The following is a 144,179-nucleotide window of genomic DNA, read 5'->3' as shown; positions in this document are numbered from 1 at the left end:
AGAGAAGACCCCTCCAGAACTAGACCTTATGGACGAGCTCAGTATGATGGGACGTGTCATCAAGGTGGAGAAACAGGTACAGAGCTCCAGTACAGTAGGTTGATCATCATGTTAACGCACGGCCACGGCCACCACTTTGAGACAGGAAAAACCCTGATCATCAATGCGTGGCTCCCCTGATTAGGCTAATATTCCATGTACACTGAGCAAAAATACAAACGCAACATTTAAAGTGCTGGTCCCATGTTTCATGAGCTGAAATAAAAAATTCCAGAAATGTTCCATACGCACAAAAAGTTATTTCACTCAAATTCTTTTGCCACACATTTGTTTACATCCCTGTTCATGAGCATTCCAAATCAAATCAAAGTTTAATTGTCACGTGCGCTGAATACAACAGGTGTAGGTAGACCTTACAGTGAAATGCTTACTTACAGGTTCTAACCAATAGTGCAAAAAAATTAGGTGAACAATAGGTAGTTAAAGAAATAAAACAACAGTAAAAAGACAGGTGGGGAGGGGCGACACAATGCAAATAGTCCTACCTGTTCAGGAGTCTTATGGCTTGGGGGTAAAAACTGTTGAGAAGCCTTTTTGTCCTAGACTTGGCACTCCGGTACCGCTTGCCATGCGGTAGTAGAGAGAACAGTCTATGACTGGGGTGGATGGGTCTTTGACACTTTTTAGGGCCTTCCTCTGACACCGCCTGGTGTAGAGGTCCTGGATGGCAGGCAGCTTAGCCCCAGTGATGTACTGGGCCGTACGTACTACCCTCTGAAGTGCCTTGCGGTCAGAGGCCGAGTAATTGCCATACCAGGCAGTGATGCAACCATGCTCTCCATGTTGCAGCTGTAGAACCTTTTGAGGATCTCAGGACCCATGCCAAATCTTTTTAGTTTCCTGAGGGGGAATAGGCTTTATCGTGCCCTCTTCAAAACTGTCTTGGTGTGTTTGGACCATTCTAGTTTGTTGTTGATGTGGACACCAAGGAACTTGAAACTCTCAATCTGCTCCACTACAGCCCTGTCGATGAGAATGGGGGCATGCTCGGTCCTCCTTTTCCTGTAGTCCACAATAATCTCTTTAGTCTTGGTTACGTTGAGGAATAGGTTGTTATTCTGGCACCACCCGGCCAGGGCAGGTTGGAGTGCAATAGAGATTGCATCTTCTGTGGATCTGTTTGGGCGGTATGCAAATTGGAGTGGGTCTAGGGTTTCTGGGATAAGGGTGTTGATGTGAGCCATTACCAACCTTTCAAAGCACTTCATGGCTACGGACGTGAGTGCTACGGGTCTATAGTCATTTAGGCAGGTTACCTTTGTGTTATTGGGCACAGGGTCTATGGTGGTCTGCTTGAAACATGTTGGTATTACAGACGCAATCAGGGACATGTTAAAAATGACAGTGAAGACACCTGCCAGTTGGTCAGCACATGCCCGGAGCACACATCCTGGTAATCCGTCTGGCCCTGCAGCCTTGTATGTTGACCTGTTTAAAGGTCTTACTCACGTTGGCTACGGAGAGCGTGATCACACAGTCGTCCGGAACAGCTGATGCTCTCATGCATGCCTCAGTGTTGCTTGCCTCAAAGCGAGCATAGAAGTGATTTAGCTTGTCTGGTAGGCTCGTGTCACTGGGCAGCTCGCGGCTGTGCTTCCCTTTGTAGTCTGTAATAGTTTGCCAGCCCTGCCACATAAGACATGCATCGGAGCCGGTGTAGTATGATTCAATCTTAGCCCTGTAGTGACACTTTGCCTGTTTGATGGTTCGTCGCAGGGCATAGCAGGATTTCTTGTAAGCTTCCGGGTTAGAGTCCCGCACCTTGAAAGAGGCAGCTCTACCCTTTAGCTCAGTGTGAATGTTGCCTGTAGAACTGATTTACATGGCTTCTGGTTGGGGTATGTCACTGTGGGGATGACGTCCTCCATGCACTTATTGATAAAGCCAGTAACTGATGTGGTGTACTCCTCAATGCCATCGGAAGAATCCCGGAACATGTTCCAGTCTGTGATAGCAAAACAGTCCTGTAGTTTAGCATCTGCTTCATCTGACCACTTTTTTTATAGACCGAGTCACTGGTGCTTCCTGTTTTTATTTTTGCTTGTAAGCAGGAATCAGGAGGATAGAGCTGTGGTCGGATTTACCAAATGGAGGGCGAGGGAAAGCATTGTATGTGTCTCTGTGTGTGGAGTCAAGGTGATCTAGAATTGTTTTCCCTCTGGCTGCACATTTAACATGTTGATGTTAATTTGGTAGAACTGATTTATGTTTCCCTGATTAAAGTGTCCGGCCACTACGAGAGCCGCCTCTTGGTGAATGGTTTCCTGTTTGCTTATTTCCTGACTGAGTGCTGTCTTAGTGCCAGCATATGTCTGTGGTGGTAAATAAACAGCCACGAAAAGTATAGCTGAAAGCTCTCTAGGCAAGTAGTGTGGCCTGCAATTTATCACTATACTCTACTTCAGGCGAGCAAAATCTAGAGATTTCCTTAGATTTCGTGCACCAGCTGTTTACAAATATGCACAGACCCCCCCCCCCCCCCCCCCCCTTTGTCTTACCGGAGTGTGCTGTTCTATCTTGCCAGTGCAGCGTGTATCCCGCTAGCTGAATATCCATCTCATCATTCAGCCACGATTCCGTGAAACATAGGATATTACAGTTTTTGATGTCCCGTTGGTAGGATATTCGTGATTGTACCTCGTCTAGTTCATTGTCCAATGATTGCACGTTGGCGAGTAGTATTGACGGTAACGGCAGCTTGCTCATTCGCTTTTTTCGGGTCCTGACCAGGCATCCAGCTCTTTGTACCTGCGTCGGTTCCTCTCGCAAATAACGGGGGTGTCGGCCCTGCCGGATGTTTATAGAAGGTCTTGTGCGTATTGTATGTTGAAGAAAAAATCTTTGTCTAATCCGAGATGAGTGATCACTGTCCTGATATCCAGAAGTTGCAGAATCATTTTGTACAAAATAAGTGTTATTTGATCCTTTGTCAAGATATTCAATCCACCTGAAAGGTGTGGCATAGCAAGAAGCTGATTAAACAGCATGATCATTACACAGGTGTACTGGGGACAATAAAAGGCCACTCTAAAATGTCCAGTTTTGTCACACAACACAATGCCACAGATGTCTCAAGTTTTGAGAGCATGCAATTAGCATGTTGACTGCAGGAATGTCCACCAGAGCTGTTGCTAGAGATATGTATGTTCATTTCTCGACCATAAGCCGCCTCCAACGTCGTTTTAAAGAATTTATGAGGACGTCCAACCGGCCTCACAACTGCAGATCACGCAGCCCAGGACCTACACATCCGGCTTTTCCACTTATAGGATCATCAGGGGAGGGGGGGTGCTGAGGAGTATTTCTGTTTGTAATAAAGCCCTTTTGTGGGGAAAAACGCATTCTGATTGGCTTGGCCTGGCTTTTAAGTGGGTGCCGTCCCAGGCCCACCCATGGCTACGCCCCTGTCCAGTCATGTGAAATCCATAGATCAGGATCTAATTTATTTATTTAATTGACCGATTTCCTTATATGAACTGTAACTCAGTAAAATCTTTGAAATTGTTGCATGTTGCGTTTATATTTTTGTTCAGTATAATATAGGGGTGAGTGCATGATTTCTCAATTTATGCTTGTATTTGTCTAATGATAATTATTGGGTTAGTAGTACTACTAACTGCCATTTAGCTTTGTAATTTATAATGAAATACCGAGTAAAAAAATACTATAATAATCATTGCTCATTAATAATGTCATAAATAGATTTTAGTGCACAAAATAATTAGTGTGTGTTAATCTCTGTACAGGTGCAGTCGATAGAGAACAAGCTGGACCTCCTTCTTAACTTCTACACACAGTGTCTGAAGAAAGGCTCCTCCAACTTCACCTTGTCCTCCCTGTTAGAACCAGACCTGACGTCGGACTACCACAGCCCCACAGACCATCGTGACCTTTTCCCTTCCGCCAACACACTCAACATCTCCCACTCAGAGTCCAGCAACATAAAGTGACTGGTATTGTACTCACTGACTGAGGCTGGGGCTGAGTCTGGGAATGAACTGGGTCCACCGCTAGACCCTCACCACAATGGCCCTGAGATGTCATGTCACAATACTGGACTGTAGCAGCACCCCTGGAACAACCCACTATGCCCATAGCTCTTCCCACTAATCACCAAACTAATTTGATTCCTAACTTTGGAGGTCTGACTCCTTTAGGAATTCACAGTCCACACCTTAGGACCCACACTTTTTACCATTGACTGATCCTCATCTTTAATAATTTCTCCCTCCACATACACTACATGGCCAAAAGTATGTGGTCAACCCTTCAAATTAGTGGATTCGGCTATTTCAGCCACACCCATTGCTGACAGGTGTATAAAATCGAGCACAAAGCCATGCAATCTCCATATACAAACATTGGCAGTAGAATGACCTGTACTGAAGAGCTCAGTGACATTCAACGTGGCACCATCATAGGATGCCACCAAGTCAGTTCGTCATATTTCTGCCATGCTAGAGCTGCCCTGGTCAACTGTAAGTGCTGTTATTGTGAAGTGGAAACGTCTAGGAGCAACAACAGCTCAGCCCCAAGGTGGTAGGCCACACAAGCTCACAGAACAGGACTGCCAAGTGCTAAAGCGTGTAGCATGTAAAAATCGTCTGTCCTCGGTTGCAACACTCACTACCAAGTTCCAAACTGCCTCTGGAAGCATTACCAGCACAAGGACTGTTCGTCGGGAGCTTAATGAAATGGGTTTCCGTGGCCGAGAAGCTGCATACAAGCCTAAGATCACAATGCGAGATGCCAAGCGTCGGCTGGAGTAGTGTAAAGCTCGCCACCATTGAAGCAGTGGAAATGCGTTCTCTGGAGTGATGAATCACACTGTGCATTCTGGCGATGACAGGAGATCGCTACCTGCCCGAATGCATAATGACCTGGGGCTGTTTTTCATGGTTCAGGTTAGGCCCCTTAGTTCCAGTGAAGGGGCATCTTAACGCTACAGCATACAATAACATTCTAGAGGATTCTGTGCTTTCAACTTTGTGGCAACAATTTGCCAAAAAAAGGCCCTTTCCTGTTTCAGCATGACAATGCCCCCGTGCACAAAGCGAGGTCCATACAGAAATGGTTTGTCGAGATCGGTGTGGAAGAACTTGACTGGCCTGCACAGAGCCCTGACTTCAACCCCATCAAACACCTTTTGGGATGAATTGGAACGCCGACTGCGAGCCAAGCCTAATCGCCCAACATCAGTGCCCGACCTCACTAATGCTCTTGTGGCTGAATGAACGCAAGTCCCTGCAGCAATGTTCCATCATATAGTGGAAATCCTTCCCAGAAGGGTAGATAGAGGCTGTAATAGCAGCAAAGGGGGGACCAACCCCATATTAATGCCCATGATTTTGGAATGAGATGTTTGACGAGAGGGTGAACACATACCTTTGGCTATGTGGTGTATTTTAAATCATCTGCTCCGTTTTAGAGCCCCCACTAGTGGAGTCTTCATCATACTATCCTTTCTCTGTTTACAAACCAACACCCATCAACCCTAACTACTCCTCACATGAAGCCCTTCACTCACACCCTCCCTCCACACCTTCCTCCCTTAATCCTCTCCCTTCATCTGGCCATAGCCCTATCCAACCCTAACCCAGCCTCAAGTGAACCAGTGGAGTCCCTACTGAATATGCATACACTGGCCACCAGAGGGTACCATCTGAGCAGAGTCCTGGCCCAAAGAAGAGAGAGAACAACACTACTACTTGACCACCTAACACTACCAACTGACCAGTTTCACTCACCAACCACATCATATATACTGTATCTATCTATGCCTTTTCCTAAATATCAACCCAAGTTTGGGTTTTGTACATTTTTTACACGGTTTGGTGTTCTGTTATCTGCTCAGTTTTTTTCCTCTACTGGTTTCCTAATTTGTGATCAATAGATTTCCAGATGAACCAATGAACTGCTGCAGCTCTCCAACAGTCAGAATAGCTTTGATTTGTTTGATTAGTTCTCTAATCTGTTGCTATAGGAGACGGACTGTCTCTAAGCTTCTGATGAATGTACTGTGTGCGCCCTGTTCTGTCCCCTCCTCTCATCCTCACCACACCTTCCACAGCTCAACTCAACTCTCTTTCTGAGGCACTGCAAAGACGTCATGTCCCCATCTACTCCACTGTGGGGATACCCAGACTGGAAAAAAGGCCCAAAAATGGACGACTCGTCATGAATAGAAAGATGAAAACCACAGCCATTTCACCAAAACATCAGCTCTCTGTCCTTGCCCTCCAGTCCAGGTTGTTTCATGATACTCGTTCTACAGTTCTACAGTATGCTGTCCTGAAAAGAGAGGGACTAGGTTACAACAAGAGAAGAACTTAGGCCTCGTGTGTGACACTTGTTCCATCCCTCTTTGAAGTACATCCATGCCACTCCGATAGTCTCCCGACTCATGATTCTCTATACAAAAAGCAGTCTTTGCAAAAAAAGAAAAGAAAGAGAAAGTGACTCCTTGAAACAGCCAATATGGTATTGCATAATAGTGAGAGAAAGACTGGAAGGAGGCAGGCTCTGTTTTCCAAATCAGTTTTGGAATGGGGACTCTCTCTCTCTAGCATTGTTTCATGGCATTCGGAAGATATTTTACACGTCTTCACAAAGGGTCAGGTTAAAGGGGTTATTGTATGTTTTCTACCTGTTGATCTCTTTAAAAACCTCTGTCTTGCCGCCCACCCCTCAGACATGCGTGTTCCTCAGACCAGACCAAAGGGTAAGAAAACACTGACCCCAAGTCAGACTATAGAGGGTGATGTCCCTTCTCTCTGTATCAGTACTCCTTCATTCTCACCCGTCTTTGTCACGTAGTATCTCACTCCTGTGTTTTATGTCAGCTGGTTTAGGCCAGCCAATCAGCTCATGTCTATGATGAGATGTTTTCCAAACCAACCAACTATCACACATTCTTTGGCTGCTTTCCAACATCAACACTAGCATACTACTTAAAGTGCATGCACCAACCATAATAGCTTCAAAGCAGTGTGCTAGTGTGGATGTTGGACCAGAGCCTTACTTTCTCTCATTGTCGATAGAGAAATCTTGTCTCGTTGATTCGCCCAACACACGCACCTTCTCATGATGCACGTCGAGTGAACAGACTGAGTACTGTTGGTGTGATGCAGCCAGTCGTGTGAATGGTACAGTCAGGTGGTGGCTGATGAGATAATGCCTGGGAGGCATTCATCCATGTCAGAAGCATGATCTCTGGTACTGTAGCCTCTCCTATCTATGCATGTCTCTTAGCCAATAGCTTTATAAATACTTCTTTACTGCATCTAACCGTGGCAGGATTCAATACAGACGTCCTCCTTGCTTTATCGAAAAGAGAGAGTCCACTTTAGCCGTATGGTGTATGGTTGTTTATGGTTCGCTGACAGACCCTAAACAATGGTTTGCTCATAGAGGTAATGTTATGTAAAGATTTTCTAATGGACAGAACTGGAGAACACTCACCCCAAAGTTATATTCTTGTACCCACTGTAGTGGACACTGGCACCTGAAGAGACTCCTGTAATTACTGTAATCAGAGTACTTGTAAGTCGTCCTTTCTGTTTGTTCATACACTCCACCGCGTCTCCTCTGACAGCTAAAATTACATGGACCATTTCTATGATTGTATTTTTGTGGGGGTTTTTATTGTTTAAAGTGAATGTTAGTTTTGAGTCCGTTATGAATGTGTCCCATTTTGTTTTTTTGATATTGTTTCCTATAAAGTTGAATAAATGTAGCATTTTTGTCTCGTCAAATTGACGATGCATGACTGTTCTCAGACACTCCCATACTTCACACACACAGTCCCAGAGCTCAACGATTGATTTAACTGTTAGTCATAATTGCATCCGGCCTAACAATGGAGGACACTTTCTTTTTCTCAGAATCACAGTTCTGTTTTCAGCCAGTACAAGCAAGTCTCTGGCACCACGAGAGGCTTTTTCTCAGAATCACAGTTCTGTTTTCAGCCAGTACAAGCAAGTCTCTGGCACCACGAGAGGCTTTTTCTCAGAATCACAGTTCTCTGTTTTCAGCCAGTACAAGCAAGTCTCTGGCACCACGAGAGGCTTTTTCTCAGAATCACAGTTCTGTTTTCAGCCAGTACAAGCAAGTCTCTGGCACCACGAGAGGCTTTTTCTCAGAATCACAGTTCTCTGTTTTCAGCCAGTACAAGCAAGTCTCTGGCACCACGAGAGGCTTTTTCTCAGAATCACAGTTCTCTGTTTTCAGCCAGTACAAGCAAGTCTCTGGCACCACGAGAGGCTTTTCTCAGAATCACAGTTCTGTTTTCAGCCAGTACAAGCAAGTCTCTGGCACCACGAGAGGCTTTTTCTCAGAATCACAGTTCTGTTTTCAGCCAGTACAAGCAAGTCTCTGGCAGCATGAGAGGCTTGGACAAATGAATTAGGTTCAATCAAGCCAACAGTTAGTTGATTCAGGTGCTTAATGTACCATTCAAAGCGTCTGGAGATTCTGAAGCATTTTACGCTTGGGACATCTGCTGTTTTTGTTGCTGCTTTTGTCAAATCGACGACAAGTGACTGTTCTGAGTTAGACAATGGCAAGACCACATTCAGTAGGGCCTAGAGATTCAGTTTGGCATCATTTCATTACGTATGTATTGTTGGATGGTAAATAGCTTTTTGTTATTGTCCTTAAATAGAAGCCATGCCAAATTATGTCAAATCAGTTAATTGTTCATTCAGTGGTAGACAGTACACACTTATCCATATTAGACTGATGTGTCGCTTTACATGCTATAGTCTTTTTAGAGTTAAATATCTTGATCTGGGCCTCCCGAGTGGCGCAGCGGTCTAAGAGACTGCATCACAGTACTAGAGGCGTTACTACAGACCCGGGTTCATTCCCGTGCTGTGACACGTCCCGTAGGACGGCGCACAATTGGCCCAGTGTCGTCCGGGTGAGGGGAGAGTTTGGCTGGTGGGGCTTTACTTGGCTCATCGCGCTCTAGAGACTCCTTGTGGTGGGCCGGGTGCCTGCGGGCTGACCCCAGTCGCCAGTTGAACAGTTTCCTCTAACACATTCGTGTGGCTGGTTTCAGAGTTAAGATGGTGGGTGTTAAGGAGCGCGGTTAGGCGGATCATGTTTCGGAGGACACATGATTCCACCTTCGCCTCTCCCGAGCCCGTTGGGGAGTTGCAGTGATGAGACACGATCTACTTTCAGTGGTGTTGAGTGGCTACAGCACAGTACAGAACGATATGCCTTACATAACACAATATAACTTTGATAAGGAAATCACAGAAAATGTATATTTTCATTGTAATCTCAGTCCCTTACTATGCAACGACATACACTGAGTCAACAGCTTGAACAAGCCCTTAAATGTTTTTCCACAAGACTGATTACAGAAACAACTGATTGGAATGAACGTACCAATTGCAAGTGTATAGTTTTAAAACTGAATCATTGCTCCTCTATTCAAATTCTGTCACATTTTAAGCTGGGACTGGAGGCATGACCTTTAGCATCCCACAGTGACAGTACTGACCCAGCACGTCACCCTGCCTTCCCTTGATACACATTAGCTTCTATAGGAACTGAGATAAGCACAGCTCTGATTTTCTAATCAACACGAAGGCTGAGCATGATCTAATCTTCTGCATGTTGTCTTACTGTCCCTTTCAAGATTCCATCCTCTGTCTGCGTCCCAAAATGGCACCATATTCCCTATCTAGCGCACTGCTGTTGACGAGAGCCTGAAGGGCCCTTGGTCTAAAGTACTACACTATATAGGGAATAGGGTGTCTTTTGAGATGGGCCCTCTGACTTGCTGCCCTTCCAACATTCCATCCATCCATCCTCCCTCACTTCTTTTAATCCCTATAATGTATTGGATCTATTGTTACAATGAGAATTAGTACAAAGTCAAAGCAATAAACTAGTATTAACAAAATGTCTTCCATGCAATTTCAATGATTTGATGAAGTTACCCGTTGGAATAATAACGATATTCAGTGTTTTTATTTTCTAATGCACACCTGGTTTTTTAAAAGTGAAACCATAAAATGCTCACTACTTGTTGAGAAGAACTCATTTGACTAATTTATTACCTTTTTTCAATAATGATTTAATTGAATGTTAAGCTGTCTCTCATTTGAGTAAGGCAGAGTCTTCTTTCTCCTGCCTGCTTTAGCCTATTGATGATGATGATGATCAACGATCCTCGTACCATTTTTGGATCAAATCAAACTTTGTTGACTCAGTCCACTCTGGAAAGATTACAAACTATGTTATTACCAACCACTTAACATTAACGTCGTAGCTTTAATAAATACCCAATGTACAGTAGGGACCAATTCAAAGACTCCAGAGGTCTATAGATACTTCCTTTCCCTGGATTTATCACATGAATGGCAGGATGTTCATGTATCATTTGGCCAGTGCAGCGTTTCCCCAACTTCGGTCCTCCAGTACACATGTATGTTGTAGCACAGGGACAAACTCACCTGATTCAACTAATCAAGGTTTTGATGATTAGTTGACAAGTTGAATCAGGTGTGCTTGTCTGGGGCCACAACAAAAACATGTACCGTTGAAGGTACTGGAGGACCGGAGTTGGGAAACACTGTTATAGTGGACGTGTGTGTTTAACTTCAGCGTGCAGCCTGTAATGTAGATAAGTCCATCATTCGCTCCACAGGAACTCTATCCAGATACAGAATGTCTGACTACCAAATGGCACCCTATTCCCTATATCAAGGGTAGTCGACTTTTACCCGCGAGGGCCGGAGCCTGTTGGGTTTCTGTTCTACCTGATAATTAATTGCACACACCTGTTGTCCCAGGTCTAAATCAGTCCCACGTCTGTATATAGTACAGGTAATTATATGAAAAATACTACACTTGCCTGCCAAATTATACCAGCACGCTAAATTACAGGGTGATGATAAATTATTTTTTAATTAACAAAAGGTTTATAGTGGTATTGACATGGTTAATCCAGTCAAACGATAAAGCAGCATATCTTCTAAGTCCAGCCCAGCTCTCACTTCATTCAGTTTTGTTTAAGGTCTCTTCATCACTTTGTCCGTCCTATTAACCATACCCCCACATTCTTGGAAGACATATAATAACCTAAAGGTAATGACACAAATGGATGTTTTTGCACTTTGAGCCCAGACCAGATTGTCTCTAGTTACAGTGGAGCGCTACAATACATAGTAGTTTAGCTACAGGTGTTATTCTCATATTGTTTTCATTGTCTGGTTGATTTGAGGTCATTTCCTGATTCCTGCTTGTTACCTATTGGGGATAGGGTGGCAGGAAAGGGTGCATGTGCGATGATGTAATTGCTGCGGAATGCAGGGAGTTGGAATGCTAAAGGCATTGTGACTTCAGCTGTGGCAAACCACAACGTGGCAAACCACAATGTAAGGCTTGTCGATGGAACGCTCTCTCGCTCTCCATTTCTCTCTGTCTCCCTCACTCTGTTTCCCAATGCTTTTCTCTCTCTGTCTCTCTGTTTCTCTCGAGCTCTCTCACTGACCACGTTTACATGCGCACAGTATTCTGGATAGATAATGTTAACTCCTGCAGAATTAGGCATTTTTTCTCGGAACAGGGGCGGAGAAATGGTATTTCTTTCTTTCAGCATCTCTTATGAAAATGCATGTGTTATCTTTGACATGCAAGCAGACAGTATTTCAACCACATAAAATATGCACCCAAGATTTTGGGCTCCAGAGTGGCGCAGCAGTCTAAGGCACAGCCTCTCAGTGCTAGAGGTGTCACTACAGACCTGGTTCAATTCCAGGCTGTATCACAACCGTCCATAATTGGGAGTCCCATAGGGCAGAGTACAATTGGCCCAGCGTCATCCGGGTTAGTGCTTGGCCGTGGTAGGCCGTCATTGTAAATAAGAATTGGTTCTTAACTGACTTACCTAGTTAAATAAAGGTTAAATAAACTGGGAGGCTTTATCAGAATCATTTTCTCAGCTATTAATTTCCTCAAAACCAGCCAAACTGATGACATTTGGACATTTTGCACAGGACCTGTCTTTACACTGTTTTGAAGTTATTGCGTTTTTCTCCCAGGTCCCTGAACTAAACAGACAACTTTACAAGTGTTAACCAGATTACTAATGCATTAATTCTATCAACGTAAGACATTATTCTGGTGAGTTCTACTTTATTTAGTTATAAAGGAGAGAAGCTGCATAACAGAGTGGCTTACCAAATGTCAGAAATTATCATATGGCCAACCAAATGTCAGAAATTATAATATGGACTATCAAATGTCAGAAATTATAAGCAAAACGTTGTCTAAATTAGGGGTGAAAGTAACCAGTAGCCTATATGGTCCAGTATGGAGTAACAGCAACATAAATTATGGTGGATGGAACTGCACAGGTAGCTTACTTTTTGAAGTGATTTGTTTGACAATCAGATGAAAACATCATCACACAACACCCATGATATGCTAAACTGAACCTGCGCAGACTGGTAAAACAACAGTAGCCTGAATGGGATAAGATGTTTACATGCCACAGTAACCCGTCTAAGATCAGCATATCTCATAACCGGGATACAAGCCTTTTCAGGTAATTGTGAATGGGATATGATGTTTATGCGTCAACTCAAAATCAGAATACTTGAGTATCCCAAATAATAATGGCATATTGGTGTGCATGTAAAGGTGGTCACTGACTGCACAATATGATATTGTATGAACATTGAGTGTCCACTAGAGAGCAGTCTTTCCCAACCCTGTGAGACACTGAATGACATTGCATTGGCAGATTGAGGCAATGAGAGACTCAGTCAGTGGCCCTGTTCACGATACCAAATTCTAAATGTTTTCAAAACGTTTGGCAATGTACACCACAACCATTGTGCAACGTTTTTGTGCACATTTTTGAATACATTTAACAAATATTCACCTGGGATGCAGAGTAATCCCCCCAAAATGAGTGAGTATATCTGTCATATTTGCAACGGGGTGGGGGGGAACTAGCCGAGGGGTAATAACACCCTCACAGGTGTCAAAGCTAGGAATTCCTTCCGCAGGCTTTTCCTGGTGTCAGCAAGTTGTCCAAAGCAAGTGTCTGGGGCTTAAACATCTTTCTCTGAGCCCTCAGCACTATCCCGGAGTGTTCTGATATGAGGGTAAGAGGCATGATTGGTGACATGGTATTTTATTTACCAGATGGTCAACCACACTACTTTGTGGTGGCCCCAGGGTATGCATGTCAGGGTAGTTAAGCAGGTATGGACATAGATGAGGTAACATGTTTAGTTAATAATGGACCCACTGGGCACAGACCTCAAACAATGTTGATTCAACCAATGTGTGCCCAGTGGGGTGCTGTGTTCTACTTTGATGCCTAGGTTGAGCTAGACTGACGAGTCCATGGATATTTTGTGGAAGAGAGCCTTGAGGTAAACGAATGACCACAGCTACAATTCCCCCAATCTGGAAGTCAAGCTTTATGAATGGGATTAGGTGTGTAGGTGTGCCTGGTTCTGTTTAGACAGATGAGTGCTATTGTCTGCAAGGTACCGGCCAAGAGGGAAGCTTAAGAAGGCAGCTATTGATTGCGTCTCTCATCCTAAATGACATTACTTGCTACGGTGCAGTGTTGATACTCGCAGTGTTCCCATTTCCCAAATGTCAATCACCTCATTGGATTATGCCTCACTTGGCTCCAGTTTTTAACAACAGTTAACAACACTGCTCCTGCAGGTCTTTTAGGCACTCTCTAAGTGGCACAGACAGTTCTAGAGAAGTGTTCCTCAATCCTGGTCTTGGGGACACATGATGTGCACTAATACACCAGATTCAACTAATGATTTTATCATCAAGCCTTGGGTAAGTTGAACTAGGGCTGGAACCAAAGCCTGCACACCCAGATGGTCTCCACAACCAGAATAAATTACATTGTTGTAGATGGTGAAAAACCTGGGGTTGGGCTATGTCATTGGCTCATCATTAGGGACCTTTTTACTTGAAGAAACCTTTCCTTATGATGTCATCATTACTCTGTATTGATATTACATTCTGAAACCTTTCCTTATGATGTCATCATTACTCTGTATTGATATTACATTCTGAAACCTTTCCTTATGATGTCATCATTACTCTGTATTGATATTACATTCTGAAACCTTTCCTTATGATGTCATCAATACTCTGTATTGATATTACATTCTGAAACCTTTCCTTATGATGTCATAACCTTTTTAGCACCTTTTGTGTTGATCCAGAAAAATTAAAACCAGATGTGTTTTATGTTGTAAGTGTGCTATGCAATTGTGTGCATGTGGTGTTTGTGCTCACAATTCCTCAGTGCAGTTTTTTTTTTTACTTTGGCGTGTGATGATTAAAACCCACCAATGCCACCACTATTAGGGAACATCAGGAGGGACGTTATGTCTTTCTCTTGGCTCGCTCCCCTCTTTTGGTTTTCTCTCCTTGAGATAAGAGTGTCTGAAGAATCCCGGGAATTCTAGACAGAGGGACCATGCAGGAACACGCCTGAGTAGGAATCAAGAATAGCATTGGGGAGAGGTGGGACGGGTGGAGCTGCACAGGTAAGACTGAACATTTGGACTCCCTTTATTGTGTGTTAACAGTGGGACGGAACAAAAGTCTGCACACCTTCCACTGGTCTACTGAGTCTGAGACATGAGGTATCCTCATTGCTGTACTGACCAGACCTCAATGCCACTTCTTAGTTTTCTACCCATTGATAAGTTCAAACGTATCAATGGGAAGAATAGCAGGTGCTGTTGCTGAGTATTGATGGCCTCTGCAGCGATCAATGGTATTGACAGGGAGGACCTTTTAAAGGGAGTTTCAGGGGTGAGATGACTGGTGGGCCGTGGAGATTAATGAGTAGAGATGACTGGTGGGCCGTGGAGATTCATGAGTAGAGATGACTGGTGGGCCGTGGAGATTCATGAGTAGAGATGACTGGTGGGCCGTGGAGATTCATGAGTAGAGATGACTGGTGGGCCGTGGAGATTCATGAGTAGAGATGACTGGTGGGCCAGGGGGTTTCAGGAGTAGACATGACTGGTGGGCCGTGGAGATTCATGAGTAGAGATGACTGGTGGGCCGTGGAGATTCAGGAGTAGAGATGACTGGTGGGCCGTGGAGATTCAGGAGTAGAGATGACTGGTGGGCCGTGGAGATTCATGAGTAGAGATGACTGGTGGGCCGTGGAGATTCATGAGTAGAGATGACTGGTGGGCCGTGGAGATTCATGAGTAGACATGACTGGTGGGCCGTGGAGATTCATGAGTAGAGATGACTGGTGGGCCGTGGAGATTCATGAGTAGAGATGACTGGTGGGCCAGGGAGATTCATGAGTAGAGATGACTGGTGGGCCGTGGAGATTCATGAGTAGAGATGACTGGTGGGCCGTGGAGATTCATGAGTAGAGATGACTGGTGGGCCGTGGAGATTCATGAGTAGAGATGACTGGTGGGCCAGGGAGATTCATGAGTAGAGATGACTGGTGGGCCAGGGGGTTTCAGGAGTAGAGATGACTGGTGGGCCGTGGAGATTCATGAGTAGAGATGACTGGTGGGCCAGGGGGTTTCAGGAGTAGCGATGACTGGTGGGCCGTGGAGATTCATGAGTAGAGATGACTGGTGGGCCAGGGGGTTTCAGGAGTAGAGATGACTGGTGGGCCAGGGAGTTTCAGGAGTAGAGATGACTGGTGGGCCAGGGAGTTTCAGGAGTAGAGATGACTGGTGGGCCAGGGAGTTTCAGGAGTAGAGATGACTGGTGGGCTGTGGAGTTTCAGGAGTAGAGATGACTGTTGGGCCAGGGGGTTTCAGGAGTAGAGATGACTGGTGGGCCGTGGAGATTCATGAGTAGACATGACTGGTGGGCCGTGGAGATTCATGAGTAGACATGACTGGTGGGCCAGGGGGTTTCAGGAGTAGAGATGACTGGTGGGCCGTGGAGATTCATGAGTAGAGATGACTGGTGGGCCAGGGGGTTTCAGGAGTAGAGATGACTGGTGGGCCGTGGAGATTCATGAGTAGACATGACTGGTGGGCCGTGGAGATTCATGAGTAGAGATGACTGGTGGGCCAGGGGGTTTCAGGAGTAGAGATGACTGGTGGGCCAGGGAGTTTCAGGAGTAGAGATGACTGGTGGGCCAGGGAGTTTCAGGAGGAGAGATGAGCCACCACATTCCACTGTTGTTGCCTTAATGCAAATGTAGTTAGACATATCCTCTCTACATTGGGAATTTGAAGATGAGGGAGGCCTACAATATTTGGGGGGATTAGGGGGATGATTATGGTTTAGCCGGGGTGCCGACATGAAGCTAGGGTAATGGGTTGGGCTATGGCTGACCCGTATGTTCAACCCTAACCCTAACCTTGTCCTTAATCCTAATCCCTAAACCTCAACCCTTTCCATAGCCTTATAATCAACCCTAACCCTAATCCTGGTTTATCATACTACTATCATACTTTTCTCTTTGGAAGTATAAGGTCCTGTAGCTCGGCTCCTCCTGCATCTTCATTTGACCCAAGGTGTAGGATCCCGCCTACAGGTAGCTCCGATTTAACCATTGCCAAGTGGAAAGCCACTTTGCGCTAGCGGAGTGATTGGTTAGATGTGTATATGTACAGTGCCTTGCGAAAGTATTCGGCCCCCTTGAACTTTGCGACCTTTTGCCACATTTCAGGCTTCAAACATAAAGATATAAAACTGTATTTTTTTTGTGAAGAATCAACAACAAGTGGGACACAATCATGAAGTGGAATGACATTTATTGGATATTTCAAACTTTTTTAACAAATCAAAAACTGAAAAATTGGGCGTGCAAAATTATTCAGCCCCCTTAAGTTAATACTTTGTAGCGCCACCTTTTGCTGCGATTACAGCTGTAAGTCGCTTGGGGTATGTCTCTATCAGTTTTGCACATCGAGAGACTGAAATTTTTTCCCATTCCTCCTTGCAAAACAGATCGAGCTCAGTGAGGTTGGATGGAGAGCATTTGTGAACAGCAGTTTTCAGTTCTTTCCACAGATTCTCGATTGGATTACGGTCTGGACTTTGACTTGGCCATTCTAACACCTGGATATGCTTATTTTTGAACCATTCCATTGTAGATTTTGCTTTATGTTTTGGATCATTGTTTTGTTGGAAGACAAATCTCCGTCCCAGTCTCAGGTCTTTTGCAGACTCCATCAGGTTTTCTTCCAGAATGGTCCTGTATTTGGCTCCATCCATCTTCCCATCAATTTTAACCATCTTCCCTGTCCCTGCTGAAGAAAAGCAGGCCCAAACCATGATGCTGCCACCACCATGTTTGACAGTGGGGATGGTGTGTTCAGCTGTGTTGCTTTTACGCCAAACATAACGTTTTACATTGTTGCCAAAAAGTCAATTTTGGTTTCATCTGACCAGAGCACTTTCTTCCACATGTTTGGTGTGTCTCCCAGGTGGCTTGTGGCAAACTTTAAACAACACTTTTTATGGATATCTTTAAGAAATGGCTTTCTTCTTGCCACTCTTCCATAAAGTCCAGATTTGTGCAATATACGACTGATTGTTGTCCTATGGACAGAGTCTCGCACCTCAGCTGTAGATCTCTGCAGTTCATCCAGAGTGATCATGGGCCTCTTGGCTGCATCTCTGATCAGAGTTCTCCTTTTATGAGCTGAAAGTTTAGAGGGACGGCCAGGTCTTGGTAGATTTGCAGTGGTCTGATACTCCTTCCATTTCAATATTATCGCTTGCACAGTGCTCCTTGGGATGTTTAAAGCTTGGGAAATCTTTTTGTATCCAAATCTGGCTTTAAACTTCTTCACAACAGTATCTCGGACCTGCCTGGTGAGTTCCTTGTTCTTCATGATGCTCTCTGCACTTTTGACGGACCTCTGAGACTATCACAGTGCAGGTGCATTTATACGGATACTTGATTACACAGGTGGATTGTATTTATCATCATTAGTCATTTAGGTCAACATTGGATCATTCAGAGATCCTCACTGAACTTCTGGAGAGAGTTTGCAGCACTGAAAGTAAAGGGGCTGAATAATTTTGCACGCCCAATTTTTCAGTTTTTGATTTGTTAAAAAAGATTGAAATATCCAATAAATGTTGTTCCACTTCATGATTGTGTCCCACTTGTTGTTGATTCTTCACAAAAAAATACAGTTTTATATCTTTATGTTTGAAGCCTGAAATGTGGCAAAAGGTCGCAAAGTTCAAGGGGGCCGAATACTTTCGCAAGGCACTGTACTTTTTGGGCTATGTATCTAAATATGTGGTCATTGTGTATGAGTGAATGTATGGCACAGCGTGCCCATGTCACTTGTTTTTCCCTGCAGCTACTTGCCTACTAATAGAGGACCACAATGGAAACAAGTCAGACGTCTTGTGTGTATAATCCTCAGCAATTTTGGTACATGTATTGGTTGCCTGGTGTGGCTTCTTTATGTATTTCAAATCAAACTCTAGTCCACACCACAGTTTAATCTCTGTCAAATGTGTGGAGGAGGAGGAAGGACATCCTCTTGCAAGGCCCAGTAGGCTGTGGTTCTCATCTAAACAGGTAGGAGAATGGGACCTTGACAGAAGAGTCATGAATTTTATTCTAAACCATGAATCTGCTTTTTTTAAGACTGTTATTCAAGATTCAGCCATTTGTTAGCAAAATGTTTTGAGGATTTAATATGTAATATATTTTAAATGTATTTCAAAGAGTGATTATAGACTGAATTTTAAAACATCTCATTTTCAACTTGTGTTAATGCCTCTAGTTCCTATTGAACTTCATTATGCGAAGACTACTGAACACAGGCTTACAGGCCTTTTAGCCTCTCAGTGACTTATTAAACCCCTGTTATACAGCCCCATCTCTTCTCAGTCACTCATTAAACCCCTTTTATCAAGAACACCTCACACTACTTTTCAGGAACATTCTGTTTGGAGCTAGTCCCCATGGCAACCTGACATGGAACATGGCAGTGGATGTTCCACAATCAAACATATTCAGCCCCAGCCTGCCAGAGTTCCTGACTGTGACACTGCTGGCCTGAAAACAAGGAATGTAGTCTACAGAGCACAACTCCAGCTGCCACCTCTTGAACCCAAATTGGAGGGGGGGAGGGGAGCGGAACACAACTCATGGACTGAACCAAGGGATCTAAGATGGGGGAAACACCTCTTGTGGATTGAACCAAGGGGTCTAAGATGGGGGTAATAAAACATCCTCAAATGACCCACTGCTTAGGAACACAAACACTAAAGAATAGTAAAGTGGTGGGTCATCAAATTCTTGGAGGAGAGAGTGTTTGTTGTCTTCTTTATTTTAACAATAAAACATATTTTGCATCTTCAAAGTAGTAGGCATGTTGTGTAAATTAAATGATACAACACCCCCCCAAAAATCTATTTTAATTCCAGGTTGTAAGGCAACGTATAGGAAAAATGCAGAGGAGGTGAATACTTTTCCAAGCCACTGTGTTGGTAAAAGGTGCCTTAGCACAAATACTGTAGCAATGTTTACGCAGTGTATTTTACTTACAATATTCATCCCGTGCCCACACACTTTTAATTCTGAAAAGTGAAAGTATACTTGTGAGGATGGTCGCCCTAGTAGTAGTTGTAGGTTTTTATACAGTACCCAAGACCAATCCATGAGTTCATTTGACCAATGGAAAAGAGCTACTGCGTAATTACTGCAATGTGGGTTTGATTGAATTAAGCCCTAAGTTATTATCCAATCTTTCCTGAGATGAAATGTAAAGTCCTCAGTCAGCAGCATCAGGCATCATAAGTTCTCAGTCAGCAGCCTCAGCCATCATAAAGTTGTCTGTCAGCAGTGTCAGGCATCATCAAGTCCTCAGTCAGCAGCCTCAAACATCATCAAGTCCTCAGTCAGCAGCCTCAAACATCATCAAGTCCTCAGTCAGCAGCCTCAAACATCATAAAGTCCTCAGTCAGCAGTGTCAGGCATCATCAAGTCCTCAGTCAGCAGCCTCAAACATCATCAAGTCCTCAGTCAGCAGCCTCAAACATCATCAAGTTCTCAGTCAGCAGCCTCAGACATATTAGAAACACTAAGATGATGATGAAAGTGCAAAGCTGGCCTCCTGAGTGGCCCAGCGGTCTAAGGAGCTGCATTGCAGTAGTCGTCTGGGTTAGGGGAGGGTTTGGCCGGGGGGCTTTCCTCCTTCGACATATTGATGCGGCTAGCTGTCAGAGGTGTTAAGAAGCAGCGAGGCTTGGTGGGTCATGTTTTGGAGGACGCATGACTCGACCTTCGCCTCTCCAGAGCCCGTTGGGGAGTTGCAGCGATGAGACACGATCGCAACTACCAATTTGGATATCACGAAATTGGGGAGGAAAAAGGGGGTAAAATCAAAAAAAAGAAAGTGAAAAGCTTGACTTTCTGATTTTTACTCATAATATTTAACTTACTTAGCCTGAGAATTTGAGACATTTTACATCACACAGTGGTGCAAGGTAAGTAACAGCCTGTGAGTTATTCAGCCTTCATGACAACATATCTGAGAAAGATTTACAAGATTGAGACATGAGGATGCTCTCAGGAGTCTAGTGGAGTGGCGCTGGATGTTTTGGGCTCCAGTGAGGGGAGGGAGGATGAGTAGATGACAGGTATTGAGCGATGGTGTGACAGACCATCAAGGCTGGGTCAGTCCCTATGGGGGTGGAGGAGTGGATGGAGGGAGGAGAGGTCTGGTGTGAGCCACCTGAGACCCACTCAACACTCATCCAAAGATGAAAGGATGACATCCTTAGGGGACAGGGTGGGTGAAGGAGGAGGAAGGAGGGGAAGGAGACTGTCTTCTTCCTTCCCTGTAGACACACTGAATCACCAGAACATACATGTATCTGGCCACTCCTCTTCTGTCATCATAAGAGTTCATTTTTGTCCCTTTCCCTCTTAAAGTTAAAACATCCCTTCTCTCCCCAAAAGGGACCAACCATCTGTCTTGGAGACTCAATGTTGTGAATTGAATTAAATTTGATTCATGTAGCTCTTTTCCCACATTCAAAGCACTGTACATTACATTAGTGTCCGCAGAAAACGTAGACCGTGTAGTTTGTATTCACTTTGGTTATTGTGGCTGAGTATTATGTTGTTGTGTAATTGCAATATTGCCAACCCCCAAGGCAGTAAGTGCTCTCCCGCTCACAGCGTCAACAAACCATTACCACACACACACATACAGCATCAACCAGTGGTGTAAAGTACTTAAGTAAAAATACTTTAGTAGATTTGTTTTCCTTTACTTTACTATTAATATTTATGACTACTTTTACTCCACTACATTCCTAAAGAAAATAATGTACTTTCTACTCAATACCCAAAAGTACTCGTTACATTTTGAATGCTTAGCAGGACAGGAAAATGGTCTAATTCCCACTCTTAAAGAGAAATTCCTGTTCATCCCTACTGCATCTTATCTGGCGGACTCACTAAACACAAATGCTTATTTGTAAATGATGTCTGAGCGTTGGAGTGTGTCCCTGGCTCTCCGTAAATTAAAAAAAACAAAAAAATCGTGCCGTTTGCTTATAAGGAATTTGAAATTATTTTTACTTTCACTTTTGATACTTATATTTTAACAATTCCATTTACTTTTGATACTTAAGTATATTTACATGTCAAACCAAATAATGTTTTACTTATACTCAAGTAGGATTTTACTGGGTGACTTGGGTAGTTTTTCCACCACTGGCATCAACAAAGCGTATTACAACAAAATGAAGGAGCTGCCTGCCATAGAGACTAAGTGTAATCAGAGACTTGACGACTGAGTGCTGTGATCAAAGATGAAGGGAATATCAAATGAGCAGCAGGTCTCTACACGCCAGACAATATATTTTCTGGTACTATAAGTCTGTATTGTACTGCTCTCACAAAACATAGGACAGGAAAATACTTTTAAACACACACAGAATGAACGAGTTCATCTCTAGCACCTATCCATTAACAGTGCTATAAGGGAAATTCAGAGTGAAAAGATGGAAAGCCTTTATATTTAGTTTGGTCACATTCTACCTTCAACAACTGATGGTTGACTGGTCTTCCAGTCACACTGGTTGAAACGTTTGGACATGTCAAAATGTAGGGATGCTGCTGTTATTGAAGTCTTGTTTGGTACGTTAGAACTATGTTCAGTGTTGCATGAGTTACTCTATACAGACAAAGAAATCTGCTTGAATGGGTCTGATTGGTATGGGAGGGAGAGGTTGGTGTAGCAGGGCAGGTGGTGTGTGTGTGTGTGTGTGTGTGTGTGTGTGTGTGTGTGTGGACTCCTCCCATTCCCCGTTCAGAGATGGGTGAAAGGAGAGTATGAGTCTGCTTGCACTTATATGGCCAATAGAGTCAGACAGACCCAAACATACCTTGAGGGAGTGAGTGTACAGGGCCTGTCTGCCATTGCAGTGTTGGGACAATAAACTGTCATCTTTGTTGTTATACAGTAATTACTATCTAATTCACAAGTCATATTTTTAAAGTCCCTTTAAACATATGCCAAGATAGTGTCACATTGAATCCTATAGACAGATACAGCTTAACAAGGGACATTTTCTCTTTGGCAAAGCAGAGGCAGATTCACACTCACCACTTTGCTACCTCCTCTGTCAGCAAGAAACCAATCTGTGGTTCCTCAATCAATGGAAATAATATGTCAGACATATGAGACATGTGAGAGAGGCAACGGTGACAGAGGATTGTTCTGAGAGTTTGCTGAATGTTCTGTGATCTTGTCAGGGTTAGTAGGCTTGAATGAAAGAAATCAGTAAAAGTACTGGTTTTAAACTATTAAGTTGTTCCTCCGTCTTCTGACATGTAAGAGGAAAGAGAGGAGAGCCGTGAAGTAAATATCTAACACATGTCCTATACAGCACACCTGACACCTTCACTATCTCCGACACCCTCACTATCTGCCCTTCACATGGAGACAGAGTGATAGAGGTGTTTTGTCTATGGCTCTACATCAGCCTGCTATCAAAGCAAGGTGTGATTTAATGGATAAGAAGGAGGGAGACTGAGAGATAAAAAGAGAGCGAGTTCATGTTCCTGGCATTATAAATTATGCACCAGAGGAATGGAGTGCACTATATAGAGAATATGGTGCCATTTGGGACATATAGTCTGTGCTCAAGGACTCCGACTAACCGCACAAACCGGGCTCCAGAGTGGCACAGCGGCTAAGGCACTACATCTCAGTGCTAGAGGCGTCACTACAGACCCTGGTTCGATTCCAGGCTACATCACAACCGGCCGTAATTGGGAGTCCCATAGGGTGGTGCACAATTGGCCCTGCGTCATCTGGGTTAGGGTTTGGCCGGAGTAGGCCATCATTGTAAATAAGAATTTGTTATTAACTGACTTGCCTAGTTAAATGAAGGTAAATAAAAATAAATGAATAAAACTGTACGATTAGTGATGTAAATTGAGTATATAGTATGCTTATTGGTCATAGTATGGATATGCCAAAATGTCCCAGATGTCGTACTACATTTGCCAAAATAGGAAGTATACAAGCAGTGGACACTATTTCCGTGCTTTTAGGGCCCATAATGCAATTCTTCCGAAAACGGGCGTGGCTTCACATTGTTTTCAGATTTAAAGAAAATTGAGGAAAATATGCAGAGCGGATACAAATTCATTGCTTTAACTAATTATGACAAATGTTACGAAAATGCTGAGCAATGTAATAAAGTAATGACTTTTCAAACAAGTTACCTTACACATTATGTTGGCTGACAATCCTTACGAACCACATCATTACAGCAGTATGTACCGGTATGCTAGCTAGGTATTTTAGCTAAAATGTTAGATTAAATGGCACTGAAGGATAGGGCTGCCGTGCTTCTAGCTCTTAGGAAACTTTGCAATACTTTGTTTTTTTAATGTGTTATTTCTTACATTATTAGCCCAGCAAATGTTTTGTGTTATTACATTCAGCCGGGAAAAACTTTTGGATATCAGAGCGGCGGTAACTCACCAGCATTACCAGCATTATGACCAGGAATGTGACTTTCCAGAATCGGCTCCTTTGTTCGTACCCCCCAGGGCAATTGAACTGATTCCAGAGGCTGTTCCAAAACACTGCCGGCGGAAAAGAGGTACTCCGAGTGGACTTTTAGTCCGACTCAGGATGCGTGCACACCACTTCCAAGTATATTACTCGCTAATGTTCAGTCTCTGGATAATAAAGTTGCCTAGCTCAGGGAGAGGGTTTCTTTCCAGAGAGACATCATGGATTGTAACATACTCTGTTGCTTGGAAACATGGCTCTCTAGGGATATACTGTCTGTGGCCATGCAGCCAGTTGAGTTCTCAGTTCATTGCGCAGACAGGAATAAATGTCTCTTCAGGAAGAAGGGCGGGGGTGTATGTTTCATGATTAACTACTCATGGTGTGATTGTGATAACATACAGGAAGTCAAGTTATTTTGTTCACCTGACCTAGAATACCTCACAATCAAATGCCGACCGTATTACCTCCCAAGAGAATTCTCTTTGGTTATTGCCACAGCTGTGTATATTCCTCCTCAAGCCGATGCCACGGGGGCCCTCAAAGAACTTCACTGGACTTTATACAACCTGGAAACCACATATTCCGAGGCAGCATTTATTGTAACTGGGGATTTTAACAAAGCAAATTTGAGAAAAACGTTACTGAAGTTCCATCAACACATTGACTGTAGTACACGCGCTGCTAAAACACTTGACCACTGCTACTCCAACTTCTGGGATGCCCACAAAAACCTTTCCCGCCAACCCTTCGGCAAATCTAATCACTACTCCATTATGCTCCTCCCTTTCTATAGGCAGAAACTCAAACAGGAAGTACCCGCACTAAAGACTATTCAACGCTGGTCTGACAAATCAGAATCCATGCTTCAAGATTGTTTCAATCACACAGACTGGGATATGCTCTGGGTAGCTTCCGAGAACAACATAAACTCAGTCACCATATCAGTGTATTTGTCTATCAGGAAGTGCATAGGAGATGTTGTACCCTCTGTGACTATTAAAACCTACCCTAACCAGAAACCATGGATAGATGGCGGCATCACATTTAACCATGGCAAGGTGACTGGGAATATGGTTGAATTCAAATAGTGTAGTTATTCCCTCCATAAGGCAACAAACAGGCAAAACGTCAGTATAATTTCAAAGTGGAGTTGCAATTCAACGGCTCAGACATGAGACGTATGTCACAGGGTCTACAGACAATCACGGACTACAAAGGGAAACCAGCCATGTCCGGACAAGCTAAACACCTTCTTCGCCTGCTTTGAGGAGAACACAGTGCTACCGATGCAGCCCGCTACCAAGGACTGTGGGCTCTCCTTCGCCGTGGCTGACGTGAGTAAGACATTTAAGCGTGTTAACCATTGCAAGGCTGCCAGCCCAGACGGCATCCCTAGCCGTGTCCTCAGAGCATGCGCAAACCATCTTGCTGGAGTGTTTATGGACATATTCAATCTCTCCCTATCCCAGGCTGTTGTCCCCACATGATCAAGATGTCCACCATTGTTCCTGTACCCAATATACAGTGCCTTGCGAAAGTATTCGGCCCCCTTGAACTTTGCGACCTTTTGCCACATTTCAGGCTTCAAACATAAAGATATAAAACTGTATTTTTTTTGTGAAGAATCAACAACAAGTGGGGCACAATCATGAAGTGGAACGACATTTATTGGATATTTCAAACTTTTTTAACAAATTAAAAACTGAAAAATTGGGCGTGCAAAATTATTCAGCCCCCTTAAGTTAATACTTTGTAGCGCCACCTTTTGCTGCGATTACAGCTGTAAGTCGCTTGGGGTATGTCTCTATCAGTTTTGCACATCGAGAGACTGACATTTTTTCCCATTCCTCCTTGCAAAACAGCTCGAGCTCAGTGAGGTTGGATGGAGAGCATTTGTGAACAGCAGTTTTCAGTTCTTTCCACAGATTCTCGATTGGATTCAGGTCTGGACTTTGACTTGGCCATTCTAACACCTGGATATGCTTATTTTTGAACCATTCCATTGTAGATTTTGCTTTATGTTTTGGATCATTGTCTTGTTGGAAGACAAATCTCCGTCCCAGTCTCAGGTCTTTTGCAGACTCCATCAGGTTTTCTTCCAGAATGGTCCTGTATTTGGCTCCATCCATCTTCCCATCAATGTTAACCATCTTCCCTGTCCCTGCTGAAGAAAAACAGGCCCAAACCATGATGCTGCCACCACCATGTTTGACAGTGGTGATGGTGTGTTCAGCTGTGTTGCTTTTACGCCAAACATAACGTTTTGCATTGTTGCCAAAAAGTTCAGTTTTGTTTTCATCTGACCAGAGCACCTTCTTCCACATGTTTGGTGTGTCTCCCAGGTGGCTTGTGGCAAACTTTAAACAACACTTTTTATGGATATCTTTAAGAAATGGCTTTCTTCTTGCCACTCTTCCATAAAGGCCAGATTTGTGCAATATACGACTGATTGTTGTCCTATGGACAGAGTCTCCCACCTCAGCTGTAGATCTCTGCAGTTCATCCAGAGTGATCATGGGCCTCTTGGCTGCATCTCTGATCAGTCTTCTCCTTGTATGAGCTGAAAGTTTAGAGGGACGGCCAGGTCTTGGTAGATTTGCAGTGGTCTGATACTCCTTCCATTTCAATATTATCGCTTGCACAGTGCTCCTTGGGATGTTTAAAGCTTGGGAAATCTTTTTGTATCCAAATCCGGCTTTAAACTTCTTCACAACAGTATCTCGGACCTGCCTGGTGTGTTCCTTGTTCTTCATGATGCTCTCTGCGCTTTTATCGGACCTCTGAGACTATCACAGTTCAGGTGCATTTATACGGAGACTTGATTACACACAGGTGGATTGTATTTATCCTCATTAGTCATTTAGGTTAACATTGGATCATTCAGAGATCCTCACTGAACTTCTGGAGAGAGTTTGCTGCACTGAAAGTAAAGGGGCTGAATAATTTTGCACGCACAATTTTTCAGTTTTTGATTTGTTAAAAAAGTTTGAAATATCCAATAAATGTCGTTCCACTTCATGATTGTGTCCCACTTGTTGTTGATTCTTCACAAAAAAATACAGTTTTATATCTTTATGTTTGAAGCCTGAAATGTGGCAAAAGGTCGCAAAGTTCAAGGGGGCCGAATACTTTCGCAAGGCACTGTATATACATACACCTGTTCTGAAAGGCCCCAGAGTCTGCAAAACCACTAAGCAAGGGGCACCACCAAGCAAGCGACACCATGAAGACCAAGGAGCTCTCCAAACAGGTCAGGGACAAAGTTGTGGAGAAGTACAGATCAGGGTTGGGTTATAAAAAAAATCAGAAACTTTGAACATCCCACGGAGCACCATTAAATCCATTATTAAAAAATGGAAAGAATATGGCACTACAACAAACCTGCCAAGAGAGGGCCACCCACCAAAACTCACAGACCAGGCAAGGAGGGCATTAATCAGAGGCAACAAGGAGACCAAATATAACCCCGAAGGAGCTGCAAAGCTCCACAGCGGAGATGAGAGTATCTGTCCATCGGACCACTATAAGTCGTACACTACGCAGAGCTGTGGCCAAAAAAAGCCATTGCTTAGAGAAAAAAATAAGCAAACATGTTTAGTGTTCGCCAAAAGGCATGTAGGAGACTCCCCAAACGTGGAAGATGGAACTCTGGTCAGATGAGACTAAAATTGAGCTTTTTGGCCATCAAGGAAAACGCAATGCCTGGTGCAAGTCATCTATGTCAAGTGTCACATTTTCAACCTGTTCAATGTGTCAGTCATCAGGGGACTAGTAAATTATCCATATATCATGAGTTTTGTTTCCAGTGAACACACAGCAGAGTCTCCATCTGGGATTTCTGATCTTGGTGCGTCGAGGCCTGGGAGGTTTACTGCTGTTGGGAGCCGCTCCCATCCCGGGGGAGAAATTACAAGGATTGTTTTTGTTCAGTCGCAGTGTTGTTGGGTTGTGTTCAGACTCAGAGTGACTACGGCCCACGCCGGCTCCCGTCAACTCGGACCTTCCAGTCAGATCCATATGCTGCCAGTAGATAAACAATGGAGTGTGTGTGTGTGTGTGTGTGTGTGTGTGTGTGTGTGTGTGTGTGTGTGTGTGTGTGTGTGTGTGTGTGTGTGTGTGTGTGTGTGTGTGTGTGTGTGTGTACAGTATGTATAGACCCTCTATTGTTGCCATGGCTCTAGTGGCCATGGTTCCACTTTACTTCTGCTCCTGAGGAGAACGGACAGTCTAATGTTGAGCATCTGGAGGGCCTGGCTCAGACCTGAGTCATTATAGAACAGGCCCAGCCTCTCAACACACACACACACACACACAAACGAAAGTCTTGTGAAACATATAGCTCCCTCTTTCACAACTCGTCTTGTTTGTACATTCAGTGATTCCTCCTCGGTTCCTCTGCTGACGCATATTTTGTGAATCCCACCAGTCGTGTGACTTCCTCCTCTGATTCAGGGGCCTAATTGGGGGGAGGTTATCGGAGGCCCCTTGGGACACACCCGGGCCCTCACATGTGGCTACAATCACTCTCCTTTACTGAAAGAATGTCACTACTGTATTGTACTACATGGATGACTCACTGTGACCCCATATTATAGAGAAATGTGAAGTGTGACTGGGTATGAATCAGTGTTCACTGGAAACAAAACTCATGATATCTGGATCATTTACTAGTCCCCTGATGACTGACACATTGAACAGGTTGAAAATGTGACACTTGACATAGATGACTTTGCGTTTTCCTTGATGGCCAAAAAGCTCAATTTTAGTCTCATCTGACCAGAGTTCCATCTTCCACGTTTGGGGAGTCTCCTACATGCCTTTTGGAGAACACCAAACGTGTTTGCTTATTTTTTTCTCTAAGCAATGGCTTTTTTTTGGCCACTCTTCCATAAAGCCCAGCTCTGTGGAATGTACGACTTATAGTGGTCCTATGGACAGATACTCCAATCTCCGCTGTAGAGCTTTGCAGCTCCTTCAGGGTTATATTTGGTCTCCTTGTTGCCTCTCTAATTAATGCCCTCCTTGCCTGGTCTGTGAGTTTTGGTGGGTGTCCCTCTCTTGGCAGGTTTATTGTAGTGCCATATTCTTTCCATTTTTTTATAATGGATTTAATGGTGTTCCGGGGGATGTTCAAAGTTTCGGCTATTTTTTTATAACCCAACCCTGATCTGTACTTCTCCACAACTTCATCCATGACCTGTTTGGAGAGCTCCTTGGTCTTCATGGTGTTGCTTACTTGGTGGTGCCCCTTGCTTAGTGGTTTTGCAGACTCTGGGGCCTTTCAGAACAGGTGTATATATACTGAGATCATGTGACACTTAGATTGCACACAGGTGGACGTTAATTAACTAATTTTGTGACTTCTGGAGGTAATTGGTTGCACCAGATCTTATTTAGGGGCTTCATAGCAAAGGGGGTGAATACATATGCAAGCACTACTTTCTTTTATTTTACATTTTGAAACAATTTTTTTCATTTCACTTCACCAATTTAAACAAAATAGTCTATGTCCATTACATGAAATCCAAATAAAAATAAATTTAAATTACAGGTTGTAATGCAACAAAATAGGAAAAACGCCAAGGGGAATGAATACTTTTGCAAGGCACTGTATCAGGCAGTGTACTGTTTATTTAGGAAAGTGGGCTGGGACATTCCTTGTGTTGAAATTGCAGTTTCAACATAAATGTTTTTTATTTTATCGGTTCACCTTTCTTTGAATTCAGTTTGTGGCACTGCCTCTAATGTGTGTTAGCAGTCTATCGGGGATAGCCCTCTCCCCCTGCTGTGTGTGGTATTGAGTGTGTCTTTAACAATACTTATTGGTTACACTAGGCGGCAACTACGGAAACATCTGTGTCTGGAGATCTCTTGCTCTCTGATCCTTTGTCACTTCCAATATATACTGTCTTCACTGACAGACCTCTGCTCCACCTATCTCAAGCTGGGGACAGATTTTGGATCAGTGATGTTTTGGGGTGACGAAGCTACCTAGGAACTACTATAGAGAAGAGATGAAAAGTAAACCATTTAGTGTCAGGACCCGGTTACGAACCCGGGTCGCCGGTGAGAGAAACAGTCACTTAGCAAACTGAGCCACGAATAGTCGGCAGAACCCAGAAGATGAGGCAGACACAGCAGTACTTGAGACAGTGTTTTAATAAAGTAAAAGGAAAGTTCTTCAGGCAAAATATAAATCCACAACGTCAAAAGTCATTCCAAGAGAACAAAGGTAATCCTCCAAGTCAAAAAGGTAAATCCACAAAGTGGTAGGTACAGCAGAAAAAAGCCTCAAAAGATAAAAAATAAATAAGAACAAAATCAGAGTACCACAAGAGAGTCCAACTGGAGCATCCGGTTTGAGATTCTTCGACCCGGGCCGATAGGTGAGGATAAACTGGAATCGATTGAAGAAAAGAGACCATCGAGCTTGTCTGGAGTTCAACCGCGTCGCCTGCTGGATATACTCCAGATTTTTGTGGTCCGTAAGCATTTGAAACGGGTGAGAAGCCCCCTCGAGCCAGTGTCTCCATTCCTTCAATGCCATCTTAACCGCTAGGAGTTCACGATCCCCCACATCGTAGTTCCTCTCGGCCGGGGTAAGCCAGTGTCAGAAGAAAGCGCAAGGGTGGAGCTTCTTGTCTTCACCCCTCTGAGACAGGACAGCTCCAACACCAACCTCTGATGCGTCTACCTCCACCACAAAAGGTTCATCCGCAGTCGGTAGTGTCAGGATGGGAGCAGAGAGGATGCGCTGCTTGAGTCCTTGGAAGGCCGTCTCAGCTTCTTTTCCCCACAAAAACCTTGCGTTGCCACCCTTGGTTAAAGCTGAGAGAGGGGCTGCCACCAAGCTGAAGTTATTGATGAACTTGCTGTAAAAGTTTGTGAAGCCCAGGAAACGCTGAACTTCCTTAACGGACTTGGGGGTGGGCCAATCCGCTTCCGCCCCTACCTTCCTGGAGTCCATTTGGACTCGACCGGGTTCCACTACAAATCCCAGGAATTGTACTCTGGATGAATGGAATTCACATTTTTCCGGCTTACGTACAAATGGCTGTCTAGGAGGCGTTTGAGTACTTGTCTGATATGCTTTGTGTGTTCTTGAAGGGAGCTCGAAAAGATGAGGATATCATCCAAGTAAACAAACACGAATATGTTAAGCATATCCCTAAGCACATCGTTTATGAGCGCTTGGAACACAGCCGGGGCGTTGGTCAGGCCGAAGGGCAGCATTCGTAGTGACCAGTAGGCGTGTTGAAAGCGGTCTTCCTCTCATCACTGGGTCTGATCCGCACAAGATGGTATGCGTTCCGCAGGTCAAGCTTAGTGAAGGCAACTGCTTCCTGGAGCAGCTCAAAGGCTGTGGCCATAAGGGGTAGCGGGTAGCGGTTACGGACGGTTATGGCATTGAGTCCCCGGTAGTCGATGCAAGGACGTAATCCACCGTCTTTTTTGGCCACAAAGAAAAACCCTGCTCCCGCCGGACAGGTGGATGGACGCATGAGGCCTGCTGCCAGAGCGTCCTTGATGTAGGTATCCATAGCAGCTCGTTCGGGAGGAGATAGGGAAAAGATCCGACCCCTGGGGGGGCAGGCCTCAAAAGATAATAAAAAAGAAATAAACAAGACCAAAAACAGAGTACCACAAGAGCGTCCAACTGGGGCAACAAATGTTCACAGCATCACTGGGGCTGGGTGCCAACATTCAAACACAGAGCAAAGAACTGAGGAAAACTAAGGGTTTAAATACAATCAAGAGAAACGAGGCACAGGTGCAAATAATAACTGGGAACAAGGGAAAACAAAAGGGTCAAAAAGCACAATGGGGGCATCTAGTGACCAAAACTGGAACAACCCTGGCCAAATCCTGACAGATAGTGGACATATTGTAAAGGTGTGTTCATGTTGCCTGGCTACCCAGACTCCTTGGCTGACCAAACGCTACACCATGCCTTTGGACATTAGTTTAGCGAACGACAGAGCAGCGGAATAATTTTGTAACAGTAATGCTACTGCTTTTACTGCAGCTGTGCTAACCATGGTACAGGTGAGTCTTTTCAAACCACCCTTTGTCAAGTTTTTCTAGTGGCCACTAGGGGGTAGCGAGGTGGTCACTGTGCCAAAGGGAAACAAGTGGATGACCCTGTGGTGATGTCACAAATTAAAAAAGCTTAATCACAGGGACAAAATAGAAAGAAAGAGCTAAATGGCAGTTGCTTTTGAAAATAACTGTTCTAGGTTTATTCAAGAGAGAGAGAAAATAAGGATTAGGCTAGGAGTCAGAAGGATAGGGCAGAGAGAGAGTGTGAAGGAGGGGGAGGGAGGAGTGGTTTGTTCATACTTAGTGGCTGTACAGTATATATAACTCAGTTGTTTAGCCTGACAGTGCAGTGAATGAGAAGAGAGTGAGGGAGAAAGGGAGACAGACTTTCTCTCTGTGTATGAATTACAGAGAAAGCAGCAGAAAATCATATAATCTTTTACAGGACTGGGTTTTTCTATTGGATTACAAACAAGAAGAGAGATTTTCACAGAATACACATACAAGGTAAAATGGATTACCTCTTTCCCTCTCTCTGAGCCAGATCAGACAGGTGCAGGATTCACATAATTATCTAAAAAATGTAACAAACATTTTGGAAGTAGGTTTGATGGTAAACAACTAAATAAATAAAGCTAGTTAGATTTCCTTGGCTATGCTAGTTTTGATATAATGTGATTGTAATTAGCATTTACTGTGACTAGTTTCAGTTATGTTCAGTCTTCCTAATCAGATTCTTAGGAAAGTTTGTTTTCAGAATTTGACCAGTTGTCTAGTTAAATAAAGGGTTAATAAAAAAAGATTAAAAAAACTAGGATTTAACCCACATATAATACTACAAAATTAGACTTGATATGTGGAAAATGTCTGAAAGTGTAGTGTACATCTTATGTATTCTAGATACTAAGATTATTGTTCATTTTGTCTTTGGACTGTGTCTCCTGTTTTAAACCAAGGGAGGTTTGTGTGACACCTGTAAAATAAATGGTTGCTTTGTTTAGTGTATCCTTGAGTTGAGAATAAAAGTAAACAGAACTCAAGGACTCCATGACACACTCTTAGAACTCTCTAGAAATACCTCACTCCATTGAAATGCTTTTAGACTGATACCGACTGTGAGTGATTGAGTTATCTAGTGGGTTGTGAAACAATGTTTCAAAGTTCAGCTGATCCTATTTGTCTATATGTGAAGAGAGGTGAGAGAGAAAAGAGAGTTGGTGTGTGTGTCTATGCGTGTGCGTGTGTGTGTGTGGGTGTGTTTGCTTGCGTGCATGTGTTTGTTTGTCTGGCTGTCTCAGCACAGGTGAATGATACTGCCCAGGTGAGATGAAACCAGGGTGTGTTGTGCTTGTTCAGTGTTCTACCCTCATGACTCCATACAATATGAGGCAGACAGGCAGCCGGCAATGGACTCTGGAAGTTGTTGAGCAGCTGGTTCTAGGGCACTGCATCCCTCTGATTTGCAGTCATTATGGGTTATAATAACTGTGGAATGTCTATAAGTTGGTTGTGCGATGAGGCTTTTCTGTTTTACTGTGCTGGAGGGATCAACAGCAAGGCTACAGCTGATAACAGTACTGTGCCATTCTGTATGTCTGAGGCGCTACCGTGGAACCAAAGCAAGGCTGACTACAGTACTGTGTCATTCTGTATGTCTGAGGCGCTACAATGGAACCAAAGCAAGGCTGACTACAGTACTGTGTTATTCTGTATGACTGAGGCGCTACCATGGAACCAAAGCAAGGCTGACTACAGTACTGTGTTATTCTGTATGTCTGAGGCGCTACCATGGAACCAAAGCAAGGCTGACTACAGTACTGTGTTATTCTGTATGTCTGAGGCGCTACCATGGAACCAAAGCAAGGCTGACTACAGTACTGTGTTATTCTGTATGTCTGAGGCGCTACCATGGAACCAAAGCAAGGCTGACTACAGTACTGTGTTATTCTGTATGTCTGAGGCGCTACCATGGAACCAAAGCAAGGCTGACTACAGTACTGTGTTATTCTGTATGTCTGAGGCGCTACCATGGAACCAAAGCAAGGCTGACTACAGTACTGTGTTATTCTGTATGTCTGAGGCGCTACCATGGAACCAAAGCAAGGCTGACTACAGTACTATGTTATTCTGTATGTCTGAGGCGCTACCATGGAACCAAAGCAAGGCTGACTACAGTACTGTGTTATTCTGTATGTCTGAGGCGCTACCATGGAACCAAAGCAAGGCTGACTACAGTACTGTGTTATTCTGTATGTCTGAGGCGCTACCATGGAACCAAAGCAAGGCTGACTACAGTACTGTGTTATTCTGTATGTCTGAGGCGCTACCATGGAACCAAAGCAAGGCTGACTACAGTACTGTGTTATTCTGTATGTCTGAGGCGCTACCATGGAACCAAAGCAAGGCTGACTACAGTACTGTGTTATTCTGTATGTCTGAGGCGCTACCATGGAACCAAAGCAAGGCTGACTACAGTACTGTGTTATTCTGTATGTCTGAGGCGCTACCATGGAACCAAAGCAAGGCTGACTACAGTACTCCTGTATGTGACATGACACCATTTGCCCTTAATAAGGTAATTCTGGTCACATGTCCATTTACAGTACATAGACTTGACCTGTGATTTGGTGATGGTGTGGATGGTGTTTAGTCATGGTGTTGATGGTGGGGTTAATGGTAGTTGGTGATGGTGTTTGGTCATGGTGTTGATGGTGGGGTTAATGGTAGTTGGTGATGGTATTGATGGTGGGGTTAATGGTAGTTGGTCATGGTATTGATGGTGGGGTTAATGGTAGTTGGTCATGATGTTGATGGTGGGGTAAATGGTAGTTGGTGATGGTGTTAATGGTAGTTGGTCATGGTGTTAATGGTAGTTGGTCATGGTATTGCTGGTGGTGTTAATGGTAGTTGGTCATGGTATTGATGGTGGTGTTACTGGTAGTTGGTGATGGTGTTGATGCTGGTGTTAATGGTAGTTGGTGATGGTGTTTGGTCATGGTGTTGATGGTAGTGTTGATGATACAATCACACACAATAAGATGTGGCTAGGGGCCATTGTTTGTCCGTCCCATGGCTGTGCAGAGAGTGTGAGTTCACACACCAGCCAAAAAGGTGTGGTCAAGATTCTCTCCATGTCGGAGTGGCATTGACTAAAATACAATAATATAGAATACAGTATAAACATATGAAATGAGTAAAACAGTATATTCATAAACATTATTAAAGTGACCAGGGATTCTTTGTCTATGTACAGTGCCTTTGGAAAGTATTCCGACTCCTTGACTTTTTCCACATTTTGCACATAGAGCATTATTCTAAAATTGATCAATTAAATAAAAATCCTCATCAATCTACACACAATACTCCATAATGACAAAGCAAAAACATTTTTTTTAAACATTTTTGCAAATGTATTAAAAATACAAAACAGAAATACCTTATTTTAAAAGTAAATGGAATTGATAAAATGTACTTAAGTATCACAAGTAAAAGTATAAACCATTTCAAATTGCTTATATTAAACAAACCAGAAGGCCTGATTATTATATATAGTTTTATTGATGGATAGCCAGGGACACACTGCAACACTCAGACATAAATGACAAATGAAGCATTTGTGTTTAGTGAGTTCGCCAGATGAGAGGCAGTAGGGATGACCAGTGATGTTCTCTTGATAAGTGTGTGAATTGGACCATTTTCCTGTCAAAATGTAATGAGTCCTTTTGGGTGTTAGGGAAGTAAAAGTTGGCTAAAATATAAATAGTAAAGTACAGATACCACCAAAAACTACTTAAGTAGTATTTTTTACTTAAGTACTTTACACCACTGCTCATTAGTTACACCAGTGAAGGCAGATGTGCCTGGATTTGAAATGTATCATCTGTTGTTGTCTGCTTGATGTACAGCAGTGTCTCATTAGATTTAACAGAGAAATCATTAAGGTAATGAGATCCCAGAAATGTTCCATACGCACAAAAAACACTAATTTATTTACATCTCTGTCGGTGAGCATTTCTCCTTTGCCAAGATAATCCATCCACCTGAGAGGTGTGGCATATCAAGAAGCTGATTAAACAACATGATCATTACACAGGTGCACCTTGTGCTGCGGACAACAAAAGGCCACACTAAAATGTGCAGTTATGTCACAAAACACAATGCTACAAATATCTGAAGTTTTAAGGGAGTGTGCAATTGGCATGCTGACTGCAGGAATGTCCACCAGAGCTGTTGTCATAGAACTGAATGTTCATAGTACGCAAGTATGAACACCATGGGACCATGCAGCCGTCACATTGCTCAGGAAGGAGACGCGTTCTGTCTCCTAGAGATGAACGTATTTTGGTGAGAAAAGTGCTAGTCAATCCCAGAACAACAGGAAAAAGATCTTGTGAAGATGCTTGAGGAAATGGGTACAAAAGTATCTGTATCCACAGTAAATGAGTCCTATATTGACATAACCTGAAAGGCCACTCAGTAAGAAAGAAGCCACTGCTCCAAAACTGCCATAAAAAAATCCAGACTACGGTTTGCAACTGCACATGGGGACAAAGATTGTACTTTTTGGAGAAATGTCCTCTGGTCTGTTAAAACAAAAATAGAACTGTTTGGCCATAATGACCATCGTTATGTTTGGAGTAAAAAGGGGGCGGCTTGCAAGCCGAAGAACATCATCCCAACCGTAAATCACGGGGGTGGCAGCATCATGTTGTGGGGGTGCTTTGCTGCAGGAGGGACTGGTGCACTTCACAAAATAGATGGCTACATGATGAAGGAAAATTATGTGAATATATTGAAGCAACATCTCAAGACATTAGTCAGGAAGTTAAAGCTTGGTCGCAAATGGGTCTTCCAAATGGACAATGACCCTAAGTATACTTCCAAAGTTGTGGCAAAATGTCTTAAGGACAACAAAGTCAAAGTATTGGAGTGGCCATCACAAAGCCCCGACCTCAATCCTATAGAAAATCTGTGGGCAGAACTGAAAAAGTTTGTGCGAGCAAGGAGGCCTACAGACCTGACTCAGTTACACCAGCTCTGTCAGGAGGAATGGGCCAAAATTCACCCAACTTATTGTGGGAAGCTTGTGGAAGGCTACGTTTGACCCAAGTTAAACAATTTAAAGGCAATGCTACCAAATACTAATTGAGTGTATGGGAACGTTTGACCCCATGGAAATGTGATGAAATAAATAAAAGCTGAAATAAATCATTCTCTACTATTATTCTGACATTTCACATTCTTAAAATAAAGTGGTCATCCTAACTGACCTAAGACAGGGAATTTTTACTCTGATTAAATGTCAGGAATTGTGAAAAACTGAGTTTAAATGTATTTGGCTAAGGTGTATGTAAACTTCCGACTTCAACTGTATATAGTACATGTGTAGAACAGGAAAGAGAGAGGCGTGGTCTGTAGGACAGGATAGAGAGGTGTGGTTTGTAGGACATGATAGAGAGAGGCTTGTTTGTAGGACAGGATAGAAAGAGGCCTGGTCTGTAGGACAGGATAGAGAGGGAGGCCTGGTTTGTAGGACAGGATAGAGAGAGGTGTGGTCTGTAGGACAGGGTAGAGAGAAAGGCGTGGTTTGTAGGACAAGATAGAGAGAGAGGCCTGGTTTGTAGGACAGGATAGAGAGATGTGTGGTTTGTAGGACAGGATAGAGAGAGAGGCCTGGTTTGTAGGACAGGATAGAGAGAGAGGCCTGGTCTGTAGGACAGGATAGAGAGGCGTGGTTTTTAGGACAGGCTAGAGAGAGAAAGAGGCATGCCCTTTGGGACATTTCCTGAAGATTGACAAATTAGCTCTGACAGACAGCAGGAAGTTTGTTTCCATGATGACGTGATGGCTTTATATTCTCATGTTGATGATAATTATGTCACAACCCCCCTTTTGGACTGAGCGGTGGTGGAATGTCCCTTTTTTAATAAACAGTGAAGTATTGCATTGAGTGCTATTTTAGTGTGGCCGCATCGAACAACGTATTATGCAAAGAGACCCCAGAGAGCCATATTTATAGCAGGCTTACAGGCTTTGTCCCAAATGTAACCCTATTCTCTACATAGTGCACTACTTTTGACCAGGGCTGCACCCTATTCCCTATAAAGTGTACTACTTCCTATGGTCCCTGGTCAAAAGTAGTGCACTTTATAGGGAAAAGGGTGTCATTTGGGACAATGACACAGTCTAGTAATGTCTCAGACCTGAAACCATTGAAATACAGTAACAGTATTGGGCAGTTCAATCTTTGCAGCTTTACCTTTCTCTTCATCATAGTGAAGTATAGATTTGCACGGTTCAAATTCAAATACAGTAGAACATTCTGTGAATGCTATAGAGTTCTTTGAAGAGTAGCGTGAGGATTTGTGGAGAGGTCCCTTAAAATCTTGACCTAACCTGTTAGATGTAAACGCCCCATCTGTTTTGGAGTATGTGTAACAGTATATTTTTAGACCGTCCCCTCGCCCATACCCGGGCGCGAACCAGGGACCTTCTGCACACATCAACAGTCACCCTCGAAGCATCGCTCCACAAAAGCCGCGGCCCTTGTAGAGCAAGGGGAACTACTACTTCAAGGTCTCAGAGCAAGTGACGTCACTGATTGAAACGCTATTTAGCGCCCACGCTAACTAAGCTAGCCGTTTCACATCCGTTACACTCACCCCCCTTTTGACCTTCCTCCTTTTTCCGCAGCAACCAGTAATCCTTGTATGAGCTGAAAGTTTAGAGGGACGGCCAGGTCTTGGTAGATTTGCAGTGGTCTGATACTCCTTCCATTTCAATATTATCGCTTGCACAGTGCTCCTTGGGATGTTTAAAGCTTGGGAAATCTTTTTGTATCCAAATCCGGCTTTAAACTTCTTCACAACAGTATATCGGACCTGCCTGGTGTGTTCCTTGTTCTTCATGATGCTCTCTGCGCTTTTAACGGACCTCTGAGACTATCACAGTACGGAGACTTGATTACACACAGGTGGATTGTATTTATCATCATTAGTAATTTAGGTCAACATTGGATCATTCAGAGATCCTCACTGAACTTCTGGAGAGAGTTTGCTGCACTGAAAGTAAAGGGGCTGAATAATTTTGCACGCCCAATTTTTCAGTTTTTGATTTGTTAAAAAAGTTTGAAATATCCAATAAATGTTGTTCCACTTCATGATTGTGTCCCACTTGTTGTTGATTCTTCACAAAAAAATACAGTTTTATATCTTTATGTTTGAAGCCTGAAATGTGGCAAAAGGTCGCAAAGTTCAAGGGGGCCGAATACTTTCGCAAGGCACTGTATCTCACTTGTTGATCTCTAAGCAGGACTAGGCCTGTCATCTTATTCAAATCAAATTTATTTATATAGCCCTTCGTACATCAGCTGATATCTCAAAGTGCTGTACAGAAACCCAGCCTAAAACCCCAAACAGCAAGCAATGCAGATGTAGAAGCACGGTGGCTAGGAAAAACTCCCTAGAAAGGCCAGAACCTAGGAAGAAACCTAGAGAGGAACCAGGCTATGAGGGGTGGCCAGTCCTCTTCTGGCTGTGCCGGTTGGAGATTATAACAGAACATGGCCAAGATGTTCAAATGTTCATAAATTACCAGCATGGTCAAATAATAATAATCACAGGCAGAACAGTTGAAACTGGAGCAGCAGCACGGCCAGGTGGACTGGGGACAGCAAGGAGTCATCATGCCAGGTAGTCCTGAGGCATGGTCCTAGGGCTCAGGTCCCCCGAGATAGAGAAAGAAAGAGAGAATTAGAGAGAGCATACATAAATTCACACAGGACACCGGATAAGACAGGAGAAGTACTCCAGATATAACAAACTGACCCTATCCCCCCGACACATAAACTACTGCAGCATAAATACTGGAGGCTGAGACAGGAGGGGTCAGGAGACACTCTGGCCCCATCCGATGACACCCCCGGACAGGGCCAAACAGGAAGGATATAACCCCACCCACTTTGCCAAAGCACAGCCCCCACACCACTAGAGGGATATCTTCAACCACCAGCTTACCATCCTGAGACAAGGCCGAGTATAGCCCACAAAGATCTCCGCCACGGCACAACCCAAGGGGGGGGGGGCGCCAACCCAGACAGGAAGATCACATCAGTGACTCAACCCACTCAAGTGACGCACCCCTCCTAGGAATGGCATGAAAGAGCACCAGTAAGCCAGTGACTCAGCCCCTGTAATAGAATGAATCTATTAGGATTTTGACAAATGTCTGACCTGACACTCTATCAGTGTCTACATAATTTATGACCTGCTCATAGCATCCTAACAGATGTTCTTCTTTGTCCCTTCTGTCAGGGTAGAAATGAAGCTTCTAGCGGCCATAGCAGTGGTGCTCCTCCTGGTGGTGGCGGAGAGTATGGCGGCCAGAGGCACATCCAGGAGGACCAAGAGGGAGCTGATGAGCCCGCTGCACATGGGGGGAATCAGGGACCCGTTTGGGTCGTACTGCGAGCGGAGAGGGGGCTGCTGCCCGGGCCGGGATGACCAGTGTACGGTGCCCTACCTGGACACCATCTGTTACTGTGACCTGTTCTGTAACCGAACCATCTCAGACTGCTGCCCTGACTTCTGGGGCCACTGTCTGGGCATCTCACCCCCTTTCATTGGTAAGTGAGAGGGTGTGTGTGGGGAGGAGGGTGTGTGGCGGCGGGGGGGGGGGTCGTATGGTGTGTGCGTGTGTGCCTGCCACTTAAGATTCAAACAGAAAGGCCCAGTACAGTGGAGACCTGTAGAGTAGCCAAAGTATACAGGTCCCACACTGAGTGTATGGGACTACTGAATGAATGGCAACTACCAACTGCTAATCCTACGCACAGGCAAAGTTATGTTTCAACTGTCACAGTACATTAGGTAGGAGGTCCCATTGGCCTGTGAAACCTTAGCACACTGTGGTAAAATATAATATTATTTGTCACATGCTTCACAAACAACAGGTGTAGTCTAACAGGGAAGTGCTTACGGACGCTTCCCAAAAATGCAGAAAGAAAAAAAGAGAAATCTTATTTTTCTATTAACTCAAAGAATAAATACACAATGAGTAACGACTTGGCTATATACATAGAGGACCAGTTACCTAGTCGATGTGCAGGGGTACGAGGTAATTTAGGTAGATGTGTACATATAGGTAGGGATAAAGTGACTAGTTAACAGGATAGAAAATAGACAGTAGCAGCAGTGTATGTGATGAGTCAAAAGAGATTAGTGGGATCACTTTCTCTGCTTTCACAGTATAAACATGCTTCACCTACACTATAACTCTGCTAGTCGTTGTGGAGGTGTAAAATGTTCTGCTGGCAGCAGGGCCCAACCTGAGAAGAGACCAGGAACAGTAGTCTTCTTATTAGTCTGAGACAGATGGAGGGGGAGGTCGGAGGTCAGGAGAAAGAATGCACACTATGCAGAGAGAGGGAGAGATAGGCGACGGGAACGGGACAGGAAGTAGGGACAGGTCGAGGTAGGTATGTGCTCGCTAGATGACAGGGAGGTTGCGTTTCCCAAAGAGAGACATAAACACACCTTAGCCTGTGGGAGACGGGGGAAAGAGAAAGGAGTGACACCTTCATTTCTCACTCTCTCTACCTCACTTGCTCTTTCCCATCTCTCAGCTCACCTTATCAGACAAACTGTAGGATAAATTCCAAAACCATTTCATTCAAATCATACACTCACCCCACTTTTGACCTCCTCCTTTTCCACAACAACCAGTGATCCGGGTCAACAGCATCAATGTAACAGTATAGCTTCCGCCCCTCTCCTCGCCCCAACCTGGGCTCGAATCAGGGACCTTCTGCACACATCAACAACAGCCTCCCACGAAGCATCGTTACCCATCGCGCCACAAAAGCTGCGGCTCTTGCAGAGCAAGGTTAACAACTACTTCAAGGTCTCAGAGCGAGTAACGTCACCGATTGAAACGCTATTAGCGTGCACCCCGCTAACTAGCTAGCCATTTCACATCGGTTACACTAGTTCCCACTCCACAGAACCATTAGCTCAAGTTAAGGGTTAGGTTTAGGGTTAGGTTCACCTCTCCTAGTTCCCACTACACAGAACCATTAGCTCAAGTTAAGGGTTAGGGTTAGGTCATCTCTCATAGATCGCACTCCACAGAACCATTAGCTCAAGTTAAGGGTTAGGGTTAGGTCATCTCTCATAGATCGCACTCCACAGAACCATTAGCTCAAGTTAAAGGGTTAGGGTTAGGTCATCTCTCATAGATCGCACTCCACAGAACCATTAGCTCAAGTTAAAGGGTTAGGGTTAGGTCATCTCTCATAGATCGCACTCCACAGAACCATTAGCTCAAGTTAAGGGTTAGGGTTAGGTTTAGGGTTAGGTTCACCTCTCCTAGTTCCCACTCCACAGAACCATTAGCTCAAGTTAAGGGTTAGGGTTAGGTTTAGGGTTAGGTTCACCTCTCCTAGTTCCCACTCCACAGAACCATTATGGAGTAGTGATGGAGTTAAGAAGAGTTTCTCGATACACTCGTGAGTTAATATACTGTAAGAAACATAATAAAGAAATCCCCATCAAAATCCATTCAGTTTAAGCTGGAGATAGCTGCGTCTCAATCGACCACATCTGCCGATGTCGGCCCACCGTATCTGCAGCTACGACTGTGTTTGTCAGACTATGAGACATCCCGAAAATGGTTATTCTCACGAAAACGTCTGTAGTGTCATGGGACTCGTCTGAAGTCGGTAACGCTGATGTGCCAAGTGTCTGTACTGTGGCGTCTGAAACCGTGTAGGCTACAAACCAATATGTTGCTCTACGTGCCCCGGGACTCGTCTGAAGGTAACCCATACAAACCAATGTGTTGCTCTACGTGCCCCGGGACTCGTCTGAAGGTAACCCATACAAACCAATATGTTGCTCTACGTGCCCCGGGACTCGTCTGAAGGTAACCCATACAAACCAATATGTTGCTCTACGTGCCCCGGGACTCGTCTGAAGGTAACCCATACAAACCAATATGTTGCTCTACGTGCCCCGGGACTCGTCTGAAGGTAACCCATACAAACCAATATGTTGCTCTACATGCCCCCGGGACTCGTCTGAAGGTAACCCATTCAAACCAATATGTTGCTCTACGTGCCCCGGGACTCGTCTGAAGGTAACCCATACAAACCAATATGTTGCTCTACGTGCCCCGGGACTCGTCTGAAGTTAACCCATACAAACCAATATGTTGCTCTACGTGCCCCGGGACTCGTCTGAAGGTAACCCATACAAACCAATGTGTTGCTCTACGTGCCCCGGGACTCGTCTGAAGGTAACCCATACAAACCAATATGTTGCTCTACGTGCCCCGGGACTCGTCTGAAGGTAACCCATACAAACCAATATGTTGCTCTACGTGCCCCGGGACTCGTCTGAAGGTAACCCATACAAACCAATATGTTGCTCTACGTGCCCCGGGACTCGTCTGAAGGTAACCCATACAAACCAATATGTTGCTCTACGTGCCCCGGGACTCGTCTGAAGGTAACCCATACAAACCAATATGTTGCTCTACGTGCCCCGGGACTCGTCTGAAGGTAACCCATACAATCCAATATGTTGCTCTACGTGCCCCGGGACTCGTCTGAAGGTAACCCATACAAACCAATATGTTGCTCTACGTGCCCCGGGACTCGTCTGAAGGTAACCCATACAAACCAATATGTTGCTCTACGTGCCCCGGGACTCGTCTGAAGGTAACCCATACAAACCAATATGTTGCTCTACGTGCCCCGGGACTCGTCTGAAGGTAACCCATACAAACCAATATGTTGCTCTACGTGCCCCGGGACTCGTCTGAAGGTAACCCATACAAACCAATATGTTGCTCTACGTGCCCCGGGACTCGTCTGAAGGTAACCCATACAAACCAATATGTTGCTCTACGTGCCCCGGGACTCGTCTGAAGGTAACCCATACAAACCAATATGTTGCTCTACGTGCCCCCGGGACTCGTCTGAAGGTAACCCATACAAACTAATATGTTGCTCTACGTGCCCCGGGACTCGTCTGAAGGTAACCCATACAAACCAATATGTTGCTCTACGTGCCCCGGGACTTGTCTGAAGGTAACCCATACAAACCAATATGTTGCTCTACGTGCCCCGGGACTCGTCTGAAGGTAACCCATACAAACCAATATGTTGCTCTACGTGCCCCGGGACTCGTCTGAAGGTAACCCATACAAACCAATATGTTGCTCTACGTGCCCCGGGACTCGTCTGAAGGTAACCCATACAAACCAATATGTTGCTCTACGTGCCCCGGGACTCGTCTGAAGGTAACCCATACAAACCAATATGTTGCTCTACGTGCCCCGGGACTCGTCTGAAGGTAACCCATACAAACCAATATGTTGCTCTACGTGCCCCGGGACTCGTCTGAAGGTAACCCATACAAACCAATATGTTGCTCTACGTGCCCCGGGACTCGTCTGAAGGTAACCCATACAAACCAATATGTTGCTCTACGTGCCCCGGGACTCGTCTGAAGGTAACCCATACAAACCAATATGTTGCTCTACGTGCCCCGGGACTCGTCTGAAGGTAACCCATACAAACCAATGTGTTGCTCTACGTGCCCCGGGACTCGTCTGAAGGTAACCCATACAAACCAATATGTTGCTCTATGTGCCCCGGGACTCGTCTGAAGGTAACCCATACAAACCAATATGTTGCTCTACGAGCCCCGGAACTTGTCAGAAGGTAACCCATACAAACCAATATGTTGCTCTACGTGCCCCGGGACTCGTCTGAAGGTAACCCATACAAATCAATGTGTTGCTCTACGTGCCCCGGGACTCATCTGAAGTTAACCCATACAAACCAATGTGTTGCTCTACGTGCCCCGGGACTCGTCTGAAGGTAACCCATACAAACCAATATGTTGCTCTACGTGCCCCGGGACTCGTCTGAAGGTAACCCATACAAATCAATGTGTTGCTCTACGTGCCCCGGGACTTGTCTGAAGGTAACCCATACAAACCAATATGTTGCTCTACGTGCCCCGGGACTCGTCTGAAGGTAACCCATACAAACCAATATGTTGCTCTACGTGCCCCGGGACTCGTCTGAAGGTAACCCATACAAATCAATGTGTTGCTCTACGTGCCCCGGGACTTGTCTGAAGGTAACCCATACAAACCAATATGTTGCTCTACGTGCCCCGGGACTCGTCTGAAGGTAACCCATACAAACCAATATGTTGCTCTACGTGCCCCGGGACTTGTCTGAAGGTAACCCATACAAACCAATATGTTGCTCTACGTGCCCCGGGACTCGTCTGAAGGTAACCCATACAAACCAATATGTTGCTCTACGTGCCCCGGGACTTGTCTGAAGGTAACCCATACAAATCAATGGAAGTATGGAGATCGTTTTGTGCCAACAAAAATAACGGGTTAAATATGTGTCCCAAAAAAATACAATATTTTCAGAGCTTTCTTATGTCTCCTAGATATAGGACAAACACTTCAAAACCTTTTGTTAACTCTCTCACTACACGTCACAGCCAGGGTCTTACTGTTAACTCTCTCACTACACGTCACAGTCAGGGTGTTACTGTTAACTCTCTCACTACACACCTCACAGCCAGGGTGTTACTGTTAACTCTCTCACTACACACCTCACAGCCAGGGTGTTACTGTTAACTCTCTCACTACACACCTCACAGCCAGGGTCTTACTGTTAACTCTCTCACTACACACCTCACAGCCAGGGTGTTACTGTTAACTCTCTCACTACACGTCACAGTCAGGGTGTTACTGTTAACTCTCTCACTACACACCTCACAGCCAGGATGTTACTGTTAACTCTCTCACTACACACCTCACAGCCAGGGTGTTACTGTTAACTCTCTCACTACACACCTCACAGCCAGGGTCTTACTGTTAACTCTCTCACTACACCCCTCACAGCCAGGGTGTTACTGTTAACTCTCTCACTACACACTCTGTGTGTGGTGTGTGTTTGTGGACACGTGGGTGCCTGCATGGCTGGTAGCTTGGGTGCTTTCCCTCTCCTGCTGGCGTTTGAGCACGCCCGTGTGTGCCCCTCATGCCTGCGTGCCTTTGTAGTCTGTGTGTCTGTGTGTGGAGTGTGTAGTGTCGTGTTAATGATCCATGGTATCACCATCTTAAAACAATTCCATATGTTAGCTCCCTGCCACCCCAACGGCTTAGACTTTTAGAGTTAATCAGACAGACAGACAGACAGACAGAAAGACAGACAGACAGACAGACAGACAGACAGACAGACAGCTGAAGGAGGAGTAGCTTCTGGAGTGTTACAGTGTTACTACCATAAATCACACAGCAGTCTCCTGCAGGGCCCAACACAGCGTTGGCTTCTGACCCTCCTCCTACACAAGGGGAGTGTTAGAGGGAAGAGGTCAGCAGAGATGGTGTAGATATCTGTCCCAGCCAGTCTAGGACTTCAACTGAACATTGGAATGACCCTGTAAACCTTTGAAAATGACAAAAGACATTGGAAAGGAAATAGTGCTGAGAAAACGTGGAAAAAAGGACCATGAGGATAATACATGGATTATACGTTTTGGATTCAAACTCCACGGAATGTCTAATCCTATACTGATGAGGTCTAGATGGAATTTAAATTGACCCCATCCTCGGAGGCCACACGGGTGTGTGTGGTTTTGTCTTTGCCCAGTGAGGGGTGGGATGTGTGAGGTAGAGTGGCGCCCCTGTCCCCTGGAACCCCCTGGAGGTGGCAGGGTTTTCATTAAGTGTGTGTATAATTAAGCTTGTTAAGGCATGATGAGGACCTGTTAGCCCTGGGACACAGAGGACAGAAGCCAACAGGACATTCCAACAGAAGATTAGTGCAGCTCAGGGTTCCCCAAACCCCACACACACTACTACACACCTCACAGCCAGGGTGTTACTGTTAACTCTCTCACTACACACCTCACAGCCAGGGTGTTACTGTTAACTCTCTCACTACACACCTCACAGCCAGGGTGTTACTGTTAACTCCCTCACTACACCTCACAGCCAGGGTGTTACTGTTAACTCTCTCACTACACCTCACAGCCAGGGTGTTACTGTCAACTCTCTCACTACACACCTCACAGCCAGGGTGTTACTGTTAACTCTCTCACTACACACCTCACAGCCAGGGTGTTACTGTTAACTCTCCCACTACACCTCACAGCCAGGGTGTTACTGTTAACTCTCTCAATACACACCTGCGTGCCTTTGTGTGTCTGTAGTGTGGAGTGTGTGTCTGTGTCTGGAGTGTAGAGTGTGTGTCTGTGTCTAGAGTGTCTGTGTCTGGAGTGTGTGTCTGTGTCTGGAGTGTAGAGTGTGTGTCTGTGTCTGGGGTGTAGAGTGTGTGTCTGTATCTGGAGTGTCTGGAGTGTAGAGTGTGTCTGGAGTGTCTGTGTCTGTAGTGCGGAGTGTGTGTCTGTGTCTGTGAGTGTGGAGTGTGTATGTGTGTGTCTGTGAAAATGTATCCACTCATTACTAAAATTAAATTTTAAAAAGTGTGTGTAGTGTAGAGTGTGTGGAGTGTGTGTTTGTAGTGCGGAGTGTGTGTGTCTGTAGTGTAGAGAGTGTGTGGAGTGTGTGTTTGTAGTGCGGAGTGTGTGTGTCTGTAGTGTAGAGAGTGTGTGAAGTGTGTGTTTGCAGTGCGGAGTGTGTGTGTGTGTAGTGTAGAGTGTGTGGATGTGTGTTGTAGAGTGTGTTTGTGTGTGTAGTGTGGAATGTGTATTGTAGAGTGTGTGTAGTGTAGAGTGTGTGGATGTGTAGTGTAGAGTGTGTGGATGTGTAGTGTAGAGTGTGTGGATGCGTATTGTAGAGTGTGTGGATGCGTATTGTAGAGTGTGTGGATGTGTACTGTAGAGTGTGTGTGTGTACTGTAGAGTGTGTGTGTGTACTGTAGAGTGTGTGTGTGGAGTGTGGATTGTAGAGTGTGTGTAGTGTAGAGTGTGTGTGTAGTGTAGAGCATGTGTGTAGAGTGTGTGGAGTGTGTAGTGTAGAGTGTGTGTAGTGTAGAGTGTGTAGTGTAGAGTGTGTATTGTAGTGTGTGTGTAGAGTGTGTGGAGTGTGTAGTGTAGAGTGTGTGTAGTGTGTAGTGTAGAGTGTGTGTAGTGTAGAGTGTGGAGTGTGTATTGTAGTGTAGAGTGTGTGTAGTGTAGAGTGTGTGTGTAGTGTAGAGCGTGTGTGTAGAGCGTGTGTGTAGAGCGTGTGTGTGTGTAGTGTGTGTGTGTGTAGTGTGGAGTGTGTATTGTAGAGTGTGTGTATTGTAGAGTGTGTGTAGTGTAGAGTGTGTGTGTAGTGTAGAGTGTGTGTGTAGTGTAGAGCGTGTGTGTAGAGTGTGTGGAGTGTGTAGTGTAGAGTGTGTGTAGTGTAGAGTGTGTATTGTAGAGTGTGTGTAGTGTAGAGTGTGTGGAGTGTGTATTGTAGAGTGTGTGTAGTGGAGTGTGTAGTGTAGAGTGTGTGGAGTGTGTATTGTAGATTGTGTGTGTATTGTAGAGTGTGTGTAGTGTAGAGAGTGTGTAGTGTAGAGTGTGTGTAGTGTAGAGTGTGTGTAGTGTAGAGTGTGTGTAGTGTAGAGAGTGTATAGTGTGTGTGTAGTGTAGAGTGTGTAGTGTGTAGAGAGTGTGTAGTGTGTGTGTAGTGTAGAGTGTGTGTGTATAGTGTATAGTGTGTAGTGTAGAGTGTGTGTGTGTGTGTATACATGGGAGCGTGGTGAGAAGATATAGTGGAGGAATCTGTATGAGTCAGCCTCTCAGATCTTCTGCCACAACTGGACTAAAAAGTTATCATTAATGTGATCCTATCGGCTGTCAGCATCTTTCTGAATTTCCTTCCTTTGTTTCCTTCCAGGCACCTGTGAAAGGAACAGCCACAAATTCCTCTCAGGACAGACATACAAAGAGAACTGCAACTTATGGTACGTGTCTCTAACCTCTTCCTCTCTTTTCTCCCTGTACAGTGCATTCAGAAAGTATTCAGGCCCCTTGATTTTTCCCACATTATGTTAGGTTACAGCCTTATTCTAAAATGGATTCAATTTTTTTAAGTCCTCAGAAATCTACATACAATACCCCATAATGACGAAGCAAAAACAGTTATTTTGTGAAATTTTGCCAAATGTATGAAAAATAAAAAACAGAAATACCTTATTTAAAATAAGTATTCAGACCCTTTGGTATGAGACTCGAAATTGAGCTCAGGTGCATCCTGTTTCCATTGATCATCCTTTCTACAACTTGATTGGAGTCCACCTGTGGTAAATTCAATTGATGTGGACATGATTTGGAAAGGTGTCTATATAAGGTCCCACAGTTGACAGTGCACGTCAGAGCAAAAACCAAGCCATGAGGTTGAAGTAATTGTCCGTAGAGCTCCGAGACAGGATTAGGTCAAAGCACAGATCTGGGGAAGGGTGAAAAAAAAAATCTGCTGCATTGAATGTCCCCAAGAACACAGTGGACCGCCTTGACAAACTGAGCAATCAGGGGAGAAGGGCCTTGGTCAGGGAGGTGACCAAGAACCTGATGGTCACTCTGACGGAGCTCTAGAGTTCCTCTGTGGAGATGGGAGAACCATCCAGAAGGACAACCATCTCTGCAGCACTCCACCAATCAGGCCTTTATGGTAGTGGCCAGAAGGAAGCCACTCCTCAGTAAAAGGCACATGACAGCCCGCTTGGAGTTTGCCAAAAGGCATCTAAAGACTCTCAGACCATGAGAAACCAGATTCTCTGGTCTGATGAAACCAAGAATGCCAAGCGTCACATCTGCAGGAAACCTGGCACCATCTCTACGGTGAAGCATGGTGGTGGCATCATGCTGTGGGGATGGTTTTCATTGACGGGGATGAAAAGAGGAATGGATCAAAGTACAGAGAGATTCTTGATGAAAACCTGCTCCAGAGCACTCAGGACCTCAGACTGGGGCGATGGTTCACCTTCAAACAGAACAACGACCCTAAGCACACGGCCAAGACAACGCAGGAGTGGCTTCGGGACAAGTCTCTGAATGTCTTTCAGTGACCCAGCCAGACCCCGGACTTGAACCCGATCGAACATCTTTGTAGAGACCTGAAAATAGCTGTGCAGCAACGCTCCCCATCCAACCTGGCAGAGCTTGAGAGGATCTGCAGAGAAGAATGGGATAAACTCCCCAAATACAGGTGTGGCAAGCTTGTAGCATCATACCCAAGAAGACTCAATGCTGTAATCGCTGCCAAAGGTGCTTCAACAAAGTACTGACTAAGGGGTCTGAATACTTATGTGATATTTAAGTTTTTTATATGTTATAAATTAGCAACAATTTCTAAAAACCTGTTTTTGCTTCGTCATTATGGGGAATTGTGTGTAGATGGAGGGGATTTTTATTTTATTTTAGAATAAGACTGTAACGTAAGAAAATGTGGAAAAGGTCCAGAGGTCTGAGTACTTTCCTAAGGCACTGCGTATCTCTGTCTCTACCTCTCCCCTCTCACTCCCTTTCTTTACGTCTCTCTGTTCAAACAGTGATCACTCCTTCAAACACTTTGATCTGATGACGTGACCTTTCTGGTTGTACCACAGACAGACCCACATTATCCATGGAGAGTTTTGGGACCACTGTCCATTCATTTGGTTTAATGTAGCTGTCGCCTTCATGAAATGAAAGAGTATTGCATCTTATCAAACAAGCAGCAGAATAAAAGCAACCGCTCGATATGGTTGCACATCACCCTGCAAAACAACACTGAGCATTTGGCAACATTGGGAAACATTGCGCAATATTGGGTAACAGTGGGCTTTTTGGGGCTAGAGACAGGGGTAGGATGGGTTACCTCTACAAGGGCTAGATGGGAACAACACATTCTTCAAATCCCCAGTGTCTGGCAACTCTCCTCCTCTTCTCCTCCTTTCCTCCATATGTTCCTCTCCCTCTGCTCTCCCAGTGTTGGGGAGTAGTGAACTACATGTAGTAATTCAGAAGCTTGGTGATAGTTATACAGATGGTAATACCGGCTAAACTACAGTAACACTCCAGCTAGGATTTAGTTAACCAGTACAGGCTAAACTACAGTAGCATCGCTGCTAGGATTTAGTTCATTAATACAGGCTAAACTACAGTAACATCCCAGTTTGGGTTTAGTTAACTAATACAGGCTAAACTACAGTAACATCCCAGGTATGATTTAGTTAACCAATATACTACACAGGCCAAGCTGAGTATGTTCATTCAGACTGGGGCTTATGTGTTTGATAGGCATTATAGACCCAATGCTGTATAAACCTTCCAGAAGATAATCACAGCTCAGCTGTGCATTACTCTAACCTAATGCTATAGCAGCACTGGTTGTGCTAAAGTTAAATCTAAACTTGGTTTCCTCTATCGAAATCGCTCCTCTTTCACCCCAGCTGCCAAACTAACCCTGATTCAGATGACCATCCTACCCATGCTAGATTATGGAGACATAATATATAGATCGGCAGGTAAGGGTGCTCTCGAGAGGCTAGACGTTCTTACCATTCGGCCATCAGATTTGCCACCAATGCTCCTTATAGGACACATCACTGCACTCCTCTGTAAACTGGTCATCTCTGTATACCCGTCGCAAGACCCACTGGTTGATGCTTATTTATAAAACCCTCTTAGGCCTCACACCCCCTATCTGAGATATCTACTGCAGCCCTCATCCTTCACATACAACACCCGTTCTGCCAGTCACATTCTGTTAAAGGTCCCCAAAGCACACACATCCCTGGGTCTCTCGTCTTTTCAGTTCGCTGCAGCTAGCGACTGGAACGAGCTGCAACAAACACTCAAACTGGACAGTTTTATCTCTTCATTCAAAGACTCAATCATGGACACTCTTACTGACAGTTGTGGCTGCTTTGTGTGATGTATTGTTGTCTCTATCTTCTTGACCTTTGTGCTGTTGTCTGTGCCCAATAATGTTTGTACCATGTTTTGTGCTGCTACCATGTTGTGTTGCTACCATGTTGTTGTTAGGTTGTGTTGCTACCCTGCTGTGTTGTCATGTGTTGCTGCCTTGCTATGTTGTTGTCTTAGGTCTCTCTTTATGTAGTGTTGTGTTGTCTCTCTTGTTGTGATGTGTGTTTTGTCCCATATTTAGATTGTATTTATTTATTTATTTTAATCCCAGGCCCCCGTCTCCGCAGGAGGCCTTTTGGTAGGCCGTCATTGTAAATAAGAATTTGTTCTTAACTGAAGGTAAAATTTAAATTAAAATTATGACTTATTCAGGGTTTTGTGCTTGTTTCTAGAAAATATATTTCTATATGCCAGAGCAGAAATGTAGTTTACCTTATTGATAAATCACTCGAAATAGATCTAAAAAGACCAGAATGAGATATTCCACTAGGTGAAATCTAGAGCATAGACCTAGTGACCTGTCTCATTCTAGTCTTTTTGCTTCTATTTTAGTACCACTATACTAGTACCTTACTACTACTACTATACTCTGTTCTATTGACAGCAGAATACCTGTAGGTTGGTCTGTGATACAGTATAAGACTGAAGACAATTTGGCTCTTGAATAGCAGCATGACATACAGTTGAAAATGTATTTGGCCCAAGCCCCATATTGTGTGTGTGTGTGTGTGTGTGTGTGTGTACGGATCGCGTGTGCTGGTGTTTTGTGTTGGTGTCTGTGCCAAGCTCTCCAACAGTGTCTCCACACCACCCACTGAGTAAGACGGCTGCAATTAAAGATAATTGGGACAGAAATTCCTCTAACTGCCCAAGTGTGCAGGAACTTTGATCTCCAAAATCATGTCTAGTACACGAATACACCTGAACCTCTTTCTAACACAAGAATATGTAGAACGACAATGCCAGGCTATCTCATAGACCCCTAACTCTTTGATTTGACTTATACATTGACTTCTTCTCACCTGTAGCTTTTCAATTGGACTAAATAATGGAGTGACCTTCATTCATTGTGTTACGAGATGGACTATTCAAGTCCTGATCACTTTTGTATGTATGGTATGGATGGTTTTCCTGTCTGGGGGATGTACAGTAGCTGAATATAACAGAGGAGGTAGTGGGTTGGGGTGAGTGCTCGAGGACAGTTCCATGATGAGGGGAGGTAGAATTCCTCACCTATCTGCCAAAACGGTTTCTCACAACCTCGCTATGGATTGTTTCTTAGAGAGGGTGTGTGTGTGTGTGTGTGTGTGTGTGTGTGTGCATGTGTGCGTGTGCATGCGTGTGTGTGTACTGGCGATGCAAAGGCGAGTGTCTGGTTGGCGTCTGCCACAATTCATGTATCCATATCATATTTATTTTCACACACATGCAAAGTATCCTGTGGGTTTTTCTCTAATCCAGTCTAACTCCGGTCTATTCCTACTGACTCCTGATCTGGTCCCTCCTGTAGGCTACATAGCACACCTGGGCTCAAATACTGTTACACATCTTTTAAAGACTGAGTGTTTGCTTTAGCCTGCTTGGAGTGGTGGATGGGTGTGGTGGAGACCTATGGGTCAGATAGGAGCAGAGTTAGTAAAGGGGAGCCTATAGACGTCCAGTCTAACCTAATGTGTCTCCCACTCTCTTCCTCTCCTTTGAGAGAGACATTTGGAAGTTAAATAAGCACAGCCATGGTAAAAAATAGACCCTGCTTTCAGTACAGCATGGTGCAGCATTTAAAGGAAGAGTTTTCTTTTTTTTACAAACAAATATCAATTTGTTTGGAAAATGTATGGCATGTTATAGAAGGGTCCTGATGCCTTTTTGTGATTTCATTTCTATTGGATATATTCAGATATGCTTATCCCTGTTTCGTTCCGTTTGCTTCCGTTTAAGAAACGTTTTTCATCAGAATTGGCAGAACGAATACACCCCTGATCTCACGCAAACTCAGTTCACTTTCAAAGCAGACACATACGTACTTGTGATGGTTCACATCATTATCAAGTACCATCACCCTCTAAAAATATATTTTGGTTAGTTATTTTTGCAGTATAGTTCCAATATGATATTGTGAAGTAGCATGTGCATTAATAGTAACAGTAATACCGTATATAGTGCTGTAACTGAACATACTCAGCCTGCAAATGTTTCACCCGGTCGTTGTTTCTCTCAAAAGGCACCAGGTAAATGTGTTTCATAGATACCTGGATGCCTCTCCAAAAGACACCAGGTAAATGTGTTTCATAGATACCTGGATGCCTCTCCAAAAGACACCAGGTAAATGTGTTTCATAGATACCTGGATGCCTCTCCAAAAGGCACCAGGTAAATGTGTTTCATAGATACCTGGATGCCTCTCCAAAAGGCACCAGGTAAATGTGTTTCATAGATACCTGGATGCCTCTCCAAAAGACACCAGGTAAATGTGTTTCATAGATACCTGGATGCCTCTCCAAAATGCACCAGGTAAATGTGTTTCATAGATACCTGGATGCCTCTCCAAAAGGCACCAGGTAAATGTGTTTCATAGATACCTGGATGCCTCTCCAAAAGGCACCAGGTAAATGTGTTTCATAGATACCTGGATGCCTCTCCAAAAGGCACCAGGTAAATGTGTTTCATAGATACCTGGATGACTCTCCAAAAGGCACTAGGTAAATGTGTTTCATAGATACCTGGATGCCTCTCCAAAAGACACCAGGTAAAGGTGTTTCATAGATACCTGGATGACTCTCCAAAAGGCACCAGGTAAATGTGTTTCATAGATACCTGGATGCCTCTCCAAAAGGCACCAGGTAAATGTGTTTCATAGATACCTGGATGCCTCTCCAAAATGCACCAGGTAAATGTGTTTCATAGATACCTGGATGCCTCTCCAAAAGGCACCAGGTAAATGTGTTTCATAGATACCTGGATGCCTCTCCAAAAGGCACCAGGTAAATGTGTTTCATAGATACCTGGATGCCTCTCCAAAAGGCACCAGGTAAATGTGTTTCATAGATACCTGGATGCCTCTCCAAAATGCACCAGGTAAATGTGTTTCATAGATACCTGGATGCCTCTCCAAAATGCACCAGGTAAAGGTGTTTCATAGATACCTGGATGCCTCTCCAAAAGGCGGGTGATTGTTGGCAGGCTGATGGATTCCACATTGGCAAAGGTGTCATCGTTCTCCTCAATGGCCTGCTTTCTTTCAGACAGACGTATGTCATTCCTGGCCCTCGCCATTTCCACCACTGCCCACTCCTGCTGGTCGGTCAGCACACGGCCACCACCATGGGGTCCTCTGAGGGTAGAACAATAGACTGTCAATAGATCATACAGTAAGAATAGTGTAACATGTTTTGTGAATTGACATGCATTACAATATTAATTTACTGTAAATGTAATGGTAAAGCATAGTCCATATCCTGCAGACTTAACGGTTTTCTTGGCGAAATGTCCTAAAATGTTCTAATCTGGCTGCCTCTGCCATGGTAAGGCCTCTGTTAACCACATGGTCACCGATGATGGTCCGGACTTCATTAGACACAACAGTTCCCTGCTGTCTGCCTCCCTCTCTCTGATGTCCACCTCTCTGACAGGGTCCATGCCCACCTCTCTGACCTATTTGACAGGGTCCATGCCCACCTCTCTGACCTCTTTGACAGGGTCCATGCCCACCTCTCTGACCTCTTTGACAGGGTCCATGCCCACCTCTTTGACCACTTTGACAGGGCCCATGCCCACCTCTCTGACAGGGTCCATGCCCACCTCTCTGACCTATTTGACAGGGTCCATGCCCACCTCTTTGACCTCTTTGACAGGGTCCATGCCCACCTCTTTGACCTCTTTGACAGGGTCCATGCCCACCTCTCTGACCTCTTTGACAGGGCCCATGCCCACCTCTCTGACAGGGTCCATGCCCACTTCTTTGACCTCTTTGACAGGGTCCATGCCCACCTCTTTGACAGGGCCCATGTCCACCTCTCTGACCTCTTTGACAGGGTCCATGCCCACTTCTTTGACCTCTTTGACAGGGTCCATGCCCACCTCTCTGACAGGGTCCATGCCCACTTCTTTGACCTCTTTGACAGGGTCCATGCCCACCTCTCTGACAGGGTCCATGCCCACTTCTTTGACCTCTTTGACAGGGCCCATGCCCACCTCTCTGACCTCTTTGACAGGGTCCATGCCCACCTCTCTGACCTATTTGACAGGGTCCATGCCCACCTCTTTGACAGGGCCCATGCCCACCTCTTTGACCTCTTTGACAGGGTCCATGCCCACCTCTTTGACTTTTTTGACAGGGTCCATGCCCACCTCTTTGACCTCTTTGACAGAGTCCATGCCCACCTCTCTGACCTCTTTGACAAGGTCCATGCCCACCTCTCTGACCTCTTTGACAGGGTCCATGCCCACCTCTTTGACCTCTTTGACAGGGTCCATGCCCACCTCTTTGACATCTTTGACAGGGTCCATGCCCACCTCTCTGACCTCTTTGACAGGGCCCATGCCCACCTCTCTGACCTCTTTGACAGGGCCCATCCCCACCTCTCTGACAGGGTCCATGCCCACCTCTCTGATGGGCCCCTTGTCCACTAGCTCTTTGATTTCTTTCTCCCTTGCTGTCTATCCTGCTCCATGTTGAAATAAATTACAAGTGTTCACCCCAATTGTGGTTACCACTATGTGAATCCATCAGCAATAACCTGTAGTCATTATGTATGGTTATCATGTATCATACATGTGATTAGATGTTTATAATTTACAGTAGTCATTATGTATGGTTATCATGTGTCATACATGTCATTAGATGTTTATAATTTACAGTAGTCATTATGTATGGTTATCATGTGTCATACATGTCATTAGATGTTTATAATTTACAGTAGTCATTATGTATGGTTATCATGTATCATACATGTCATTAGATGTTTATAATTTACAGTAGTCATTATGTATGGTTATCATGTGTCATACATGTCATTAGATGTTTATAATTTACAGTAGTCATTATGTATGGTTATCATGTATCATACATGTCATTAGATGTTTATAATTTACAGTAGTCATTATGTATGGTTATCATGTGTCATACATGTCATTAGATGTTTATAATTTACAGTAGTCATTATGTATGGTTATCATGTATCATACATGTCATTAGATGTTTATAATTTACAGTAGTCATTATGTATGGTTATCATGTGTCATACATGTCATTAGATGTTTATAATTTACAGTAGTCATTATGTATGGTTATCATGTATCATACATGTCATTAGATGTTTATAATTTACAGTAGTCATTATGTCATTAGATGTTTATAATTTACAGTAGTCATTATGTATGGTTATCATGTGTCATACATGTCATTAGATGTTTATAATTTACAGTAGTCATTATGTATGGTTATCATGTGTCATACATGTCATTAGATGTTTATAATTTACAGTAGTCATTATGTATGGTTATCATGTGTCATACATGTCATTAGATGTTTATAATTTACAGTAGTCATTATGTATGGTTATAATGTATCATACATGTCATTAGATGTTTATAATTTACAGTAGTCATTATGTATGGTTATCATGTATCATACATGTCATTAGATGTTTATAATTTACAGTAGTCATTATGTCATTAGATGTTTATAATTTACAGTAGTCATTATGTATGGTTATCATGTGTCATACATGTCATTAGATGTTTATAATTTACAGTAGTCATTATGTATGGTTATCATGTGTCATACATGTCATTTTAATTTACAAACACACATTTTATTCATGTAGTTCTTAAATCCATATATTGTAGACAACCCAGTTTAAAACCTATAAGTTTACCAAACGGTTTAGTGAGTAAGCGCAGTTGGATTATTTGATTGGCAAATGTATTTAAATAAATGAGAAGAGAATTATGTTACTGAAAATGTTACTGAGGGATTTTGATTGTTGAAAATGTGCTGAAAGTTTTTTTTTTAAAGAAGAAGCCTTTTTCATGATCTGTTTTCAGTTTTGTACTAAGATATTTTACCACATACTTGTGAAAATAGTTCCAAAGTGATTAAAAAAACCAGTAACACACAGGGTTTTGGGTGGAGGACAGTACTTCTGTTCCGAGATAACCAAACACTCTCCTTGTCCCTCTCCCTCAGTGTGCCCCCCTCTCCCCTCTGCTCTGGTCAGCCCCAACTGTCCTTATCTCTTCCTCCTCCCCATTGTGATCTCCTTACAACAGTAGGCGACTGTATCATAGCAGTCATGGCTAACACTACACTACTAACATGCAGTTCAACATCTGCTTGAGTTTCTGCGAAAGCTTTGTCCATGTGTAACAGTATAGCTTCCGTCCCTCTCCTCGCCCCAACCTTGGCTCGAACCAGGGACCCTCTGCACACATCAACAACTGCCTCCCACAAAGCATCGCACCACAAAAGCCACAGCCTTTGCAAAGCAAGGGGAAGAACTACTTCACGGTCTCAGAGCGAGTGACGTCACCAATTTAAATGCTATTAGCGCGCACCACCGCTAACTAGCTCGCCATTTCACATCAGTTACACGTGCATCCATTTGTTTTTCAATGTGTAGTGTGTGAAGTGTCTGTGGCACAGGTGGCTAGTGGCATCTTAACTGGGTAGGACAGGCTTATAGCAATTGTTAGAACGGAATGACTGGAATGGTAAAACCATGTGTTTGATACCACTACATTTCAGCCATTATTATGAGACGTCCTACACTCACTAGCCTCCTGTGGTCTGTGAATATCTGCATGTGTGTTTGTTAATGTTTATTTATCTATCACCATGTGTGTGAGAAGCGTTCGTGTCTGATAAGTCCAGGCTTTTGTGGTCATGATAGGATCTGCTACGGAGGCTTCTGGTAATTAACCAGTTGGCCGTGATAATAACTCCTGATTCCTCTTTGCCTAGTCGAGGCCATGTCTGTTGCTGACACCTCACTCTTTCAGTAGCTATCTCATTTATTTGGCTCTGTGGTTGTCTTCCTATTGGTCTGGATGTAGTCGTCTTCTTATTGGTCTGGCTGGGGTCGTCTTCCTATTGGTCTGGCTGTAGTCGTCTTCTTATTGGTCTGGCTGTAGTCGTCTTCTTATTGGTCTGGCAGGGGTCGTCTTCCTATTGGTCTGGCTGTAGTCGTCTTCCTATTGGTCTGGCTGTAGTCGTCGTCTTATTGGTCTGGCTGTAGTCGTCTTCTTATTGGTCTGGCTGGAGTCGTCTTCTTATTGGTCTGGCTGGGGTCGTCTTCCTATTGATCCGGCTGGGGTCATCCTCCTAATGATCTGGCTGGGGTCGTCTTCCTAATGATCTGGCTGGGGTCGTCTTCTTATTGATCTGGCTGGGGTCGTCTTCCTAATGATCTGGCTGGGGTCGTCTTCTTATCGATCTGGCTGGGGTTGTCTTCCTAATGATCTGGCTGGGGTCGTCATCCTAATGATCTGGCTGGGGTCATCTTCCTAATGATCTGTCTGGGGTCGTCTTCTTATCGATCTGGCTGGGGTCGTCTTCTTATCGATCTGGCTGGGGTCGTCTTCTTATCGATCTGGCTGGGGTCGTCTTCCTATTGATCTGGCTGGGGTCGTCTTCCTATCGATCTGGCTGGGGTCGTCTTCCTATCAATCTGGCTGGGGTCGTCTTCCTATCAATCTGGCTGGGGTCGTCTTCCTAATGATCTGGCTGGGGTCGTCTTCCTAATGATCTGGCTGGGGTCGTCTTCCTAATGATCTGGCTGGGGTCGTCTTCCTAATGATCTGGCTGGGGTTGTCTTCTTATTGATCTGGCTGGGGTCGTCTTCCTAATGATCTATCTGGGGTCGTCTTCTTATCGATCTGGCTGGGGTCGCCTTCCTATTGATCTGGCTGGGGTCGCCTTCCTATTGATCTGGCTGGGGTCGCCTTCCTATTGATCTGGCTGGGGTCGTCTTCCTATCGATCTGGCTGGGGTTGTCTTCCTAATGATCTGGCTGGGGTTGTCTTCCTAATGATCTGGCTGGGGTCGTCCTCCTAATGATCTGGCTGGGGTCGTCTTCCTAATGATCTGGCTGGGGTCGTCTTATCGATCTGGCTGGGGTCGTCTTCCTAATGATCTGGCTGGGGTCGTCTTCCTAATGATCTGGCTGGGGTCGTCTTCCTATCAATCTGGCTGGGGTCGTCTTCCTAATGATCTGGCTGGGGTCGTCTTCCTAATGATCTGGCTGGGGTCGTCTCATCGCTCTGCGTGTTTTGGTGGTAATTTTCTGTCTGACTGGGGCGTGACAGGGAGTCCCTAAAACAGGACCACCGATACAGCAGACTCTCTAGTTTGAGGTGTATAGGTAGAGCTGTGTGAGAGAGACCAGTCATTAGGGTTCATAGTATCTAAGGTTGAGGATAAGAAGTTAAGTCATCATCTTCCTTTAGATAGCACTGTATGTGACCAACCTGTGTGATTATGTCACTCATTATGAATGCATAGATTTTTATAATGAATGTTTACAACAAGTCTTCTATTGAACTATGGCTGGCAGGCCCTAAACATATTATACACAGTTGGCTTAAAGAGGTGTTACCATGACAATGTACAGCTACATCACACACTCTTCCATACAGTATGTTATACAGTAGGCCTATCAGATTATATGGCCCAAATGGCACCCTATTCCCTACATAGTGCACTACTTTTGACCAGAACTCTACGGACCAATAGTGAACTATATGGGGAATAGCGTGCCATTTGGGGCACAGCGTATTACTGTACTGTACTATGTGTCGCTGCTAGTTATTTCTGGGGGTCTTGGCACACACACACATTCCCACAGCACAACACAGACAGTAGGAATGCTCTATATCAGTGGATCTCAAACATTTTAATGTGGTCATGTTTTAATATCCACCTAACGAGTCCATTCAGACTGGTCAGTATTCACTCCCCCCTGGTTCTTCCTGACTAAAGATGGATATGTTTCAGTGCTCTGTAGCCTTAAAAGGTCTCTTGTTCCTCCCCTTCATTCCCTCTCTCTCCCTCCTTCTGCCCCCTCTCTCTCTCTCCTTCTGTCGCACCCCCCCCTCTCTCTCCCCCCCCCTCTCTCCCTCCTTCTGCCCCCCTCTCTCTCTCTCCTTCTGTCCCCCCCTCTCTCCTTCTACCCCCATCTCTCTCTCTCCTTCTGCCCCCCTTCTCTCTCTCTCCTTCTACCCGCATCTCTCTCTCTCCTTCTGCCCCCCCTCTCTCTCTCCTTCTGCCCCCCCTCTCTCTCTCCTTCTACCCCATCTCTCTCTCTCCTTCTACCCCATCTCTCTCTCTCCTTCTGCCCCCCCCCTCTCTCCTTCTACCCCCATCTCTCTCTCTCCTTCTACCCCCCTCTCTTTCTCTTTCTTTTCCCATTCTCTTTGCCAAGTCTCTTGTTCCACTTGTTCAGTCTCTCTCAGGGAATTCGAGTATACAGCATAGCTTCTTATTTATTTGTTATTCTTCAAACGTTCTCTGTTGACTGTTGGCTTCCTTGTCCCTTTTGTAATTTAGAAAAATGTCTTCACAACGGTGGACAACAATCAGTAAATGACATTGATCACTTGAACTTCAGTGTGTGCAAAACATTAATACACTTCCAGTTATTATAATTAAGCCCTAAAAATGTGTCACCATTAGTCATGAATCTAAAGCAATGTTCTCAGTTCTGACCCCTGTCAATTCTAACTTTACGTCTCCTGTATCCTCCCTCTGCTGCCCTCTTATTTTATCTTCCCCCTCTTTATCTGCCCCTTTCCCTGTCCTTTTTACATTTCTCTCTCTCTGTGTCTCTCTCTCTCTCTCTCTCTGTGTCTCTCTGTGTCTCTCGCTGTGTCTCTCTCTCTCCGTGTCTCTCTGTGTCTCTCTCTGTCTCTCTGTGTGTGTCTGTGACTCTCTCTGTGTCTCTCTCTGTGTCTCTCTCTCTCTCTGTGTCTCTCTCTCTCTCTGTGTCTCTCTCTCTCTCCGTGTCTCTCTGTGTCTCTCTCTATGTCTCTATCTGTCTCTGTGTCTCTCTGTGTCTCTCTCTGTGTCTCTCTGTGTGTCTCTGTGTCTCTCTGTGTCTCTCTCTGTGTCTCTCTGTGTGTCTCTGTGACTCTCTCCGTGTCTCTCTCTGTGTTTCTCTCTTTGTCTCTGTCTCTCTGTGTCTCTCTCTTTGTCTCTGTCTCTCTGTGTCTCTCGTCTCTCTCTCTGTCTCTCTCTCTGTGTCTGTTTCTCTCTCTCTGTCACACCCTCTTTCTTCTTTCTGTCTATTCCATTCCCATCTCTCCTCTCTCCCCCTCAACTCCTAACTCTCTGCTCTCTCCCCCTACCCTCCTCTACCTCTCTGCTCTCTCCCCTCCCCTCCTCTACCTCTCTGCTCTCTCCCCCTCCCCTCCTCTCCTCTACCTCTCTGCTCTCTCCCCCTCCCCTCCTCTCCTCTAACTCTCTGCTCTCTCCCCCTCCCCTCCCCTCCTCTACCTCCCTGCTCTCTCCCCCTCAACTCCTCTAACTCTCTGCTCTCTCCCCCTCCCCTCCTCTACCTCTCTGCTCTCTCCCCCTCCACCCCTCTACCTCTCTGCTCTCTCCCCCTCCCCTCCTCTACCTCTCTGCTCTCTACCCCTCAACTCTTCTAACTCTCTGCTCTCTCCCCCTCCCCTCCCCTCCCCTCCCCTCCCCTCCCCTCCCCTCCTCTACCTCGCTACTCTCTCCCCCTCAACTCCTCTCACTCTCTGCTCTTGCCCCCTCCCCTCCCCTCCTCTACCTCCCTGCTCTCTCCCCCTCCCCTCCTCTACCTCTCTGCTCTCTCCCCCTCCCCTCCTCTACCTCTCTGCTCTCCCCCTCAACTCCTCTAACTCTCTCCTCTCTCCCCCTCAAATGCTCTAACTCTCTGCTCTCTCCCCCTCCCCTCCTCTACCTCTGCTCTTTCTCCTCCCCTCCTCTACCTCTCTGCTCTCTCTCCCTCCTCTACCTCTCTGCTCTCTCCCCCTCCCCTCCTCTAACTCTCTGCTCTCTCTCCCCCTCCTCTACCTCTGTTCTCTCCCCCTCCTCTCCCCTCCTCTACTGCTCTGGTCTCTCCCCGTCCTCTCCTCTACCTCCCTGCTCTCTCTCCTCTACCTCTCTGCTCCCCCCCCCTCCTCTACCTCTGCTCTCTCCCCCTCCTCTCCTCTACCTCCCTGCTCTCTCTCCTCTACATCTCTGCCCCCCCTCCTCTACATCTCTGCTCTTCTCCCCCTCCCTCCTCTACCTCCTACAGTACGTGTGGAACAACTGGGCGTTGGGAGTGTGAGCAGCATGCCTGTCTGATAGAGAATGACATGATCCAGGCTGTCAACAGAGGAAATTATGGGTAAGAGCACTTAAACACACACACACGTATGCACACACACACAAACATACCCATGCGCGCTAGTGATGCACAGGTTGACTCATAACCTGCGGGCGTGTTTACGATCATGAAATATTGTGTGGATCAAGGGTGAGTGGTTGGGGGCGGGTTGAATAAAGAGTTAACTCTTGTGCAATTTATATCTATAGTCTACTGTGATGTTTTTCTTTCATTATCTGGCATTAATGCGTAAGCCTAAACTTCAGGGCCTAACTCTACGAGTGTCAAATAGTCTACACGCCAATCGCCAAATGCTTTCGGGAACAGGCAGAAAAAGTTAACATCAATCCACGGAGGTACAAAGGACAATGTCAGAGTTGAGTTCAATAAGGGAGAAGCTGCTAATTCGACATAACATAAATATAAGGAAGGCCAGAAAAGTACCTTTTTTACATTTGGAAGATGCTCTTCTCCAGAGAGACGTACTAGAGCATTTAGGGTTAAGTGCCTTGCTCAAAGGCACATCGACAGATTTTTTTCACCTAGTCAGCTCGGTGATTCAAACCAGCGACCTTTCAGTTACTGGCCAAATGCTCTTAACCGCGAGGCTACCTGCCACCCATGAGTGGTAATAGAGGATGATAGCAGGGCCGGTTATGTTGTATGTGATCAAAATCAAATGTTATTGTTCACATACACATGGTTAACAGATGTTAATGCAAGTGTAGCGAAATGCTTATGCTTCTAGTTCCAACTGTACAGTAATATCTAGAAAATGATGATTGTGAAGAGCCGTACAAGACGGGGACTTCAAACAGGCCTATGGCACATGAAGGGAACTGTAGCCTACTGTTCAGATGGGTTAAACGGAAACTGAAATCTGGACACTGACTGGAGGTCTATAACCTCTCACACAACCTTAATACTAACTCTTACAGTAAAATGATACACCAATTGTAGGCTACATTTTTACTCAGGAACAAGAGTGGAGAAACATGATTTCTTTCTTTCAGCATCTTGAGAGAATGTGAATGTGCAGTTAGTAGAGGTGTAGAGGTGCTGTCTTTATCAGCATCATAAAAGCTCATAGTATTTCAACCACAGAAAATATGCATCCAAGCAGAACTGAAATCTATCAGAAACATGTTGGGTTGTTTTCACAGCTTTCCTATCGCCTTTACAACCAGTCAAACTGATGTCGTTTGGACATTTTGCACAGGAAATCTTTCCCTTAGTTCCATTTGTTGTTGCTACATTCTTTACCCGGTCCCTAAACGTCTTTGCTCCCTGAAAGAAGCAGAGATGACAGAGAAAACTTTGCCAATGTCAACTAGATTGAAGCATTCATTCGATCAATTTATTACATTATTCTAGTGAGCAAGGATTTATTTCGGTCTTCTAGGGTAGGATACTGTATAATGACAGAAGAGAAGTTGCATGGGTCTAATTATAGACAAGTTGACTAACAAACAGCCTCTCAAAAAAATCATTCCGCTGTCTGACTGTAGGCTACTGTGCATTTTCTATATTAGCGGGTTAGTGTTGGGTGTGGGCCTCAGATTTTCACTTTAACAAACAGCTGACCCGTTCACCACTGCCTCAATACTGCCTATCAAGTCTGCGCAAGGAACTACACGTCGCGTTCCCAATTTCACGGGGCGTTCTTGTACGTAATACGTAAAAGGACACTGCAACACTCCGTTGGCGCCGTTTACGTGAACTATGTGGCTGCCTTAATGCACACACACACACGTTTCTCACACTCACTGTTTGGACTTTCCTCTCCTCTGCGTCCCTAGCTGGCGGGCAGCAAACTACAGCCAGTTCTTTGGCATGTCATTGGACGAGGGCCTGAGGTATCGCCTGGGGACACAGAGGCCCTCCAGGACTATCATGAGCATGAACGAGATGCAGGTGAGAAGACCTGTCTGCTGGGTAGGAAAAGGGTTGGGCTTGGTGATTCATGGGATACATCTCGAATGGCACACTATTTTATAACATTTTATGTAAAGATTCTGCTGGCCTGGCCTGTGTCATTACCAGCTATGGCTACCAGGTGAAGCCTGTTATTGGTCTGTTGATAATTCTTTGTCTGTCTGGATCTTGGAAGCCTACTCTCTGCTATGTGCCATCTTTAGCTTTGTTTACATCTAACCAGACAGATTATGTAAGAGCCCATCAGAGACAGGTTTAGGAGAGAGAGGATGGGGGATAGGATAGGGGTAGAGGATAGAGGTGGAGGGGGAGTCGAAGGGATAGGATAGGGGTGGAGGGAAGGATGGGGTGGATGGTGTGGAAGAGAGGGGAGGATGGGGTGGAGCCATCTCCATTTCAGACAACACAACTGACTGGCCTTCCTCTCTCCCCCCTACCCTTCCCAGCCACCATCCCCACCTCTCCCCCTACATCCTCCAGACGTAACTCCCCCACTCCTCCTCCCTTCAAATTGCTTCTCTCCAATCCCCCACTCCCCCAGCCCAACATGCCCCTACCTGTACCAGGAGCCAGATCTAAGCAGGAGAGCTTATTCATAGATCTCTCTGTCTGTTGTCTGTCTCCCAGCTCAGTCCCCACACGTCTAACAGTCATACTGGGTAATGGATAGGCCCACTCCTAACTCCCTAACTCACTCCCACTCCACTCCTAAATCCTAGGGGGTTGGAGCCACACACACACATAGATATTAGCGGAGAGGAATGTGAGGAGGACGTATCAGCCGCTGTGCTCTGTCTAAACAAAGATAGAGTTACATGCTAATGCTACACAACGGCAGTGTTAAGCATGCCTCCCACCTCCAGACCTGGCCTGTCTACGTCCCAAATTACACCATATTCCCTATACACTGTAGTGCTCTGGTGAAAAGTAGTGCACTATGTAGGAAATAGGGTTCCATTTGGGATGCAACCCTTTTAGTTAGATGACTCGTGACACATACAGCAGAACCTCTTGGACTGGTGAGGAATATGTGAGGCAGCATAGAAATTCCCCTTCATGACTTAATGTGATAAGCATTATGATAAGCTTGCTATACCAGGTATTTGTCTGAGGTATTATCATAGTGATTTAATTCTGGAGTTGGAGGCGTCTCCAATGAGTCCATTTAAGGGCGTTTAGATTAATCACATAGTTGCATATTATTTCCAGTGAGAGCAGATATTTTTCCTTCCCCGCTTTCAATGTCTTTGTCAGTCTCGTCTTGCTGTTGGTTTGTCAGTCTCGTCTTGCTGTTGGTTTGTCAGTCTCGTCTTGCTGTTGGTTTGTCAGTCTCTTGCTGTTGGTTTGTCAGTCTCCTCTTGCTGTTGGTTTGTCAGTCTCGTCTTGCTGTTGGTTTGTCAGTCTCGTCTTGCTGTTGGTTTGTCAGTCTCCTCTTGCTGTTGGTTTGTCAGTCTCCTCTTGCTGTTGGTTTGTCAGTCTCTTGCTGTTGGTTTGTCAGTTTGGTTTGTTAGCTTCCCTCAGTCAGTTCAATCAGTTCTATGTTCTTTGTTACACTGAGGCTGTTTGTTAGTGTAGCTTCCCTCAGTCAGTTCAATCAGTTCTATGTTCTATGTTACACTGAGGCTGTTTGTTAGTGTAGTTTCCCTCAGTCAGTTCAATTAGTTCTATGGTCTGGAGACAGATCAAAGTTTCTGTTTCCATTCTAACTCATTAGGCCAAATGGTACAAATTGTCTGTGAGTAAGTCCTCTATAATAGAATAACTTAACAGACACTCTGATTAGGCCATCTCACTCTATTACATTCATGAATGTTCTATTGTGGATAAATAATCAACGTTGCACGTTCCGTACAAAAGTATTATTAGGAACTTGTTGCTGTTGGTTTGTCAGTCTCCTCTTGCTGTTGGTTTGTCAGTCTCTTGCTGTTGGTTTGTCAGTCTCCTCTTGCTGTTGGTTTGTCAGTCTCCTCTTGCTGTTGGTTTATCAGTCTCTTGCTTTGGTTTGTCAGTCTCCTCTTGCTGTTGGTTTGTCAGTCTCCTCTTGCTGTTGGTTTGTCAGTCTCGTCTTGCTGTTGGTTTGTCAGTCTCGTCTTGCTGTTGGTTTGTCAGTCTCTTGCTGTTGGTGTGTCAGTCTCCTCTTGCTGTTGGTTTGTCAGTCTCCTCTTGCTGTTGGTTTGTCAGTCTCGTCTTGCTGTTGGTTTGTCAGTCTCTTGCTGTTGGTGTGTCAGTCTCCTCTTGCTGTTGGTTTGTCAGTCTCCTCTTGCTGTTGGTTTGTCAGTCTCGTCTTGCTGTTGGTTTGTCAGTCTCTTGCTGTTGGTTTGTCAGTCTCTTGCTGTTGGTTTGTCAGTCTCCTCTTGCAGTTGGTTTGTCAGTCTCTTGCTGTTGGTTTGTCAGTCTCGTCTTGCTGTTGGTTTGTCAGTCTCTTGCTGTTGGTTTGTCAGTCTCGTCTTGCTGTTGGTTTGTCAGTCTCGTCTTGCTGTTGGTTTGTCAGTCTCGTCTTGCTGTTGGTTTGTCAGTCTCTTGCTGTTGGTTTGTCAGTTGGTTTGTCAGTCTCTTGCTGTTGGTTTGTCAGTCTCTTGCTGTTGGTTTGTCAGTCTCTTGCTGTTGGTTTGTCAGTCTCGTCTTGCTGTTGGTTTGTCAGTCTCGTCTTGCTGTTGGTTTGTCAGTCTCTTGCTGTTGGTTTGTCAGTCTCCTCTTGCTGTTGGTTTGTCAGTCTCCTCTTGCTGTTGGTTTGTCAGTCTCGTCTTGCTGTTGGTTTGTCAGTCTCTTGCTGTTGGTTTGTCAGTCTCCTCTTGCTGTTGGTTTGTCAGTCTCTTGCTGTTGGTTTGTCAGTCTCGTCTTGCTGTTGGTTTGTCAGTCTCGTCTTGCTGTTGGTTTGTCAGTCTCTTGCTGTTGGTTTGTCAGTTGGTTTGTCAGTCTCTTGCTGTTGGTTTGTCAGTCTCGTCTTGCTGTTGGTTTGTCAGTCTCTTGCTGTTGGTTTGTCAGTCTCGTCTTGCTGTTGGTTTGTCAGTCTCGTCTTGCTGTTGGTTTGTCAGTCTCTTGCTGTTGGTTTGTCATTTGGTTTGTCAGTCTCTTGCTGTTGGTTTGTCAGTCTCCTCTTGCTGTTGGTTTGTCAGTCTCGTCTTGCTGTTGGTTTGTCAGTCTCTTGCTGTTGGTTTGTCAGTCTCCTCTTGCTGTTGGTTTGTCAGTCTCGTCTTGCTGTTTGTTTGTCAGTCTCGTCTTGCTGTTGGTTTGTCAGTCTCCTCTTGCTGTTGGTTTGTCAGTCTCCTCTTGCTGTTGGTTTGTCAGTCTCTTGCTGTTGGTTTGTCAGTTTGGTTTGTTAGCTTCCCTCAGTCAGTTCAATCAGTTCTATGTTCTTTGTTACACTGAGGTTGTTTGTTAGTGTAGCTTCCCTCAGTCAGTTCAATCAGTTCTATGTTCTATGTTACACTGAGGCTGTTTGTTAGTGTAGTTTCCCTCAGTCAGTTCAATCAGTTCTATGGTCTGGAGACAGATCAAAGTTTCTGTTTCCATTCTAACTCATTAGGCCAAATGGTACGAATTGTCTGTGAGTAAGTCCTCTATAATAGAATAACTTAACAGACACTCTGATTAGGCCATCTCACTCTATTACATTCATGAATGTTCTATTGTGGATAAATAATCAACGTTGCACGTTCCGTACAAAAGTATCATTAGGAACTTGTTGCTGTTGGTTTGTCAGTCTCCTCTTGCTGTTGGTTTGTCAGTCTCCTCTTGCTGTTGGTTTGTCAGTCTCTTGCTGTTGGTTTGTCAGTCTCCTCTTGCTGTTGGTTTGTCAGTCTCCTCTTGCTGTTGGTTTATCAGTCTCTTGCTTTGGTTTTTGGGAGTATTAGGAAATTGTATTTTACTTCCAAATAAAATATCAAGGTGGTCAAGTACATTAAAACAGGATTGAAATTGTACAGTAGTGAATTCCTGTTTTCCTCCTTCTCTCTATCCCCCTGCTCAGCTGAATATGGACCCTCAGAATGACCGTCTGCCTCAGTACTTCAACGCAGCAGAGAAGTGGCCTGGAAAGATCCACGAACCTCTGGACCAGGGCAACTGCGCTGCCTCCTGGGCCTTCTCCACTGCAGGTGAGACACTACATGGTAGTAAAATACTGGCAGAATACTGGTAAAATACAGGTATTTTTATAAAGTACTGGCATTTTGTTAAAAATCATTTTCATTCAAAATATTTTACATTTTACATTTAAGTACCAGAACGTCCCCTAATCATTTAAGTACCAGAACGTCCCCTTACCATTTTACATACCAGAACGTCCCCTTACCATTTTACATACCAGAACGTCCCCTTATTATTTAAGTACCAGAACGTCCCCTTATTATTTAAGTACCAGAACGTCCCCTAATCATTTAAGTACCAGAACGTCCCCTAATCATTTACATACCAGAACGTCCCCTAATCATTTAAGTACCAGAACGTCCCCTAATCATTTAAGTACCAGAACGTCCCCTAATCATTTAAGTACCAGAACGTCCCCTAATCATTTAAGTACCAGAACGTCCCCTAATTATTTAAGTACCAGAACGTCCCCTAATCATTTAAGTACCAGAACGTCCCCTTATCATTTAAGTACCAGAACGACCCCTAATCATTTAAGTACCAGAATGTCCCCTAATCATTTACATACCAGAACGTCCCCTAATCATTTACATACCAGAACGTCCCCTTATCATTTACATACCAGAACGTCCCCTAATCATTTACATACCAGAACGTCCCCTAATCATTTACATACCAGAACGTCCCCTTATCATTTACATACCAGAACGTCCCCTAATCATTTACATACCAGAACGTCCCCTTACCATTTAAGTACCAGAACGTCCCCTAATCATTTACGTACCAGAACGTCCCCTTACCATTTAAGTACCAGAACGTCCCCTAATTATTTAAGTACCAGAACGTCCCCTAATCATTTAAGTACCAGAACGTCCCCTAATCATTTAAGTACCAGAACGTCCCCTTATCATTTAAGTACCAGAACGTCCCCTAATCATTTAAGTACCAGAATATCCCCTAATCATTTACATACCAGAACGTCCCCTAATCATTTACATACCAGAACGTCCCCTAATCATTTACATACCAGAACGTCCCCTTATCATTTACATACCAGAACGTCCCCTAATCATTTACATACCAGAACGTCCCCTAATCATTTACATACCAGAACGTCCCCTTATCATTTACATACCAGAACGTCCCCTAATCATTTACATACCAGAACGTCCCCTTACCATTTAAGTACCAGAACGTCCCCTAATCATTTACGTACCAGAACGTCCCCTAATCATTTACATACCAGAACGTCCCCTAATCATTTACATACCAGAACGTCCCCTAATCATTTACATACCAGAACGTCCCCTAATCATTTACATACCAGAACGTCCCCTTATCATTTACATACCAGAACGTCCCCTAATCATTTACATACCAGAACGTCCCCTTATCATTTACATACCAGAACGTCCCCTAATCATTTACATACCAGAACGTCCCCTTATCATTTACATACCAGAACGTCCCCTAATCATTTACATACCAGAACGTCCCCTTACCATTTAATACCAGAACGTCCCCTAATCATTTACGTACCAGAACGTCCCCTAATCATTTACATACCAGAACGTCCCCTAATCATTTACATACCAGAACGTCCCCTAATCATTTACATACCAGAACGTCCCCTAAACATTTACATACCAGAACGTCCCCTTATCATTTACATACCAGAACGTCCCCTAATCATTTACATACCAGAACGTCCCCTTATCATTTACATACCAGAACGTCCCCTAATCATTTACATACCAGAACGTCCCCTTATCATTTACATACCAGAACGTCCCCTAATCATTTACATACCAGAACGTCCCCTTATCATTTCTTTAACATCTCTTAGAACATTTCCCAGAAGTTCACTCTCTCTCTTTCCCCCTATCTCTCCATGTCTCTTTCCCTCCATCTCTATTTCCCTCGCTAAGCGGTGGCATCTGATCGAATCTCCATCCAGTCGATGGGTCACATGACCCCTCAACTGTCGCCCCAGAACTTAATTTCCTGTGATACACGCAACCAAGGGGGCTGTGCTGGAGGCCGTATCGACGGAGCCTGGTGGTACATGAGGCGCATAGGGTAGGACATATTTTATTGCAACACCAGGCACAATATTAGGAGCTTTTTAAATTATCAAATGAAGAGTGAATTTTTGGTTCTTTAGTTGTGAATTGATGATTCTCTTTACACTCTCTCTCTCTACTCTCCATCTCTCTCTACTCTCCATCTCTCTCTATCTTTCTGTCTTTCTGTCAGTGTGGTGACAGAGGAGTGCTACCCGTTCTCTGCTCCCCAGCAGACACCAGCAGAGGTGGGCCGTTGTATGATGCAGAGTCGCTCTGTGGGCAGAGGGAAGAGACAGGCTACTGCACGCTGCCCCAGCACACACACCTACCACAATGACATCTACCAGTCTACACCTCCCTACAGGCTCTCATCAAATGTATGTACACACACACACACACACACACACACACACATACCGTTTTTTATCACTTTGGTACTATTTTCCCAAGTAGGTGGTGCATTTTAAAAACTCTTAGTACAAAACTCCAAACTGGTAACAATTGTAACGCAGCCAGTCTTACATTCAAAACCTTTCATTGTGCATTAATTTTGTTTGTAGACATTTTTCACCACACAATCATTGATCCAAAATATAACTTTGCTGTGAAATATAATGAGTACATTGATTTAATCACCAAAACCCAACATAATGATGTGCTCTCAATTGACTAATTTTAACAACCAGTCAATCCAATAGCAAACATTTTTCGATACATGTTTTAAAATGTAGTATGCTACAGTACTGACAATTACAGTACATTACACTGTTTTCACATTAGGCAATACACTGGCACTACCCTCATTAAAATGTAGTATGCTACAGTACTGACAATTACAGTACATTACACTGTTTTCACATTAGGCAATACACTTGTACTACCCCCATTAAAATGTACTGATCATAAAATGTCCATAATTTCTATCCTATGTGTGATCAAAGGTGTGATAACTGAAGACATCTTTCACAATGTAATCAAATGAAAGAAATTAAAGAAACATAACGTTTAGCTGGCACTAGTTTGCATCAAACCGGTCTTGAGCATTTGGCCATAGGTTCTCATCCAAGTCGCAGTAAATATCCTCATTGTTCGTGCACCTGGGGAAAAACCTTTTGACATGGTGAATCCCAGCCTGACATACAGTCCCAGTCAAAAGTTTTTCTTTATTTTGACTATTTTCTACATTGTAGAATAATAGTGAAGAGATCAACACTGTGAAATAACACATATGGAATCATGTAGTAACCAAAAAAGTGTTAAACAAATCTAAATATATTTTATATTTGAGATTCGTCAAAGTAGGCACCCTTTGCCTTGATGACAGCTTTGCACAGACAGCCTATTCCCTCTCAGGAGACTGAAAAAATACTGCCTTGCAAGTTCAATGTATTAGTAGCCAACTAACGTGAGGTAACTAGCTAACATACCGGTACATACTGCTGTAATGCTATGCTGTAATGCTATGCGGTACTAATACATTGAACTTGCAAGGCAGTATTTTTTCAGTCTCCTGAGAGGGAATAGGCTGTCTGTGCAAAGCTGTCATCAAGGCAAGGATAGCGTAGCTAACAAACTTTTAGCCAACATAACGTGTAACTTATTTGAAAAGGCATTACTTTACTACATTTTTCAACATTTTCTTAACATTTGTCATAATTAGTTAAAGCAATGAATTTGTATCCGCTCTCGTCGGACTTTGGCTGCATATTTTCCGCAATTTTCATCAAATCTGAAAGGTTATGAAGCCACGCCCATTTTCTGAAGAATTGCATTATGTGCCCTAAAAGCACGGGAATATTGTCCACTGCTTGCATACATCGAATTTTGACGAATTTAGTACGTAATCCGGGAACTTTTGGTATACTAACTATATCCATACTATGACCAATAAGCATACTATATACTCAATTCACATCACAAATAGTACAGTTAGTATGAGTATTTGAACACAGCTAGGGTTTGGTTCTGCCCCCCCCCGGGTGCATGTTTTGGTTTTTGTCCTAGCACTACACTACTGATTCAAATGACCAACTAGTCATCAAGCTTTGATTATTTGAATCAGCTGTCTAGAGCTAGGGAAGAAACTAAACATGTACCAAGGGGGGGGGGGTCCCAGGACCGAGTTTGGGAAACCCTGATCTAAGACACAAGAAGGGGTAACAGTAGAGAATGTTATAACTCCTTCTCTGAAGTAAGCTACAGTAGATCAACTGGAAAGCCTGTAGCTATTACATTAAGGCGGTGTCCCAAATGGCACCCTATTCTCTACAAAGTACACTACTTTTGACCAGAGCCCTAGTCAAACTAGTGCCCTATTTAGGGGGCCATTTGGGACTCCGCCAGAGGCCATATTTCCAGAGGCCATGAGCAGTAACAGAATCCACATGCATCCACTTGTTTCATATCCTAATCAAAGTATACCCACCGAGTTACAGCGTAGGCTTTATTACCTCTTATTATCAAGCATTCTAAATGATGCTTAATGTTGGAAATCATTACAGCATGTTTATCTTCCTCTTTTTTAGTTTTTTATTTAACCTTTATTTAACCAGGAAGGGCTCAATGAGATTAAAATCTCTTTTTCAAGAGCGCCCTGGCCAAGTTAGGCAGCACCAAGTCATTACAAAAAAAATACAGACAGACAACATGAAAAACTACAAGTAATATAGTAAAAACCATTGAATATACAAGAGTATAAAACAGCAAATTAAAAACATTGACAGGTCAGGGAATCAGCCTCAAAATCCTTCATCAGTGATTTAAAAACACCAATCGGGACAGGTTCCTCCAGTTTAAAAGTATTTTGTAAGGCGTTCCAAGACGATGGCGCAGAGTACATAAAAGCCCTTTTACCAAATTCAGTTTGGACATTTGGAACAGTTAGCAGGATAAAGTCCAGTGAACGAAGAGAGTACCCACCACATTTCTGAACAATAGAAATGCACAAATAAAAAGGTAGTAAACTCAAAATGGCTTTGTAAATAAAAGTATACCAGTGACTGAGCCTACGAGTGACGAGAGAAGGCCAGCCAACACTGGTATACAAAGTGCAGTGGTGCGTAAGGGTTTTGCAGTTTAAAATAAATCTCAAATTGCCATGGTAAAGAGTGTCAATTAATCTCAAACACTGAGTGGAAGCATTCATATATAAAATATCCCCATAGTATAGTAAAGGCATAAATGTAGCTGATACTAGCCTCCTTCTGGCTTCAAAAGACAAACAGGCCTTATTCCTAAAATAAAATCCCAATTTCAGCTTCAAGGCCATCATCAATTAAAATTCCAAGATATTCATATGAGGTTACAACCTCAATCCCCTTGCCCTGACAGGTAATAATAGGTGAACGGTTCAGAGGTCTATTTCTTGCATTAGAAAACACCATTAGTTTAGTTTTGTCAGTATTGAGGATAAGCTTCAATTGACACAAGGTATGTTGAATAGTATAAATAGCAGTTTGCATGTTCTGGAAAGCTTTTGTAAGAGACGAGGCACAACAGTAAATAACAGTATAATCAGCATAAAAATGAAGTTGTGCATTTTGGACATTTTTGTCTAAATCATTTACATAAATAGTGAATAAGAGAGGACCAAGTACAGAGCCTTGGGGCACACCATTCAAGACAGACAATTTAACAGACATAAGCCCATCAAATTGAGTGCACTGAGTTCTATCAGACAGATAGTTAGCCAACCATGCAACTGCATGCTCCGAAAGACCTACACTCAACAATCTCTGCCTTAGTATAGCATGATCAACTGTATCAAAAGCCTTAGAGAGATCAATAAAAAGTGAGACACAGTGCTGTCTTCTGTCAATGGCTTCAGTGATATAATTTACAACCTTCATGTCTGCTGTAATTGTGCTATGCTTCTTCCTGAAGCCCGATTGGTACATTGATAAAATATAGTTAGTAAATAAAAACTATTTTAGCTGTTCACTTTCAAGGGTTTCAAGTATTTTCACCAGGGGTGACAGTTTTGAGATTGGCCTGTAATTATTTAAAAGAGTTGGATCTCCCCCTTTTAAAAGTGGCAGGACGAATGCTGATTTCCAGATCTTTGGAATTTCATTACATTCCAGGGTTAGATTGAACAGAGATGTAAGTGGTTTAGCTATGAAATCAGCTGCCAGATTTAGAAAGCAGGGATCCAAAAGATCAGGACCTGCAGGCTTTCTCTGATCTAAGGATTTCAGGGCTTTATGGACCACCTGCACTGAGAATGGCAAAAAGCTAAAAGTTTGACCAGCTCTCACTGGTTCATCCACACAGGGTTGTACAGACCTCTCAAGTCACCAAGCTATGCATCTAGAGATGTGGAGCTGTTCTACATGGTCAAACAATTTATGTTGCTATCCCCTCCACTTTCTCTGTCCTTTTATTTAATTACATATCTGTCCATCTCTTTCCTTTCATCTAATCACAGTTCTGTCCATCTCTTTCCTTTCATCTAATCACAGTTCTGTCCATCTCTTTCCTTTCATCTAATCACAGTTCTGTCCATCTCTTTCCTTTCATCTAATCACAGTTCTGTCCATCTCTTTCCTTTCATCTAATCACAGTTCTGTCCATCTCTTTCCTTTCATCTAATCACAGTTCTGTCCATCTCTTTCCTTTCATCTAATCACAGTTCTGTCCATCTCTTTCCTTTCATCTAATCACAGTTCTGTCCATCTCTTTCCTTTCATCTAATCACAGTTCTGTCCATCTTTTTCCTTTCATCTAATCACAGTTCTATACATTTTGTTTCTTCACAGGAGAAGGAGATCATGAAGGAGATTATGGATAACGGCCCAGTGCAAGGTAGGATGATTTAGAAGGTGTGTGTGTGTGTGTGTGTGTGTGTGTAGGTGTGTGTAGGTGTGTTATTGCCATTAGCAGCTATAAAAGAATGAGCTACTGGAACCATGTGTGTTTGCTGTAGCGTTCAGAGCAATCTCTTGGTTTTAGGAATGAATTCAGAAGGGCAACAAAGCCTTGGGTTTTGCTTAAAGAGCAGGATTGGGTATGAGAGATCCTTTGTCAGTGATTAGGCAGAGGATCGGAGTCAGGCTATTATTAGGTTGGATACAGAATGTGTTTGTTTTTATAATATAGTGTAATTAAATTAAGCAATAATGCCAGAGGAGGTATGGTCATTAAACCACGGCTAAGGGCTGTTCTTATGCACAACGCAACGCGGAGCCCTTCGCTTTGGCATATTGGCCATATACCACAAACCCAGAGGTGCCTTAATTGCTATTATAAATTGTCTACCAACTTAATTAGCACAGTACAAAGCAATGTTTTGTCATACCTGTGGTATACAGTCTGATATTATTATAATTTTTTTTACCTTTATTTAACTAGGCAAGTCAGTTAAGAACAAATTCTTATTTTCAATGACGGCCTAGGAACAGTGGGTTAACTGCCTGTTCAGGGGCAGAACAGATTTGAACCTTGTCAGCTCGGGGATTCGAACTTTCAACCTTTCGGTTACTAGTCCAACGCTCTAACCACTGCCACCATATCCCACAGGTGTCAGCCAGTCAGCATTCAGGTCTCAAACCACCCAGGTTATAATATTATATATAGTATGATATATATATATATTAAATGTATTATATTTAGTATTGCACTGTGGTCAGTGTTGGGGAGTAGTGAACTACATGTAGTTCAACTAGCAAAGGCCAACATCCCGGAGTCACCTCTTTACTGTTGACTTTGTGACTGGTGTTTTGAGGGTAGTATTTAATGTAGCTGCCAGTTGAGGACTTTACGACAGGCTCTGTCGTAAACGGCCACGACCGGGAGGTCCGTGGGGCGACGCACAATTGGCCTAGCGTCTTAAGGGTTAGGGAGGGGTTGGCCGGGAGGGAAATCCTTGTCTCATTGCGCACCAGCGACTCCTGTGGCGGGCCGGGCGCAGTGCGCGCTAACCAAGGTTGCCAGGTGCACGGTGTTTCCTCCGACACATTGGTGCGGCTGGCTCCCGGGTTGGATGCGCGCTGTGTTAAGAAGCAGTGCGGCTTGGTTGGGTTTTGTATCGGAGACTTTCAACCTTCGTATCTCCCGAGCCCGTACGGCAGTTGTAGCGATTAGACAAGATAGTAGCTACTGGGGCCTCCCGGGTGGCGCAGTGGTTAAGGGCGCTGTACTGCAGCGCCAGCTGTGCCATCAGAGTACCTGGGTTCGCACCCAGGCTCTGTCGTAACCGGCCGCGACCGGGAGGTCCGTGGGGCGACGCACAATTGGCCTAGCGTCATCCGGGTTAGGGAGGGATTGGTCGGTAGGGATCTCCTTGTCTCATCGCGCACCAGCGACTCCTGTGGCGGGCCGGGCGCAGTGCGCGCTAACCAAGGTTGCCAGGTGCACGGTGTAGCCTCTGACACATTGGCTGGCTTCCAGGTTGGATGCGCGCTGTGGTCGCTCCAGGTTGGATGCAGGTTGGATGCGCGCTGTGTTAAGAAGCAGTACGGCTGGTTGGGTTGTGTATCAGAGGACGCATGACATTCAACCTTCGTCTCTCCCGAGCCCGTACGGGAGTTGCTACTCACTGCAATTGGATACCACGAAATTGGGGAGAAAAAGGGGTAAAAAAAAAGAAAAAAGATAGTAGCTACTAAAAACAATTGGATACCATGAAATTGGGGAAAAAACAGGTAAATATTTTTAAATAAAAAAATGTGTCACCTGGAAAACACCTGGCTAAAGAAAGGTTAATGAATGGTTAGCGTCAGCAAGTATCAGCAAGTATCTGCTCTTATGTAAGGGATAGTATTAAAAAACTAAATAAATCTGAACTACCTCTCCCTTTCTAGAATGCAAAGCCGTTCTAAACACAGGCTTCACGTTGTCTTCTAAACACAGGCTTCAAGTTGTCTTCATAACACGGGCTTCACGTTGTCTTCATAACACGGGCTTCACGTTGTCTTCATAACACGGGCTTCACGTTGTCTTCTAAACACAGGCTTCACGTTGTCTTCATAACACGGGCTTCACGTTGTCTTCATATCACGGGCTTCACGTTGTCTTCTAAACACAGGCTTCAAGTTGTCTTCATAACACGGGTGTCACATTTGTCTTCTAAACACAGGCTTCACGTTGTCTTCTAAACACGGGCTTCACGTTGTCTTCATAACACGGGCTTCACGTTGTCTTCATAACACGGGCTTCACGTTGTCTTCATAACACGGGCTTCACGTTGTCTTCTAAACATGGGCTTCACGTTGTCTTCTAAACACGGGCTTCTAGTTGTCTTCTAAACGATTTTCATCTCCTCCTCATGGACTGCACCAGATTTGCCGGTTCTTGCTGTGAGATGTTACCCCACTCTTCCACCAAGGCACCTGCAAGTTCCCAGACATTTCTGGGGGGAATGGCCCTAGCCCACAGACTCCGATCCAACAGGTCCCAGACGTGCTCAATGGGATTGAGATCTGGGCTCTTCGCTGGCCATGGCAGAACACTGACATTCCTGTCTTGCAGGAAATCACGCACAGAACGAGCAGTATGGCTGGTGGCATTGTCATGCTGGAGGGTCATGTCAGGATGAGCCTGCAGAAAGAGTACCACATGAGGGAGGAGGGTGTCTTCCCTGTAACGCACAGCATTGAGACTGTCTGCAATGACAACAAGCTCAGTCCGATGATGCTGTGACACACCCCCCAGACCATGACGGACCCTCCACCTCCAAATCGATCCCTCCACCTCCAAAGTACAGGCCTCGGTGTAAGGCTCATTCCTTCGACGATAAACACAAATCCGACCATCACCTCTGGTGAGACAAAACCACGACTCGTCAGTGAAGAGCCCTTTTTGCCCGTCCTGTCTCGTCCAGCGACGGTGGGTTTGTGCCCATTGGTGACGTTCTTGCCGGTGGGGTCTGGTGATGATCTGCCTTACAACAGGCCTACAAGCTCTCATTGAGGACAGTCTAAGCACTGATGGAGGGATTGTGCATTCCTACTGTAACTCGGGCAGTTGTTGTTGCCATCCTGTACCTGTCCCGCAAGTGTGATATTTGGATGTACCAATCCTGTGCAGGTGTTGTTACACGTGGTCTGCCACTGCGAGGACGATCAGCTGTCCGTTCTGTCTCCCTGTAGCGCTGTCTTAGGCATCTCACAGTACGGACATTGCAATTTATTGCCCTGGCCACATTTGAAGTCCTCATGCCTCCTTACAGCATGCCTAAAGCACATTCACGCAGATGAGCAGGGACCCTGGGCATCTTTCTTTTGGTGTTTTTCAGAGTCAGTAGAAAGGCCTCTTTAGTGTCCTAAATTTGTGTGCCCTTAATTGCCTGAGGATGTATTTCAAAGATAATGCGGGATGAAAAAGGGATGTTACTTTTTTTGCTGAGTTTTACTGAAAGCAGACCAATACCTTAAATCTACTTTGGATCATTTAAATGATTTAAATGATCCCTCCAAATTTTGGCTATTGAAAGCTTTGGAGTGCAAAAAAGATACACAAACAATTGTTGGTAGACACACAGATTGTAGCTGAGAGAACCTCTATTCTGAAAGCCTTAAATCATAATTTTCTAGATGCAGGCATTTTATTTGAAAAGGTTAAAGGTATAAAAGCCCTGAAAGAAATTGATAGAAAGGAAATCCTGATGATCTAGACCTCCGCCTCCTACACCTAGCTGCAGACATCATTGCTCCCCCTTAACATGTTTTTTTTTTGTTTTTTTTCCCCAATTTCGTGGTATCCAATTGTTTAGTAGCTACTATCTTGTCTCGTCGCTACAACTCCCGTACGGGCTCGGGAGAGACGAAGGTTGAAAGTCATGCGTCCTCCGATACACAACCCAACCAAGCCGCACTGCTTCTTAACACAGTGCCATCCAACCCGGAAGCCAGCCGCACCAATGTGTCGGAGGAAACACCGTGCACCTGGCAACCTTGGTTAGCGCGCACTGTGCCCGGCCAACCACAGGAGTCGCTGGTGTGCGATGAGACAAGCATTTCCCTACCGGCCAAACCCTCCCTAACCCGGACGACGCTAGGCCAATTGTGCGTCGCCCCACGGACCTCCCGGTCGCGGCCGGTTACGACAGAGCCTGGGCGCAAGTCTCTGGTGGCACAGCTGGCACTGCAGTACAGCGCCCTTAACCACTGCGCACCCGGAAGGCCCTCTTAACATGTTTTTTTTACCTCACACTTGACGTTTAGGAGCTCCCTGAAGTTATGGAAATCTGCTTTTGTACTGCCTCTCCTGGAAAGTGGAGATCCTTCGCTACTTGACAACTATCGACCCATATCAAAATTGTCTGTACTGTCTAAGGTACTGGAGTCCTTTGTTAGTAGGCAGCTGAAGGCCTACCTCCAAGAAACAACATCTTAAATGGAATGCAATCAGGTTTTAGGTCTGGCCACAGCACTGTTTCAGCAACATTGAAGGTTTTAAATGACATCCACTGGGCTCTTGACAAGAAGTTACATTGTGCGTCTGTCTTTATTGATTTGTCGAAGGCATTTGACGTGGACCATGCTGTGTTAGTGCAAAGGTTAAAATGTTGTGGAATTGTTGGTCATGCTCTAGATTGGTTTATAAATTACCTTTCAAATCGTACACAATGGGTAATAGCAGATGGTTGTAAATCTGAGTCCATAGAGTTGTGCTCAGGTGTTCCGCAAGGTTTTATTTTGGGCCCACTGTTGTTCATTTTGTATATCAACAACATTGGGGATCATATTAAAACAGCGGATGTTCATTTTAATGCAGATGATGCTGTTCTTTATTCAAGTGGTAGTAGTTTATCTTTTTTTTATTTAGTATTTTTTTTTTACCCCTTTTTCTCCCCAATTTCGTGGTATCCAATTGTTGTAGTAGCTGCTATCTTGTCTCATCGCTACAACTCCCGTACGGGCTCGGGAGAGACGAAGGTTGAAAGTCATGCGTCCTCCGATACACAACCCAACCAGCCGCACTGCTTCTTAACACAGCGCGCCTCCAACCCGGAAGCCAGCCGCACCAATGTGTCGGTTACCTGGTTCTGAATTCAGGTAAAACAAAGCGCATGGTATTTTCAAATGCCAGGCATGTTACTAATCTTTTCATTGCTATATTGGATGGACATACTATAGAGCAAGTCAAAGTGTACAAATATTTGGGAGTGTGGGTGGATGACAAGCTGAGCTTCACTGTTCATATGGAGAGCTCAAGCTGAGAATAGGTTTTTACTATCGGCATAAGTCTTGTTTTTCTCTGGAGGCCAGGAAGGAGCTGGTACGATGTACATTACTGGCGGCTTTAGATTTTAGTGATGTTATATATATGCAGGCCTCAACCACCACCCCGAGAGCACTTGATTCAGTATATCATGTGGCCCTCAGGTTGTGATCTCTACAGCACCGTTTGCTGGTTGTCATTGACCTTGCATAGGCTTAAACACTGGTATACACTGATTTATAAGGCCCTATTGGGTAAAATGCCACTATCTCTGTTCTTTTTTAATCAGGTCAGTAAATAAATATAATTTACGGTCCCATTCTCATTTGCTTTTAACAGTACCAAGAATTAAAACAGGTCATGGTAGAAAGAGTTTTAGTTACTCAGCGCCGTGGTCCTGGAATTCTCTCCTGAACATTTTAAATTGTATGATCTAGTCACGTTGGTGGATTTTTTTACACTTGGTTGATGTAAATATCATAGAACAGTATAATTGCCTTTAGGACAGCTGTTTTTAGTTATGACATTTGTGTTTCTTTACGTAATATGTCATTGTTGTACTGTATGTGTGTTTATAGTTTTGTTCAATATTGTGTATGTAAGTTGTTTTGTTTCATCTCAATGAGAAAAACCTTTATAAATAAAGATTAAATCAAATAAAACATATTTGTGTGTGTACGTGTGGTTGTGCAGAGATAGTCTGTGAGCCTGTGCCAGCCTTGTTGTATTGTTCCAAACAGCAGGACTGAAACATTGGCCTTTTGTCACGTTTTCCTCTTTTCTTCTCCCCTGAATTTCTGTCGTTACCTTTGCCAGAGAGCAGTGTGTGTCCTTGTTTGTCCGTAGGAGACAAAGAGAACGGTAGCCCAGTAAGAACAGGTAGTCCTTCCAAATGTGGAAATGACTCAGTGAGCGTTCCAGATTGTTTATCCCAGGTGGATTACTAATGAGAAAGTCACAGGGAGTTCAGAGTTTATAATGCACCGGTTCAAAGTGGCACAACACCACAGCTGCACTCTGATTTTTGGATGTTTTCTTCTCAGGGGGAAATGGGAAACCGTGCTCGGAAAAAGTAAAGAAATTAGGAAATTGAATTAGCTTTTGAGTTTGTTTTTTCCTAGTGGTGTATTAATTTCAGTTTAGTGCAAGAAGGAACTTATATGGCTGAACTCTCTTTGCTATCAGTCAAGCATAGAAACTATATGCCTGATGTACAAAGTTGGAGTCTAAATTGGTTACCTTCAAACTACAGCTATGCTTTATGGGCCCTATTCAGACTTGATATAAGTAGACTTAACATGTTTTACTTAAGTACATGTTGAGTCTCCTTATCTCAAGTCTGAATTAGGCCCTACCTGACTAGGATTAATGGTCAAGTTGATTCTATCTATGTTTTTCAACAATATTGAGGCATTGGCATACTGCCTTTGGTTGGTCCTTTTATAACCACCTGCAAAGCTATAGATTGGTTTGGTTTGGCTGTAAAAAGTGTGTGTATCTGTGTGTCAAGTTAATCTATAATCTGTTTTTATTCTTGTGTATCCAGTCCATTGATAATGTGTTTTTATTCTTGTGTATCCAGTCCATTGATAATGTGTTTTTATTCTTGTGTATCCAGTCCATTGATAATGTGTTTTTCTTCTTGTGTATCCAGTCCATTGATAATGTGTTTTTCTTCTTGTGTATCCAGTCCATCGATAATGTGTTTTTCATCTTGTGTATCCAGTCCATTGATAATGTGTTTTTCTTCTTGTGTATCCAGTCCATTGATAATGTGTTTTTCATCTTGTGCATCCAGTCCATCGATAATGTGTTTTTCTTCTTGTGTATCCAGTCCATCGAAAATGTGTTTTTCTTCTTGTGTATCCAGTCCATCGATAATGTGTTTTTCTTCTTGTGTATCCAGTCCATTGATAATGTGTTTTTCTTCTTGTGTATCCAGTCCATCGATAATGTGTTTTTCTTCTTGTGTATCCAGTCCATCGAAAATGTGTTTTTCTTCTTGTGTATCCAGTCCATTGATAGTGTTTTTTCCCCCTGTGTATCCTGCAGCCATCCTGGAGGTCCATGAGGACTTCTTCGTCTATAAGAGTGGAATCTACAAACACACAGACGTCAGCTTCACCAAACCACCACACTACCGCAAACACAACACACACTCCGTCAGAATCACAGGGTAAGGCTGTCAATCATCTCCCATCTGCTAGAGCTTTTATCCATTGTACAGTATGGTAGAGGCAGCACTTATAGGAAAATGAACGTATTACTTTTGATCTCATGGATTCAGTGTTAACCTTTCTAAATTCTGGAATAAATCTATGCATTCATATTTTATTATATTTAAAAAATGTTAGATTATCAATATCTAAGTCTAGTATTTGTTTACATATACCAAATGATCAAATAAAAAAACATCAACCCGTCGACATTCCCAGACCTGCATACTACCACAGGTGTGTTGTGTTCAGTGTGAGTAAGAGATTCCCTCTCTGTCGGTCGCTCTGAGTCTCTGAGACACACCTTGGCTTCAGTCCTCTGTCACGCAGACAGACCGCGGAGACCACAAAAATGTAGGCTGGCAGACACTACACACCTGGATTGCCTAGCTACCCACCCCTCTCCTGCCCTATTTCCCCACCCCAATTATTCTGGCTCACCATCCCCACCCCCAATCCTTATATTTCCTCACCCCCACTCCAAATCTTCTGTCTCCCTAGAAGGAGAATGAAGTTGTCCCTAGACGATGATGAAGGGTCAGTTTAGATGTTTAGAGGTCAATATATGTGAGGGTAGGTTTTGGGGAGGGTAAGCTGATCTTAGATATGTGCCAAAGGGCAATTTCTATGAGGGGCACCCACTTCCTCACAGACAGTGTTCTCTCCATCTTCATTCATCACTTTTCCCTCTTCCCAGATCCTGCGGCCTCGCCCCCATCGCTGACTCCCAACCCCTCTGACTCCCAACCGCTAACCCCCTTCCCTCTCTGACTCCCAACCCCCAACACTCCTTCCCTCTCTGACTCCCAACCCCCCATCTCTCTCTGACTCCCAACCCCCAACACTCCTTCCCTCTCTGACACCCAACACCCAACACTTCATCCCTCTCTAACTCCCAACACCCCATCCCTCTCTCTCCCAACCCTCAACCTCCAACACCCCATCCCTCTGACTCCCAACCCTCAACCTCCAACACCCCATCCCTCTGACTCCCAACCCTCAACCCCAACACCCCATCCCTCTCTCTCCCAACCCCCAACACCTCGTCCCTCTCTAAATCCCAACCCCCAACACACCGTCCCGGCCAAATACTCTATTGTTTAGTCTACTCTGAGTCATCAGGTATTCGTTGAGTACTGTCTGACTGGGCTGTCTATTCTAGACATGAAAACATGTGTGACTAGGATTAGGAATGATAAGGTTTATGAACACACCTTCCCCTTGTAAAGGCAGCAGGTAGCCTAGCGGTTAGAGCATTGGGCCAGTAACCCAGAAGGTCAGTGGTTTGAATACAGGAGCTTGTATGTTCCTAAGTGGCCTGGTTACAGTTTAAACTTAAATCGGCTTGAAAATCTATGGAAAGACCTGCAAATGGCTATCTAGTAATGATTTGACAGAGCTTGAAGATTTTTTTAAATAATAACTTGCGAATATTGTACAATCGAGGTGTACAAAGCTCTTAGTGACTTACCAATTCTAACATGTATTGACTGAGGGATGTGAGTACTTGTGTAAATTATTTTCAATACATTTGAAAAGATTCAAAAAACATGTTTTCACTTTGTCATTAATTGTTAATGGTGGGTCATGGGTCGCGACGTAAATGTATAATTATTTCATTAATTACTGAAATTGATTTGACCAAGTGCAACTGCGCTCTCGGTTCAGTGCGCTCTCTGCTCAGTTTGGCTGCTGCGCGAGTGGCAGAGGCAAAGGTAGAGGGAGATGCCGGTGTGCTTCGCGGTTTACCGGATCTTTTTTCTGAAGTTTTGTTGATGATCACTCCACGACCCACACGCTGCAGCGCTGTCGTTCAAGGCACTGCCTTGTTATTCCCACTCGCCATCATGAAATGGACTCATGCTAGCCACAAATTCTGACTGAGCTCAATCGTCATGAAACGCAAATACAGTGATTACTTTTTGTCTCTTCAATACAAACTTTGAGAAATAACGAGGAGCGCCCACAATGTGTTTTGTGTGGGGAAGTGCTTAGTAATGAGTCTCTCAAAACGAACAAATTAATAAAACGACACGTCCTAACCAAACATCCAGACACAACATGACGGTAAACCCAGGGAGTTCTTTCAGAACAGGGCAGAACGCTTCAGGAAACTGCTTCGAAAGTAAGTCAACTAGAAGACATTGTTGTCATTTTATAACAGGTGATGGATGATATGCAGAAATAAGGGAGTACTATCTCTCATAGTAGTAGATGTGAAAGAGAAACTCAAACAATCCCCTGGCCTTGTAACGATACACAGCTAATATCTAACGTTAGCCAAAGCAAGCTAAGTACAGATGAAGATGAAAAATGATCAGGCCTACTGTACATTTTACTGTAGAAATTATTGTTAAAAACAAGTCTAGGTTGGAACTGTTGCTGTTAAAATACAAGTAATAATTTTTATTCTGAACTGGAATAAACTGATTGAAGCAAGATGCTTTTTGAGGCAAACACTCACAGTTATGGGTTGCTTATCTGCAGCAGGAAGCAGTCTCCTGCTCGGATCCAGTTTGGCACCACATACATGCTTGTTGTATACTTCAACCAGCCACACACCTCTCATTAGGACTGTGTGTATGTGTGTGTTTTCTGGTCTACATCTGTGTGGTGTGATCAATCAGTTTTTATTCCAGTTTAGAATAAAAAAAAGGTGTATTAAAACAGCAACAGTTCCAACCTAGACTTTCTATCAACAATCATTTCTACAGTAAGATGTACAGTAGGCCTGAATGTTTTATCTGTACTGTTACTTAGGGTTGCACAATCAAAAAGCCTGTGTGTGTGTGTGTGTGTGTGCTTTTATTTGTGTGGTGTGATCAATCTGTTTATTCCAGTTAAGAATTAAATGATTTATTGTATTTTAACAGCAACAGTTCCAACCTAGACAGGTATGTAAGAGTGTTTTTAATGGGAAAAAATAAACATGAAAAGATATTTATGGGTATTTCATTGTTATTTGTTTTTGTCTATATTGCATTTTTCTTTAGGCATAAAGGCAATGAAATGTACCGATATTTCCGTATAGTTGCATTTTTTCCTAAGCTTGTGTCCCAGGAAAACACAGAATTTCTAATTTGGATCCCAGGTTGAAAAAGTTTAAGAACCCCTGGTCTAGGGTCTTGGTATATCGATGCCAATTGCATAAGGCTGAGTCCCAAATAGTACCAAATTCCCTTTATATGGTTCGGCGCAAAAGTAGTGCACTATATACACAGTCCTGGCACGCTGCTGGTGTCTGGTCGGTCCTGGCACGCTGCTGGTGTCTGGTCTGTCCTGGCACACTGCTGGTGTCTGGTCTGTCCTGGCACACTGCTGGTGTCTGGTCGGTCCTGGCACACTGCTGGTGTCTGGTCGGTCCTGGCACACTGCTAGTGTCTGGTCGGTCCTGGCACACTGCTAGTGTCTGGTCGGTCCTGGCACACTGCTAGTGTCTGGTCGGTCCTGGCACACTGCTAGTGTCTGGTCGGTCCTGGCACACTGCTGGTGTCTGGTCGGTCCTGGCACGCTGCTGATATCTGGTTTGAGCAGCATGCTTCACTGATGATGATGACGGTTGAAGCTAGTCTCCCCCCTCCTCCGCTGACACTGCGGTTCTTTCGCTGGTTTGGGCTGCGAACGTGAGGCTCGGGGGAACCAAGGGTATGGATTTAGGGATGGGCTGGGGGAAAGAAAGGAGGGCCAGGGTGCGTAGAGCCTGACCATCACACCAATCACTGTTTTTACAGCCGAAATCCCGCTGCAGTGCATTCTATTAAGCCAGGGGCCTGGGAAAGTTTGTGTTTAGCGCATAGAGGTCCAATCTGGTGGAAAAAGCATTGTCTGGGGCGTTGATCCCAACTGTACGGGACAGAGAGAGGATCAGGCCCATGGAGGAGGTCAGGGGTAGGGGAGGGGAGGACTGGTATGTCCCTCATTGTCCTGGAGGAACAATGCTAACTGAGGGAGATAAGGGCTCCGTTGTGGTCCATTTCTGTCTGGCTCTCTGGCTTTGCCTGTATATACACACATACACACACACGCACATAAGCACCCACACCCACAAGTAGGTGCATGCATGTCCATACACACACACACACACACAGACACACACAGCCCCAAATCCTTGACCCCCAGTGTGTACAGCTGTTTGTATTTGCCTATTCAGAGCATGATGACCCTTGAACTCTTGTCTCCGAACCAGACTCGACTATTAAAGAAACTTGCTGATTGAAGGTTGGCATTATTCACCAATGTTTTGGAAACGACTGAAAATATCACATCTCTTTCCCAGCATTCCTTTTCTCTTATAAAATGAGAAAGTCTCCCTTGGAGGCTCCTAGAGGCCCTAGGAGGGCCAAAACATCCAAAACAGGATGGGAATAGAACTGGAGCGAGGAAGGGGGAGGGAAGGTCGGTCTGGGACGCTGGGACGCCTCCGACTGGGGGCAACTGCCAGATAGGACCAGAAGCTAAGGATGATGTGAATGTATGGGCCTTGGACTTCTTGAGATCAAAGCATGCTGGTTAGGGAAGGAGCGAGAAAGACAGGGAGAGAGTAAGAGATTCCTCTGCAGGGGTAAGGTTTATTTATGAGAGCCTCGCTCGACCTTCAGCAATGTTGTTGTCTGTGAGATGACAGGAGTCGGGCGGTGACCACTTCCTCCCTGGCAGTCCCTCTCCTTCCTGTTTCCTGTGCTGCGAGGGGGAAGTGGCAGAGGGGGGAATTCCATGTGCTGCTGAGGAATCTGAATGATGTAGGATGCAGGGGAGACGTGTACATGTGTGTGGGTAATATAACTGCTCTGGTGTTCCTTAGCCATGGTCATAAATAACCTCTTGTTTTCAGGATACTATTTAAGAGATGAAATATGTTTTGTACCCAGTACATCAGCTCTACTTGGCTCTTCCTAGAATTCACCATCAGTTGTGTCAAAAGCTCTCAGGTTTAACATTCCTATGGGGTGGGATATATTTAAAAAGTAAAAATACACAACATTTTAACTATATATGTAAAAAAAAAATAAAAATAGCATGATTTGAAAATTCAGTGGATGGGTCGTTCCATGAAATTAGTGCCTTTTGAGTCCCTTCCATATTTAAGTAGAAATTGTGCACATATGACATTTCATATAAAATTAGTTCCCTTTTAATATTGACCATATGAAAAATGTATATGTCCGTCTCTGCATCCCCTGTGTCTTCTACACTCTTAGAAACAAAGTGCTATCTAGAACCTAAAAGGGTTCATTGGCTGTCCCATTTCCACAGAGGGTTCTACATTGGAACCCAAAAGGGTTCTACCTGGAATCAAGAACGGTTCTCCTATGGAACAGCCAAAGAACCTTTTGGAACCCTTTTTTTCTAAGAGTGTAGAAAGATTTGAACCCTCTTAACCCCAACATTTCTCCAAGTTTTCACCATCATTGTGAAGCCCTACTTATTTTGATGCTTTGACAAAGTAATTTCTAAAGATTCATGTTTATTTAATCTGATTAGTGATTCATTTTAAGGGTAATAACCTGTCCCTTCATTTTAAGATCAGCCCCTTTACTTGAACTGAACTCAAATTCTTATAAAGTGAAACTATGCCTTTTTAAATACATTTTTCAAAAGAAACATTGAACATCTAATAGTAAAATCATATTGTAAATGCAGGTGAGCTGATTCTACTCTTTCTGACAATTTTCAGGTATTTTGTGGCGAAAAACTGAGCGGGTCAAACATAACATGGCAACCCTGTTACCCATAGATAGGCTAGAAATGTTTTCACAATTAATTTTTTTTTGTGAAGCTTGTATTCAATTTCCCCTCCCTGTTCACACAAGAAACTTCCATCCCCCCTGTCACGGGGATTTATGGCGGATCTAAGATTCATTCATCAACACCTTTACGGTCATTTTTTATTTAACCTCTTGAGATGGAAAACTGTTTTTTAATGAAGTTAAACATGTGCTCTATATGACAATGTTCAAATTATGTGAAATAAAAAATGTAACATTACACTATTCAAAGGGCACCTAATTGGTGCAACAACCTGCATGCATATTATGAAGATCAAAGATAATATTTTTTCGTCCCCTTGTGTATTTGTGTTCTCACACATCTTCATTGTCCGATAGTTCTTAGTTCCAGTTTGTGCCCTTTAGTGGAAAACAATCATGTAATCCATCTCGGTGTGTTCTGTTCCAGGTGGGGAGAGGAGAGGAACTATGATGGGACAACAAAGAAGTTCTGGGTAAGAAAGGATTCCTAACTAATCACATATTCTCTCTCTTGTCTATTATGTATCAACTATATCTACAGTACATTCTAACCCATGCCACTCTTCCTAATAACGCTTGACTTTTCCAGATCGCTGCCAACTCGTGGGGGAAGAACTGGGGGGAGAACGGCTACTTCCGTATCGCTCGTGGTGAGAACGAGTGTGAGATTGAGGCGTTCGTGATCGGTGCGTGGGGTAGGGTCACTATGGAAGACATGCAGAGCCACCATCACCGCCGACTCAAGTAGAGACATGCACTCCAGGAACTCAGCACCCTCTTCCCCTACCCTGAGGGAGCAACTCAACTAGCCCCAGAGTGTCTACCCTTCAGCCCATACCCTCTTCCCCTCCCTACCCTGGGGGAGCAACCCAACCAGCCCCTGAGGCCCTGCTCTTACTCCCTTACCCCCACGCCAAAATTTGGGGGAACAACTCAACCAGTTTCCACTCTGACCTTTGGGGGAACCAACAACAACCACCCCAAGAACTTCAACTCTTAACCCCTTACCCCCTTGCACCCACCTCCCCTTACGGCAGCCTAGGGGTTTTGATACCCCAACCGCCCCCCCCAACCCAACTCAAGGTTGATGGCACCAAAACAAGCTCCAGGCCTGCAGGCTGAGAGAGGCTTCTCCATACAGCCTCCTCTGGCTTCAGGACACAGCAATAAGCACCTCAGGACTCATTATTCCAAAGACCATCCTTCCCAGACTCCTCGGCTTCAGCCTGGCATAGACTGTCTACTTCCTACTTCTGTTCTTAAGTCTTCACTTCCACTGCTATAATGATGAAAGAACTGTCTTGATCTGAACTCTCTCACTCTCCTCTTTCTCATTGTGTAGCTCTTCATTTGGCTGCCATGACAGATGGCTATCCATTTGGCTGCCATGACCGGTGGCTATCCATTTGGCTGCCATGACCTGTGGCTATCCATTTGGCTGCCATGACCGGTGGCTATCCATTTGGCTGCCGTGACCGGTGGCTATCCATTTAGCTGCCATGACAGGTGGCTATCCATTTGGCTGCCATGTCTATCTCTGGTCCTGGTTAACCCTCTCTCTGTGTTTCTCTGTTGTTGTGTATTTTGAAAGCCAACCCCTTAGGGACAGATTGGGATGGGGAGAACCAGAGTGATAGAGGGGTAGATGATACAGGCACCAGACTGGGCAGTTCCCACAACAAGAGACGATAGAAACTAACAATCTACTACAGTTTAGTTTAACGTTATCACTAACTCTTAGTCTAGCTACTTACATCGCTGATTAATGTATTCCTATTACTGTCAGCAGATCTAGTGCAGTTGCAGTAGCCATGCATATCTTCACATGTTCCAAAAATGCAGAATCTTACACTGGAAAGGGTGTTGGGCTAGAGGTAGGTGGGGTTGAGGGTTTAGTGAGCTGTCCATTTGACCAATAATTCATTTAATTAATTCATTTACCAAAGATTGCTGTTTTCTTTTTAGGTTAATTGCACAGTACAGTATTGAGTTTAAGCAAGCTCTGGAAGTGAAACTCAATGCCAAATTTCTCTTGAGTTTTCAGTACCACATAATCTATCTGTTTATGGAAGAGATGGTGTCAATCTTCCAATGATATCAAATCAACTTCGATCTCATGACCATGACAGCTCTTGACTGAAACCAACTGCTTGAACACAACTTTTCATTAGAAATAATATTAGTGGATCAGCCGTTTTATAAATCTCCCTTATTACTATTTATAAAGTATGTATAAAAGCAGAGATGAAGCTTGTTTAATATGTGTGGATGTGATTGTAGCAAGCGAGGAGCTTAAACAGCCTTTGAAAAACACATTCCATTTATTAAATCAACTGGTTGATAAAATCATATCTTGGAAAAATATGAGATCGATTGAAATAACAGTGTTGTCCTTTTGGTTTGAAGAAGGTGAAATGGTCACCACCAGATGATGCCAGAGACAGAAGAGAAAGAGAGACACTTGACTCCCTAATTCTTTTCTGATCGGGGTGGAGCCACTTTGGGCTACTTATTGGCCCGTCTCACTTTTTCTGGTTTGGTGGGTGGGACGAGCAAGAGTGGACACTAAGTAGACCAGAGCCAGCTCTTCCCTCTCTCATTTGAGCATGCCAGACATTATGGAGAAGCTGTGAGCTCACACAGGAAAGCATGTTCACGCAAGAGAGGGAATCGTGACAAATTTTTTTCAATGGTAAACAGCCTGAGGAAACCATCTAAGTTATCTACTATCTTTGATGATCCTTCAACGTGACAACTTTGTGGGTTATCAAATGCCTTAATGAAATAAGTGCAGTTTTTTTGGGAGCCTCTGGTTGAAAGATTAGACCCATTGTGTATTATAGTCTTAATCTATTTCATTCTGTGCATTTACATTTTAGTCATTTAGCAGAGGCTCTTATCCAGAGCAACTTACAGGAGCAATTAGGAGTAAGTACCTTGCTCAAGGGCACACCGGCAGGTTTTCCCCCCACTTTCGTCGTGCCGGGGATTCGAACCAGCAACCTTTCGGGTTACTGCCCAATGCTCTTAACCACTAGGCTACCTGTACACAGTGTTATGGTTATGCTGAAAATATTCTTATTGTTGCTGTTGTGTATTAGTTGCTTTGAGATATGTTTGTCTCCCACACAAACTCCCCCCTCCCCTGACCAGTTGCTTTAAAGCAGGGGTGTCAAACTGCTTCCATAAGAGGCCATACTGTCTGCTGGTTTTATATTTCAGTAAAGACCTAGATGACCAGTTGCTTTAAAGCAGGGTGTCAAACCCATTCCGTAAGAGGCCATACTGTCTGCTGGTTTTATATTTCAGTAAAGACCTAGATGACCAGTTGCTTTAAAGCAGGGTGTCAAACCCATTCCGTAAGAGGCCATACTGTCTGCTGGTTTTATATTTCAATAAAGACCTAGATGACCAGGTGAGGGGAGTTCCTTACTAATTAGTGAACTTAATTAATCACTCAAGTACAAGGGAGGAGTGAAAACCCGCAGACAATCAGCCCTCCGTGGAATGAGTTTGGCACATGTGCTTTAAAGGGTGCTCAGGAGGTGCATATTCTTCTGCAAAAACACACACAAATCAAAAGGTGAGGAGGTCGCCACACTCAGCTGCCAAAGTCTGTTCAGTGCTGTTTCATTGTAGTTTTTTTGTCAGTTTGATGGTATAAGCCTAATATCTCAGACACAACATGCCACTAACACTTCAGTATTTACCAATAGGCATGTGTAGGCATATACAACAGACTCATTGTGACGTTTCAAAGGTTGTGCATCTCCCCAAAATGTTTAAGTAGGTAGCTCAAGCCTCAACTGAAGCCAGTCAACACACAGATTCTGATATACTGATTTAACTTGATATTACCTTATGTAATGTTGCCCCAGGTGCTCTTTTTATATTGTCTCTCTAATTTTGCTCAAATTTGAAATATAGTTTTGTCATTAGTTTTTAATGTATCAGATTCCAGAGGTGCCAACTGTCCTTTCAGAGACAACATCATATAGTCTCACTCCACAATAAACTGCTTGGCTTCCCAGAAGTGATGTATTTTCAACTGTGACACCTTTCCAATATGGCTTCCAGTTGTCACGTTGTTACTGTAACTCAGCCAAGGCTCCTATAAGCCTACACCATTTCATACATTTCAAGTAGGCCTTTAGTTTTAAACCCCCATTACAACCATCACCTCTGAGAAAAGGACAGAGGCGCAAGAAAACAGACATGTGGATGGACAAGCAATGTTCAATGTGGAGGAAGGTTAGGCTATAGGAGGTAGGGCAGACATAGCCGCATGTTGTGTGAACCATGTGGTCTACAGAATATTTACTTTCACTTCAAACGGAGCGAGAGAGGATGATGGGGGGATGGTGAGGTGCATCATGGGTTCACGAGGCATGACAGTGCAGAAAGAATGGAGAACAGAAGGGAGGTGGGGGTTGAGGGGGGGACTGGGGAGGGAGTCAACAGAGCTGAAAACGGATACGATGACATCGTGTTGTTTAGAAAAGAGTACACCAGAATACTTTACCACTATTTAGGGCTTTGTTAAGCCAGTATCGCTGAAGCGTTATAGAACGCTCGATTTTCTGCAATATGTATTGAATAGAGCCCTCAGTTGTGTTCTTCACTTGACTTTTAATCCTTTATAGGTTCTAACCCCTGATGCTTCAATAGTCACATGATGGACGGACTCATGCCAAACATAGCCACAGTTCACAGGAGGTTGGTGGCAACTTAGTTGGGGAGTACGGGCTTGTGGTAATGACTGAAGCGGAATCAGTGGAATGTTATCAAATACATCAACCACTTGGAAACCAAGTGTTTGATGCCATTCCATGTGCGCCGTTCCTGACATTATTATGAGCCGTTCTCCCCTCAGTGTAGCCTTCACTGCCATAGCTATGCAACAAATCAACAAGTGACAGCTGATGTGCAACATCATTTAGTTTTTTGGTAGACATTACATAATTTTATTGCATTCATAAAATGTCATGCTTTTTGGTTTAATAAAAACAAATCAATTGTTAAAATTGTGAGTTCTAAAAGCAATATGAAAGGAATCCGCTAATGCGTTGCTAGGCAATAAAGAAGGCTACATGTCATTGTGTCATTTCTTACATTTTGCAAGATATTAACAAGTAGAATTGGGAGGTGTTTCCGCATGATTAATTTATTCTAGATTTTACATTACCGTTATAAGCTACCATAACTGTTCATAGACCTAGTAGTTTATTGGTGCAAGTCAAATCAGTTTTATCCTTTAAAATAATGTTATAGTACTATCCCATTAGTCTATGAGATACAGCCCCTAGCCAATGAAAAACCCCAGGGCTCTGTCCCAAATGAAACCCTATTCCATATACAGTAGTGCACTACTTTGACCAGTGCCCTGGGACACAGCTAGGCCTACTGTATAAGGTTATTGTCAATATGTTGGCTAACCAGATGGATCCTCATTCCCATGCAGTCATCCAGATAGTTATGTCCTTATAGGGATAAACCAGTGATAGACAGATAAGCCTGTCTGGATCAATGGGACGAGAGGAGAAGGCGATTGGATCCAAGTCATGCGGAGGAAAGGAATTTGGCCAAAGCTGGATCCAAGTTGGTCTGACTGTTCTTTTTTAGTTTGAGTGAATCATGAGTGTGATTCACTGGGTTCCATCTTTAGTCTGCCTATTCAAGGTGCCCAGATCTGTAGAAGACACTCTCTCGAGTCGATTAAAAATGAGATCTTTGTCAGTCTTAAAAAACTATTTGAATGGTATTCAGGGGTTAAAGTTACTCTGACATTAAAGAGCTACTCACTCAACAAAACATGTATCTTATACTATAGGACTCCTTCAAAACCACAGAACCCCAGTCAGAAGTTGGGTATTCAAAGTCAAAGACCCACTTCATATTCATTGATACATAGACTTTATTTATGACAAGATGTATAAATGATATATTTTATTTTCTGTGCAATGTTTATTATTATGATCTGTCTCTTGTATTGTGTGCACTAAATGAAACCCCCCTATAGTTTTTACCTGTGTGGCACAATAAAGTCTCTTAAAACAACCATCCCTGTCTGACTCATTGTCTAATAATGGAAGACAATACCGTGATAATACAAAGTTAAGGGGGGTGGGGGTATCGACACCGAGTGGCTCATGGGACGGGCGAGGGTGGGATGAGGACAGTTTGAGTAGGACAGTGCTGTAGCAGTTCTTTCCACCTCTGAGAGTCATAACTCAGACAAACAGACAGGAAGGCCAAGGAACAGGGAACGAGGGTGAGTTAATTTGCATACACTACCAGTCAAAAGTTTTAGAACACCTACTCATTCAAGGGTTTTTCTTTATTTTTACTATTTTGTACATTGTAGAATAATAGTGAAGACATCAAACTATGAAATAACATGATGGAACCATGTAGTAACCAAAGAAAGTGTTAAACAAATATTTGAGATTCTTCAAGTAGCCCCCCTTTGCCTTGATGACAGCTTTGCACACTCTCATCCAGCTTCATGAGGCAGTCACCTGGAATTCATTTCAATTAACAGCTGTGCTTTGTTAAAAGTTAATTTGTGGAATTTATTTCCTTCTTAATGCATTTGAGCAAATCAGTTGTGTTGTGACAAGGGGGTGGGGGTAAAAGACCAAGTCCATATTATGGCAAGAACAGCTCAAATAAACAAAGAGAAACGACAGTCCATCTTTACTTTAATACATGTCAGTCAATATGGAACATTTCAAGAACTTTGAAAGTTTCTTCAAGTGCAGTCGTAAAAACCATCAAGCGCGATGATGAAACTGGCTCTCATGAGGACCGCCACAGGAATGGAAGACCCAGTGTTACCTCTGCTGCAGAGGATAAGTTCATTAGAGTTACCAGTCTCAGAAATTGCAGCCCAAATAAATGCTTCATGGAGTTCAAGTAACAGATACATCTCAACATCAACTGTTCAGAGACTGTGTGAATCAGGTCTTCATGGTCAAATTGCTGCAAAGAAACCACTACTAAAGGACACCAATAATAAGAAGAGACTTGCTTGGGGCATGAAACACAAGCAATGGATATTAGACTTGTGGAAATTGGAGTCCAAATTTGAGATTTTTGGTTCCAAACGCTGTGTTTTTGTGAGATGTAGTGGAGGTGAACGGATGATCTCTGCATGTGTGGTTTCCACCATAAAGCATGGAGGAGGAGGTGTTATGGTGACACTGTCTGTAATTGATTTAGAATTCAAGACACACTTAACCAGCATGGCTACCACAACATTCCGCAGCAATACACCATCCCATCTGTTTTGGGCTTAGTGGGACTATCATTTGTTTTTCAACAGGACAATGACCCAATACACCTCCAGGCTGTGTAAGGGCTATTTGACAAAGAAGGAGAGGGATGGAGTGCTGCATCAGATGACCTGGGCTTCAGAATCCCCCGAATCCCACAAAACCCAATTGAGATGGTTTGGGATGAGTCGGACCACATATTGAAGAAAAAGCAGCCAACAAGTGCTCAGCATATGTGAGAACTCCTTCGAGACTGTTGGAAAAGCATTCCAGGTGAATCTGGTTGAGAGAATGTCAAGAGTGTGCAAAGCTTTCATCAAGGCAAATGGTGTCTACTGTGAATAATCTCAAATATAAAATATATTTGGATTTGTTTAACACTTTTTTTGGTTACTACATGATTCCATATGTGTTATTTCATGGTTGATGTCTTCACTATTATTCTACAATGTAGAAAATAGTCTAAATAAAGAAAAACCCTTGAATGAGTAGGTGTGTCCAAACTTTTAACTGATAGTGTATATTTGTTTGTTTTGTTTCTTATATGTAGCTAGGGAACTGACTGTTATTGGTGATATGAAGACCTTCACGCTGAGATGGCTGTTAAGCCAAAACAACAGATATGCTATCCATGATGCATTGAAATTAATTTAATAAAAGTAAGATTTATGTAATGTATTTTTCAGTGCAGACACATTACATTTGGGGGCCAAGTAAGGAAATGTGGACAGAGGCATGCATTCGATAACAACATATTTAAATTTCTCCCATTGTTCCTGGTTCAGGAATAGCCCAATCACCCATTACCTCAACGCCTAGTGTTTCTTTAACCTTCCAGATTATGACCATTGCCAAATATCTCAATCGAGGTGCAAGCTGTGACTGTGGACATAGGCATTGCAACAAACACATCGCCACCCCACCCTAGTGGTCCAGGAATTATCCATCACATTCTGTCCAATTCTTCTCTCATTGTCTACAGGGTGTTCTAGAACCCTCCATGGGTTCCTTCAGTAGTTATGTGAAACCTAGAGTATTCTTGAAGATGTCAACAACTGTAAAGGACAATAGACGTTTCCACAGGATGAGGGTTGGGGTTCGAGGGAAGCCTTTTCTCACAAAAAACTAAGTTGTGAAATAAAGGAGACTGGTTTCCCTTAACGTGTGGGATTCTTATCTCCTATTAGTGTTGACATCATGCCAGTTAAGGTAGCCCTAGGGAATTGTTTTCCACTTGGTTGTGCAGTAGTTTCTTCATTACAAACGATACATAACAATGCAAAAACATGTCATGGAGGTCTCATGTATTAGCTTGTGACTGGGGCCACCTTGGGTCCACTTCTTAGCTCTTTGCCTTGGGGAAAGTAAAACATGTCCTGGAGGTCTCATGTATTAGCTTGTGACTGGGGCCACCTTGGGTCCACTTCTTAGCTCTTTGCCTTGGGGAAAGTAAAACATGTCCTGAAGGTCTCATGTATTAGCTTGTGACTGGGGCCACCTTGGGTCCACTTCTTAGCTCTTTGCCTTGGGGAAAGTAAAACATGATTAATTGTGGTAGATATTGAACAGGGAAAATCTGCATAATACCAGTCAATCTTACAGAAAATGTATGACAAATCTTTACCTTTTGCAAGATGTGGCCCTCTCAGCTTCAGGCAGTTGCTTTGGCTTTGTGATTTGCCTGGCAACATAAGCATCCCAGGCAATGGAAGCAACTTGTCTAGCAGTATGTGCAAAGAAGCCCTGCTAATGAAAGCTGGTTTAGGGCCGCCATCTTGTGGTAAAACTTTGTGTGCATCATGTATAAGACAGCCATCACTAACACAACCATCACTAAATACACCCTAAAAAGGTGGACTGTGCACTAAGTATCAACATAGAGACAACAGAGCATTTAGAGAGGAACTTTATTGGAAAATATGAGAACTTGCCTAGTCAGCATGGCTCCACCTGCCCATATTCCTAACCAAAACTACAATAGGCTACATTTGCATGTCCAAAATGCCTGTTCTCATCTCACATATATGCTTGAAAAGGGCACTAAGGAGATACCATAACCATTGCAGTGCTAGCCATTTTGAAACATATTTTCCTGTTTACTGTACATAGATAAAGAAACTAGTGGAATTGTCTTTCTAAATAAAGTTGTTATCATTCTTCTTTTCATGTGAATGGCAGAAAGCTGTTGTATATTTTTCTATCAAGTCTTTATTTATCCAGGAAATCCATTGGAAGCATCAGGGGATGGAGGCCCATGTAGGCATGAAGGCTTTCTGTCATATGTTAAGGTCATTCATTCAGTGTTAAATGTTGTTTTTTTAAACAGTTTGTGCGATTTGCTGTGTCTTTCTCTCTAGCGTGTAGGGCCGCCTCCTCTCCTACATTCATGCATTCTGTAGGCACACATGTAAAATATCCCTGGAACACACAGAGCACACACAGGTTAATGGACAATGGACATTAGAAACCAGCTGTACACACCCAAAAAACCACAAGCCTCCCGTCAGCACCTACACTATCTATCAGGTCTGAAGGTTCAGCACTATGATGGAGCAAGGCCCCTCTAACCCATTGGAAGGCTAGGGGAAATCATCACCATATTGCTTTCATCAGACTCTTCAGATCTGCTCATGCTGGGGGACTCAGGGCTTGTGTGTTGTTTTTGGACCGGGCAATAGAAATATTGGGCATGTTGGTATGGAGCCAGTTTTGAGTACTGTGATTGACCCTGTATGTCAGTTCTTACCTGCAAAGAAGGTCATGAGCAGTGCCACCCAGCCCAATATGTAGGACCAAGAGAAACGCCAGTCACCGAAACGCTTGCCCAGAAAGTTCACTGTCACACCCGTGTAGATGGCCATTGCCAGAAGAACAAATAAGGCTGGGAGAAGGCAGGGGAATATATAAGGTAAATATGCTGTACTAAACATGTGTGTGTGTGCATGTGTGCATGTGTGTGCGCGTATGTGTGCGGGTGTGCAAGTGTGAGACTCACTGGAGACGAAAAACATGATCCCTGCCGCAAAGGAGCGGTTGAACCTCTCGAAGGCGGAGAAGTGGGCGAAGGAGAGGATGCCTGCGATGATGCCCGCAAAGCACGACATCCCTGACAGGATCATAAAGGCCCGGGTGGCATTCCAATATGCTAGAAGGGGACAGACAGAGTAGTGAGCAGGAAGACAACAACAGAGCCCCAGCATCCCTCCTTCAGGCAGTTTGACAACTAAACCTAGTACCATTCTCAGCCTCTAGATGGCGCCGTATTTCTTCTCATGTGCAACATTACATTCCAGGAACGGGTTTGTGACAACAGGATTGTAACATGAAACAAAGCAGCCATTGATGAGATGTCTCTGACAAATTACTTCAACTAGACTAGGAGGAAGCCTCTATTAACTACTGAGATGCTGCAGGTAGCCTATTCTCTTGGGCCATGTACAGGAGTGGTAAACATAGTTTTAATTACTATTGCTCTCTTAGTCTGTGTCCCCCAAATGGTACCCTATTCCCTATATAGTGCCATACTTTAGACCAGAGCCCTATGGGCATAGGGAATAGGGTGCCATTTGGGAGGTTTTGCTTGATGTGTGTTCTCACCGATGCTGTCCGTCTGCATGTAACACTTTCCCGACATGCAGTACCTCCACAGGCCCTGGTGGGCGAAGCTGCCCGACAGACGGTACTGCATCCAGTAGTCTGTTGCTGTGGAGACCACCAGCAGGATGTTCCCCACCATGGCACAGAACAGGCCCCCTCCCATGAAGCTGTACATCCTAAGAGAAGCTGCTGTGGCCACTGTGTGGTACCTGATACTGCATGGGAAGACGAAGGAGGGTGGGTAAACACACCTGGATTATACAATGTTTTGTATGACACACACTCAGTTTGCTCTGGCCACTTCGTAGTTCTTCCTACTGGGGAGGGAGATGATGAAGCTAGACAGACACACCTGTACCTATCTGGTATGATCTACGTATGTAGAACACACTCAATTTTAATAATTATTATTCCATACTGGAAAGAATGTAATAGAAACAGAAATAAGTTCAGTATGATTCTTGACACAGGAAATAACTGTTACATGGACAACAATATTTGAAAGCCAAAGTACAAATTGCTGAATCACAGTAGTCTCAAAATACTGGTAATTTTGGGATCATATATATTACAGAGTTTATAATTATTATCAGTTGAGCTCACTCATAAGCACTACTTCATATGATTCTATGGCACAGACAATAAGTCAGATACAATCTAAGCTTTGTACGACACCTGTTAACATATATGAACATTTACTCCATATAGCATAAACAAACACGCATGCGGTTTTTACATTGTCATAGAATGCACGTTTACAACTAGTACCCTTAAACAGCTCTTTTGCCAAGTAAGTTCTGCCAAGCACTTAATTGAGTTTGATCAGTGTTTATTCAACCACTAGTTCACTATTGTCTTCTTTTCAGACTTCAGTTTATGAGTAACTGTGTCTTTGGCACAACTATACATTTTTATCAAGGGAACATTATATAGATATAATGTATTTAGGATGCCCCTTACCTTGTTTCTTCAGTAAAAACACCCTCTTAATCGTTTACCTTTCTGGGGAGAAAGGGAGAGAGGGATAGAGGGAAAGAGAGAGAGACGTTGCAAGCCTAGGAGAGATAGGAGAGTGGAAGAGAACTCCACTGGGCTATCCCCTCTGTTGATGGAAGCAAAATTCTTAAACAATCAGTCCCCATGTAACGGATGCAATTGAACAAGCCATCGCTAGTGGCACGGGATCATGTGACCCCCACAGCCCTTTCAGTGTAGGCGGCTGGGAGGGGGTCAGGGGGTTAGAGTAGGGGCTTTGGCTGGTTTGTATTTGGTATGTTCTAGAATTGTGGATGTGCATAGGTATGCAGTACTGTTGGAGTCAATGCAACATGCTGAAGCCAACATTTTTTCTTTCAATGGATGTGTGGCTATGGCGGCATGGATAGACTGTTAGACACACATACAGTATAGGGATGGAAAGCCCCTCTGTCTATCTGGTTGTCCTCTCTCTAATATATAGAATACATCTGTAATATGTTGCTCACCTGCTTCCTCATAATACTGTTTTTAAATACATTGTAAATTGAATACTCTGCGATCATAGTTTTCCATTACAGTATTTATACAGTGAATTTTTTAGACACACACACACACGCTCACAAACTGCCATCTAAAGACAGATACAGACAGTCTGTGAGGTCTGATTAAGGGATAGGCCATCTTTCAGTGACAGAAATGTCATACCCTTCTTCAAAAGCCAACATCAATGTGTGATTTAACGGAATCAGTGGATCAAAACATAGCAATTATGACTGCCATTTAATTTCCCAATACATCAGTATTAGCATTTATGTCCAGAGGATGCAGACGCCACACATGCAGATAAGGTTCTGTTTATGACTGCTTCATTATGCAAGGTGAGTGGTGGGGATAATCTAAAGAGGATGCAGACGCCACACATGCAGATAAGGTTCTGTTTATGACTGCTTCATTATGCAAGGTGAGTGGTGGGGATCATTTAAAGAGGATGCAGACGCCACACATGCAGATAAGGTTCTGTTTATGACTGCTTCATTATGCAAGGTGAGTGGTGGGGATAATCTAAAGAGGATGCAGATGCCACACATGCAGATAAGGTTCTGTTTATGACTGCTTCATTATGCAAGGTGAGTGGTGGGGATAATCTAAAGAGGATGCAGACGCCACACATGCAGATAAGGTTCTGTTTATGACTGCTTCATTATGCAAGGTGAGTGGTGGGGATAATCTAAAGAGGATGCAGACGCCACACATGCAGATAAGGTTCTGTTTATGACTGCTTCATTATGCAAGGTGAGTGGTGGGGATCATTTAAAGAGGATGCAGACGCCACACATGCAGATAAGGTTCTGTTTATGACTGCTTCATTATGCAAGGTGAGTGGTGGGGATAATCTAAAGAGGATGCAGACGCCACACATGCAGATAAGGTTCTGTTTATGACTGCTTCATTATGCAAGGTGAGTGGTGGGGATAATCTAAAGAGGATGCAGACGCCACACATGCAGATAAGGTTCTGTTTATGACTGCTTCATTATGCAAGGTGAGTGGTGGGGATCATTTAAAGTAAAAGTGCTGGTTGACAATTTCAGGGCATGTTTTGACGGTTTTTTTTAAAGGCTGTGCATATGGAGGTACATATGCTATCTGCTTGGTATTTTTCTTTAAAAAATTAGGCTACAACAGCTTTTTCAAACTGGAACTCCAAATCACACTTGGTTTGTGTGGTATGCTACAGACACCATAGTCTTCTTGTTTGCTAGACAGACTCATGACGCTTCTCCAGGGGCACTTGTTGTGTCAGCAGCTGTGGGAAGAGATTAACACAATAATACATGTTTATATTATAACAGTTATATATTGATTATATTGACATATACAACTTAAAAATATTGATTTGAATAAGTTTGGAACACAAAGAACTTTGCCAGTCAAATCAACATGTAAGATAGTCATCAGGACCAGGTACAGCCTTGTGGAGTGAAATAGCTATTACATTAGTGCTTTGTCATTCAGTCCGGTGCATTTAGGTAGCCTTTGCACGGTATACATCATTGCTGTGAACCTGCAATTGTATATTTTTGTTTGAGGATGGCTTACCCCCTGTTGCCAAGTGTAGTGTATATATTAAATGTTGTGCATTGGAATATTTCACTAGCCTACCATAGACGACAATGCTAAGGCAGCGGCTTTATCGTCCCTGTGCAAAGGCATGTACTGCGGTCTGTGTTTGGTTCAAATGATCCGTCATCATGAGGCAAATTTTCTGGAAAGGAAGTGTTGACCCGGAATTGGAAGCCAAATCCGAGCGATTCTATCGGAGGAGTAAACATGGAGGACAACGGCGGTGAAGATCCTGTTAATAACAACAATGATACAACGGTATCTTCGGAGGGATCTATTATTAAGGTTACAGTCAAAACCCCGAAAGATAAGGAAGAAATCGCCATATCGGAAGATGCCTCGGTCACTCAGGTTCGTTTATTTTGTTAATCCGTAGCTTGCTAGCGAGCGGCCACAAACGTTAGCTGCTATGCTACATCATCATCATCATGCCCACTGGTGGGTGGGTGGGTGTGTGTGTAGTTAAGTGTAGTGTAGTTAGTTAGCGAGCTAACATTTCAGAATTGGACGGTGTAGCGATATTTATAGCTATTTCCTTAGCAAACTATTCACTAACTTTGTTATAATACCACTCTCAACTACTCTAGTCCTCCATATTGTTAGGTGCTTAGTTGCTTTATGTAGCCTAGCTAACCGGCTTTCCAACTCAACAAATGACAGCTGATTCCCTGCACAGTCAAGGCAATGTGTCGTGTGACTTCTGTATATTAGTTATTAAAATAAACAATATTTTAACTAAGTAGTTAGCTAACTAGGTAAATTATTAGCTAACGTTGGATAAATGTTGTTAGCTAAATGCTAGCTATCTAGTTTCTTAGCTGTTTCTCCAGAAACGACTGTGCTGGCCTTGGTACTCTATAAACAGTCTTCTTCAGAATGTAACGGAACCTCATTGTTCTGAATATCAGTTACTGGACTTTAGATTTCTGTCCGTGGGAATCATCTCTCCCATACACAAGTCCCCCTGTTACATTCAAGCTGATGTGTTATTAATCTGTCAGCTAATGACTCTTTTCTTCCTGTCACTCCAGTCCTGATTTGATATCCTGAACAGCTAAATGACCTACAGCTTATTTTTTTACTCCTGTTTAATGTGCCTCTCATATGTGTAGTATTCTTGTGCTCACTGGAGGCACAACACTAAGAGTGATTTGGTATTTGTGATCAGGTAGTATGATTCTTGTAATAGGATAAGCAGTGAGCATTTACCCAGAGATAAGCAATGAGGATTTACCCAGAGATAAGCAATGAGGATTTACCCAGAAACAAGGCTTTAGAATTAAAATCAGTTCATTTAGAATTGTTTGACTATGTCACTTTGTTTCCCTTTCTTCCCTCATCTTCCGCCCTCTTTCTCTTGCTGTCCATCCCTCCTCTCTCTATATATCTTCCTCCTTTCCCAGTTTAAGGAGGAGATCTCGCGGAGGTTCAAAGCCAAGCAGGATCAGTTGGTTCTGATCTTTGCAGGGAAGATCCTGAAAGACGGGGACTCGCTCAACCAACACGGCATCAAGGACGGCCTGACAGTCCACCTGGTCATAAAGACGGCACACAAGTAAGATGATGCAAAATGGATATTGTGTTTTAGTTGGATACTGTCGTCTTCTTCGGACATTTGGCAGAAAGGGACAATTGGAATTGGAAAAGGAATTGCTTGGTCAACTTTTGAATAGGTAAATAGGCTATATGTAGTGTCTCCACTTGCATCGCCGAATAGCTTTCGGTAACGCAACTGGTTAGTATGTATTAAAGTGGGCAGTCACGTGTTTTACAGAATAGTATTGCTAGTTTGAGCTGACAGATCTATAACTGACATTTATGTGTGAATTTGGAGCTTTAATGTGAATTTGGAAAAATAACTGATCAGTGCATTGTCCCTCCAGGGCAGGAGATGGTGCTAGTTCCTCCACCTCCTGCACCTCCCAGGTAGGCAGCAGTAGTGGCAGCTCCTCGGGCCCCAGTTCTGCAGCCCACTCCTCCACAGTAGGGTCCACTGGAGGCCCTGCCTCGGCACCCCCACAGACCCCCAACATACTGAGTGAGTTTACAAAGCTAAATAAGTACACACTTCTAATCTTATCTATCCACCCCCTCACACACCCCCAACAGTTTATACTGAAAAAGACATCCGACAACAATTTCCAAAGATCATTACTATCACCATCACGCCCTCTGACCATGCCCCTCTCCCTCCCTCCTAGCCGGGTTCGGTGACCTGTCCAGCCTGAGCAGTATGGGCATGGGCTCAGCTAACTTCATGGAGCTGCAGCAGCAGATGCAGAGCCAGCTGATGTCCAACCCAGAGATGCTGTCTCAGATCATGGAGAACCCCCTGGTGCAGAACATGATGTCCAACCCAGACCTGATGAGGCAGATGATCGTGGCCAACCCCCAGATGCAGCAGCTGATGGAGCGCAACCCCGAGATCTCCCACATGCTCAACAACCCCGAGCTTATGAGACAGGTGAGGGACCTTACAGTGAAATGCTTACTTACGAGCCCCTAACCACCAATGCAGTTTAAAAAAAATACGGATAGTAAAAAGAGATAAAAGTAACAAGTCATTAAAGAGCAGCATTAAAATAACAATAGCAATACTATATACAGGGGGTTACCGGTACAGAGTCAATGTGCTGGGGCACCAGTTAGTTGAGGTAGTATGTACATGTAGGTAGAGTTATTAAAGTGACATTGCATAGATGATAACAACAGATTAGCAGCCGTGTAAAAGAGGTGTGTGGGGGGGGGGGGGGGGAATGCAAATAGTCTGGGTAGCCATTGAATTAATGTTCAGGGGTCATGGCCTGGAGGTAGAAGCTGTTTAGAAGCTTCTTGGACCTAGACTTGACGCTCCGGTACCGCTTGCAGTGCGGTAGCAGAGAGAACAGTCTGACTAGAGTGGCTGGAGTCCTTGACAATGTTTAGGGCCTTTTTCTGACACTGCCTGGTATAGAGGTCCTGGATGACAGGAAGCTTGGCCCCAGTGATGCACTGGGCCGTTCGCACTACCCTCTGTAGTGCCTTGCGGTTGGAGGTCGAGCAGTATCCATACCAGGCAGTGATGTGTACCAGTCAGGATGCTCTCGATGGTGCATCTGTAGAACCTTTTGAGGATCTGAGGACCCATGCCAAATCTTTTCAGTCTCCTGAGGGGGAATAGGTTTTGTTGTGCCCTCTTCACGACTGTCTTGGTGTGCTTGGACCATGTTAGTTTGTTGGTGATGTGGACACCAAAGAACGTGAAGCTCTCAACCTGCTCTACTGCTGCCCCGTCAATGAGAATGAGGGTGTGCTCGGTCCTCTTTTTCCTGTTATCCACAATCATCTCCTTTGTCTTGATCACATTGAGGGAGAGGATGTTGGCCTGGCACCACACGGCCAGGTCTCTGACCTCCTCCCTATAGGCTGTCTCGTCGGCCTACCACTGTTGTGTCATCGGCAAACTTAATGATGGTATTGGAGTCGTGCCTGGCCGTGCAGTCATGAGTGAACAGGGAGTACAGAAGGGGACTGAGCACTAACCCCTGAGGGGCCCCCGTGTTGAGGATCAGCGTGGTGGATGTGTTGTTACCTACCCTTACCCCGTGGCGGTGGCCGTCAGGAAGTCCAGGATCCAGTTGCAGAGGGAGGTGTTTAGTCCCAGAGTCCTTAGCTTATTGATGAGCTTTCAGGGCACTAAGGTGTTGAACGCTGAGCTGTGGTCAATGTATAGAATTTTCACATAGGTGTTCCTTTTGTCCAGGTGGGAAAGGGCAGGGTGGAGTGTAATAGAGATTAGAGTTTGACAAATTAATCTGCATGGCAGATTGATTAGGGCCGATATCAAGTTTTCATAACGATCGGTAATCAGCTTTTTTGGACGACGATTACATTGCAATCCACAAGCAGATTGCGTGGCAGGCTGGAGTGTACTGTGGCTGGAGTGTACTGTGTAACATCCAGATTGGGATTTGCTAGAGTGTACTGTGTTTATGACAGGTTGCGATTGGCGTTGGGATTGGCTGAAGTGTACTGCGTTACTACAGGTTGGGATTGGCTGGAGTGTACTGGATCACTGACAGGTTGTGATTTTCTGGTGTGTACTGTGTTACTGACAGGTTGGGATTGGCTGGAGTGTACTGTGTTAATGACAGGTTGCAATTGGCTGGAGTGTACTGGATCACTGACAGGTTGTGATTGGCTGGAGTGTACTGTGTTACTGACGGGTTGGGATTGGCTGGAGTGTACTGTGTTACTGACAGGTTGCGATTGGCTGGAGTGTACTGGATCACTGACAGGTTGTGATTTTCTGGTGTGTACTGTGTTACTGACAGGTTGGGATTGGCTGGAGTGTACTGTGTTAATGACAGGTTGCGATTGGCTGGAGTGTACTGGATCACTGACAGGTTGTGATTGGCTGGAGTGTACTGTGTTACTGACGGGTTGGGATTGGCTGGAGTGTACTGTGTCACTGACAGGTTGTGATTGGCTGGAGTGTACTGTGTTACTGACACGTTGGGATTGGCTGGAATGTACTGTGTTAATGACGGGTTGGATTTGGCTGGAGTGTACTGTGTTAATGATGGGTTGGATTTGGCTGGAGTGTACTGTGTTAATGATGGGTTGGATTTGGCTGGAGTGTACTGTGTTAATGATGGGTTGGATTTGGCTGGAGTGTACTGTGTTAATGACGGGTTGGATTTGGCTGGAGTGTACTGTGTTAATGACGGGTTGGATTTGGCTGGAGTGTACTGTGTTAATGATGGGTTGGATTTGGCTGGAGTGTACTGTGTTAATGATGGGTTGGATTTGGCTGGAGTGTACTGTGTTACTGACACGTTGGGATTGGCTGGAATGTACTGTGTTAATGACGGGTTGGATTTGGCTGGAGTGTACTGTGTCACTGACGGGTTGCGATTGGCTGGAGTGTACTGTGTCACTGACAGGTTGTGATTGGCTGGAGTGTACTGTGTTACTGACAGGTTGTGATTGGCTGGAGTGTACTGTGTTACTGACACGTTGGGATTGGCTGGAATGTACTGTGTTAATGACGGGTTGGATTTGGCTGGAGTGTACTGTGTTAATGACGATTTGGGATGCCTGGAGTGTACAAAGAAGTTAGATTTGGCCAATAATGTAGCAGCTGCTGTTTTTTTTTTTTCATTTATTTTTTAACTGTTGTAAGTCGACTGCTTTTTGAGAGGAATCTTTACATTTAGCTGCATTCTAAATTATTTAAAGGTATAGGTTTCTCAGACACAGATTAAGTTTAGTCCTGGACTAAAAAGAAAGCTCAAATTATTTTTGTCCAGAATAAGGCTTAGCCTTATCTGTGTCTGGGAATGGTGTTTGGGTCTACCTTACCCCTCTAGTCCCTGTACCCCAGAACCCAGCCTAGCTGAAAAAATCCTGTCCACCCCTTCCTGTTCCCTTCTCCTCAGACCATGGAGCTGGCCAGGAACCCTGCTATGATGCAGGAGATGATGCGTAACCAGGATCGGGCGCTTAGCAACCTGGAGAGCATACCGGGGGGCTACAATGCCCTGCGAAGGATGTACACAGACATCCAGGAACCCATGTTCAGCGCCGCACGAGACCAGGTACCCACTGATGACAATGATTTAAAATCAGTTGACATTCAACTAAGTTAAAATCCTTGGGATTCACCCAAGGTTTTTCAGCCTCAGAAACAAACTCTACGCTATCCCGTGGAGAGTGCTGAACATAAACTCCATTGGTATTCAAGAAGTTGATAATTACTTATTTCTCTCCTTTCTCCCAGTTTGGAAACAACCCTTTCTCAGCCCTGGGGGGCAACTCTGATGGGGGGGTGCAGCCATCGAGGACAGAGAACCGGGAACCACTGCCCAACCCATGGGGCCCCCCCAGCTCCACCAACCCCTCTGAGGGTGGAGGGGGCACGGGCACCACAGGCTCCTCTACCACTGGCAGCACCAACCCCAGTGTCTCCAACCCTCTGGGTGTCAACTCTGCCAGTCTGGGAAATGGTACGGTAATACATAGACTGACTTCCGGTTGAAGTAACAGCATTCAGTTGATATACTACAGCTTCACATACTGCAATATCACATAGACGTGAATTCCTAAATGCATACTTATCAATTCGTGACACCCATACATACAGTGCATTCAGAAAGTATTCAGACCCCTTGAGTTTTTCCACATTTTGTTACGTAACAGCCTTGTTCTAAAATGGATTAAATATATTTTTCCTCAATACCCCATAATGACAAATACCCCACAATGACAAAGACAAAAGTCCAAGTGTAGACATTTTTGAAAATGTATTAAAATTTAAAAACAGAAATATCACATTTACGTAAGTATTCAGACCCTCTGTACTTTGTTATAGCACCTTTGGCAGCGATTACAGCCTCAAGTCTTCAAGCTTTGCACACCTGTATTTGGGGAGTTTCTCCCATTCTTCTCTGCAGATCCTCTCAAGCCCTGTCAGGTTCGATGGGGAGCATCACTGCACTATTTTCAGGTCTCCAGAGATGTTCCATCAGGTTCATGTCCAGGCTCTGGCTGGGCCACTCAAGGACATTCAGAGACTGATGCCACTCCTGCGTTGTTTTGGCTGTGTGCTTAGGGTCGTTGTCCTGTTGGAAGGTGAATCTTCGCCCCTGTCTGAGGTCTTCAGCGCTCTGGAGCAGGTTTTCATCAAGGATCTCTCTCTACTTTGCTCAGTTATCTTTCCCTTGATCCTGACTCGTCTCCCAGTCCCTGCCTCTGGAAAAAAAAATCCCCACAACATGATGCTGCCATCATCATGCTTCACCGTAAGGTTGGGGCCAGGTTTCCTCTAGATGCGACGTTCAAGAGTTCAATCTTGGTTTTATCCGACCTGAGAATCTGGTTTCTCATGTTCTGAGAGTCCTTTAGTTGCCTTTTAGCAAACTCCAAGCGGGCTGTCATGTGCCTTTTACCTCCGTCTGGCCACTCTACCATAAAGGCCTGATTGGTGGAGTGTTGCAGAGATGATTGTCCTTCTGGAAGGTTCTCCCATCTCTACAGAGGAACTCTGGAGCTCTGTCAGAGTGACCATCGGGTTCTTGGCCACCTCCCTGACCAAGGCCCTTCCCCCCCGATTGCTCAGTTTGTCAGGGCGGACAGATCTAGGAAGAGTCTTGGTGGCTCCAAACTTCTTCCATTTAAGAATGATGGATGCCAATGTGTTCTTAGTGACCTTCAATGCTGAAGAAATTGGTTGTGTGCCTTTCCAAATCAGGTCCAATCAATTTAATTTACCACAGGTGGACTCCAATCAAGTTGTAGAAACATCTCAAGGATGATCAATGGAAACAGGATGCACCCAAGCTCAATTTTGAGTCTCATAGCAAAGGGTCTCAATACTTATTCAATAAGGTATTTCTGTTTTATTTTTAATACATTTGCTAAAATGTCTAAACCTGTTTTCGCTTTGTCATTATGGGGTATTGTGTGTAGATGAGGATTTTTTTATTTAATCAATTTTAGAATAAGGCTGTATCCTAACAGATTTTTGGAAAAAGTCAAGGGGTCTGCATACTTTCCAAATGCGCTGTATGTCAGTTTGGGGATTGTAAGCACATGCACACACAACGGCACCTACCCACCCTCCATCAACCTCCCTCTGTGTATGTGTGTCTCCCAGGCATGTTCAGCAGTCCAGGCATGCAGAGTCTGATGCAGCAGATTTCAGAGAACCCCCAGCTGATGCAGAACATGCTGTCTGCTCCCTACATGCGCAGTATGATGCAGTCTCTGGCCCAGAACCCAGACATGGCCTCCCAGGTCTGTAGCAACAGAGTAGTGGGGGTTATCATGGTTCATAAAGTCACTTTAAGTGTGTCATACGGCACCCTATTCCCTTTATAGTGCACCCATAGGGGCCATGGTTAAAAGTAGTGCACTATAAAGGGAATAGGGTGACATCTGGGACACAAATAATCTGAACGCAGGGGGATCCATAGGAATCGATGGGAATGGGTTGTCTGTAATTCATTGGCAGCTGTACAGAACAGGTCCAGCTGGCAGTGCTTTACCTCAAGGTATCTAGAATGGGTCCAGCTGGCAGTGCTTTACCTCGAGGTATCTAGAACAGGTCCAGCTGGCAGTGCTTTACCTCGAGGTATCTAGAACAGGTCCAGCTGGCAGTGCTTTACCTCGAGGTATCTAGAACAGGTCCAGCTGGCTGGCAGTGCTGTACCTCGAGGTATCTAGAATGGGTCCAGCTGGCTGGCAGTGCTTTACCTCGAGGTATCTAGAACAGGTCCAGCTGGCAGTGCTGTACCTCAAGGTATCTAGAATAGGTCCAGTTGGCAGTGCTTTACCTCGGTATCTAGAACAGGTCCAGCTGGCAGTGCTTTACCTCAAGGTATCTAGAACAGGTCCAGCTGGCAGTGCTGTACCTCGAGGTATCTAGAAGAGGTCCAGCTGGCAGTGCTTTACCTCGAGGTATCTAGAACAGGTCCAGCTGGCAGTGCTTTACCTTGAGGTATCTAGAACAGGTCCAGCTGGCAGTGCTTTACCTCGAGGTATCTAGAACAGGTCCAGCTGGCAGTGCTTTACCTCGAGGTATCTAGAACAGGTCCAGCTCGCAGTGCTTTACCTCAAGGTATCTAGAACAGGTCCAGCTGGCAGTGCTGTACCTCGAGGTATCTAGAACAGGTCCAGCTGGCAGTGCTTTACCTCGAGGTATCTAGAACAGGTCCAGCTGGCAGTGCTTTACCTCGAGGTATCTAGAACGGGTCCAGCTGTCAGTGCTTTACCTCGAGGTATCTAGAACAGGTCCAGCTGGCAGTGCTTTACCTCGAGGTATCTAGAACAGGTCCAGCTGGCAGTGCTTTACCTCGAGGTATCTAGAACAGGTCCAGCTGGCAGTGCTTTACCTCCAGGTATCTAGAACAGGTCCAGCTGGCAGTGCTTTACCTCGAGGTATTTAGAAAGGGTCCAGCTGGCTGGCAGTGCTGTACCTCGAGGTATCTAGAACAGGTCCAGCTGGCAGTGCTTTACCTCGAGGTATCTAGAACAGGTCCAGCTGGCAGTGCTTTACCTCAAGGTATCTAGAACAGGTCCAGCTGGCTGGCAGTGCTGTACCTCGAGGTATCTAGAATGGGTCCAGCTGGCTGGCAGTGCTTTACCTCGAGGTATCTAGAACAGGTCCAGCTGGCAGTGCTGTACCTCGAGGTATCTAGAATAGGTCCAGTTGGCAGTGCTTTACCTCGGTATCTAGAACAGGTCCAGCTGGCAGTGCTTTACCTCAAGGTATCTAGAACAGGTCCAGCTGGCAGTGCTGTACCTCGAGGTATCTAGAAGAGGTCCAGCTGGCAGTGCTTTACCTCGAGGTATCTAGAACAGGTCCAGCTGGCAGTGCTTTACTTTGAGGTATCTAGAACAGGTCCAGCTGGCAGTGCTTTACCTCGAGGTATCTAGAACAGGTCCAGCTGGCAGTGCTTTACCTCGAGGTATCTAGAACAGGTCCAGCTCGCAGTGCTTTACCTCAAGGTATCTAGAAGAGGTCCAGCTGGCAGTGCTGTACCTCGAGGTATCTAGAACAGGTCCAGCTGGCAGTGCTTTACCTCGAGGTATCTAGAACAGGTCCAGCTGGCAGTGCTTTACCTCGAGGTATCTAGAACAGGTCCAGCTGTCAGTGCTTTACCTCGAGGTATCTAGAACAGGTCCAGCTGGCAGTGCTTTACCTCGAGGTATCTAGAACAGGTCCAGCTGGCAGTGCTTTACCTCGAGGTATCTAGAACAGGTCCAGCTGGCAGTGCTTTACCTCCAGGTATCTAGAACAGGTCCAGCTGGCAGTGCTTTACCTCGAGGTATTTAGAAAGGGTCCAGCTGGCTGGCAGTGCTATACCTCGAGGTATCTAGAAAGGGTCCAGCTGGCTGGCAGTGCTGTACCTCGAGGTATCTAGAACGGGTCCAGCTGGTTGGCAGTGCTGTACCTTGAGGTATCTAGAACGGGTCCAGCTGGTTGGCAGTGCTGTACCTCGAGGTATCTAGAACGGGTCCAGCTGGTTGGCAGTGCTGTACCTCGAGATATCTAGAACGGGTCCAGCTGGTTGGCAGTGCTGTACCTCGAGGTATCTAGAACGGGTCCAGCTGGTTGGCAGTGCTGTACCTCGAGGTATCTAGAATGGGTCCAGCTGGCAGTGCTGTACCTCGAGGTATCTAGAACGGGTCCAGCTGGCTGGAAGTGCTGTACCTCGAGGTATCTAGAACAGGTCCAGCTGGCTGGAAGTGCTGTACCTCGAGGTATCTAGAACAGGTCCAGCTGGCTGGCAGTGCTGTACCTCGAGGTATCTAGAACAGGTCCAGCTGGCTGGCAGTGCTGTACCTCGAGGTATCTAGAACAGGTCCAGCTGGCTGGCAGTGCTGTACCTCGAGGTATCTAGAACAGGTCCAGCTGGCGGTGCTGTACCTATCTCCATATAGATAGACCGATGTGAGGAAGAGGGTGAACAACCTCCCCACTGGGGAAGCAGCAGGTTGCAGCTGGCGAACGACAGGACCCTGATCTTCTCTCACCTTCTGTGTCTCCCGCAGGTGTTGATGAATAATCCCCTTTTTGCTGGAAACCCCCAACTGCAGGAACAGTTCAGGAGCCAGCTTCCTGTCTTCCTGCAGCAGGTATATACACACACACACACAGACACACACACACATACACACATACATACATATCAAACAGAGAGCTGAACCTGTCCCAAGGACTTGATTGAATTGAGTCTGGACTGGAAGATTTGTTTCAGAATGTTAATTGTTTCATTGTTAGTTTGATTGTGACTGATGTTGTTTAGATGCAGAACCCAGAGGCGCTCTCTGTCATGACCAACCCCCGAGCCATGCAGGCTCTCCTCCAGATACAACAGGGTCTACAGACGCTGCAGACAGAAGCACCGGGACTCATGCCCAGGTACACACACACACACCCCACAGGAGGTCGGTGGCACCTTAATTGGGGAGGATGGGCTCGTGGTAATGGCTGGAGCAGAATGGTATCAAATACAGCAAACGCTCTGTTCCAGCCATTATTGTGAGCCGTCCTCCCCTCAGCAGCCTCTGCTGACACACTGACACACACACTGAGACACTTTGGGTAGTAGCCTAAATCCTCTGTTAGGCAATATGTTCTCTGAGTCTGTACTAACACCTTTGTGTCTCCCAGTTTGGCACCGGGTGGGCTGCCAGGTGGTCTACCAGGGGGGCTAGTAGGTGGATTACCAGGTGGAATACCCACAACCCCCCTGTCCGTAGGAGGGGGTGTGGCTCCAGAGAACCCCGCCTCTTCGCCGAGCGCCGGAACAAACCCCGCCCAGCAGCTGATGATGCAGCAGATGCTCCAAATGTTCGCAGGAGGCAATGCCTCGGTATGTACCACACACATTCTCTTTTACTGTTTGATTGATTAGTTGATGATTGGTTGACTGATTTGATTGAGTGATTGTGACTGGCCCCCCTACAGAGCCAGACCCCGGAGGTGCAGTTCCAGCAGCAGCTGGAGCAGCTGGGTGCTATGGGCTTCATCAACCGAGAGGCCAACCTGCAGGCCCTGATCGCTACAGGAGGAGATGTCAACGCTGCCATCGAGAGACTGCTGGGCTCTCAGCCCTCATAAAGACACACTCGCACACACACAGTTACGTATATAAGCATACGTCGATACAGACACACGCATACACACTATCCAGCTCTGGGTAGCAAGGGATAAACACACACACATACTGTCTACAGAGAACCAAGAAGTGAAATGAACCGTCCCAAACCGACACAGATGAGACCCGGTCAGGATATGTACCACTCTAAACATCTCCTGTCAGATCATGCCCCCCCCACACACCCATATCCCCTGTTCTTAGCCTCATCCACAGAGCTCTGCCCAGCAGAACCAGACTGACCAGACCTCCTCAACAGAGGGGTGCGAAAGGGAAGGGGGCGAAAGGTACCCTCTCTTAAACAGAGATGCTTTACCCGACAAGATTCATTCATCCATCTTCCTCTCTAATAAATCTGAGGGGTTTATTCAATGAGATGAGAGTTCAGAGTGCGGCAGATAGAAATGCATTCACTGCATTGCATAGAGCTGTTATGACGCATTTGTTTCTTGTCTATATGTTGCATTTCTGTCTACAGTGATGTGAACAATCCACCATTTTGACCAAACCCCTGATCTGCAGGGTATATGGAGAGGGGAGGAAGAGAGAAATACAAAATAGTTTTGTCAATCTCACACGGATATCAGGCTCCAATCACTTCCCCCTCTTTCCACTACTTTAACCGTCCAAAACCCTTTCTATTTATTGCTAGTGCTGAAAAGAAAAGATCCCCCACACTTCCACATCCCCCACACTTCAAATCAAATGAGTCTGCCGGTGCTGGTGTAGATTGACTTCACACAGGCGGTGCCACAAGATTGAGACCTTTGATAAGATTGAGAAATGTCATGATAATCGTTAATGAAGGAAGAAAGGTGTGGTTCTGACGAAGACAGACGAGACAGACAGATTTCCTTTTCATTTTAATCTGATTCATTATGTATTTTAATTTGAGGTGTAAGTCATACCTACCTATAGATAATCTGTTTTGTCTCATTAAACAAAACTCTTCCTGGAAAATGTATGAATAAAATATTATGAAAAAAGGCTTTACATTTTTGGTATGGTGTGGCACCATACGTTGTTGTAAATTTAGGTTCTGGCTTTTTGCTTTTATTTTAGCATTGTAGTTGTGGTAACCTTGGCAATGGCTTCCATAGCTGTGATTTGTCTGTTGGCCTCAGCTAAAAATCCATACCCAATTCAACATGTTTGAACTAACTTTTAACAGTACTGTACTACAAAATACAACTAGGTTGGTCAATAAGAACCCTATTTCAAATTGTGACCATCCTGACTTGTAGTATGAAGAACAGAATTATACTGCGCGTTCCATTCAGCAGTCCACTCCACTTATAAATCACTTATTCTGGAAGTCGTGAAACAGTTTCGTTTAAGTTGAATGAATAATTAATTTTCCTGGTAGCCTGGAGGCTCCTCGATGTTATACTGTTGTCTACTGTAGTATCTACCTGTCAAGTGAGGATTTGTCACGGTGCATTGGAAGACGGTGCATTGAAACTGTCATTTCGTTTAGTGCACCTCTGTAGTCAGGGCCGTGCACAGACCTTTCAGTGGGCAGGTGCTCAAAATGAAAAATGGGCACCCCCCCCCCTCCCCGCTTGATAATTATTTTCATAATATCTCGAAATTCATAACATACCAAATGGCTCTGTAGTGAAAATAAAAAATAAAAAAACTACAAATAACATAGGCCTATTTATTTCTGCAACAACACACTAATCATCACATTGTAAGCAAGCTATTTACTTAGTGCCCCCTAAAGACATGACTCACCTCGGGGAAAAGAGTGTGGGCTGTCAGCTGATCGTTGTTGATTGATTCACATGCTCTTTTACTAATTGTGAATTAACTCTGTCTTTTTGCATCTCTCTGCTGTGGATATCAGCCAACCAAACCAAATATTGATGATGTAGGCTAAATCAAATGTTAAACAAATGTCATGCTGCTGTGGCAGTACAGTTGATATTTACTAGTTAGCTAGCAACACACACTCGACTTGTGACCGCAAAGCTCAAGCCATGCAAGTTTGGATACCGGGCGCATGTGAGCTCCATACAGGGTGGCCAAGCAGGAGAAACCAGAGCCATATACACAACATGGCCAAAAGTAGTTGACCACTACATGGTCAAATTAGTGGATTTGGCCATTTCAGCCACACCTGTTGCTGACAGGTAGATAAAAATTGACCACACAGCCATGCAATCTCCATAGACAGACATTGGCTTAACTGAAGAGCTCAGGGACTTTCAGCGTGGCACCTTTTTATAGGATGCCACCTTCCCAACAAGTCAGTTCAATTACTTTTTGCCCGGTCAACTGTAAATGCTGTTATTTTGAAGTGGAAACCTAAGAACAACGGCGGCAAAGTGGTAGACCACACAAGCTCAGAACGGGACCGCCGAGTGCTGAAGCGCGTAGCTCGTAAAAATCATCTGTCCTGGGTTGCAACACCCACGACAGAGTTCCAAACTGCCTCTGGAAGCATCGTCAGGACATTAACTATTAGTGGGAGCTTCATGAAATGGGATCGCCAAGCGCCAGCTGGAGAGGTGTTAAACTCGCTGCCATTGGACTCTGGAGCAGTGGAAACGTGTTCTCTGGAGTGATGAATCACGCTTCACTATCTGGCAGTCCGACGGATGAATCTGGGTTTGGTGGATGCCAGGAGAACGCTACATGCCCCAGTAAAATAGTGCCAACTGTAACGTTTGGTGGAGGAGGAATGATGTTCTGAGGCTGTTTTTCATGGTTCGGGTTAGGCCCTCTTAGTTCCAGTGAAGGGAAATCTTAACACTACAGCATACAATGACATTCTAGATGATTCTGTGCTTCCAACTTTGTGGCAACAGTATGGGGAAGGCCCTTTCCTGTTTTTGCATGACAATGCCCACGTGTAGAAAGTGAGGTCCATACAGCAATGGTTTGTCGAGATCAGTGTGGAAGAACTTGACTGGTCTGTACCGAGCCTTGACCTCAACCCTATCAAACACAGTTGAGATGAATTGGAACCACGACTGCAAGCCAGGCCTCATCCCCCAACATAAGTGCCCGACCTCACTAATGCTCTTCTGGCATAGATATTATAAACAGTACCAGTCAAAAGTTTGGACACACCTACTCAAATGTTCTTTTTCCCCTCATCAAGCTACACACAATAGCCCGAAATGACAAAGCAAAAAATGTAAAACTGAAAAAATAAATGTACATAAGTTTTCAGACCCTTTACTCAGTACTTTGTTGAAGCACCTTTGGCAGTTATTACAGCATCGAGTCTTCTTGGGTATGACGCTATAAGCTTGGCACACCTGTATTTGGGGAGTTTCTCACATTCATCTCTGCAGATCCTTTCAAGATCTGTCAGGTTGGATGGGGAGCGTTGCTGCACAGCTATTTTCAGGTCTCTCCAGAGATGTTCAATCGGGTTCAAGTCCGGGCTCTGGCTGGGCCACTCAAGGACATTCAGAGACTTGTCCCAAAGCGTCCCACAGTGATCAGAATGGGTGGCAAGGAATAAGTTAGTCCTAAATATAAAAAAAAAAACGTATTTGGGACAAATCATTCACTAAACCCTAAACCTCAACTAAATCTTGTAATAAGTCATTTGGAAATTTAGCAAATTGAGGTGACTAAATTGCTTTGAGTAACCCTGGATTGTAAACTGTCATGGTCAAAACATATTGATACAGTAGCTAAGATGGGGACAAGTCTGTCCACAATAAAGCGCTGCTCTACCTTCAACAATGCAGGTCCTACAGACTCTAGTTTTGTTGCACCTGGACTACTGATCAGTCACGTGGTCAGGTGCCACAAAGAGGGACTTGCCATTGTTCAGAACAGGGCAGCACGGCTGTCCCTTGGATGTACACATAGAGCAAACATTAGTAATATGCATGGCTCAAAGTGGAGGAGAGATTGACTTCATCACTACTTGTATTTGTGAGAGGTGACATGTTGAAAGCACCTAGCTGTCTGTTTAAACGACAAGTACACAGCTCAGACACCCATGTATACCTCACAAGACATGCCATCAGAGGTCTATTCACAGTCCCCAAGTCTAGAACAGACTACGGGAGGTGCACAGTACTACATAGAGCAATGACTACATGGAACTCTATTCCACATCAAGTAAATGATGCAAGCAGTAGAATCAGAGTTTTTAAAAACTGATAAAAGTATACCTTGTGGAACAGTGGGTACTGTGAAGCAACACAAACATAAGCACAGACACATGCATACACACACACACATGATAACATACGCACTATACACACACATACACATGGATTTAGTGTTGTAGATATGTGCTAGTGGAGTAGGGGCCTGAGGGCACACACTTAATGTGTTGTGAAATCTGTTGTGAATGTATTGTAATGTTTTTAAAATTGTATAACTACCTTAATTTTGCTGGACCCCAGAAAGAGTAGCTAATGGGGATCCACAATAAATACAAATACAAGATACAGTAGTTAAATGGAAACGCACCCTAGCAGGCAAATGTCATGTATTTTCAATGCAACTTTCTAAATGTCAACAGCAACAAAAATGACTAGACAAGTTAATGGAAACACAGTTAATGAAAAATGTATACATTTTGGAGGAAATTATACCACTACCCAAAAGGACACTTTAGAGAGTGGAAAGGCAAAGGGGCAGAGCCCTATCTGTGCACGTGCATGTCTGTAGTAACAACCCGAGGTAAGAGTTGCCCTTAGGGTCAGCTGATCTAGGACCCAATTACCCTCTACAAATCATAACCTGAGGAGGAAACCATAAATGATCTTAGATCAGTGTCTAAGGACACGTTTGTCCTATTCACCAAAGCACTGCTTCACCTGCCATACACTGAAGATGCACCTGTCAGACGAGATAGACAGACTAGATGGGGAGGGAGGGTGGAGTCTATTCTCTTGTGATAACTGTACATACTAGTGGTTATACCTGTTACACCTGCTCTGACATCAACTTTCCTCCCCCCGCCTCTGCCTCTCCCATGTGTCAGCTGAGCCACAGGAGGAATCGGCAGCAGGGATCGTCTCTCTGTCTGTCCATAGACAAACTGCCCCCATCTACAGATAAAGAAAGAGGAGTGTCAGTGTTAGACTAGCCCTAACCTGTTCTCTCTCTTTCTCCTTCATTTTCACCTCTGTTACACTGTCTCACTACATTGGCGCCTTGGGAGACAAGAGAGAGGCTTGTCTCTGCTGTTCTCTCTCTTTTTCTCTCGTTCTCCCTCTCCTGGGACCTAATGCAGTAGCGCCCCTATACCAGGCGGAGGAGGAACTCGCTAGGGCTCAACAACGGCACAGTATGGGTGACGAAAGCTACAACTTTGTCTTCAAAGGTGAGCCTTGTTTGTCAAAGAAGCTGATTCTGTATGTAAACAAATCCCCTGGGATGTCCTTTGGGTGGTGGACCATTCTTGAAACCATTCTTGAAACACACGGGAAAGTGTGTGAAAAATCCTGCAGCATTCCAGTTCTTGACACAAACTGGTGCACCTGGCACCTACTTCCATATCCCGTTCAAAGGCACTTAAATATGTTGTCTTGCCCATTCACCCTCTGAATGGCACACATACACAATCCATACTTATAAATCCTTCTTTAACCTTTCTCCCCCCGTTCATCTACACTGATTGAAGTGGATTTAAGTGACATCAATAAGGGATCATAGCTTTCACCTAGATTCACCTGGTCAGTCTACGTCATGGAACGAGCAGGTGTTCTTAATGTTTTCTAAATTCAGTGTAGATGGTACTGTTGTACCTGAAACATCTAACATTGCACCCAAGAAACGTAATGATGATACAAGTAACTGACTAAATAAAGGAAACAGCAACAAGATTCTACATGTTTCTGGAACTCTATTGGATGGATACGACACCATTCTTCCACAAGAAATTCCATCATTTGGTGTTTTGTTGATGGAGATAGAAAACGGTTTCTCAGGCACCGCTCAAGAATCTCCCATAGGTGTTCATTTGGGTTGAGATCTGGTGACTGACACGGCCATGGCATATGACTTACATCGTTTCATGCTCATTAAACCATTAAGTGAACATTCGTGCCCGGTGGATGGGGGCATTGCCATGGTAGCCAAAATAATGGCTAAAATAATGGCCTGCCCAGCATTTTTATATATGACCCTAAGCATGATGGGATGTAAATTGCTTAATTAACACAGGAACCACACTTGTATGGCAGCACTTGCTTTCAAAATACTTTGTATCCCTCATTTACTCAAGTGTTTGCATGATATCTGTCATCCTTTAGTGGTTCTGATTGGTGAGTCTGGTGTTGGGAAAAGCAACCTGCTGTCTCGCTTCACCAAGAATGAGTTTAACCACGACAGCCGCACCACCATCGGAGTGGAGTTCAGCACCCGCACTGTTCAGCTGGATACCTTCGCCATCAAGGCTCAGATCTGGGACACGGCAGGGTTGGAGAGATACAGAGCCAACACCTCCGCGTGGGTACACACATCAGGACACACACGTGCACTCAACACACACCAGAATGTGAATGTGCACCATATGTGCACACACCAGAACGCATGCACGGACATACACACACACTCCTTGTACACAACAAATACATTAGAGCGCTAGAGAGCCAATCACCTCAGTGTGGATAGATACACACACTTAAAATGCGTTCGGAAAGTATTCAGATCACCTGACTTTTTCCACATTTTGTTACGTTACAGCCTTATTCTAGAATTTATTAAAGTATTTTTTCCCTAATTAATCTACACAGAATACCTCATAATGACAAAGCGAAAACAGGCTTTTAGGTTTTGCAAATGTATAATAAAAAACCCAGAAATAACTTATTTACATAACTCTCTCTCTCTCTCTCTCTCTCCGTTTCTCTCACTTTCTCTCTCCAGGTACTACAGAGGGGCGGTGGGGGCTCTGCTGGTGTATGACATCACCAAGCACCTAACCTATGAGAGTGTGGAGCGTTGGTTGAAGGAGCTGTACGACCACACCGACCCCCACATGGTGGTCATGCTGGTGGGCAACAAGAGTGATCTGGATACCCTGAGGACCGTGCCCACCGAGGAGGCCAAGGACTTCACAGGTGATAATTTACTTACCAGTTAGTTAAACGTTACTAGTTACTTACTATTTATTTACCAGTTATGAGTTACTTAGCTACTAGTTAGTTAATAGTTATGTACCAGTTACTTACCAGTTACCTGTAACTTAGTTACTAGTTACACAAGTGTGCAATATGCAGTCAATGACAGAAAGTGGCAGAATATTGCAAAATGTTTCATATAGCTTTTCCATGGAATAGCACGGTAATGTAAAATAAATGACCAACTTTGCATCAATGAAAAGGAATTCTATGGTTGGTTCTTAGCTTGATTGAGTATGATGTATGTAAGAATATAGTCAACAAGGGGTATTCCTTCTCATGCAGAAAAGAATGGCCTCTTGTTTATGGAGACGTCAGCTCTGGATTCTACCAACGTTGAAGCTGCTTTCCAGGAAGTTCTCACAGGTTCTTATGTTGCTCTTCTACTTCATACCTTTATCTAGAAAACGTTAGACAACACCATGTCATGGTGTGTGTGGGTGTGTGTGCGTGCGTGCGTGAGTACAAGTAAGTAAGTAAGTAAAAGACCAGATTCTTTTTGACGTGATGATATCTGTTACCCCCAGCGATCCACAAGAAGGTGGCCAGTCGAGAGGTGCCCCGCGTGTCCATCACTGCCTTGACCCTGTCCAGTACTATTGGAACAGCTAGCGACGCCCAGGAGAAACGCAGTACCTGCTGCAAGAACCTCTGACTGGTTCTGACCAGGTTTGACCTGTTCTATCTGATTATCTTCAGTTCTACACAGAATCTTCCTACTCTGCCCTCAATCAGGTTAAAGGGAATAGTGTATAGGACTGTCCAAACCAAACCAGGCAAGTCAAATCAAGTCACATTTAATTTACAGTGCATTTCACAATTCTCAACAAGACAGATTTAAGAGACATGCTACATTTATGTACAGTTGATCAATGTTGATACTATTGGTGCTACTGCTTGGCTAAATGTTGCTGACCACAACATATTTGGGTGGATTTTTTCTTCTTCTGTATGCTCGTTTTTAAACTTTAGCAGTTATTATACAGCAAATAAATCTTGATTTGGTATATTCGAAAGGAGGAACTACATTATTTTGGTATATATATCATGTCAGGTTGACCACATAAAAAAAATTTGCAAATGCGGAACAGCGGTATGATTTGCGTGATATTCGAGTGACAATGTAGCTTACACACACACACACACACACACACACACACACACACACACACACACACACACACACACACACACACACACACACACACACACACACACACACACACAAATCTCCCTCTCGCTGCACTAAAAGAGCTAATTGAATAGCATGTAGCATAGTCTTTTGTCTCGCGCAAAATTTGGTGATGCAGAAACGTGAGACCACTTTTGTGGCTGTTTTATGAAAATCTGCAAATACTTGTTGGTCTCAGGGAATGTAAAACAGCTAGGATGGGAGACTTAAAACCTCTCTGGGATAGGGGGCAGCATTTTCACTTTTGGATAAATAGCGTGCCCAATTTCAACTTCCTGCTACTCATGCCAAGAATATAAGATATGCATATTATTAGTATGAGTATAACAGAACTTATGTAGCAGGCAAAACCCTGAGGACTAACCATTCAGATATATATTTTTTGAGGTCACTGTCTATTCAATGAATTTTCATTGGGAAACAAGATTTCTAAGGCACTTGTTTGCAGTTCCTACCATGTCACCAGTCTTTTGAAATTGGTTGAGGTTATTCCTTTGTGTAATGAAGAAGTACGGCCATCTTGAATTTGGGTCATTTGAAGTGGACTTTTTGAGAAGGCGCAAGACTGGAAAAGTAGCATGAGTTTGTTGTCTTCCTGTATTGAACACAGATTGTCCCGTCTACAATTTGATCGATTATTAACGTTTAAAAATACCTGAAGTTCTATTACAAAAGTAGTTTGAAATGTTTTGGCAAAGTTTACAGGTAACTTTTGAGATATTTTGTAGTGACGTTGCGCAAATTGGAAGATGTTTTTTTCTGGATCAAACGCGCCAAATAAATTGACATTTTGGATATATATTGACGGAATTAATCGAACAAAAGGACCATTTGTGATGTTTATGGGACATATTGGAGTGCCAACAAAAGAAGCTCGTCAAAGGTAAGGCATGATTTATATTTTATTTCTGCGTTTTGTGTGGTGCCTGCAGGGTTGAAATATGCTACTCTCTCTTTGTTTACTGTTGTGCTATCATCAGATAATAGCTTCTTATGCTTTCGCTTTTTGAAATCTGACATGTTGGCTGGATTCACAACGAGTGTAGCTTTAATTTGGTATCTTACATGTGTGATTTAATGAAAGTTAGAATTTTATAGTAGTTTTTTTAAATTTGGCGCTCTGCATTTTCCCTGGCTATTGGCCAGGTGGGACATTTGCGTCCCGCCTATCCCAGAGAGGTTCAAACGGGATTGAGTGAAGTAGCAGCAAATATCTTGAATGAGCAACTAATGAGCATCACAAGTTTGAAGAAATTAGCTCAGCCTATTTTGGCTAAAACTTGTTTTGCGCTGTGCAGAATATCAGATCTCAACAACGATTGGAGAAGTGTTTAGCATCACCAGTCGGTTTAGGCTACCAGTAAAAGAGACAGGTTGGAATCAATTCGCATCAAATTAATAGGACATCCGAGTGAAATACAGGACAAATCTATCTTTAGTAAATTAGTGGGGTTTTAATATGTTGATAAAATGTGGGACATGATTGTTTGCGGGAAGTGGGACAAAAGGCCAAAATTTGGGACCGTTCCGCACAATCTGGGACACGTGTCAACAATTATGCGCATGTGTGGTTTGTCACCAAGATGAAAAAACGGTATGAGGTTTTGCGTTGACAAAATGGGAACACTTGTAAAGGTTAAATTAATGACAAGTATGTTTGGCTCGGAGACTTGGTGAAGACCAAGTAGAAAGATTCATGAATTTCAAATATTGAAGTTTGATATTGCAGTAACTATGCACTGTATGTAACATTTTGTAATAGACATGTATTTTACAACCAACTTGTCATGACTCTTTTTAATTGAAGATTTCTTACACGCTGACTAGACCCGGCGCCGCCTGCGTCCGCACACATGTGGATTTTGTCCCCCCACACCAAACCCAATCAGGACATGGAGGTTGAAATATCAAAATGAACTCTGAACCAACTATATTAATTTGGGAGACAGGTCAAAAAGTATTAAACATTTATGGAAATTTAGCTAGCTAGCTTACTGTTGCTAGCTAATTTGTCCTGGGATATAAACATTGGGTTGTTATTTTACCTGAAATGCACAAGGTCCTCTACTCTGACAATTAATCCACACATAAAAGGGTCAACTGAGTTCATTTCCAGAAATCTCTCCTCCTTCAGCCTTCTTCTTTGGACTTTATATGGTGCTTGGCAATCAACTTTAAGGTGCATTACTACCCCCAGCTGGACTGGAGTGTGGACCTCAATTAATCTTTCAATCACCCACGTTGGTATATGCTCCAAAAAAACAATGAGGAGATGGGAGACTTGCAGTGCCTCAAGCTTCACTAATAAAACCACGTTCTATCTTAGTGCCTAGCTATGCAGACACTCGTTGATGCGAGCGAGCAGTGTGTGTGCAACGATTGAATAACATGTATGTGTACATTTATTTTGCGACACAGGCTGTGTGGTCTGCATGTGAGAGATTGCTGAGTACTCTGTCATTCACTCTCACTATTATCCTCCAGAGGGCAGTGCTGTTTAAAATACATCTACGGTGGTGCGAGGACTCAACAAAGTGGTGTCTCCATAGGTCTACATTTGATATGTAATTCCTTATCACACATATTTCCTTCAGTATTTTATGAATAAATAAACATCATAAACACAGATAAATGTTTGATCGGTCTTATTATGGGACTTTGACCTCATCTACATTTCGATTGAGTCAGTCTGAGCGTGGTGTCTAGGTAAGTGTTTGTGTTGGTCAAGGCCCATGTCATTGTCTCATAACACCCACTTACTGTGTCGTTCTCTGTCAAACACACCTGTTTAATGGTACCTGGTTAGAGAGGACAGCAGTGTCAATGGAGGGAGCGATTCATTCTCACAAACAATACTAGTCAAAAGTTTGGACACACCTACTCATTCAAAGTTTTTTCTTTATTTTACTATTTTCTACATTGTAGAATAATAGTGAAGACATCAATACTATGAAATAACAAATATGGAATCATGTAGTAACCACAAAATTGTTAAATCAAAATATAGTTTATATTTGAGATTCTTCAAAGTAGCCAGCCTTTGCCTTCATGACAGCTTTGCACACGCATGGCATTCTCTCAACCATCTTCACCTGAATGCTATTCCAACAGTCTTGAAGGAGTTCTCACATATGCTGAGCATTTGTTGGCTGCTTTTCCTTCACTCTGCGGTCCAATTCATCACAAACCATTGGGTGATTGTGGAGGCCAGGTCATCTGATGCAGCAATGCATCATTCTCCTTCTTGGTCAAATAGTCCTTACACAGCCTGGAGGTGTGTAGGGTCATTGTCCTGTTGAAAAACAAATGATAGTCCCACTAAGCGCAAACCAGATGGGATAGTGTATCCCTGCAGAATGCTGTGGTAGCCATGCTGGTGCCTTGAATTCTAAATAAATCACTGACAGTGTCACCAGCAAAGCACCATCACACCTCCTACTTCCTACTTCACGGTGGGAACCACACGTGGAGATCATCTGTTCACCTACTCTGCGTCTCACAAAGACACAGCGGTTGGAACTAAAAATATCACATTTGGACTCATCAGAACAAAGGACAGATTTCCACTAGTCTAATGTCCACTGCTTGTGTTTCTTGGCCCAAGCAAGTCTCTTCTTATTATTGGTGTCCTTTAGTTGTGGTTTCTTTGCAGCAATTTGAAGGCCTGATTCACACAGTATCCTCAGAAAAATTGATGTTGAGATGTGTCTGTTACTTGAACTCTGTGAAGCATTTATTTGGGCTGCAATCTGTTTTGCATTTAACTCTAATGAACTTGTCCTCTGCAGCAGAGGTAACTCTGGGTCTTCCTTTCCTGTGGCGGTCCTCATGTGAGCCAGTTTCATCATAGCGCTTGATGGTTTTTGTGACTGCATTTGAAGAAACTTCAAAAGTTCTTGACATTTTCCGGATTGACTGGCCTTCCTGTGTGATGGCACGGAAGGGGAGTGCTGCCGTCTTATCGGCTCTTAACCAACCACGCTTTTGTTTGTTTTTTCATGTTGTCCGTAACTTGTTTTGTACATAATGTTGCTGCTATGTCTCTGGACATTTGAACTGCAGTTGCTCAACTCAAACTGGACGAAGAGTTTTTCTTCAATGAGTCGGACGGGAAGGATTTACTACCACAGACACCCGACCAGGCCCAGATCCCCATGATTCGCCGGAGAAGGAAACAGATATTTTGCGGAAAAAGATCAGGGTGCCTTGCGAGGATCAGACGACGAGTGGCTAATCTGCCCTTGCCTTCCGTCCTGCTAATCGCTGGGAAATGAATGGGACGAGCTGAAAGCACGTATATCCTACCAACGGGACATTAAAAACTGTAATATCTTATGTTTCACAGAGTCGTGGCTGAACGACTAAATTAAGAACATGCAGCTGGTGGTTTAAACACTCCAACGGCAGGACAGAACAGCAGCCTCTGGTAAAACACGGGCGGGGGCCTATACATATATGTGAACAACTTCCGGTGTACGATATCTAAGGAAGTCTTGAGGTTTTCCTCGCCTGAGTTAGAGTATCTCATGATAAGCTGTAGACCACACTACTAGAGAGTTTTCATCTGTATTTTTCGTAGCTGTCTACATACCACCACAGACACTAAAACTAAAACCGCCATAAGCAAACAGGAAACAGGTCATCCAGAGGCAGCGCTCCTAGCAGCCGGGGACTTTAATGCAGGGAAAATGAAATCAGTTTTACCTAATTTCTATCAGCATGTTCAATGTGCAACCAGAGGAAGAAAAAAAATCCAGACCACCTTTACAACACACACTGATTCCTGCTTACAATAAGAAATTAAAGCAGGAAGTACCAGTGACTCACTCTATAATAAAGTGGTCAGATGAAGCAGATGCCAAACTACAGGACTGCTTTGCTAGCACAGACTGGAATATGTTCTGGGATTCTTCCGATTGCATTGAGGAGTACACCACATCAGTCACTGGCTTTATCAATAAGTGCATTGAGGACGTTGTCCCCACAGTGGCTGTACGTACATACCCCAACCAGAAGCCATGGATTACAGGCAACATTTGCACTGAGCTGAAGGGTAGAGCTGCCGCTTTCAAGGAGCGGGACTCTAACCTGGAAGCTTATAAGAAATCCCGCTCTGACGAACCATCAAACAGGCAAATCGTCAATACAGGACTAAGATCGAATCGTACTACACCAGCTCTGACTCTCGTCGGATGTGGCAGGGCTCGCAAACTATTACAGAGTACAAAGGGAAGCACAGCTGAGAGCTGCCCAGTGACACAAGCCTACCAGACGAGCTAAATAACTTCTATACTCGTTTCTAGGCAAGAAATACTGAAACATACATGAGAGCATCAGCCGTTCCGGGTGACTGCGTGATCACGCTCTCCGCAGCCGATGTGAGTAAGACCTTCAAACAGGGGCCAGACGGATTACCAGGATGTGTACTCCGACCATGTGCTGACCAACTGGCAAGTGTGTTCACTGACATTTTCAACCTCTCTCTGTCTGAGTCTATAATACCAACATGTTTCAAGCAGATCACCATAGTCCATGTGCCCAAGAACACTAAGGTAACCTGCCTAAATGACTACCGACCGATAGCACTGTAGCCATGAAATGCTTTGAAAGGCTGGTCATGGCTCACATCAACACCATTATCCCAGAAACCCTAGACCCACTCCAATTTGCATACCACACCGACAGATCCATAGATGATGCAATCTCTATTGAACTCCCCACTGCCCTTTCCTACTTGGACAAAAGTAACACCTATGTGAGAATGCTGTTCATTGACTGCAGCTCAGCGTTCAACATCATAGTGCCCCCAAAGCTCATCACTAAGCTAAGGACCCTGGAACTAAACACTTCCCTCTGCAACTGGATCCTGGACTTCCTGACCGGCTGCCCCCAGGTGGTAAGGGTAGGTAACAACACATCCGCAACGCTGATCCTCTACATGGGGGCCCCTCAGGGGTGCGTGCTCAGCTCCCTCCTGTACTCCCTGTTCATTCATGACTGCATGGCCAGGCATAACTCCAACACCATCATGAGGTTTGCCGATGACACAACAGTGGTAGTCCTGATCACCGACAATGATGAGACCGCCTATAGGGAGGAGGTCAGAGACCCGACCATGTGGTGCAAGGACAACAACCTCTCCCTCAACATAATCAAGACAAAGGAGATGATTGTGAACTACAGGAAAAGGAGGACTGAGCATGCGCCCATTCTCTTCGATGGGGCTGTAGTTGAGCAAGTTTAGAGCTTCAAGTTCCTTGGCGTCCACATCACCAACAAACTAACATGGTCCAAGCACACCAAGACAGTCGTGAAGAGGGCACGACAAAACCTATTCCACCTCAGGAGACTGAGAAAATTTGGCATCATTCCCCAGATCCTCAGTTCCTCAAAAGGTTCTACAGCTGCACCATCAAGAGCATCGCTGCCTGGTATGGCAAGTGCTCGACCTCCGACGGTAAGGCACTACAGAGGGTAGTGCGAATGGCCCAGTACATCACCAGGGCCAAGCTTCCTGCCATCCAGGACCTCTATACCAGGTGGTGTCAGAGGAAGGCCCTAAAAATTGTCAAACCGTAGTCGTAGACTGTTCTCCTTGCTACCGCACGGCAAGCGGTACTAGAGCGCCAAGTCTAGGTCTAAGAGGCTCCTAAATATCTTCTACCCCCAAGCCATAAGACTCCTGAAGAGCTAATAAAATGTCTACCCAGACTTTTTGCATTGCCATCCCCTCTGAAACGCTGCTGCTACTCTCTGTTATTATCTATGCATAGTCACTTTTATAACTATAAAATATTACCTTAGCCTGTTTTGTGTTGGGTTTTGTGGGTGGTTGTTTCCTGTCTTTGTGTTTGTTGCACCAGATAGGGCTGTTTCGGGTTTTCCACGTTTATTGTTTTGTATTATGTTCAGTTTTCTTATTAAAAAACATGAACTTCAACCACGCTGCATTTTGGTCCACCTCTCCTTCCCAGGAAGAATCCCATAACACTGGGACTGAGTAGCAGGCAGTTTACTCTGGGCACGCTTTTCATCCAAACGTGAAAATGCTGCCCCCTATCCCAAACAGGTTAAGGGCTTGTAAGTAAGCAACACACACACACACACACACACACACACACACACACACACACACACACACACACACACACACACACACACACACACACACACACACACACACACACACACACACACACACACACACACACACACACACACACACACACACACAAACAAAGGTAACCTGTTGTGTTCGGCGCATGTGACAAATACTATTTTATTTTATTTGATAAAGTAATGATGGACTGTCATTTCTCTTTGCTTATTTGAGCTGTTCTTGCCATAATATGGACAAGGCCTTTTACCAAATTGGTATTTCTTCTGTATACGACCCCTACCTTGACACAACACAACTGATTGGCTCAAACACAGGAAAGAAGGAAAGAAATTCCACAAATAAAATGAAAAAGGCACGCATGTTAATTGAAATGTATTCCAGGTGACTAACTCACAAAGCTGATTGAGAGAATGTCAAGAGTGTGCAAAGCTGTCATCAAGGCAAAGAGTGGCTACTTTGAAGAATCTCAACTTTAACATATATTTTGATTTGTTTAACACTTTTTTGGTTACTACATGATTCCATATGTGTTATTTCATAGGTTTGATGTCTTCACTATTATTCTACAATGTTGAAAATAGTAAAAATAAAGAAAAACCCTAGAATGAGTAGGGTGAGTACCGACCAATCCCTCCCTAACCCGGACGACGCTAGGCCAATTGTGCGTCGCCCCACGGACCTCCCGGTCGCGGCCGGTTACGAGCCTGGGCGCGAACCCAGGGACTCTGATGGCACAGCTGATAACCACTGCGCCACCCGGGAGGCCTGCCATAAGCTATCTCTACAGCCCCTCTAGCAGTGTATACTATAAGGTTAATTGTGAAGTGATGTGTGCATTAGCTGTGTTTATGGTTCATCTGGTGTTAGGGTTCAGCCTAGGGACATACCATTGTGGCTCCTGAGGTTTGACAGGGAGTTTGAGCTACCCTGCTCAGCTCTAACTCTGAATCTCCATGTCACAGGCAAGAATACTTACTCATGGTTCAAACCACAGGGAGCTTCATTCTATTCCGTCCTCCCCTCCATACACTCCTGCATGTGTATGGAGAGCTGACTGGTTGTGCTAGCTTTAATCACACGTACGGTGCCATCAACTATAAACACCCTTTGACTTAGGAGTTAATGTTTTAAGTTAAAATGTTACCCTAATTTCAACCTTTACAACACTGGTTGAAATGAGATGAAAACCGTAATGGTTGATTTCTTTTTTCAAATAGTGGATTTTCCATGCTGATTCCAAATCACAGTACGTTGACAAATGACATTGAAACAATGTTGATTCCACCAGTTTGTGCCCACTGGAAAGGAGGTCTACAGATTTCCCAGTGTGTGTGACTCTGTTCTTCCTAAAATAGTTTGTCTTGTTCTGCCAGAGGCTGTCTCTGCACATTTACCCTACACACAGGAGAGGAAACACACACACACACTCTGTCAACGATTTGTGTATAGGTGGCAGGGAAGTCAAAATGTAGTGTAATGGAGTCTTTTAATAAATGTCCACGTAAGCTGCTGCTGAGATGTACAGGATATTGGATACCATGAGCTGCTGCTGAGATGTACAGGAGATTGGATACCATGAGCTGCTGCTGAGATGTACAGGAGATTGGATACCATGAGCTGCTGCTGAGATGTACAGGAGATTGGATACCATGAGCTGCTGCTGAGATGTACAGGAGATTGGATACCATGAGCTGCTGCTGAGATGTACAGGAGATTGGATACCATGAGCTGCTGCTCAGATGGAGACATTACTATACACCTTCCACTACATACAATATGCCTACTGACAGCTACATGTGTAAGAAACATCAAATGTTATCACTCTGTGTTGGACAGTGTAATTTACAACATACATTATATAGCCTACTGTGTGTGTTAGCTGTGTCTACTGTGTGTATTCTCATTTAGCAGTCATCTGATGCAGAATCCCATTCCAAGTTCCCATTCCAAGTTCCCCAGCAGAAGATTTACCATTGGAATGTCTCCAATGTCTGTGTTTGTTGGAAAACCTATTGCACATTTCTTTGACTAATGTCATCACATAAACACATTATCTAATGATCTGCGGATCACCATGGTGATGATGTTGTGGTGACCAATCAGGTGGGCTGAATGATTGTTGAAGTAACATTTCAATCCTCTCAAACAGGAGATCTAGAGTGAGTCTGGAGTACTGTAGGAAGTACACTATACAGTGCCTTGCGAAAGTATTCGGCCCCCTTGAACTTTGCGACCTTTTGTCACATTTCAGGCTTCAAACATACATAACATAACATACATACATACATTCAAACATAAAGATATAAAACTGTATTTTTTTGTGAAGAATCAACAACAAGTGGGACACAATCATGAAGTGGAATGACATTTATTGGATATTTCAAACTTTTTTAACAAATCAAAAACTGAAAAATTGGGCGTGCAAAATTATTCAGCCCCTTTACTTTCAGTGCAGCAAACTCTCTCCAGAAGTTCAGTGAGGATCTCTGAATGATCCAATGTTGACCTAAATAACTAATGATGATAAATACAATCCACCTGTGTGTAATCAAGTCTCCGCATAAATGCACCTGCACTGTGATAGTCTCAGAGGTCCGTTAAAAGCGCAGAGAGCATCATGAAGAACAAGGAACACACCAGGCAGGTCCGAGATACTGTTGTGAAGAAGTTTAAAGCCGGATTTGGATACAAAAAGATTTCCCAAGCTTTAAACATCCCAAGGAGCACTGTGCAAGCGATAATATTGAAATGGAAGGAGTATCAGACCACTGCAAATCTACCAAGACCTGGCTGTCCCTCTAAACTCTAAACATACAAGGAGAAGACTGATCAGAGATGCAGCCAAGAGGCCCATGATCACTCTGGATGAACTGCAGAGATCTACAGCTGAGGTGGGAGACTCTGTCCATAGGACAACAATCAGTCGTATATTGCACAAATCTGGCCTTTATGGAAGAGTGGCAAGAAGAAAGCCATTTCTTAAAGATATCCATAAAAAGTGTCGTTTAAAGTTTGCCACAAGCCACCTGGGAGACACACCAAACATGTGGAAGAAGGTGCTCTGGTCAGATGAAACCAAAATTGAACTTTTTGGCAACAATGCAAAACGTTATGTTTGGCGTAAAAGCAACACAGCTCATCACCCTGAACACACCATCCCCACTGTCAAACATGGTGGTGGCAGCATCATGGTTTGGGCCTGCTTTTCTTCAGCAGGGACAGGAAAGATGGTTAAAATTGATGGGAAGATGGATGGAGCCAAATACAGGACCATTCTGGAAGAAAACCTGATGGAGTCTGCAAAAGACCTGAGACTGGGACGGAGATTTGTCTTCCAACAAGACAATGATCCAAAACATAAAGCAAAATCTACAATGGAATGGTTCAAAAATAAACATATCCATGTGTTAGAATGGCCAAGTCAAAGTCCAGACCTGAATCCAATCGAGAATCTGTGGAAAGAACTGAAAACTGCTGTTCACAAATGCTCTCCATCCAACCTCACTGAGCTCGAGCTGTTTTGCAAGGAGGAATGGGAAAAAATGTCAGTCTCTCGATGTGCAAAACTGATAGAGACATACCCCAAGCGACTTACAGCTGTAATCGCAGCAAAAGGTGGCGCTACAAAGTATTAACTTAAGGGGGCTGAATAATTTTGCACGCCCAATTTTTCAGTTTTTGATTTGTTAAAAAAGTTTGAAATATCCAATAAATGTCGTTCCACTTCATGATTGTGTACCACTTGTTGTTGATTCTTCACAAAAAAATACAGTTTTATATCTTTATGTTTGAAGCCTGAAATGTGGCAAAAGGTCGCAAAGTTCAAGGGGGCCGAATACTTTCGCAAGGCACTGTATATAGAAAAGTATGTGGACACCCCATCAAATTAGTGGATTGGGCTATTTCAGCCACATCCATTGCTGACAGTTGTATAAAATCGAGCACACCGCCATGCAATCTCCATAGACAAACATTGGTAGTAGAATGGCCTTACTGAAGAGCTCAGTGACTTTCAACGTGGCACCGTCATTGGATGCCACCTTTCCAACAAGTCCGTTCGTGAAATTTCTTCCCTGCTCGATCTGCCCTGTCAACTGTAAGTGCTGTTATTGTGAAGTGGAAACGTCTAGAAGCAACAATGTCTCAGTAGTGAAGTGGTAGGCCACACAATATCACAGAACGGGACAGCCGAATGCTGAAGCACGTAGCATGTAAAAATCGCCTGACCTTGTTTGCAACACTCACTACCGAGTTCCAAACTGCCTCTGGAAGCAACGTCAGCACAAGAACTGTTTGTCGGGAGCACGCTACCTGCCCAAATGCATAGTACCAATTGTAAAGTTTGGTAGAGGAGGAATAATGGTCTGGGGCTGTTTTTCATGGTTCGGGCTAGGCCCCTTAGTTCCAGTGAAGGGAAATCTTAACACTACAGCATACAATGACATTCTAGACCATTCTGTGCTTCCAACTTTGTGGCAACCGTTTGGAGAAGGCCCATTCCCTGTCCATACAGAAATGGTTTGTTGAGATCAGTGTGGAAGAACTTGACTGGCCTGCACAGAGCCCTGACCTCAACCCCATCGAACACCTTTGGGATAAATTGGAACGCCGACTGTGAGCCAGGCCTAATCGGCCAACAGCAGTACCCGACCTCACTAATGCTTGTGGAAACAAGTCGCCTCAGCAATGTTCAAACATCTAGTGGAAGGTCTACCCGGAAGAGTGGAAGCTCTTATAGCAACAAAAGTGGGACCAACTCCATATTCATGCCCATGATTTTGGAATGAGATGTTCGATGAGCAGGTGTCCACATACTTTTGGTCATGTAGTGTATACAGTATATGGATGGAGCCTGGAAGTGACCACTTTAGAACATTCAATCTCAACTCTGGATCTCAAATCCAGTTCCACTGCATTTAACTGTTCCCCTCTAATCAAGGACTGATTTATACCTGGGACACCAGGTGTGTACAATTAATTATCAAGTAGAACAGAAAACCAGGAGGCGCCAGACCTCGAAGGGTAAGAGTTGAATACCCCTAATTTAGAGCAAGTATTGGAAGACTTCTAGAAATATGTTGTTATTTTGAATGCCTAGTTGATTGCAATGTGAAATAATATATATAGGCAGTGTTTGTATTTGTGTGCATATGTGCGTGAGTGTGTGTGCATGTGCATGCATCAGAGTTTCTGTTAGCCTAATAAAGCCAATAAATAAAATTTGCACCGGCAAATCGTCCTGGTGAAGAAAAAAAATTCCATTGCGATATACCAATTTTTTGCCTATTCATTGATGGGAACACCAGTTGATATAAATACATTTGATCCGTTATGCATATTGTCTATGGGTTAATTTGCGTAATTTAGTGGCATTAAATTGGGCTGGTGTATATTCGTTAAGTATCTTATTTTTCACAGGCGCACAGCATACAGCTTTTGTGTGTTAAAAATAGTTTTTTGGCCATGATTAAAAATGGCTACTCCTTTTATTTCTCAACTGGTAATTGAAGAGCACATCCCATTTGCAATTCAAATGCTTAGGTAACAGTAGGCAGGCATTTTTAGTAGAATGGCCTTACTGAAGAGCTCAGTGACTTTCAACATGGCACCATCATAGGATGCCACCTTTTCAACAAGTCAATTCGTGAAATTTCTGCCCTGCCCCGGGGAACTGTAAGTGCTGTTATTGTGAAGTGGAAACGTCTAGGAGCAACAATGGCTCAGCCGTGAAGTGATAGGCCACACAATATCACAGAACGATCCCGCTGAGTGCTGAAGTTCGTAGCGCGCAAAAAATAGTCTGTACTCTGTTGCAACACTCACCCCCGAGTTCCAAACTGCCTTTGAAAGCAACATCATCACAAGAACAGGGAGTGAATGCACAATGCCAACTGTAAAGTTTGGTGGAGAAGGAATAATTGTCTGGGGCTGTTTTTCATGTTTCAGGCTAGGTTCAGTAGTTCAAATGAAGAGAAATATTAAGGCTACAGTATACAATGACATCCTATTTTTTTTTAATTGAACCTTTATTTAACCAGGTAAGACCCATTTAGGTAAAAACTATTTTGCAAGGGCAACCTGGCAAGAAGGAAGGCAAAACAGGGAAATAGCAGCATGTACATAAAATATTACTACAAAATACACACAAAATACAAAGTGTTACAAGTTACAGATACATTTGAAGACTAGAAACAACTGCAGCTATCACAAACGGTGTCGTTGATCAGAGTCTTAAAAACTCCACTAACTTTATTATCTTTCGAAGCATGTTCCAGGATGAAGGGGCATTATGGGAAAAAGATTGTTTCCCCATCTCAGTTCTAGCCTTAGGAACAGACAAGGTCAGCAGCGACTGTGAACGAAGACTGTATTGAGTGACTGATCTGGTCAGTAAGGAACAGAGATACAATCAATGCCTTATCAATGCTTTGTACACAAAAGTGTACCAGTGCTTTAGCCTCCTGGTGGAAAGAGAGGTCCATTGCACCATAGCATACAGATCACAGTGATGGGTGAGTGATCTAGTATTGGTAATACATCTTAAAGCACCATGATACACTGTGTCCAGAGTTTAAGGTACTTGCTGAGGCCTGCATATAGACAATATCGCCGTAATCCAGCACTGATAACAAAGTGCTTTGAATAATATCCTTTCTGACTGACATTGAAAAGCAAGATTTGTTCCAAAAATAGAAACCCAATTTCAACTTCAGTTTCTTGGTCAAGTTATTAATGTGCTGTTTAAAACATCTAACCAAATCCCAAGATACTTATAGGAGGTGACCCTATACATTTTTGGACCTTTTAGAGTTAAAATCGGCAAGTGACTCCATCTGTCTACTTTTAGAGAAGAGAAAACCACAGATGAATCTTTGCTTCCAGCTTTGTGGCAACAGTTTGGGGAAGGTCCTTTCCTGTTTCAGCATGACAATGCCCCATGCACAAAGCAAGGTCCATACAGAAATGGTTTGTCAAGATCGGTGTGGAAAAACTTGACTGGCCTACACAGAGCCCTGACCTCAACTCCATCCAAAACCTTTTGGTGAACCAGGCCTAAACACCAAACATCAGTGCCCGACCTCACTAATGCTCGAGGCTGAATGGAAGCAAGTTCCCGCAGCAATGTTCCAACATCTAGCGAAAAGCCAAAGAGTAGAGAGTATAGCAGCAAAGGGGGGACCAACTTCATATTAATGCCCATGATTTTGGAATGAGATGTTTAAAGAGCAGGTATCCACATACTGTTGGTCATGTAGTGTAGCTACTTAATTGTTTGGAACAGTGGTTCCCAAACTTTTTATAGTCCCGTACCCCTTCACACATTTAACCTCCACCTGCGTAACCCCTCTAGCACCAGGGTCAGCGCACTCTCAAATGTAGTTTTTTGCCATCATTGTAAGCCTGCCACACACACATTATATGATACCTTTATTAAACATAAGCATGAGTAGGAGTTTGTCACAACGCAGCTCGTGGGAAGTGAAAAATAACTCTTATAGGACCAGGGCACAAATAATAATCAATAATTACATATACAACTTTATTTGTTCATCAAAAATGGTGATTAACTCATCACAGGTTAATGAGAAGGGTGTGCTTGAAAAGATGCCCATAACTCTGCAATGTTGGGTTGTAAATCAGTTTCCACACACTGTGCCTGTATTTAGTTGTCATGCTAGTGAGGGCCGAGAATCCACTCTCCCATAGGTACGTGGTTGCAAAGGACATCAGTGACTTAACAGCACGATCTGCTGAGGCAGGATACTCTTGAGCGCAGCCCAATCCAGAAATCTGGCAGTGGATTCTGATTCAATTATATTTTCACTGAACTGCTTGTTGCAATTTCGATGAGGCTCTCTTGTTCAGATACCAGTGGACTGGAGGCAGGGCATGAAAGGGATAAGGAATCCAGTTGTTTGTGTCATCCGTTTGGGGAAAGTACCTGCGTAATTGCGCACCCAACTCACTCAAGTGCTTCGCTATATCACATTTGACATTGTCCGTAAGCTTGAGTTCATTTGCACACAAAAAATAATTAAATGCTGGAAGACCTGTGTGTTGTCCTTGTTTATGCAGACAGAGAAGATCTCCAACTTCTTAATCATAGCCTCAATTTTGTCCCGCACACTGAATATAGTTGCGGAGAGTCCCTGTAATCTTAGATTCAGATCACTGAGGCGAGAAAAAACATCACCCACATAGGCCAGTCAGAAAATTGGGCTACCGAGTGACAAAGCCGTCTAAAGGCACTGCATCTCAGTGCTAGAGGCGTCACTACAGACCCTGGTTCGATCCCGGGCTGTATCGCAACCGGCTGTGAAAGGGGGTCCCATAGGGCGGCACACAATTGGCCCAGCGTCGTCTGGGTTAGGGGAGGGTTTGGCCGGGGTAGGGGAGGGTTTGGCCGGGGGAGGGGAGGGTTTGGCCGGGGTAGGGGAGGGTTTGGCCGGGGTAGGGGAGGGTTTGGCCGGGGTAGACCGTCATTGAAAAATAAGAATTTGTTCTTTAACTGACTTACGTAGTTACATAAAGGCTAAAAAGAGACAGGAACATTATACAGAGCTGGATTTATCTTCCCATATTCACACAAGGGGCAATTGAGGTCAACACCTCTCTCTGTCTAGCAATTAGCAACAGGCCAGACACAAACTATGGGAGCAGCACATAGTTCCCCTTCCATTTACCATACATCAGTTGCCATGGCAGCCAGAGTGTTTATTGCTGTATCTGTGACACTAAATGGTCTCTGGTGTAAAGGGATGGATCTAGTATCTCGAGGCGAGAGCTCCCAAACTATAAAGTGATGGATCTGAATATCTGGATGTGATAGCCCTCAACCCATAAAGTGATGGATCTGAATATCTCATGGTGATAGCCCCCCAACCCATAAAGGAATGGATTTAGTATCTCGAGGTGATAGCTCCCAACCCCTAAAGTAATGGACCGAGTATCTCGAGGGGATATCCCCCAACCCATAAAGTGATGGACCCAGTATCTCGAGGTGATATCCCCCAGCCCATAAACACAAGGCAGATAGTGATGTGAAATAGGATTTTAACATCTGGATGGTTTGGCCCTTGCCTGGCTACCCAAACTCCTTGCTCCGGCCTAACGCTACGCCCACGGACGTTTGTTCATTCTTCTAAATGAGTCTGGATCAGAGTACCTCTCTGACGATTTCTAGAATGGAAACACATGCTAACCATTCTGATTGGTCCCAGAAACCGATTGGTTGAGCCAGAGACAGAACACACATGGGTAAAGCGGCTTTGATACTCTGATTGGTTAGAGATGATCCAATCGCTGATGACTTTGTGTACAACACCCCTCATTTTGACGGCACCACAGACGACGTCAACGATGGCAGTCTCAGACTGAAGTACTGTATGTAGCAAACATAATGCAGTGGAAGAATTCAAATTGAGTCGTCAGGCAAGTTTGGACCAGGGATGTCATTAACATTATTACTAGCCTTAACCCAGCAATGCAACCTAGAGCTTGTGGTTGTCTCAAAGCAGATCTAATATGTACCAATTTTCACACCAGCCTGCTAATGGTGAATTTAATTTCTATCTCAGTTCTGCTCTTAGGCAGAGGAGCCAAGAGAAACACCTGTGGATTCTGACTAAGACTAGCCTGGACCCAGTCTGTATGTGCTTTACCCAACATACATGTAGCCCATTTGTAGTTTTTTTTAAACTAGGCAAGTCAGTTAAGAACAAATGTATTTTTTACAATGACGGCCTACTCCGGCTAAACCTGGATGATGCTGGGCCAATTTTGCGCCGCCCTATGGGACTCCCAATTACGTCCGGTTGTGATATAGCCTGGAATCGAACCAGGGTGTCTGTAGTGACGCCTCTAGCACTGAGACGCAGTGCCTTAGACTGCTTCGTCACTCGGTAGCCCATGCCATGCCCAAGGAACTGGCTAAAGTACCTACAGGTCTGAGACCAGCTCCAGGCTACAGTAAGACTGCTACACTCAAACTTTCCCAACCCAAGTCTGAAACAAAGCTTAGTCCTGAGACTAGAGAATTGGGAAACGTTTTGACTTCATTCTCGAGGGAGAAAAAAATGAATAATACCATCAAGACTTAAAGCATTCTGTTATTTTCCGAGAACAGAGAGTGTCTGGTCTGGCATAACAGTAAGTGACAAAGGAGCGTTACATTTAGTTTATGAGCAGATATTTCCATCTGTGTACTTTTCTTCTTCTCTCTCTGCTGTTGTTCCATGGAGCTGGACAGAAACACGCTAAATAACTCAGGTCAGTGGGAGATACTCTGGGAGGATGCTGGATGTTGAGCTGTTACTGTTACTAAGGACTTCCTTATATTTGTGTGAAGTGTGAATGATTTATCATGTGATGCTAAGTAGATTAATTTCTTAATTAAAAGGATGTTTAAACCAAAACACTGCATTGTGTTATGTGGCAGATCCAAGACACCATTCCATTTAAATGCCACTAATTCTGATGAATCTACCCCAGGTGCCATAGATTGTGAGAAAACATGTTATTGTCCTCCTCGCAAAAACTGGAGGGGAGATTGGAGCAGACAGGCCAAAACGAATTTATATTCTCTGACTGTGAGTGCACAGTGCCTTCAGAAAGTATTCACACCCCTTCACTTTTTCCACATTTTCTTGTGTTACAGCCTGAATTAAAAATGGATTACATTTCATTGTTTTGTCACTTGCCTACACACAATAGCCCCTAATGTCAAAGTGGAATTTTGTTTTTTCAAAAAAATGTTAGTCAATAAGTATTCAAGCCCTTTGTTATGGCAAGCCTAAATAAGTTCAGGAGTAAACAATTACTTAACAAGTCACATAAGTTGCATGGACTCACTTTGTGTGCAATAATAGTGTTTAACATGATTTTTGAATGAATATCTCATCTCTGTACCCCGCACATACAATTATCTGTAAGGTCCCTCAGTCAAGCGGTGAATTTCAAACACAGATTCAACCACAAAGACCAGGGAGGTTTTCCAATGCTTTGCAAAGAAGAGCACCTATTAGTAGATGTGTAATAATTAAAATAGCAGTCACTGAATATCCCTTTGAGCAAGGTGAAGTTATTAATTACACTTTGGATGGTGTATCAATACATGGTGTATCAATACACTACAAAGATACAGGTGCCCTTCCTAATTTCACCATGAGGCCAATGGTGACTTTAGTTACAGAGTTTAATGGCTGTGATAGGAGAACACTGAGGACAGATCAACAACATTGCAGTTACTCCACAATACTAACCTAATTGAGAGAGTGAAATAAAGGAAGCCTGTACAGAATAAAAATATTCCAAAACATGCATTCTGTTTGCATCAAGGCACTAAGTAGTACTGCAAAAAAAGTGGCAAATCTATTCCCTTTCTGTCCTGAATACAAAGTGTTATGTTTGGGGCAAATCTAACACAACACATTACTGAGTACCACTCTCCATAGTTTCAAACATAGTGGTGGCTGCATCATGTTAAGGGTATGCTTGTAATCATTAAGGACTAGAAAGTTTTACAGGATAAAAAATAAATGGAATAGAGCTAAGCACAGACAAACTTCTAGTGGAAAACCTGGTTCAGTCTGCTTTCCACCAGAGACTGGGAGATGTTCACCTTTCAGCAGGACAATAACCTAAAACACAAGTCCAAATCTACACTGGAGTTGCTTACCAAGAAGACAGTGAATGTTCCTGAGTGGCCGAGTTACAGCTTTAACCTAAATCTACTTGAAAACCTATGGCAAGACCTGAAAATGGTTGTCTAACAATGATCAACAACGAATTTGACAGAACTTGAAGAATTGTAAAAAGAATGGGCAAAAGTTGCACAATCCAGGTGTGGAAGCTCTTACACCGAACCCAAACCGGATGCGCGCATGCGCCATCGTGCATACAGTGGGGCAAAAAAGTATTTAGTCAGCCACCAATTGTGCAAGTTCTCCCACTTAAAAAGATGAGAGAGCCCTGTAATTTTCATCATAGGTACACTTCAACTATGACAGACAAAATGTAGGATTTTTTATGAATTTATTTGCAAATTATGGTGGAAAATAAATATTTGGTCAATAACAAAAGTTTATCTCAATACTTTGTTATATACCCTTTGTTGGCAATGACAGAGGTCAAACATTTTCTTTATATTGCGATTGGCAACTTTCATAAATAAGGTGCATTACCACTACCGACCTCTTTCATCTTTCAGTCACCCACGTGGGTATAACCAATGAGGAGATGGCAAGTGGGTACCTGTTTCTATAAACAAATGAGGAGATGGGAGAGGCAGGACTTGCTGCACGATATGCGTCAGAAATAGAACTGATTTCTATTTTAGCTCTTGGCAACGCAGACGCTCATTGGCATGCGCGAGCAGTGTGGGTGCAATAATTGAATAACATGTATGTCTTCATTTATTTTGCAACGCTCGCGCTCACGCTTGCGCACGCGAGCGGTGTAGTCAGCCTGTTAGAAACTTACCCAGAAAGATTCACAGCTGTAATCGTGAGTGGTGCTTCTACAAAATATTGACTCAAGGGTGTGAATACTTATGTAAATGAGATATTCCTGTATTTTATTTTCAATAAATTTGCAAACATTTCTAAAAACATGTTTTCACTTTGTCATTATCGGGTATTATGTGTAGATGGGTGAGAGAAAATCAAATCTATTTAATCCATTTTGAATGAATTCAGGCTGTATAACACAACAAACTGTGGAATAAGTCAAGGGGTATGAGCACTTTTTGATGAGAAGAGTGTATTTAAGAGCCATGCTTGAGCCAGCCTGCGTGTGCGTGTGTGTGTGGACATCTTTAACTATACTTGTGGTTTACTACCACGAGAGTACATTTTGTTTTGTCCCCACAAGGTGAAATGTTATTTCTAGGGGCTTTAGGTTTAAGGTCAGAATTAGTGTTAGGGTTAGAATTAGGGTTAGGAGCTAGGGATCGTTTTAGGGTTAGGAGGTAGGGTTAGGTTTAGGGGTTAGGAGGTAGGTTTAGGGTTAGGAGGTAGGGTTAGGTTTAGGGGTTAGGAGGTAGGGTTAGGTTTAGGGGTTAGGAGGTAGGGTTAGGTTTAGGGGTTAGGAGGTAGGGTTAGGTTTAGGGTTTAGGAGGTAGGGTTAGGTTTAGGGGTTAGGAGGTAAGGTTAGGTTTAGGGTTAGGAGATAGGGTTAGGTTTAGGGTTAGGAGGTAGGGTTAGGTTTAGGGTTAGGAGGTAGGGTTAGGTTTAGGGGTTAGGAGGTAGGGTTAGGTTTAGGGGTTAGGAGGTAGGGTTAGGTTTAGGGGTTAGGAGGTAGGGTTAGGTTTAGGGGTTAGGAGGTAGGGTTAGGTTTAGGGGTTAGGAGGTAGGGTGAGGTTTAGGGGTTAGGGAAAATAGGATTTTGAATTGGATGAATTGTGTCCCCACAAGTTTAGTTCTACAATACTGTGTGTGTGTGTGTGTGTGTGTGTGTGTGTGTGTGTGTGTGTGTGTGTGTGTGTGTGTGTGTGTGTGTGTGGTGTGAGAGAGAGAGAGAGTCTATGCATGTGCACATGTGATGATGATGGTGATGATGATAGCACCTAGTGTGATGTTATGTGTGTGGGACATACG

General features: G+C 44.1%; 5 protein-coding genes across 7 annotated transcripts in view; 4 read left to right on the top strand and 1 right to left on the bottom strand.

Moving 5' to 3' along the window:
* LOC110487991 (potassium voltage-gated channel subfamily KQT member 4) overlaps positions 1-4,405 on the top strand; it is a 104,676-nt gene extending 100,271 nt beyond the window's left edge. For both annotated transcript variants that reach the window (XM_036971525.1, XM_021559927.2), the window contains 2 exons: positions 1-76; positions 3,807-4,405. The exon at positions 1-76 is cut by the window's left edge and continues 69 nt beyond it. In XM_036971525.1, the coding sequence (XP_036827420.1) occupies positions 1-76; positions 3,807-4,010 (280 nt within the window). In that variant the 3' untranslated portion in view covers positions 4,011-4,405. The remainder of the gene's footprint in view (positions 77-3,806) is intronic.
* Positions 4,406-32,427: 28,022 nt separating this feature from the next.
* Positions 32,428-95,609, top strand: LOC110487989 (tubulointerstitial nephritis antigen-like). Of its 2 annotated transcripts, none has more exons than XM_036971735.1 (12): positions 32,428-32,627; positions 40,438-40,743; positions 48,987-49,053; positions 63,264-63,356; positions 65,135-65,249; positions 69,241-69,367; positions 71,288-71,438; positions 71,616-71,802; positions 76,183-76,228; positions 83,639-83,762; positions 89,977-90,022; positions 90,139-95,609. In XM_036971735.1, exons 2-12 carry the CDS (start codon positions 40,440-40,442, stop codon positions 90,295-90,297), a joined length of 1,419 nt encoding a protein of 472 aa, XP_036827630.1. In that variant the 5' UTR covers positions 32,428-32,627; positions 40,438-40,439; the 3' UTR covers positions 90,298-95,609. The 2 variants fall into 2 exon arrangements, with proteins under 2 accessions (XP_036827630.1, XP_036827629.1); XM_036971734.1 differs by having other exon boundaries at positions 32,430-32,627; positions 40,433-40,743.
* A 3,379-nt stretch (positions 95,610-98,988) lies between these two features.
* Positions 98,989-101,817, bottom strand: LOC110487988 (lens fiber membrane intrinsic protein). Its single transcript, XM_021559923.2, has 5 exons — positions 101,381-101,817; positions 100,421-100,635; positions 99,819-99,968; positions 99,570-99,704; positions 98,989-99,241 (listed from the first exon to the last, which is right to left on the bottom strand). Exons 2-5 carry the CDS (start codon positions 100,593-100,595, stop codon positions 99,177-99,179), a joined length of 525 nt encoding a protein of 174 aa, XP_021415598.1. The 5' UTR covers positions 100,596-100,635; positions 101,381-101,817; the 3' UTR covers positions 98,989-99,176.
* A 1,911-nt stretch (positions 101,818-103,728) lies between these two features.
* LOC110487987 (ubiquilin-4) lies at positions 103,729-116,534 on the top strand. Its single transcript, XM_036970863.1, has 11 exons — positions 103,729-103,872; positions 104,925-105,076; positions 105,405-105,559; positions 105,723-105,985; positions 108,942-109,100; positions 109,283-109,508; positions 111,158-111,297; positions 114,058-114,141; positions 114,312-114,427; positions 114,680-114,881; positions 114,977-116,534. The coding sequence occupies exons 1-11, from the start codon at positions 103,729-103,731 to the stop codon at positions 115,127-115,129; spliced, it is 1,794 nt and encodes a 597-aa protein (XP_036826758.1). The 3' UTR covers positions 115,130-116,534.
* Positions 116,535-119,530: 2,996 nt separating this feature from the next.
* On the top strand, positions 119,531-123,288 carry LOC110487986 (ras-related protein Rab-25). The gene is made up of 5 exons (XM_021559920.2): positions 119,531-120,471; positions 121,403-121,598; positions 122,019-122,212; positions 122,558-122,638; positions 122,800-123,288. Exons 1-5 carry the CDS (start codon positions 120,438-120,440, stop codon positions 122,925-122,927), a joined length of 633 nt encoding a protein of 210 aa, XP_021415595.1. The 5' UTR covers positions 119,531-120,437; the 3' UTR covers positions 122,928-123,288.
* Positions 123,289-144,179: the final 20,891 nt, after the last annotated feature.

Source organism: Oncorhynchus mykiss, chromosome 32 (genome assembly GCF_013265735.2).
Source record: "Oncorhynchus mykiss isolate Arlee chromosome 32, USDA_OmykA_1.1, whole genome shotgun sequence".
Lineage (NCBI taxonomy): Eukaryota > Metazoa > Chordata > Actinopteri > Salmoniformes > Salmonidae > Oncorhynchus > Oncorhynchus mykiss.
This window is presented reverse-complemented; position numbering and strand designations above follow the sequence as displayed.

Coding starts and splice junctions, on each gene's coding strand:
- LOC110487989 (XM_036971734.1), top strand. CDS start 32,521: ATGAATTACAGAGAAAGCAGCAGAAAATCATATAATCTTTTACAGGAC. Junction 40,744..48,986: donor CATCTCACCCCCTTTCATTG/GTAAGTGAGAGG, acceptor GTTTCCTTCCAG/GCACCTGTGAAAGGAACAGC. Junction 76,229..83,638: donor GGATAACGGCCCAGTGCAAG/GTAGGATGATTT, acceptor TGTATCCTGCAG/CCATCCTGGAGGTCCATGAG.
- LOC110487988 (XM_021559923.2), bottom strand. CDS start 100,595: ATGTACAGCTTCATGGGAGGGGGCCTGTTCTGTGCCATGGTGGGGAAC. Junction 99,969..100,420: donor CATGCAGACGGACAGCATCG/GTGAGAACACAC, acceptor GTCCCCTTCTAG/CATATTGGAATGCCACCCGG. Junction 99,705..99,818: donor GATCATGTTTTTCGTCTCCA/GTGAGTCTCACA, acceptor GCCTTCTCCCAG/CCTTATTTGTTCTTCTGGCA.
- LOC110487987 (XM_036970863.1), top strand. CDS start 103,729: ATGGAGGACAACGGCGGTGAAGATCCTGTTAATAACAACAATGATACA. Junction 103,873..104,924: donor AAGATGCCTCGGTCACTCAG/GTTCGTTTATTT, acceptor CTCCTTTCCCAG/TTTAAGGAGGAGATCTCGCG. Junction 111,298..114,057: donor ACCCAGACATGGCCTCCCAG/GTCTGTAGCAAC, acceptor TGTCTCCCGCAG/GTGTTGATGAATAATCCCCT.
- LOC110487986 (XM_021559920.2), top strand. CDS start 120,438: ATGGGTGACGAAAGCTACAACTTTGTCTTCAAAG. Junction 121,599..122,018: donor TACAGAGCCAACACCTCCGC/GTGGGTACACAC, acceptor TTCTCTCTCCAG/GTACTACAGAGGGGCGGTGG. Junction 122,213..122,557: donor GGAGGCCAAGGACTTCACAG/GTGATAATTTAC, acceptor CTTCTCATGCAG/AAAAGAATGGCCTCTTGTTT.